At 36.1% G+C, this 132,718-nt stretch overlaps 15 protein-coding genes and 1 pseudogene across 22 annotated transcripts in view; 8 read left to right on the forward strand and 8 right to left on the reverse strand.

Moving 5' to 3' along the window:
* Positions 1–1,505, reverse strand: part of LOC18786934 (cyclin-U4-1) — a 1,970-nt gene extending 465 nt beyond the window's left edge. The window contains exons 1-2 of the mRNA XM_020556349.1: positions 914–1,505; positions 1–32 (exon numbers count right to left, since the gene is read on the reverse strand). The exon at positions 1–32 is cut by the window's left edge and continues 465 nt beyond it. Coding sequence (XP_020411938.1) covers positions 1–32; positions 914–1,245 — 364 coding nt within the window. The 5' untranslated portion in view covers positions 1,246–1,505. The remainder of the gene's footprint in view (positions 33–913) is intronic.
* Positions 23,916–26,616, forward strand: LOC18785021 (endoglucanase 4). Its single transcript, XM_020558059.1, has 7 exons — positions 23,916–24,171; positions 24,471–24,878; positions 25,085–25,177; positions 25,302–25,528; positions 25,750–25,850; positions 26,004–26,170; positions 26,296–26,616. Exons 1-7 carry the CDS (start codon positions 23,953–23,955, stop codon positions 26,614–26,616), a joined length of 1,536 nt encoding a protein of 511 aa, XP_020413648.1. The 5' UTR covers positions 23,916–23,952.
* On the forward strand, positions 27,923–29,028 carry LOC18786345 (expansin-A23). Its single transcript, XM_007220818.2, has 2 exons — positions 27,923–28,113; positions 28,280–29,028. The coding sequence occupies exons 1-2, from the start codon at positions 27,951–27,953 to the stop codon at positions 28,897–28,899; spliced, it is 783 nt and encodes a 260-aa protein (XP_007220880.1). The 5' UTR covers positions 27,923–27,950; the 3' UTR covers positions 28,900–29,028.
* On the reverse strand, positions 29,480–33,495 carry LOC18787419 (pentatricopeptide repeat-containing protein At1g02150). The gene is made up of 2 exons (XM_007218909.2): positions 32,782–33,495; positions 29,480–31,226 (listed from the first exon to the last, which is right to left on the reverse strand). The coding sequence occupies exons 1-2, from the start codon at positions 33,151–33,153 to the stop codon at positions 29,958–29,960; spliced, it is 1,641 nt and encodes a 546-aa protein (XP_007218971.1). The 5' UTR covers positions 33,154–33,495; the 3' UTR covers positions 29,480–29,957.
* Positions 33,599–34,590, reverse strand: LOC18785523 (PRA1 family protein F2). The gene has a single exon (XM_020556725.1). It carries the CDS (start codon positions 34,322–34,324, stop codon positions 33,740–33,742), a length of 585 nt encoding a protein of 194 aa, XP_020412314.1. The 5' UTR covers positions 34,325–34,590; the 3' UTR covers positions 33,599–33,739.
* Positions 35,075–43,082, reverse strand: LOC109947168 (dol-P-Man:Man(7)GlcNAc(2)-PP-Dol alpha-1,6-mannosyltransferase). 2 transcript variants are annotated; one of them, XM_020556724.1, is made up of 20 exons: positions 42,913–43,082; positions 42,433–42,474; positions 42,275–42,320; positions 41,949–42,035; positions 41,424–41,479; positions 40,741–40,858; positions 39,259–39,317; positions 38,885–38,956; positions 38,713–38,776; positions 38,433–38,536; positions 38,146–38,217; positions 37,893–37,979; positions 37,735–37,802; positions 37,267–37,335; positions 37,109–37,191; positions 36,669–36,768; positions 36,274–36,339; positions 35,787–35,880; positions 35,615–35,705; positions 35,075–35,537 (listed from the first exon to the last, which is right to left on the reverse strand). In XM_020556724.1, exons 1-19 carry the CDS (start codon positions 43,033–43,035, stop codon positions 35,625–35,627), a joined length of 1,491 nt encoding a protein of 496 aa, XP_020412313.1. In that variant the 5' UTR covers positions 43,036–43,082; the 3' UTR covers positions 35,075–35,537; positions 35,615–35,624. The 2 variants fall into 2 exon arrangements, with proteins under 2 accessions (XP_020412313.1, XP_020412312.1); XM_020556723.1 differs by having other exon boundaries at positions 35,075–35,521; positions 42,913–43,081.
* On the forward strand, positions 43,220–45,511 carry LOC18786271 (pentatricopeptide repeat-containing protein At1g71460, chloroplastic). The gene has a single exon (XM_020556722.1). It carries the CDS (start codon positions 43,264–43,266, stop codon positions 45,298–45,300), a length of 2,037 nt encoding a protein of 678 aa, XP_020412311.1. The 5' UTR covers positions 43,220–43,263; the 3' UTR covers positions 45,301–45,511.
* On the forward strand, positions 47,224–54,176 carry LOC18786255 (probable helicase CHR10). Of its 2 annotated transcripts, XM_020558558.1 has the most exons (17): positions 47,224–47,624; positions 47,739–47,746; positions 48,031–48,109; positions 48,213–48,376; positions 48,522–48,653; positions 49,044–49,224; positions 49,330–49,465; positions 49,548–49,665; positions 50,281–50,370; positions 50,599–50,706; positions 50,826–51,029; positions 51,671–51,796; positions 51,914–52,569; positions 52,837–52,982; positions 53,268–53,432; positions 53,639–53,753; positions 53,839–54,176. In XM_020558558.1, exons 1-17 carry the CDS (start codon positions 47,444–47,446, stop codon positions 53,861–53,863), a joined length of 2,634 nt encoding a protein of 877 aa, XP_020414147.1. In that variant the 5' UTR covers positions 47,224–47,443; the 3' UTR covers positions 53,864–54,176. The 2 variants fall into 2 exon arrangements, with proteins under 2 accessions (XP_020414147.1, XP_020414148.1); XM_020558559.1 differs by lacking the exons at positions 47,224–47,624; positions 47,739–47,746; positions 48,031–48,109 and having other exon boundaries at positions 48,323–48,419.
* On the forward strand, positions 54,822–60,787 carry LOC18787486 (pentatricopeptide repeat-containing protein At1g02060, chloroplastic). Its single transcript, XM_020557347.1, has 4 exons — positions 54,822–55,002; positions 55,115–57,232; positions 59,143–59,406; positions 59,725–60,787. The coding sequence occupies exons 1-4, from the start codon at positions 54,899–54,901 to the stop codon at positions 60,707–60,709; spliced, it is 3,471 nt and encodes a 1,156-aa protein (XP_020412936.1). The 5' UTR covers positions 54,822–54,898; the 3' UTR covers positions 60,710–60,787.
* LOC18785899 lies at positions 62,104–68,439 on the forward strand. 3 transcript variants are annotated; one of them, XM_020558091.1, is made up of 9 exons: positions 62,104–62,318; positions 62,441–62,500; positions 63,070–63,217; positions 63,966–64,245; positions 65,301–65,429; positions 65,517–65,566; positions 65,880–65,977; positions 66,066–66,353; positions 66,553–68,439. In XM_020558091.1, exons 2-9 carry the CDS (start codon positions 62,456–62,458, stop codon positions 67,093–67,095), a joined length of 1,581 nt encoding a protein of 526 aa, XP_020413680.1. In that variant the 5' UTR covers positions 62,104–62,318; positions 62,441–62,455; the 3' UTR covers positions 67,096–68,439. The 3 variants fall into 3 exon arrangements, with proteins under 3 accessions (XP_020413680.1, XP_020413681.1, XP_007219007.1); XM_020558092.1 differs by having other exon boundaries at positions 63,969–64,245; XM_007218945.2 differs by having other exon boundaries at positions 62,105–62,318; positions 63,085–63,217.
* LOC18785558 (E3 ubiquitin-protein ligase BRE1-like 1) lies at positions 70,596–80,233 on the forward strand. 2 transcript variants are annotated; one of them, XM_020557120.1, is made up of 19 exons: positions 70,596–71,097; positions 72,094–72,255; positions 72,357–72,441; positions 73,094–73,321; positions 73,425–73,586; positions 74,120–74,307; positions 74,395–74,478; positions 74,611–74,730; positions 74,831–75,017; positions 75,110–75,270; positions 75,342–75,413; positions 75,855–75,931; positions 76,284–76,493; positions 77,127–77,199; positions 77,281–77,367; positions 78,370–78,507; positions 78,589–78,791; positions 78,869–79,034; positions 79,476–80,233. In XM_020557120.1, exons 1-19 carry the CDS (start codon positions 70,987–70,989, stop codon positions 79,605–79,607), a joined length of 2,646 nt encoding a protein of 881 aa, XP_020412709.1. In that variant the 5' UTR covers positions 70,596–70,986; the 3' UTR covers positions 79,608–80,233. The 2 variants fall into 2 exon arrangements, with proteins under 2 accessions (XP_020412709.1, XP_007218878.1); XM_007218816.2 differs by having other exon boundaries at positions 70,597–71,097; positions 76,299–76,493.
* LOC18785434 (autophagy-related protein 3) lies at positions 81,034–86,991 on the reverse strand. The gene is made up of 10 exons (XM_007218660.2): positions 86,710–86,991; positions 85,997–86,067; positions 85,419–85,535; positions 85,184–85,344; positions 84,588–84,661; positions 84,312–84,363; positions 83,005–83,070; positions 82,444–82,571; positions 81,836–81,945; positions 81,034–81,335 (listed from the first exon to the last, which is right to left on the reverse strand). Exons 1-9 carry the CDS (start codon positions 86,868–86,870, stop codon positions 81,849–81,851), a joined length of 927 nt encoding a protein of 308 aa, XP_007218722.1. The 5' UTR covers positions 86,871–86,991; the 3' UTR covers positions 81,034–81,335; positions 81,836–81,848.
* LOC109947610 (leucine--tRNA ligase, cytoplasmic-like) lies at positions 88,462–90,554 on the forward strand. Its single transcript, XM_020558169.1, has 2 exons — positions 88,462–88,594; positions 89,117–90,554. Exon 2 carries the CDS (start codon positions 89,912–89,914, stop codon positions 90,440–90,442), a length of 531 nt encoding a protein of 176 aa, XP_020413758.1. The 5' UTR covers positions 88,462–88,594; positions 89,117–89,911; the 3' UTR covers positions 90,443–90,554.
* On the reverse strand, positions 102,508–104,170 carry LOC18785284 (ethylene-responsive transcription factor ERF034). Its single transcript, XM_007218737.2, has one exon. The coding sequence runs from the start codon at positions 103,496–103,498 to the stop codon at positions 102,611–102,613; it is 888 nt and encodes a 295-aa protein (XP_007218799.2). The 5' UTR covers positions 103,499–104,170; the 3' UTR covers positions 102,508–102,610.
* On the reverse strand, positions 107,104–120,287 carry LOC18785359 (annotated as a pseudogene). Its single transcript, XR_002270252.1, has 15 exons — positions 120,061–120,287; positions 118,634–118,756; positions 118,452–118,528; positions 116,437–118,249; positions 116,239–116,354; positions 115,319–115,449; positions 114,476–114,539; positions 113,669–114,384; positions 111,904–112,238; positions 111,056–111,493; positions 110,208–110,280; positions 110,027–110,112; positions 109,293–109,412; positions 108,561–108,649; positions 107,104–108,421 (listed from the first exon to the last, which is right to left on the reverse strand). The product of XR_002270252.1 is annotated as a lysine-specific demethylase JMJ25 (transcript).
* LOC18787507 (dnaJ protein homolog 2) lies at positions 125,807–131,019 on the reverse strand. 2 transcript variants are annotated; one of them, XM_020557651.1, is made up of 8 exons: positions 130,843–131,019; positions 129,109–129,285; positions 128,124–128,277; positions 127,838–127,976; positions 127,225–127,358; positions 126,995–127,137; positions 126,520–126,718; positions 125,807–126,444 (listed from the first exon to the last, which is right to left on the reverse strand). In XM_020557651.1, the coding sequence occupies exons 2-8, from the start codon at positions 129,256–129,258 to the stop codon at positions 126,116–126,118; spliced, it is 1,248 nt and encodes a 415-aa protein (XP_020413240.1). In that variant the 5' UTR covers positions 129,259–129,285; positions 130,843–131,019; the 3' UTR covers positions 125,807–126,115. The 2 variants fall into 2 exon arrangements, with proteins under 2 accessions (XP_020413240.1, XP_020413241.1); XM_020557652.1 differs by lacking the exon at positions 130,843–131,019 and adding an exon at positions 129,779–129,797.

The raw sequence follows: 132,718 nt of genomic DNA on the forward strand, positions 1-132,718 counted from the left end.
CAACTTTTGCATAATAAGCATTGTTGTAGTACCTGAATGTTACAGCACATTTATGAAAATGGAAATTAGTCAATTCTGGCAATAAATCCACAGCAAATAGATCCCATTACAAAAATAGCTTTCACATTACAGAAACTTTTCTATGAGCCATATTTCATCATGATGTTATTTGATCAAACATATTAAATTATGTCACCATGTGCATCTTGGTGGACTCTCCACTCCATGTATATAGGAAAGCCATGGTAGCACATGGCTGAGATTAGTTGGATTTTTAGTTAAAACATAATTAGCCAGGTAGGAAGAGACTAGGACATCGGGTGCAAGGGTAAATGCTCTTAACCACTTTAGTTAGAAGTTCTTTGCGAAAGTTTTTATTTTTGTGATCGAAGTTAGGAAGGGGGAGAGAGGGTAAAACTCACAGACACGAGTACTGCAGGAGCTTGAAGTCAAAGGCCTAGGCCAATCCAACTAACACCCATTAAAACTTTCTGAGGTTTTATATATTCAGAATCATTCCAAATCAGAAGGTTTTATACCTCCAACTTTTTCCAAGTAATTACAGAGTTGTATGAAATTATGAATTGATGAAGATACCAAAGCAAGAAATGAAGCAAACCCAGATAAGAAAACAGTGAGAATTCTATAACTCAGAGACACAGCAAGCTTAATAAGGTAAGACTCAGAAAAGAAAAACCCAGTGAATTCATATGCAATCTCCATCCACATTCATGCAGGAAACAGAATATTCCAAAACTTGTATGAACACAATGAAAATGACCACATAAACTTGTATAAATAACTTTGACAAAAAATTTCTAAGTACTCAAAACCACCAAAAGTTCAAATCCAAAGAGATTTTCCAAACAAATGCTCATCATAAGCTAATAAAATTCAACTTCACCACACTTACATGTCATCCATGAACTTTGCAGCCACCATGACACTAGTAATCAGCAACCGGTGAACGTTGTATGAATTGATGGGCAGAGTTGGTTGCCTCTGAGAAAACCGATCCAGATAAACATATGCAACAATTAAGCAAGATGGGCTACAATTGGCATACTTGAAAATCCTCTCCAAATAGCTCTGTATTGATATGGTGGGCCTGGTTAGGCCATGGAAGACTGAGATTCTCTGGGTTTGGAATGGATTGATGTCATTTGATTCAGCCACCCTTTGAACCAGAGATGAGAGGAATGTGATGATCTTGGTCATCACTATTGGGTTCTCTAGCTCTGCCATTGATGATGATGAGAGCAAGTTCTGGTTTGGTTCTCAAGTGTTTTGAATTTTTTTGCTGGTGCTTAGTGCTTATGTTGTCTATATATAAGATTGGTGTTAGGAATTAGTGACTTAGCATTTTTTTGTTTTTTGTTTTTTTGTTTTTTGGTTAAAGAAAGGAGGGAGCATGAGAGATGATAGAGGCCAAAGAAGAGAAAGGTAAATGTATAAAACTAAAAACTAAAAACTAAAAACAAATTTTTTTTTCTCTCTTTTTATATTTATTTCAACTATAATAAAACAGAAAACAAAAACAGATAAAAAAAAACAAAGGAAGTTATTCATTATTACCAAAATAGCCTCAACAATTTGAATGAGGACTTTACTTATCCTCATTGGTTTATTGGGTTTGTGACACGAGTCATTTTTAATTTAAAAAGATTGCATTTTGAGTTTGGGCAATGATTTTCTTTTCCTTTTATTTCAAACCTTTTAAGAGGGAAGAAAGATGGATTAATGGTGGATTAAATAGTGTCATTTTCTTGAAATGAACGTGGGATTTTTTTTTTTTTTTTTTTGGCGATTTGCTGTGACAATTGTGATGGCATGCCATACCCATCATGTGATTACATGTGGGAAAAATTTGTGATTGTAATGTGGGCCCCCACGTTCTAAGAGATCTTGCATCTTCGCATGTGTTGTGATTCGCATACAATTTGGATGGCATAACATGGATTTGCTATGTTTGGTCCACGGCTTTCATGTAAGCTGCTTTTGTTGCAAGCAATAAGTACACTCAAAATTTGCACAATTTAGGGATGGTGGGTTGGGGTTCAAGATTGGGTCATGTGATTTGTATCTTGCTTAACTTAATATAATTACAATGATGCTAATATTGTACTCTTTGTTTTCGATCAAAATAAATGAGGTTTAGAGTGAATTCGAATTTAAAACACTACTACATTATTCGGTGAACGATTTTAATAAGCGCACTTATAATTAAAGTGACAAATTTATTAAACCACCGCTTGGATGGTGACTAAAAAGGTCACGAGATTGGCAAGGGATTGTTGTCTGTGAATCGAATAGCAAACAAAACGTCAAAATCTGTGGGAAGGGCAAGTTTTGGACATATCAATCCAGCATAGATTGAGTTTCATATATGGTTATAGCAATTTGGTCCCAGAAAAGAATATTTAGAAAGTAATATGTGATATTTTATATGCACATTGTTTTTATTTTTATTTTTATCTTAATCATTTACTTATTAAACCGATTGATTTTTTATTTTATTTCTTTTTTGAATCTATGTGGACTATTTTATATGCACACCATATTATTGTATAACAACGACGGTAGAATTTAATATGAGAATGTCACACAAAATTGGAAAAGAAAAGGTTTTATATGACATGTCCTATTAATCTTTACTGTAAAGATTTTGTTTATTTTATTTTTATTATTATTATTACCTTCTTTTTTGTATTCAGGCTAAACTACAGGCTAGCTATACTATAGTGTAAATAATCCAAGCTACAGCAAAGATTATCTGTTTGTAGACAATCTAAAAGTTCTCATGTTCTGGTAATATTATTTCTTTGTCACCATATATATATATATATATATTGGCGGATACATTAAGGTGCAAGGAGGTGCAGCTGCATCTTCTTTTGTCGGAAAAATTATTGTATGTGCTTCAAATTGCCCCTTTGTTCAACTGGTGTACAGATTACCTTATTTCCATTTTCAACATTTAAGTAAATGTCTTTGTCCTTTTACTTTCATTTATTTTTATATTACTCCATTTACTTAAGTTTACTATGTAAATAAGGAAGTACCCTCCATTTGGATTCAAATAAAAATACTGGAAAATCAAATTCCCACCAAATCAAAATATGAAAAATCGGTTTTAGTGCAAAATACGATTTAGGCTAAAAATGATGGCTCATTAAGTCAATATATACTTCATACTAAAATCTCATAAAATCAAGTTTTCTCATTTGATGTGTAAGGAATAAAAGCCGCCAAAAATTATCTTGAGAAAGTGATTATTCCGAAAAACTATTTTTCATACTTAATCAATATTGCACCTCTGTTAAAAAAATTATGGGTCCGCCAGTGTATATATATATATACCTTTGTGTCCTAAGGAAGCAGATCTCATCCAATCCTGCACCATGACTTGTAATTATAACCTTTTTTAGGTTCGAAATTACTTTGGTAGCAAATGTGTGTCAAAATATGAAATGTATAAGTGAATATTGTTTGTGAGAATTTTCTGTGTATTCTTCTCTTCGTAGGAGGTTGTATTTATAATACAATAAACCTTTGTAGGTCAAGAAAAGTAGTAACTCCAAATTCTTTTTACAGTAGGAAATCAAGAATTAAAGTAAATCAATTACATTGAATATAGGAAACCTTGGCGTGTAAGGAAAGTAATTGCGAGTTCACAAGTCATGCCAACACTCCCCCTCACGTTGGTGCATAGATGCGCAATGCCCAATTGGTCCAGTGAATTGTGGAACGCTCTACTAGAAATTTTCTTTGTCAAAATATCCGCCAATTGATCCTCAAACTTTATGAACGGAAACTGAATCACTTTAACTTCAAACTTCTCTTTGATATAATGTCGATCCACCTTAACATGTTTGGTGCGATAATGTTGAATTGAATTATGTGCAATAGTTATTGTAGCTTTGTTGTCACAAAAGAGATTTATTTCAGACATAGGTCGATACCCAAGTTAAGTAAGCAACCTACGTAGCCAATGGAGTTCGCAAAACCTTTAGTCATACCTCTGAACTCAGCTTCTGCACTAGATAGAGCTACTACCTTTTGTTTCTTACTCCTCCATATCACTAAATTACCTCCCACAAATGTAAGTAACCAAATGTAGATATTCTATTTGTTACACTTCTTGCCCAATCAACATCTATGTAACCATCAATATTCATATGACCATGTTTTGAGAACATAAGTCCTTTGCTAGGTGCAGACTTTAAATATCGAAGTATTCGAAGAACTGTATTAATGTGATTTTCACTTGTAGAATGCATGAATTGACTAACTACACTCACGTCATAAGCGATGTCTGGTCGAGTATGTGACAAATAGATCAATCTTCCCACTAACCTTTGGTATATTTCCTTGTTGGTTGGAACTTGAACCAGATATTTTTCAAGATGGTGATTTTGAACAATAGGAGTGTCTACAGGTTTGCAATCTAGCATTCTTGTGTCTGTTAACAAGTCCAAGACATATTTTCTTTGAGATAGAAATATGCTTTGCTTTGATCAGGCCACCTCAATCCCCAAGAAATACTTGAGTCCACTTAGATTCTTCATCTCAAATTCAGTAGCTAAATAGTCTTGCAGCCGAGATATTTCATGTTCATCATTCTCAGTAATAATCATATCATCAACATAGATTATTAAAGCCGTTACCTTTCCTTTCTAATGTTTTAAGAACATAGTATGATATGAATTGCTTTGCTTGAACCAATGATTCCTCATTGCTAAAGTGAATCGTCCGAACCATGCATGTGGTGATTGTTTTAAACGATATAGTGCTTTCCACAACTTGCACACCACACTTGTCTGAGTAGATGTTGTATATCTCGGAGGAATGTTCATGTACACTTCTTTTGTGAGTTTACCATACAAGAAATCATTTTTTTACATCAAAGTTATGGATTGGCCAATCCAGGTTAGTTGTGAGAGATAGGAGCACTCTAACTGTGTCAAGCTTTGCTACGAGGGCAAATATTTTTGCATAATCGATGCTATAGGTCTGTGTGTACCCTTTTGCCACAAGACTGGCTTTGTATTGTTCAATGGAACCATCGGCATTGTGTTTGAGAGTAAACACCCATATGCATCCAACTGTTCTTTTTTTTCTAGAGGGTAATGTCTCGAGTGTCCACGTCTGATTTTTCTCTAGCGCATTTTTTTCTTCCTTCATTGCTTGATTCCACTTCAGATCTTTCAATGCTTCAGTCACCTTAGTGGGAATATCAATAGCAGACAATTGATGCACAAACACCTTTAGTGGTTCAGCCAATCCTTGAGTGGACACATGGTTGACAATTCGATACTTCGACGATTTGCTAATATCATGAGAATACCGATTTGGTGGTTTGCCACGATTATGCCTGAAAGGTAATTGATATCCAACAAAATCATCAACTAAATTCACAGGAGTTTTAGGGCTAAATATATTCTCAGGAGATTGGTCGTCTAGTACTATAGAATGAGAGGGGGGTCTTCGTCTTTCTTCTCGATAGAATCAGAAGTAGTTAAATTAGAAGACTTTTCAAACGCATGCGACTGGTTGCATTCTTTAGGGCGACCAATCGTTTTAGTCCGAGCCCAACTATTGAATTTTGCTGTTCGTGGCAACTAGACGAGCCAACAGCTGTGGTGTAAGATTGTATTTGATGGGGCACGAATGCAGATGAAGATGGTTGGCCAGGCCGACTGGTCGAGGGGTGGCCCGCAGACTGGTGAGTGCCCTTGACAGCTAAACTAGCCAATGTCGGCACCTGAGTATCCATCATCACAGCTTGTCGGAGATCTTCGAGTCGAACAAAAGCATAGGTCTGCTCGACAGTGGGAAATAGAGCCATTTGAAGAACATTACTGTGGGCATTGTCAAGGCGGTCATCTAAGCCATCCAAGAAGATATAAACACTGTCTTCCTGGAGTTGGTATTGTGCTCCTTGATATAGGAGTCACACTTCATCCGATTCGGATGATGAAAATCGATTTCTTGCTGTAAACTTTGGAGATCGTTGTAGTAGGTTTCAATAGAACCACCTACTTGTTGCATTCGGTGAGTGCGCCGTTTGAGATCGTACACCTGAGATGTATCAGTGTCATCAAAGTGGGTCGTGGCAATCCAATCCTAGATGGCATGTGCAGTGGGAAAGTGAAAAAAGGTGCTAATCAAACGAGGCTCCAAAAAGTGTATTAGCCAGCCTTTCACAATGACATTCTTAGTGCGTCAGCGGTGGAAATGCATGTCAGTCAAATGAGGTGGTGGAAGTTCGCCGCTGAGGTATCCTAACTTGTCTTTGCATGTGACTTACATCTCGAAAACTTGGGACCAAAGAGGATAGTTGGAGCCATCCAACTTGATGCCAATGGGGTAGCCGAAGCTTCATAGGTAATAGTTGGGGTCGAGGGCAGGATCTCCGCGTCCATCATTTTTGTGTTCAGGTTCGGGGTTGGATTTGGGTTTGGGGTCGAATTCTGGTTCTGGATCTTCAAGAACTAGGTCATCTGAGTAACCAATTCAACAAAGTTCGGTTGAGAAGGAGAAGCGAAATCGGTGGTGCTACTTTCATGGTGGTGAAAAAGATCTTCATCCCCTATGATGGTACCATTGTGTAAAAACTAAGAGTCAACAATTCCAAGATCGCCACTTTGATACCATGTCAAAATATGAAACGTATAAGCGAATATTGTTTGTGGGAATTTTCTGTGTATTATTCTCCTCGTAGGAGGTTGTATTTATAATACAATAAACCCTTGTGGGTTAAGGAAAGTAATAACTCATATTTCTATTTACAGTAAGAAATTATGAATTAAAGTAAATCAATTACATTGAATATAGGAAACCTTAGTCTGTAAAGAAAGTAACTGCAAGTCCACAAGTCACGCCAACAAAATGTTCATCCACGTAACAAACAATTCTAAAATATGTTAACAACATTGTAAGATTACATATTGAGACAAAATTACATTTTGATCAATTATTTAGATTAACAATTTGACAACATAAATATCAAATTAAGGGGAGGATGCCACTTTGAATATTAGTACAATTATAAGTACATAAGAACCCTCTTGCATACAATCAATGTTAATAACCCCAATTACATGGTATAACATCTCCTGAAATCTTATCCTATAGATTCCTAAGAGATCCTTTTGTACTAGTTTAGTGTAACTCAACCACTTACAAAAAGAAATAATTATAGATTACTATACTTTAACCATTAGAATACAATATTCCAATGATCATCAAATGGTGGGGAGCTTTTTCGCTAGGTGTGATTTAGGATTTTAGACTAGTAGCTAGTCTCAAAAAACTAAGTTGTTGGGGGAATGAGTTAACAATGCATATCGAGCTCCCTTACATGCATAGTCATCATGCATGTAGAGAGACAAATAGATAAAGGGAGATATACAAATATATAAATATATATATTTATATATATATATATATATATATATATATAGATGCAGCCCCTGCAAACCAACAAAGACGTTGAGTAAGGGAATCAACTTACGATATTTTGTAAAGAATGCTCTGATGATGTCAGACAATCATAACTCCAAAAACTTAAGTTGTTTGACAAGGTAGAATCAGGAATTTTCTGATGGGTGGGGTAACTAAAATTTTTAGCTTAAAATATAATGTTCTTTTTAAACAAAATTAAATTTTTTTTTTTTTGACCTTTTCAGTTTGAACCTGTTAATTTTTTTTTAGCATCAACCGAAAAGCTTTTAAGATGCAAAGTGCAAAAATATAAATAATTATGTTTCACACATCTATATTAATTGTAAACCTAAGAACAATATAATTAGGTTTACGTGCTGTTCTGCTCTTGAAAGATAATACAAATAAATTTGAGAAAATAATATTTCTCTAATGTGTTGTAGTTGATGGTGAGCCATATAGGTTTTTTTTTCCTCCTTAAAATTTCTTTTACCAAAGACAGCAGATAATTTCCCACACAAAAAAGGCAGCAGATAAAGAAAAAAGACAGCAAACTTCGAGAAAAAACAAAACAATAGGCATCAGATTTTGCGAAGGAAAAAACTAAAAAGCAGCAAACTTGTCGTTTATTATTAGTTTTTCTTCAGAATTAATTGGGCTACAGCCCACCACAGCCTTAGTTGTAGTTTCGCATCTATTATCAGAGAATGAGTCAACAATGTGTACGAAACTTAAGAAAAAAATGCCTAATTGCCAACCTGGAATCATGTATTTTGGTTGGAGTGAAGCATGAGCAAAGCATGTTTCTGTGAGAGTAACATCTCAGCATTTGTATTGGGATCAAAATATACAGAAGCTTGTCTGGTTGCATCCCAAACCCATGTGCTATTCATGTGTGATCCCCTCCCACCTCAAAAAAATACAAAAATAAAAAACCAAAACCAAAAAAACCTAAATTACATTGTCGTCATCGCCAGCATAATTTGCCATCATAAAGTAGAATAAACATTTTCGTAATTAGAAAATAAAAATGGAAAATTTAGACCAAACCCCACATTCCCACATGTTCTCCGTTTTGAGTGCATGGTGGTGGGCCTCCTGTAACTTTTAAATATATCAAAACCCCTTGTTATGTGCCTAAGATTTTGGACGTCCCTCAATTAATTAAAGGAAAATGCTAGGGAGACCAACTTTAGATACCAACTTGTGTACCAACTCTCTAATAGAGTGTGGGACCCATTGTATTGGTGGGCTCCACCTCTATTAGAGAGTTGGTACACAAGTTGGTATCTAAAGTTGGTCTCCCTAGCATGACCCTTAATTAAATAATTAAATCATGCTAAATCACTATTATTGAGATACCAATGGGTGAGGTTGTGGTGAAATTATAGAATGCTATAGTAGTACGGTTATGTGGTACATTTTATACACGTGTTATAATATAGATAGATGATAGAGTTTATTTTTCCCTTTTTTAAGGAATAGTATCTAAAAATATCTACTTATATTATAACACATGTACAAGATGTATCACGTGACCGTACTACTGTAATGTTCTTTAATCTCTCTAGCTTGTGAGATGGCAACTATGTTATTATATGGATATTATTTCCTTACTTGTAAGGAGACACTCATCTTTTATGCGAATTACAATTTGACATATATGTAAAAATAATTTATTAAAAACACAAAAAAGGAAAACTTATATGTACACATATCACACTGCTATTGGCATAAATGTAAAAATTTCTACTTACCTATAAAGAGGGAAGTATTTTCCTTATTATATTATGCATGTCTCCTTTTTCCTTATGTGGTTTTTAGTTTCTACACCAATGTTTGAGTACTTTTATTTTATTTTATTATCCAAATAGACAATTTTTGTTTTCTTTTAAAAGGTGTTGATTTAGAAATTTACTTCCCATGCATGCAATGCGTTTCAAGTCATTGTCGAAGAAAACGAAGTAATTTGGGGGTTTAAATTTGATTAGGAGAAGTTGATATACATATTTCAATGACACAATCTCTAGCATGCAAAATATGGACTACATGCAAGTTGTCTTTCCACTTCAATTAGAACATCTCTGAGATTGACCTAACGTCATTTTAAAAATTGAAGAAAGCTATTTGTGCTACCCAATTACCCTTATGCATTTTAGTGCGGAAGTGCAAATGTACAATCAGTCGTGCTCGCTAGAGGATCTAAAAATGAGGAACTGTGAACAACTTTTTTAATTATTTTTTATAACAACCCCTTAATTGTGTTAATTACATGTCTAACAACGGAAAATAGATGACCTCTCAAAAGACCCGGTTTATATTCATTTTAATTCCTGACGCATTTGACTAATTAAAATTGAAAAACGCCATTTGCTTCATTTTCACCTTGACTTGTTTCTATCATGAGCCGAGCTTAAATGAGACAAAACCAATCCAAACTCGACCTGCATGTTGTGAATTTTATATACCTGCAAAATAGAGGTTAATTTAAACAAAAATTATACTCGTAAGTGCACAAGGTCAATCGTAATTTAGCAAGGCAAGCACAAAGTCATTCTCAAAAGGACTTATTTCTTAACTTTGAAGCAATTGAACATAATTTAACATAACAAACACTTAGATAAATTAAAATGGAATTTAAACATATAACTTATGCACATAAAACTAAAAGGGCTTTTTGAATAATTGATTTAAAGGCAAATAAGAAAACAATTAATTAAACACACAAACAAAGGACAGTAGAACTAGTTTTCGGCAAGATATGACGGCACTAGGACAATGAGTCCACTCCTAGTACTCTTCTCTAATCTCTTATTCCCTTCCTTTGTTACTCAAATTATATTGTTGACTAATTCCCTTTAGTGTGAATTATCTATGGTATTTAGGCTAACTCACATACCCTGACATATTCGATTATGGTATTTAGTCAAATCTGATTATGCAAGAATTCATTAAGTCTAATGGAATCCAATATAAGCCAAGCAACTCCCTAGGAATATGATATTTACCCTAAGCGAATCACAATTTTTAATCACAAGAAGTTGGTCTCAAACTCCGTATGGTATTTAAGCAAGTTTGCATCAAATAACTCAATCAAAAACCTAGATGGTAGCTAAGCATCCAAGCAATCAATCAAGGATAAAACAGTGATTAAAAATCCAATTCAATAGAGCCACGAAAAAGAAATTAGAATAAGAAAACTAGATAATCATATTAGGGTATCATCACGCCCTAGCAAGAAAGTGTTTAGTTACACTTCGTTATGCGTAACATCAAAAGAAAAGACATGGAAAAAGAATAGAACCCACAAAAACTGAAGATATTGCACTTTAGGGTTGATTTTCTTCTCCTCAAAGTTTAACCCCTTATCTGAAATTTTCCACTTCCTTATATCACATCCTAGGGTCCTAAAAGTTCTATTAAAAAAATAAAATAAAATAAAATAAAAACCTAGGACATCCCAATCCCTAAATAATAGGTAAAGACATAAAACTAGGAAAGTCTTGACTTAGAATCCTTCTTTGACTGGGAAAACAAATCAGTTTCTTTGTATGCACGTCTGGGGTCGTTCCTCCTTCAAGATAAGACATGAATAATATGTAAATTTTAGATCTTTGTCTCATCTTTCCAGCCATATATTGCACGCCTTTAGTAAAAATCAAGAAAGTCTTCAAATAATCATTCTTCCACAGCAGCATAGTTTTGACAAGATTGAACCTTGCTGATTTAACTTCATAGACTGCTCTCATTGGCTGCTCCGAAAATTCTAGAAAAATTCCACAATCATCTTCAAGATCTGAGCTTTTATCTCCAACTAGTATCCTATACAAAAATGCCACCAAAAAGTCATATTTCTGTTCAAAACTAATTAATTGCTCCTGAAAGCTGAAAATTGAAAAGAAAAAAAAAAGTAATAAGTTTAAATCCAATTTTCCTTAAAAACTAAGCATAAAGAATACATAAATGTATAAATTTATGGACTTATCATTGCATCGAGCCAATTTATAGCCCGCCCTCAAAACTTCACAAGAAATACAATTTAGAAGAATACACTTTGGGTTTAGGTTCAACCCGACAACCAGAGCAACTCACTCCGAAATTCAATCGAATTGGATTGCTTTTTAACTTTTTCTTGACATCCATCTATCTAGTCAAGTCAAGTGGCATTGGCCTTAACTCAAATCCGTTCAACCCGCCGCATAATCCAAGCACAAACTCTATTCCACATTTAAATCCTTCTGACATTATAATAGTGGATCATTTATATATACACTCAAGAATTGCCTACTAAAACAAAACAAAACAAAAATGTCTAATATTGTAAAGATTTGTGTATATTAGGGGCATGGCCTGGGGTTTGAACAGCAGATGCATAGGGTATAACTATAGATATCATGTCGTACATATGTTTACATATATTGTCCGTAGATCTGGTTGCGCGAGTCAACCTAATCGATGATTCAGATTCATAGTTCTCTTGACAATGGTATCTTATGTTGCTAAGCATCCCAAAAGATCATTTCCTTTAAAAATATTTACTAATAGTAGTTGATCATGAGAAAAAGATTATAATCAAACAATTGTTAATTAAATAGGATTAATATTGGAAACATCTTCCTTTTCATTACATTTTGTTGATTGTTTGCAGGTGTACAAATGGTGGAAGCAAAACTATGCGAAAGGCGTAGCGAAACCTGGACAGGATGGTGTGCAAAAACGAGCCACGGTAACAAACAATGCAAGGATTGGGAGGGTGCAGAGCATGGTGCTTGCCATGGAGAGTTTCTAGAGAAGCCTGTTTCTGCCATTTCGAATGCTCATTGTAAAATCAGTTTCTGAAGCATGCAGTTATGGCACTATCTTGGCTGTGTGTCATGAAGTCTCGTAGTTTGCATATCATCATATGATGTGTTCAAATTAAGGTGTGCTTGTACTAAATAAGTTCGTTTCTGTTGAAACAAACTGATTCATGTCATGGTCGTCCTTCTTGTTTGATTTGTCGTATCATGTGTGTCTCTCTTGTGTTTATGATCGGTGTTATGGTCGTCCTTCCAGTTTGATTTGTCTTATCATGAGTGTGTCTCTTGTGTTCATGATTATTAATAATAACATAAGCACTCGATCTGTTCTATATTTACAATGTTTTCAAATTATAATGGCTGTTAATTTGATTTTCATAATCTATCCACTGAATTCCATCAACAAAAATTGACAGAACTAAGTGATAATTGATCGCTAATGGGTGTAGCGGAGAAAAGGGCCTTCAGACATTATAATAGTGGTACACTCAAGAATTGCCTACTACAAACATTGGCTTAGTGCCCGTTTGGCATTGCTTATTTGAAGCTATAAGTGATTATTTTGAAATTTTTGAAAGCCCAACCTATTTGGTAAAAGATAATAAAATCACTAATTTTGAATAATTGCTGTAAGAGAAAGCAACTAGGGAAAGAAGGTGATGAGCTGCTTTCATTTTTTGATTATGCAGAAATTAGTTTTGAAGAAACGTTGGCGCCGCCCCCCCCCCCCCCCCCCCCCCCCTCTTTTTTTATTTTTATTTTTTTAACCAACCGCACTTCTAACAAAAATTTTAGGGCGGATGTGCTCCCCACTATGGCCCTTAGTCAAACTGGCCCTTAGTCAAATTGGTTAGAGCAGATGTGCTTCCCACTATGCACGCGAGTTCGACAAAACACAAAAAATGTCTTTACAGTTGGTCCAAACACAATTATTTCAACATTTTTAATTAATGAAGTGAGAGTTTTGAACTTGAAACATATTCTAAAATAAGAAAAATAACTACAACTAGACTAAGAATTAGTTAGAGAACTTCCACCCATCCCCTTTAACAACCTCCACCAATGAAAAATTATCATGGAAAGAAGTGGCCCTATGAAACTAGGCAAGCTGACGTCATGCTGATGTCAGCGATCAATTTAAATACCCAAAAAAAAAAAAACCAAAAAATTCAGAATTTTTTTTTCTTCTATAAATACTTAGCCATGTTTTTCACTTCCCACCTTAAAATGCATACAAATTCTTCTCCTCATATCTCATGTGAATAGTGATTGCCCTTGGGTTGCCATGGCAATGGGTGTGAATGCATCAAAAAATTACTAGGGCATGCATTATTCACTTGAATAGTAACTCCCCTTACCTTTTGCCATGGCAAATGGTGGGTAGAAGTGCTACAACTAGACTAAGAACTAGTTAGTGTTGAAACATTCTTAGAAAATGTCCATATGATCAACCTAATATAAGGCCCCAATCTGATTCTACTAATTATGTATGTTTCAAAGAGCCTACTGATTTTGCGAATCTAATTTTTAGGACTTCGGTGTTTGATGGTGGTGGTTCAGTGTCTAGTCCGGAAATACCTCCACCGAGCCTTTCGGTTCGGTATGCCATTTTGGCTCAATACCGAATCAAACCACATCAAGCCCACCCCTAATTTAGACCATCGTTTGGTTGAGGAGGATGGTGTATATCGTCATTCATTTTTTTTTTAGAGCTATTGCTCCATCGATTAGTTATGAAATACCATTAACTTTATGTGTGTTATCAATATCTCTACGTGCGATTCATTGATACATAGACAAACTTTTATTAATTCCTTCCTCTTAAAGAAAGTGTTGGAATGAGTAAGTAGATATCTTCATTTTTTTATATTCATTATTCAGGTTGATGAACTAAATCAAATAGTTATATGAGTGAAAGAAAACAACTTATATATAAATTTGCAGTAAAAAGATTGAGTCTCATTTTCTATGTTTTGTTCTTGGGGCCTTGTGTTTATTTGGAGCATGCCTGGGGTTTGAACCGCGCGCAATGTTCTTGTGAACACCGAATAGGGTATCACTAGATATCAAAATATGATAATCTCTCATATCATCATTTGGTTATTTTATTTAAAAGCTAAGAAGACTGCTGATCATATTGGCAGATAAGTACTCCATTTCACTATAATTTATTCACCTACCCACTATGCACATTACAGTAGCCATTTGTTGCCGCTTGTGTTGCCGCTATGCAAACCCCCCTCTTTAATTTCATTGATTCCCAAACCCCTTGTGTTGCCGCTGCCTCCAGTCATTTCAAGTTTCAAGTTGGTAGAATTTGTATTTTTGATGAAATTGATATATGTTCTTCATGGATTAGAATTTATTGATATATGATTTTGTTATTTGAATTGGAAATCATTGAGAGTTGTGGTCAGCTATTAAAGCTTGGTTGCTGGTCACTGCTCTAGATTTATTTCTCAATAACTTGTTCTACCAAATGATTATAAGCTCTCCAAAAGTCATATAATTGATCTTTGCTAAAGAGGATAGAGAGAAATTAGTGCAAGATGTGTGTGAGAGATATTTTTGAAATAGACATTGCATGCACCTGAGATCTTCAAAAACCCATCTTCTTCTGGGTATTAGACAGAGGGTTTCTAGGGTAGATTGGGGTTGATGGTAGAGTATCAGTGTGTGTGTTTGTTTTTTTAAATTTTTTGTTAAAATAATTGAATAGGAAATGACTCATTTATCATAAAACCTACTTGTGTTTCTTTAAGAATTACTTCTAAGTGCTTTTTCAGAAAGAAATTTAATTTTTATTAAATTTTTTGACATTCTTCTATTAGAAGAAGTTCTTAAAAAAAACACTTATAAACATAAGTGCTGAAGGAGTCCCAAACAGATTCTTTCCTAAAGACATTAGAAAAGTTAGCAAACCCAGAAATTTAATTAATTCTCGCTGTCCTGCTCGCATATCAGAAATTTCAAAAGCATTAATTAAATTACATATTAGATAAAGATTAATGTTTGACCTTTGCTATCAATTAGATAGTTCAGCCAAAAAAAACAAAAAAGAAAAAAGAAAATAGATAGTGGGACTATATGGAAGTGTGCATTATGTCCAGCAAAAAATATTCTGACCAAAATATTAAGGATTACTCTATTGTATGAGAGGGGGAATGTAAGGAAAACATGTATATTGCTTTTGATCAATTGGCCTATAACCCACATTTTTGCTTAATTGATTTATAGTTGACTTGCATCATTTTATGGATTTCGTTAATAATCACGCGGATATATATGAATCAATACTCTAAATTCCCTGCCAATGAAAATATAGCTCAGTTGGTTGAGCTATTTCGGGAGCGGATCCGTTGTTCCCAATTTGGTGTCCCCTTCATGTCCTCTCTCTAGTTATTTGACATGTGTCATATAACTTAACAGAGAGTTAACTCTATTAACTTCTTTTTATTTTTAACATTAAAAAAAATTAAAAACTCAGCAAATACCAAGTAAAGGAGCGTACGCATCCCAGCAGTAACCCTAGGCCATTGCCTTCAAGGGCCAAAGTCAATGCCCCTTCGATCCCATAGAGCAAGAGTGCGAGTTGATCGTGAGGTGCCTTTGGCTGTTTCTACGTGGACATGAATCTTGGTTGTGGAGAGCTTCTTGTTGTTAAAGATGTCCAAATTTTCTATTTGTTTTCTACTATTTTGGGAGTTATCTTTGGGTTCTGGAGTTTGCTTCTGTTCTTTTGGACTGTTGATTCCTTCTCGGTTTTGTTTCATTTTGGTTTCAGAGTGTCCCCTTAGTTCTGGCTTGTTTTTTGTTTTGGGTTTTGGTTGATTAATTTATTTGGATTTCAATTTCATTTGATTTTGTGAACTGAGAGGTTGAATAGGAGTTATATCCCTCCAAATCGATTTCTTGGTTTTTTCTTTTTTTGCTCAAAATCCTCCAAATTGATTTCAACACTCACGTATCTTCCCTTTGTTTTCTCGTAAATCAAACAGTCTCTTCATCGTTCTAGCATTTGTGTTACGTAAAAGATGAGTTAGTTTCATTTTGTGATTCAGATGTCTTCTTCTTAGGGATTGTGATTCCTCATGTCTCATATCTCTTCCATTTTATGATGTATTGGTTTTTAAGTTCATTGCACTTTTGTCTCGGGAATTTTTTATATATTTTTTAAAAGATTTTTCTTAATGATAAAATAAAACAAGTTAACAGAGTTAATTTTCTGTTAAGTTATATGACATGTGTCGAATAATTAGAGAAGGGACACGAAGGGGACACCAAATTGGGGACAGCGGATCCGTTCCACCTTCACCAATAGGTGGGCAAAGGTTCGAAACTTCCAAACTCCCTTGTACTAAAATAAAATAAAAACTCCAAATCCCTTTTAATTCAAATCATCCAATCACTTATCAAATTGAAATCCTAATAAGTGGCTCCATATTGTTCAATTTCATACAAATCAATATATCATGTATCAAGTATATTAAATATTAAGCATTCTCTGCAGAAAAACAATGGGATAAATTGTGCGTGGTATAAGATTTTCTTTATATGTAGGGAAAAAGAAAACAATTGCTTACCTCCTTATTTTAAACAAACGAGCCTTCATTGTCGTCGAGAGAAACCCTAGCCTCCTCTCTTCCAAAAAACACTCTTAGAGTCGTTTTTACTTTGAGGAGGAAGTTACTGTTCTTCCTTCCCTCTCTCCCCTTTTCTTCCTCTTCCCTCATTATCAAAGACAGAAGGTTTCTCCTATTTTTCTTCGTTTTGTTATGATTTTCTTTTAACCATCATAGACGGCTGCATCTTGACATTGGATCTCCACCTACGTTTCGGCGTCTGATCTCCACCACCATCTTTTTTTTTTTTTGTTTCTTTATATTTAGAATAAGTTGCAGATACTCTTTGGGTTCTCTGTGTAGTTTTCACCTATCTTTTTGTGAGAGCTTTTCACCTCTCATTTGTGAGAGCTTTTCATCTATCCTTTGTGAGAGTTTTATTTGTACTGTTACAGCTTGGTTTTTTCAAGCTTTATCCCTTTTTGATTATTCTAAGTTTGCAATCTTATTTGGGATGCCTATACCAGAGTTTCTTCGATCCAGCGTGATCGTTAGTGGAGGCGCATCAAATTGTCTTAATTTTGATGTTAGATTACTTCATTATTGTAATGGCTTGTAGATAGTGTGTCTTGGTAGTTGGTCCTATGATTAGTGACTTTTTTGGCTAAATTATGAATGCAATTCCAGAATTTTTCAAAAAAATATCTCTTATTTTTTACACACAAAAAAAACTCACCAAAAGTATGGTAAGTGACTTGTCATGTGGAGATATATACCAGAGAGAGAGAGAGAGAGAGAGAGAGAAGATAAATCCCATGCACAAGAAGAAGAAACTCACGCCTAAAGAGGAAGAAACCAAATGAATTGTAAACAAATCAGAAATAATAAACATCAAATGCCACCAGTTTGGAAAAAATAAAATTTCACCAAATCGGTTGAAAAATAAAGTCCCAAGTATAACATATGTATTTTAGGAAAAGAAAATCCAAAATCTGGCTCATCTAGCAAGTTATGAAAACTTTACTTAGTCGAAACCTAGTCAACGGATTTAACCCACGAACAAATGAACTTCAAGCAGAAAAAAATGAACCGTACTAGGAAAAGTTTAATTTTCTACAACAACAATATCCATGCTTTGGGCGGTTGGGTTCATTTCAGTTAGTCCTTTTTGTTTGGGCCTAAATTCGACACACCAAAGAGATCCAGAAACAGGCCCGTGGTGAAATACTTATCCAGTCCCAAAAAGACCCAAAGCTGTCATATTGGGCCTTTGAAAATCAGCCCACAAAATATTGTTTAAACTCAAGCCCAAGAGACTAAAGACACATTCACGTGGCTACCTCACCTCTCTGGAAAGTCAGCAAATCCAACTAGAGTTTTTATGTGAGAAGGGACGTTTCTGAAAACACTGCCGAGAAAGAAAAATCAAAGGGGCGTCTATGATCAGAGACTTTTTGCTCCAAAGCAACACACCGTCTTCTAAAAAGATTTCGCAAATCACGTTTTCAAGAGCAAGAGACAGGGAGTTGTTCAGAAAATACAAAAGAAAAATCAAAACCGCCATAGGATCAGCTCACACAGACGGTGGCATTAAAATAAAAAAAACCGTCAGCCAGGAAACCAGGGAAGGGATCGCTATAGGAAATGACCACTGGGAGTCTATCTGCCATAATTGATAAAAATCTTTCCTGCTTTACGTTTTTTGAGAAATCTTTTGCCGCCCATTATTAAAATTTAAAACCACCTTCAAAAGGAGGGTCTCTTATAAAAACAGAAACAGGCAAGAAAGAAAAGGGACATTTTTCTTTTCATCAATCAATCAAAAAATACAAACAGGAAAACAGCTCTAGATCAGAATTCCAAAGTTCAGACTTAGAAAATAAGTCCTCTGAAAGCGAGATCCCTCTCGTTACAAATTTGGTTCAGCAAAAGCCAAAACAAACACAGCTTGAGTTTTCACAAATATGAAAACCTCAACAAATTTTATAGCATAGTTCCAGCTTGTTAAATCCTCGAGAATAGCCACTTCTGTCCTTTCAAACTGAAGAAGTCGCAGTTCTGCCCGCTCGAAAAGTCTCCCAAGGCTTGAAGTAGATTAAAGCTCTGCCAAAATTGAACTTTGGTATCGATTTACAACTGAAGCCAAGCAGCTAAAGTTGTTGACAGTACAGTCCAGCATAGACATACCCAGTTCAGCCCGGATCAGAAGTTTCTACCCAGGCAGAAATGAGATTCCAGCCATCTTTTTGCCTTTCTAGAGTTGATTTCTCCATTCTTAATTTTGTAAAAGGCAGTTCTGCCTGAAACAGTACTTTATTATTATCTATTCTGGCCAGAACAACCATCTTGATACTGAGATAAATTGTGAAAGTCCTCACCAGTCTGAGGCAAGAAAAGAACTTACTTGGGAGATATTCCTCACCCAAATTCACAATCGTTTGTTTTAGAAGTCAGTAACTTGAGGCGCAGGTTATCCACTCTAAAAATGAGTCTGCTAGAATTTACATTGCTAGCAGTGGCACGCTCGCACACCAAAGAAAGCTGACTTGTTGACCAACAAGTGGTCTCCAAGCTAGTGGGGAACTTCGCCCTTCCATATCAGGAGTTAAACACGAAAACGGGTGAACACTTTTGCAGGCTTTTTTATAATTTGGTGATGATTGTTGAATCTAGCAGTTGCTCACCTGATTTGTTCAATTCAGGAAGAAAAGCATACTTGCTGTGTTATGCATGAACTAATATAACGATAACAATCTTTTCAAGAAACAGAAACTTTTTAAATATTGAGACCAAAGTTATGATTTCAATAGATACTGGTTCATAATATATATATATATATATATCGCGCAAAATGCAAAGAATGGTAAAACATTCAAAAATCTAAAAATTACCCTTAATTAACCAAAGTGCTACAGGATTGTAAATTAATATAATAGGGATAAAATGGTAAAAATATTAATGTGTGAAATCATAAAATAAAAAATAAATGCCGCTTAAGTAATTACTAGCCTCTCTGCACGCGCTTATGCGCCTGCGAGAGGTTTTTTTTTTAAAAATTTAAATTTATTTTAGAATTAAAAAAGATAATGAATAGTTGTGTTCCATAAAAATAGGATCCATTATCTGAATTTTCTTTTATTTTTAATTTTTTTAATATGAAAAATTGTGAATTTACCATATTATCCTCATTTAATTAATAATTTTAATTCTTAATGTTTGCATTAACCAAAGACATTTTCTGATATTTTGAATGTTTCACCATTCTCTGCCTTTTGCTTTATATATATATATATATATAGAGAGAGGAAGTTACTCCCGCACTCCACTCCACCCACATCCTTTTTTTTGTTTTCTTTTCAGTTTACTTTTTTTTAATCATAAATTGATACAAAAGTCCTTCACACAAGATAAAATGTTAAAATGGTCGAGCCCCTCTAAAATTGGACAAACTGGTCCAGTCACTGTTCGACAGTGATATGAAATAACTCTTATGTCATTGTCGGACATGGACCCAAGAGTTGTTTAATGTAACTCTCAGTAAGTGATATAAGAGTTATTTCATGTCACTATTGGACAATGATTGGACAGGTTTGTCTAATTTTTGAGGGACTAGACTATTTTGTCTTGGTACCCTCCTATTTATCCTTATATGATAAAGCCCCTTTTTTATTTATACTTTTAAATATCTATTTACTTATCTGATATAAAAGAAATGATGTTTGCATATGGAAAACAAAAAAAAACAAAAAAATTATGGAAGCACGAGCTAGTGTAGCCTTTTCAGCAGGATTGAAAGCATGCTTAGTTGAGTTTTCAAGGAAGGAGAGAATCACAATGATGCCTAACATCGCAGCAAAAGTAAGATTGGATATGAGTTTGTGTTTAGGAATTGTGGGAAAGGGTTTGGAGGGACTTGATAAAGGGTTTTGATTTGAGAATTTGAGGAATTTGTTTAGGGTTTGTGTTTGACGTGAGGGTATAAGGATTGAAGGGAAATGTTAGAGACGACTTATAATCGGCTGCTCTAATTTCAGGAAATATTTTTGCTTACCACTTTAACTTAAGGTGTATGCTCACCACCCTTCTTAATACTTTACATGTGTCCATAAGCATAACTATAGGTTTTTTATGTTGATTTATGTAACCATGGTTATGCTTATGGACAGGTGTCAAGTGTTGAAAAGGGTGATGAGCATACATGACAGGATCCGACCCAAATTTCACTTTAAAATTCAAGGCGAACCCTGTGCGTATCCGACACTTGGCGAGTGCCGGGGCACAATGACTAAATTGCCCTTCTAGTTAAAATTCAAGTTTATTACTAGTTCAACTTCTACCGAAAATTCGGCAGAATCTCCCCTGTAACTTGATCATTTCTCGGAATTTCAACATGTCAAAAAAGCATATATATAAATATCTCAACTGCCAGCATGCTTCCAATTTACATCCAAATAGTTTTGATAAACTAAACGGCCTCAGGCCACACAGAAAGTCCTAGGGCAATGCATCAGAGCAACTAATTTAAGAATATACAACAGAACAATTTGATTTCAAAAGAAAATTCTATAAAAGAGGGAGAGTGGAGCGGAGTGTGGAATCTGCCCGGTGGTAGCGCTCTGGTGCACGTCTATTGCCTGGGGGCACAAAACATTCAAAAATGTGAGTGGACAAAAATAAAGGTTTAGAAAATAGCATATGAACATACTAACCCCACTGTAAAAAGAGTTATGCAAAACTAAATTATCCTCTTCATTATATTCGTACTGAAATCAATGCATTCATATATTTATATACGTATATGCCAATCATACTCATGGTCGATAAAACTCTCTTAAAAGCATTGAAATCAATTTAAAACTACCACCTAGGTGTACCCATTTATTTCCATCAATTCCTAATATCCGTCAATTCCTTATATGCCGTCAATTCCTGATATTCGTTAATTCCTCGTGTCACAATTTGTGACACGTCCTCGCAGGTCTCGGTAATACAAGGTCGACCTGAGCCGCAATCTCGCAGGATTCAGGAGACCTTTAGTCCACCTGATCCGCAATCCTTGCTCCCACGGTCCAGGCGTCCCCGAAACTCGTGGGGCAACTGTCAAGCGGGCTGACTAAACCGAAGGCAACTATTATGTCCATGGACATTATCATAACCGAAGGCAACAATTTATTCCGTAGGCAACATTCATTCCAAAGGTAACATTTAATCCGAAGGCAACTTTGGGTACATAAGGTGGTTTTTAAAATAAATACATATTTATGAAAAAGATTAGAATTTATAAAACTATTTCTTAATTATCCTTAAATCCTGCTGCCATTCAATCCGATAATATCTCAATCTTTACTTTCCATATCCTTTTAGCATATTCAACTGGGCAGCATATAAAACAAAGATATTTAACTTCAACAAATCATGCTAGGAATGCCATAATCAATAAAACTTATTCAAATAAGAAAATTCAATTGCATAAAAATCATTTATAAAATAAAAGTCCACTCACTGTTAGTCCGAGCTAGCTGGACCTTTCGAAGGTCCCTCCTGCGGGTCTGCCTGAGCCCGTATACCTTGGCTCAACGATCAATTCCACCTTTAAAGTCCTCGAACGAAGCTTTCTGAGTTGTGGCGGCCGGAATTGGCCGGAAATGGCGTCGGTGTCCACTTAAAATTCCGGTTTCGAAACTGCCCGTTTTCGAGCTCAACTTTGACTCGATTTTCTGGTTGATTCACTTGGAATCAAGGCTGGATATGGATATGTATGGAAAGAGGAGAGAGATACGAAGCATTTGCAAGTTATGGCGTTGGAATTGGTGGCTAGACGATGGAGAAATCGGAGTTTGAAAACTGCTGCTCGTCAAATTCGCGAGAGAATGAAGAAATCTGGGTTTAAAAATTCCGAACTTCGAAAAATTTAGGATTTTGCCACTGAATTTCTTTTGATCTTAACTTTTTCGTTACAACTCTAATTTGAGTCCACTACGTGTCTATGGACTCATCTCGACGTGCTCTATGCAACGGTGTAACTGAAATTCTCAAATTCCTTCTCACAGGAAAAGTCAACTTTTGACCCAATAAAATATTTCCGGAATAAAATAGTCTTTTTCCATAATAAATTAATAATTAAAAATTAATTTAGGATCGGGTTGTTACAATACACCTTGGGTTAAAGTGGTGAGCATACACACTGGGTTAAAGTGGTGAGCAAAAATGCTCCCCTGATACCATGTTAAAATATGAACACGGTTTGAATACTTTAGGTTAATTGTATTCTTCTCCAAAAGGAGGAATATATAGGAGTTTACAAGTATACTTTACAAGTAAATAGATCCAAGAATTAATTAGGAGAATATCTCCTAATTATACAAGGATTGTCGACTATATAAAAAAAGGAAATAAATCACCTAATTAACCTAAGAAATAAATCTCCTTGATTTGTTAGGTTAAGTCACGTCAATAGTTGTCCGCGATTGCCATTCTATTTTTTTATTTTTTTTTTTGGTTGGAAAATGTCATATTCTAATTTACACATTCGAATAAGAATATCAATGTGATTAAAAACCCTAAATAATTTATTTTCTAGAAAGGCAACTACTTGGGTTGACTGACAAAAATAGTGTAATAAGGGTCAAGTTTTTAGCTCATATTTTCCTATTGTTCGTTAATAAAATTTCCATCGTACAATCAGGTTTGTCAAGAGAAAAAAGGTTGACAATCACAAAAATCTAGAATAAATCATAACAAAATAAGTTAAGAAGAAACTATTGAAGATGAATTAATTGTACATTTTGGCAACAACAAAAAATTGTACAGGATTTGAATTTCTATAACAGTGCGTTTCTTCCGTGTCCCTTTTGGACAATACTTTCCCAAAATAAGTTTCCATATGAGCATAGGAAGATTTTTCCTGGTTTCCTTTCGTAAAATGTGTTTCCATTTTCCAAATAAAATTTCCTTGTTGAATTAGGGATCCATGGTATATAAACAGCTGCTTACTGAGTTGCTTTTGATCGAATTAGTGGGCTGTTCTCCAAATTGTTCAAGGGGTATAGAATATATCTAAGTTTTTAGCTTTCTTCTTGATACTCCAGTGCTAGAAATACTCTTCAATTTTGATAAATAAAAGTGGGTTGTGAAGAAAAGAAAATATGAGTAAAATCATGTGTACTAGTTACCTTTCAGGGGTGTTAATATTAGCTTGGATGTTGACAATGGCCGCAGCACAAAACTCTGGTTCGCATAACTACGCTGACGCTTTGTCAAAGTGCCTTATGTTTTTTGAAGGCCAAAGGTCAGGCAAGTTACCACCTTCACAACGAATTACTTGGAGGAAAGATTCTGGTCTAAAGGATGGCTCTGATGTTGGTGTAAGTCTCTCTCTCTCTCTCTCTCTCTCTCTCTCTTAAGAACATGGTTGAGAAAAACTTCCTTATCAACTGTTACATATAACTATGTCTCTATCTCTCTCATCACGTGACTAACCATGTCACGAGAGAGATAGACACATAATTGTATACAACCGGTTACACCTAAAAATTACAGGAACCGATTACTTTCAAATCATATACAAAATTACATTAAATACAAAGTTTCTCCACACATGCCAAACCCTAATTTAGCCAACATGGACCTAAATGCGTGACATGCTCTTGTTCCACCCTCTCAGATGGATCTTGTAGGAGGTTACTATGATGCGGGGGACAATGTGAAGTTCAACTTTCCCATGGCATTCACAACAACAATGTTGTCATGGAGTGTTCTAGAATTCGGACAATTGATGGGCTCGGAACTTCCACATGCTCTAGAAGCCATCAGATGGGGGTCTGATTATTTGCTTAAATCCACAAGTGTTCCTGATTCTGTTGTTGGTGTGGTTGGTGACCCCAATGGCGACCACACTTGTTGGGAAAGGCCTGAAGACATGACCACCCCTCGAACCACTTATGTTGTGAACAAAGAAAAGCCAGGATCAGAGGTTGCAGCTGAGACTGCAGCTGCACTTGCAGCTTCTTCCATGGTGTTTAAAGATTCAGACAAATTCTACTCAGCTTCGCTGCTTAATCGATCTATCCAGGTATGCAATATTCTCTTCTCTTACAGACTTATGTTATGCACTGAATCTGTACCGCACATTCAGACAAGAATCAATCTAATCAATGGTTCATGTTCACAATCTAACACGAACATCATAGAATCATAAAGTTTCTTAAGTTTCCGTTTTTTCTATGTATATATATTGAAACTTTGGGACTAATAATTTTTTCCATGTATGGATATTAGGTGTTTGAATTCGCAGATAAGTATAGGGGGTCTTATAATGACAGTATTGGTGAGGGAGCTTGCCCTTTTTACTGTGATTTCAGTGGCTACAAGGTACACTTATGTGATCCTAATTATTTGTTTTCCAAATTTTAAGTACTGGTCTAATTTTTCATATTGTGCTGTATTAAAATAACTTAAACAGAATTTTGATACACAAGTAATTACTTGTTTGCAGGATGAACTGATTTGGGGAGCTGCGTGGTTATACAAGGCTACTAAGATACCACAATATTGGGACTATGTCAAAAACAACATACAGTTTTTGGGACCCACAGTAGTAAGAAATATAAATGGCATTCTTGTTGCGTCCTTAACTGGTGATGTCACTGAATTTGGATGGGATTCAAAACATGCCGGCATCAACATACTTGTTTCTCAGGTGAGTTTTCAAGAGCAGTGTTAATGTCAGTCGTCTGTGTGTTAGATGGCCCGAATCATAATTCTTTTTCGGCCCACATGTGCATAGGAAACTGACATAGTGTTCTTAGAGTTTTCAATCTAGAACATTATTTTCTTGATCTCTTGTGTTTTGATATATAGATAGTGAACCTTATATTTGTACATGTGTTGAACCTAGCTTAATTTTCTTCTTTAATTCATTATTTTTTGCAGTGGGTAATGACTGATCCCAACAATGCTAATCCCTTTATTCCCAAGGCGGACCAGCTTGTCTGCTCTATTTTGCCTCAATCACCTGCTCAAAAATCAGTCACCTATTCACCAGGTAGTTGCCTAAAACAGACCTACTGAAGCTAGCTAGAATACCATATGTCATGTTATTTTTCCAAATTAATACGAATTTAAAATCGTACGATATTCAAAACTTGTATAAGAAGTGACATAATCTTCTCTTCTTGTTTTTGTATTTTGATATTAGGTGGACTCTTGTTCAAGCCTGGAGGAAGTAACCTGCAACATTCAACATCCCTATCATTTCTTCTTATGGCTTATGCTGGCTACATGAAAGCTTCCAACAAAGTGATCGATTGTGGCAATAATTTCGTTGTCACTCCAGCTAGCCTAGTGAATTTCACCAAAGGACAGGTACATAACGTGAAATGTGTGATTCAGATTTACAGTCTAAAAACATATTTTCGAAAAGAAGCATACATACAAATATTGATTCATTCTTGTTGTTGGCTGACATTTAATTGGTAATATTAATGCAGGTTGATTATATACTAGGAAGCAACCCACTAGGGATGTCATATATGGTGGGATATGGGCAAAAGTTTCCTCAGAAAATACATCACCGTGGCTCAGTCAATCCTTCCATGGAAAACAACCTACAACAAATGCAGTGCCATGAAGGAGACTTGTATTTCAAAAGCAACGATCCAAACCCTAACATATTAGTAGGTGCAATTGTGGGAGGGCCTGCCGAGGATGATACATTTGAAGATTCTCGATCCAATGTTCAACAATCGGAGCCAACCACATATATCAATGCACCTTTTGTGGGTGTATTGGCTAACTTTTTGAAAGGTTAAAGCCCCATTTTCATAATCTCATATACATTTTGAACAAGGAAATCACTATTACGGTATATTTGGATGGAATGGCTCCAAATTGAATACAACATTACAATACTACATTGTAAGATTATAGTCCGTATATACCATACTTTAGAATAAAAATAATATGAAAAGAACGAATGGATTTCAAATGACTCCTGACATATAGTCATTCCAAATCCATTCCAAATGTATTACATTTTTAGTTATTTCGAATACATATTGAATACAATGTTTTCTAGTTTTTTATATGTAGCAAATGTGTATAGCTTCGTTGTTAATTTCAATCAAATGGAGCCTTAGTCAAGATGAGTTGATGTGTAGTTCTTCATCATTTGTTAAAGATTATAATTGTTAATTGTGAGCATGTTTAATCCTTTTTTTAGAGGAGCATGTTTGATTTCTAAAGGATTTTTTCTCATCAAACTAATTATTAGGATTTATTCAGAATTTTCATTTATTGAACTTTTGAAAATACATTTTTATTGAACAAACTTAAGGAACCATACAAATTACAGTTCTAAAATAAAAGATCCTAAATTAAATCAGTTTTTTCACTTATTGAACCTTTGAAAACTTAAGAAACCATACAATACTGAAATAAAAGATCCTGAGTTAAATCAAGAGGTTACTCGAATCAAACAATATTATGAGTAGAGGAAAAGGGCCAATGGGGTCTAACCCAGTGGAAAAGGACATAGACTTGTGAATCAAAAGTCTCATGTTCGAATCCCATGACATCTTTGTTGTGTGTGTGAGAGAGAAATCCTCATCTCCTATAGTTTAGACTATCGCTTATACTAAAAAAATCATGAGCAATATCAAGAGCAAAACGTGCCAACCTATGAGCAACACTGTTCATTGAATATAACTTTCAGTTTAAACAAAATTAGATTAATAGGAAAAAGGAAAGAAAACAGATCTCCCTACTTGTACTTGGTACAAATTACCAGCCAGATAATGATATCCAACTCAGATTTGCTGATTATGGGCATGGACCTTAAATGTGATTCATTTTAAATTTGGCATCACTTGCAGCACTGGATATAAGGCATTACCAACCAAGTTTAACATTAACTGTGTATTTAATAAGTTGTTGCCATAATATGAATATGGTTTAGGATGATTCCAAAGACCTTTATTGGACCTTGCTTGCATGTTTTGATTTACCAACAAACACACCAATCTAATTACACGTGGAAAAGGAATATTCATGATGACGACTATATACATCTCTGTATATAAATGTGTGTGTGTGTGGGTGTGTAGAAATACAATAGAATTCAAGTTTCTCTCACTTTCATATAGCCATGGCTAAGTTTCAGAACTTGTTTACATGGGCAGTGTTCATGATCACTCTTTTGGCTCAAGCCATGGGCAAGAAAATCACCGTTGGTGCAAACGCCGCACACAATGACTGGGACAATGCACACGCAACGTTTTATGGTGACATGGGTGGAGCAGAAACCATGCGTAAGTGAAGAATATAATTTGTGTATGCATCCGCCGGTTGCATACATAACCTCTCCCTCACAATGGTACCACACGTAGTGATGAACATAATATGAGAGGAAGGTGTATATAATCAAGTATTCGATATGTAAAATGAGATAACTTATTGTGATTGTTAATTGAACAGAGGGGGCTTGTGGATATGGTGATCTCTTCCAACAAGGCTATGGCTTGGAGACAACAGCTCTAAGCACGGCACTATTCAACAATGGGCTTACTTGTGGTGCTTGCTTTGAGGTCATGTGTGTAGATGATCCACAATGGTGCATACCAAATTCTGGCACAATCAAAATCACAGCAACCAATTTCTGCCCACCAAATTGGGATCCAGCTCCTGACCATTGGTGCAATCCTCCAATGAAACACTTTGACTTGTCCATGGCTATGTTCACAAAGCTTGCACAGGCCAAAGCTGGCATAATTCCTATCAAATATAGAAGAGTACCTTGTTCTAAAAAAGGAGGGGTTAAGTTTGAGCTCAAAGGAAACCCGTTTTGGCTTGCTGTTTTAGTGTACAATGTTGGTCGTGCTGGGGATGTGACAAGTGTCAGAATCAGAGGGTCTAAGACTGATTGGCTTCAAATGTCACGAAATTGGGGCCAAATTTGGCAGATTGGAAGCAACATGGTAGGGCAAAGCTTGTCGTTTCAAGTCACTACAAGTGATGGGAGAACACGTAAGTTTGATAATGTTGCTCCTGGAGATTGGCAATTTGGCCAAACCTATGAGGGGAAGAATAATTTTTAATTTAGTCCCTCATGGGACTTGTTTTGCACCTTTTCCTATGTAAGAAATTTTTAAGAATCATCTTGTAATGCAGATGGTGAATAATAATATGGTGCTCATTAATTGTGAAATCCATGATATATTAGCGGCTTTAACTTGTTTTTCTTGACCATGAAAACTTCAATTCTCCCTAATCACTTTTGGTTTACTTCATATCTTAAAGTTGGATTTGCACCCCCAAGTGAAGTAATAAAGCTCATTACACCACTTTAAATGTTCTCGTTTTTATTAATTAACAATTGTCGTACGTGAGATTTGAACTCAAAACTTCAGCCGACAAAGGGAAGATTGGATGCCATGAAACCAAATGATCATTGAGAACCACCCAGTAGAACAAGCAGAAAAAATAATGCTACATAGACCACATTTGATGGTGAAACTAATGCAGCGTGGCAAATACAAAGTGTGTTTTACTTGTTTGCACAGCTTTCGGATGCGGTCTTTTTTATGTAGCCTGAATGATGAATTGTACAAATTTATAATTCTGAAAGGCATATTCTCATAAAATACATAAATTAAAAGGCATACAGTAGCAACCAACTTTAGGGCAAATGAGAGAACAACATGGCCATAATTTATACGAATTTGAACAGAAACTGAAAAACTATATACTATAGGAGTTTATACATATGAATCTCATAACTTGTCTTTTCTTCCTTTTAGTCAGGTTAGCATCGTGCATAGCTAAACAAACAAAAACTTCTTGCCCTTTAAGCTACTCAAAAATTACATGAAGAATTTCAAATTACCTCTCACGCATAAGATGAGTGGAGATGGGCTCTCTCTTTTCACACCAATTACCAAGATATTCTTCTGCAGAGTAGTCTTGCCATCTAAACTCACTCTGATATGAAGGCACTTCCAACTTGTCAACTTGCGTACACCCAGCTACTACAGACAGAATGCAACCAGGGTACTTCATCACTACCACGAAAAAGGTAGGAGCCCGTTTCACTTAAAAATCTTTCCCTGCGCTGACAACATAGAGCAGATCTTCCAACACATTGAAGAAAGATGTCTCACAGGGTAGTACCCTGCAATTCGTTCAAAAGCAATTCGGACCCATCACCTGCTTCTTTCTCGTCATCATCGTCCTTTGTAATATTAGTTCTATCTTTCTTTAATGATAGATCATCATCACTAACATCTTCATCAGCTAAGCCTATAAGTGATGCATATGACTTATTTTTAAGCTGTCCTGACTGCTTCAAAAGTCCCATGAAAAACTCTTTGCTTACCGAATTGGCTTCTTGCTCACAGAGTTCAAGGAAGGCAGACACATTTACGGGCTTTGGCCTCCAACTCTTTGATCCCTCTGCAGAAAAAGCTTCTTTCCAGCAGGATAATGCCTCAGAAATTCTCTGCTCTTCAATATGCCCTTCAGCAAGGGTCTCCCATGTAGTCGAATTAGGTTTTCCTCCTACATCAACCATGTGGTCATAGAAACTTTGGGCTTTCTCAAAGTCCCCGTCTTTAATATAATAAGCTATGAAAACATTTGCAATTCGAGGGTCGTAAGTTGACTTAACCGTCAACCATTCCTCATAAATCTTCTCTGCCCCTTCAACATCACCTACTCTGAGTAGCGAAGACATGATAGCATGGTATCCCAAATTTGGAATACTGGGAAAACTTGATTTGTATATGTTCCATACCCGATAAAGCTCCTCTTTGTTGCCAACATTACCATAGAGACTTAAAAGATAATGATAAGGTATCCGATCACGACCTGTGATTCTACTCTCAACCTTCTTCAGGCAAGCTTCAGCCTTTTCAAGCTGCCCCATCTTGATGTACATTGTAGCCATTGTGCTGAAAGTCGTCCAGTTGGGATTAACGGTTCTGTCCAGTTTCATCTGTTCAAATACCTGTTCCATCCGTTCTTCAGATCCTTGGGAGCCACGAGATGATAACCAGATATTGTAGGAGTATATATCAAGCTGGATGTTTTTCTCCATCATTTCAGAAATAATCGAATCAACTTTATCATACTCCTTGAGGTTCATATAGAGAGTCATCATTACATTAAATGGAAGCGATTGCAGCGCATGACCTTTACTTCTCATTTTATCAAGTAAAGATTCTGCCTTCTCTTTCATTCTAGTGCGAACATAGGCATTGAGCAGAGCCCCATATATTCTCCTGTCTTTTAAAGTATCTGGCAGGCTCAGGAAGTAATTTTCAGCACTAGCAACTCCCCGAACTTTAGCAACTAAATCTAGTTGAATTGCAGCATCACTTGTGGATATTCTAAACCTCTCTCCTCTGTTGCTCATCCAATCATACACCTGCAGGGTGCACGCAAATTCAAAACTGATTATTAGACATGTCGTCAGTCCAAAAACATAAAATAAAGATATGCCATGTCATGGAACACAACTGAAATAAATTAAAGGACCATTGCTAAATAGATAAAGGTCAGCTGCAATCTAAAGAGCAGGAACAGTACTAGAAGTCTAGAACAGAAAGATGACTGTGAGCTAGTAACACTTGTCAAGAGCATTATACCATTGAACATGTATCGGAACACACACGTATGATGATAAAGCAGAAATATTCAAGGAGCCTTAATGTTGGCTTTATGAACAATTGCACTTCCTTATGATTTTTATTCTATCATTTTACTTATCTTCTTAGATCAACCTCAGTTACCAAATTCATCACACCCAAACCTATGTCACAGCTGCATCAGTTTATCTACAATTGAGGTTAATAACAATATCAGCATCAGTAACAGCTGCATTGCATTCTCATTGTCCATCCAGTGCAAAAGTGGATATCAATTAAATCTCATTTTCTCTGCCTTTGAGTTCAAACATAGGTTACACATTATCTGCATTGATTAACTGTTTGATTACCCTACCAGTCAATTGATAATTTAGTTGTAATTCAACTTAAAGTATTAATAGTAGATATACAAAGTGTCCACCCAAAACAGATAGTAATTAGTTTTAAACCTGATAACATGTATATTTATACCAAGCGGCATGCATTTATGCACTTTCAAGTTGCTCTTTTTATATAATACTTTCCCATCTTGCTCCTTCAGCCACTCCAAGGGTGTGTTCTAGAAACAAATGCTCAACTCTTGGGTCTCCAATTCTAAAATATTGCAGACCTGATGAACTTCACTATTTTACCACCTCTATCCTCAGACTTCTCCAAATCATTCAGAGCTAAATTCCAATCTCTCTCGCTTCATTTCAAAATAGATCAAAAGTCCCTCGCTATGGTGCAAGAGCCCTTCTTATATACACCAACTTTGTAAGTAGGTTACTTTTTTATTTTGAACTAATGGCTTCAGAAGAAAACCTGAGGGTTTGATTTACATTCACTGAAAGGTAATGAGAGAAGTTTAAATCATGGTGGAAACACTTACAAATGAAAATTACTGAAAGTTTGAAGTTATATTCACTGTTGTAAGAGTGGGCCTCTAATTAAAACATTCTTTAGAAATTCTTCTATTGTGCAATCATTTTATACTTGGTGATTTGCAATTTTATACCCACATGCATTACAATATAAGCAATCTCAAGACATACCAATCAATTTAGACAATAAGTTTCATATCTACCAATACGAGTACATACCCATCAAGCAAAGAACACTCAAAAACACCAAATCAAAAACCCCAAATAGCTGTTTACCCAGGAGCATGAAAACACCCAGAGAAGAAGCAAAAACCCAAAATCCCATTAGACCAAACCATTCCAAATGAAAACAGAGAGACACCCAACCAGAGCAATTGAAGTACTTCCCAACAAAAACATGGCATGCCCACCAAATAAAACCAGCAAATAAGAACCCAAAATAAAAACTTTGCACTCGAATTTGTCTTTTTACCTCAAGAGCTCTGTCATAACGCTTGTACTTCCTCAACTCTTTGACCACCCTACAAAGCTCCCACTTGGTGAGCTTCCTACCCTCCTTCTCCCACTGGTTCAACACGTCAGCAGAGCGCACTTCAGGGTCATCCGTGAGCGATATTTTCCGATATATCGCGTTCCATTTGACCATGGGTCTTCTCTCGTAGTCCACAGTGCCATAGTTGTGGACTTGGGATATGGAGCAGGAGATGGAGGGGAGTCTTTGGAAATTTATGGAACTTGGGAGGGGCAAAGTTGGAATTTTGCATGGGAGGAGAGTGGAGTAGGAGAGGGATGAGGAGAGAGGGAGGTTGTGGTGGTGGTGGTGCACAGAAGTTTGGAGAGGCATTTTGTGTTGGTGGAGGGTTTATTGGAGGGTTAAGAATGCAGCAATGAAAATGGGAAGTGTGGGTTTGGTTTGGTAACAGAGATGACTCTGTGCTGGAAGATAAAGTTCGTGAAATTACTTCAAGGCCCTATTGTTATTGTGAAGTATTTTCCCTTTTCTCTTGTATTCTTTTACATACATCTGTCCTTTTTGAAGACAGATATAGTTTTTTTTTCAATTTGTAATTGTTTTGTGAATTTATTTAGTTCATTTATAGTTAAGTAGTAGAGCAAATAACAAAGCTAAGTCTGACTTGTGCACCAAATTAGGAGTTTCGAGCATAAAAAATTGAATATCGATCATTCCAAATTAACAGTCCAGTTTGATTTTAGCATTGTTTTCAGTCATGATTATTTTTTTGAGGTTAAATTACTCATGATCTAAATGTCACTAGACCAACACCAAGTTAGTAATCTCCAGTCTCTTAGATACAATAAAGATCTAACTATAAAAACAAAAATTCAGAAATTGGCTAATTCACAAATTCAGAAGCTACAAAAACAAAAAAAAAACAAAAAATTCTCAAATTCATAAATCCATAAAATTATCACACTGCATCAGATAATTTGGGCTCACTAGTTGGTCTGAGTGGAACTAATTCACCAGCAGCGCAAGCCTCTTCCTCAACAAAAAGATCATCTCTCACCCTCAAAACTGCATGAACCAAAACAACTGGCGTCCCACAACCTAAAGTCAGAAACAGATGAAGGGCTGCACGGGTAAGTATGAGCTCAACCATGGTCACAATGGCCAACAAGGCCAGGACCAGTCTTCTATCAATGATCTTCTGCAGCACAACAGAATTAGGTACTACCCTTAATAGCACAAGGTACAAGCAGGTCACAGCAGTCATTGCCACCAAGAAAATTAAGGAAACTTTGCGCTTAGGCAGAAGGGTTATGGAGAGTATGGTCCATATGAAGAGTATGTAGTACAATCGGAAATAGCCCAAGTTTCGGATGATACGAACCGCGGCAGCTTCGGGGGTTGCGGGGATGTTGAAGGGGAAGAGGAGCTTGAAGTCGTTGCGGGTTTTTCTGGTTGTGTCTTTTGGTTCATGGGGATGAGGAGTTGTTGGAAGTGTTGATGTTGAGGTGGTGGATGGCCTTTGCATGGTGCCATAGCTAGCCATATGGTGTATAATAATTTGAATTGAAGGTTTTGGAAAGAAGTAGTTGTTGATGTTTTTGGATCGGATGTTCTGTGATATATAAGAAAATATTATGCATTGAATTAATTGTTACATGAAGATGATAAGAAGAAGTGACTCCAGCTACTTTTGAACAGGACGACGACTTGACTTTTCTCCAAATTTGACTAGAAAACTGAGCCCAAATAAGGCTCTGATTCGAGTATAATGCTGTTTTGTCCCAAAACGATATCAAATGAACTCTCGGACCTTTTTTTCCCTAATTTTCCATGAATTATACAAAACTGGTCAATTTACTCTCGGATGGCAACCACCTAAGACGTCGTCAAATAAAGTCGTGTTGGTAGATTGACCAGTTTTACTGAAAAATGGTATGATTACCCTTCTCATTTTGTTGGCCAAAACAAAAGGTTACGATTTTCCAACAGGAACTGGCAGCAAGAAAATCTTCAGGATCCTTGACAGAGTCTTCGTTTGTTGTCATAGAATGTCAAGTTGATCCCCGCGGGGACGCTGAAATCTTCACTTGGTTTCTTATGCTGCTTTTTGTCAGTCTCAATCGTTACGTAAATGAAAGGTCAGAATTGAATTTCGAACTGGAGATTTTCAAGCCACAATAATATCTTTAGACTTAGAATTTTCTTTCACGTACACTTGGCCAAGGCAAATGCTTTACATGACTGTATATTATCAAAGAAAGTAGTGTGCAATATGTAAGAAAATCTGTTCACGTTGGCTAAGGAAATCCAACTATAAAATCTGTTAACTAATCTGTGCCTAATTCCCATTTCACAAGGGAAAAGGGTGATCAGTGCCCCAATATTATGTAAACAAGTTCCTACAACACTTGCGTGAAACAAGACAGCAAGCTTTGTCCCTGTTCATACTCAAATCAAGGTTAAATTTAACACATTGCATTAGGTCAGAAATAAGAATATGTTTTACTGATATATGGCTACACTGTTTGTCAGGCAAGCAAATATTAGAAGACAAATTAACGAGCACTTCTAATTCTCAAATTTCCTTTCCCACTCAGGTGTAGATACTGAATTTGTTCTATGGCATATTTTTGGAGCTGTATTTCATTCTAATAAGAAACAGGATTCTTGTCATCAGGCTCGAAGGTTTTCTTGATAAGTATAAGTTTGTCGAGGGGCCATGGCTGCCAAAGGATCATATCTGAAATGCAAGATATCTGTTATTAAATCAGAGTTAAATTTAAAGGAGACCATGATTCATCTTCACAAAAGTTTCAACACACACTACGCTTACCACATCAAAGTCACGAGCAGCCTGGCCAATTTCTACGCATGACATCTTTGTTTCTTACATTTCCATGAATATAAATCTTGGGCTCTTTAACCTGGAGCAAGGATGAAGTGGTTAGCATCTGGTTTTGATACAAACATGCAACAACTTGGGTGAAATTATATCGATTTTGTACCAGTAAAATAGGTGGGAAGCCAGTTCTTAAACGAACCCGTGAGAAACCATTTTCAGCTAATAGACACTTAAATCCATTGATGGCAGGATGCTCACTGTTATATATGAAAGGAATGAAATCAGACACACCATGAGTGAGCACATCAACACAAAACGTAAAACAACATAAGTTTGAATCCGAGAACATCCATCACAGTAAGAATGGAAAAACTTGAGGATTTAGATAAGCCTCTCCATGCATTCCTTGAAAGGACATAAGCATTAGAAGAATAATAATCACAAAAATGTTTTTGCTAAAGGGAACTCTCTGCTTTTTTTTTTTTGCTTTTTTTTTTTTTTGGGTCTCGGATGCTTATTTAATCCTATGTTATGTGAGAATGAATGACATTCTTCAAAAAATGGTTCTGAAATTTTTATAAACAGACTTCACAAATTTGATTTTAAAGATGTTCTGGACAGAGAAAAACAAAGACAATGGGAAAACTCACTTTATAAGATAGGTGAAATTTCTCTGGTATAATTCTTCTGGAGGAATCCCTTCTTCTTTAGAATACCTGCACCGTGTCAAATGAAATGATACACAAACCTTCCACAGCTTATACATCCAATAGTAAACTTAAAAGAGCATAATTTGTAGAAATATGCTATTACCAACCAGATCCTGTTGCATAAAATGGAAACCAAAACTTTTACGTTTTAAATGTTAGTTTTATAATTGTGCTGTTAAATTCCAAAGAGAGCAGGACAGATCACTGACACCCGGTTGGAGTGGGATCAGCACTTAATTTCTCAAATAGCCGTAACTGAAAAAAAATTCACAAATAGCTAACAGGACCATCAGAAGTTATAAGGGAAGTTAAAACTAGGAGAAAATCAAATATACCTCCATGGAAACTTATTTTCACAAAAGCGGGATATTCCATTCATGGCCGAAAAAGTATCGATGTGAACCCAAAGTTCATTTGTACGGTTAGCAAACTGACCTGTCAAAATACTTCTCCTCATATTCTAGCCAAAAGGAAAAAATACATAATTTCTAATTCATATGGGTGCAACAACGAGAAGGTACCAGCTAAATTTCTAACACAATAAAGAGATATCTGACAAGATGCTAATAGTAAAAGGGAAAAAATAAAATTATAAATTATAAAAAATAATCCAATTGATCAACCATAACAAAGAGATGAGAAATACAGTTAAAATACGGGCTATGGTCAATACTAGGGAGGAAAGATCAAGCAATGCAGGTAACAAGCAGGACATGTCAGTTTGAGAGAGAGAGAGAGAGAGAGAGAGAGAGAGAGAGAGAGAGAGAGAGTTTACGAGTCTCATGCAAATGTTTTAGAGCATGACCACTGGGATAATTCTCATTGGATGCCATGAAAGTTATGACGGTGCACCCTAGACTACAAAATATAAAATTAGTCAAGGAGGTAGCAGATTATTGTTCCCAGTGAAACAAAAATAAATAAATATCTAACCTGATCAACAATAATCCGAGCATAATTGGATAGAGAAACTTCCAATAAGTCTTCTTCCTATTGTTATAGCTGTAGCAAGTAAAAATCAGAATTTATTTATTCATTAGTATCAGTAATTGAAACCAAAAAAAAGAAAGAGGAAAAAAATGAGCAATTTAAAGTTCCCAAGGTCACCTTATGACAATCCAAACTAATTTTTTGTATGATTTTAAGCCAAAGGCCAAATGATGCAGTACCATTAAATTGGTTAAAGAAAATTTTATTCTGGAAACCAATGCCTAGAGCTATATGAGCAAAATTCGAGAAGAGTTTTTGGTCAAAGAATAAGTCTCAATAGTGGTACTATTTTGCATTCAGGTTTTATTTATGTAGGAGTAAACATACAAGTAACGCAACAATATGATTCTACTTGTGAAGAAAATTCCCAACAAATTAGATTAGATAACCAAACAAATAGACACCACATACACTCTAGTAGCAGCAATTGCAGCAGATAAGTTGAAGATGGGAACTGAGCTAAGGATAAAACGAAGCTCCTGCATCATGAAGTAATAAAGTCTATTCAATATCTATTATTAAATTGTAAAAATAAGTCCATCAAACTTTCCATAATATGAGCCCTATACCTTGTGGGGAAGCTTAGAGTAAAGTAAAACAAAGGAGAAGACTGGAAGAATGAATAACAAAATCCTTCTGTCCAGTAAGACCCCAAGCTGAAACAAGATTGGGTATCAAGTTAGGAAGAACAAGGGGTTTTGGAGACCAGAGGATCACAAGTATAATAGTATGCCTGACAAAGTAGCACCCACAACAATTATACATGAAACAGAAGGTTTATATAATAAAAATATACTTTATTTCTTTGAGTACTAGACTCACCAGAAAAAGAGGGTATGCAGCAAGCAACAAGCGAGGGAGTGCTGAAGTGAAGTACCAGTGAAACGGATGTGTCTGAATAAGAGTAAAATGAAGGAAAACTAATAACATGTATTTAGATAAGTATAGTTGTCAACGAAATTTCACAACCACCCTCCCCCTAAAAGGCAAACACACTTGATGACTCATAAATACACCTAAACGGATTTTAAAATATGGATTGTATGATAAGAAATACACAACACACTTTGCAGATCGAATGTGCAAACAAACAATTTTTGTAAGGATACACCCCACTCTGAACTTCGATTCAGAACAGAGTTGAACCAGAAAACTTCAAATTCAGGCCACAGTAACCTTTTCCACATAATTGAATCTACTAATACAGTAAGACCTGCACTGCAAAAAATCCAAATCCGCACACTGATTCAGAAATTGTTGTTATGGTTGCAGAGACATGATCTAATGTATCTTAAGAAATTGAGAGTAGGGTAGTATTCATAGTAGTAGTAGTAGCAGTAAATCCAACACTAATAATGAGACTAGTAATATCAATAATAATAAAACAACCTATGCATAATATAGCACACAAACTGCAGCATTTCAACGCCTTCCATAATGAAATTCTTCTAGTCTGTCGTTAAAAAAAAAAAAGAAAAAAAATCAAATTCTTATAGTTAGGCAAAAATTACAAAATGCATAAATGATTATCCACCTTAACCAGGGCAAAGTAGAAACTTACCAACAAAAGCTCCAAGCCAAGAGGGCAAAGAAGTAACAAAATATCACATCTAAAGATAACTGTAGCAAAAATCTGAACATGGAAAATCAGGGACGTGTAAGAGATATACAAATTGAAAACAAAATGCAAGTTATAAGAAAATCATCAAAAGGCATGTGTATAATTTTAATTGTAAGGAATAAAAGCAAACTTATTTCATAAAAATCATCAACGAAGTCTACCAAACATTAAATTACAATAAGATAAAAGAACAGAGAATATAATATCCTTAGCCAATGTGTCCAAGTAAGCCAAGTAGATGGGAGATTTTAAGTTTCAGTACAATTGAATTCCATATATGATGCATAATCTGATTTTAGCAAATAGAAACATACCAGACAGTTTATAGCTGCATAACATTTCTCCTTTAACCAATATCCATATGCCAAATTGACTACAAAAAGAAAATAAGTAAATAAGTAAACGCTGCCATGACATATGAATAAGCTGGCAAAGTCAATCCATATTTTAAATCAGAATGAAAGCTAGCATGCATCACAAACCAAGCACAATAAGAGCTATTAACTATTAAGGAACTCTTTCTCTTTGTTTCTCAATTCCATAGGAATTTTATCCAATTGAAACGAATATGTTAACCAAAAAATCTTCTTCTCCTCGAGCGTGGTCCATCTCCTTCTTCATTGCCCTTTCTCTCTAAAGTTGTGGGAAACACTATTGAAGGAAGTCAACACGGTGTGGGTAATAACAGAAGGCTGCTTTGAACTTTTTTCCATCAGAATTGATGCTTTGGGAAGGGGAAAGAAAGCCAAAATTCTCTGGGGTAGTCTGATGCAGGCAGTGGTTTGGAACCTATGGCTGGAACGTAACAGGAGAATTTTTGAGGATTATAAGGGAGTGGGAGTGGCAGAATTATGGGATAGAGTGAAGTTTTGGGCTGCCCTTTGGGCATCAACTTCCCTTGCCTTTAAGGATGTACCCTATCCTACCATTATGCGCAATCTGCTGGCCGTAGTATCTTAGGGGGTTGTTTTATGTTTGGTTGGTTAGATATGTGTTGAGTGGCCTTGTGTCTGTTTCACTGGCTAGTGTTTTTTCTTTTTATCTGCGTTCTAAATGCCCTTGTTTTGATCCTTACAATTTGAATAAAAATGTTTCTATTCAAAAAAAATAAATAAAAAAAAAAAAAAAATCTTCTTCTCCTCCACTTCTTCTGTGGGATGCAAATGAGAAAACCCTGCCACCTCCATCACACGATGAAGAGAATAAGAACTGCTGCTTCCCAACATTTTTGTTTCCTATTATGTGTTTTCTCACCATTGACCCTTAACATTTTATAATTACAAACAAACATTGTTTAAAAAGAAACAAAAAAGAAAGATGTGCAATAACCCTCTTCCCGTCCCTATCTAGAGCATACCGATCGTGCATTATTCTCTTATCCTTGAGTCAAACTTGCCAAAATGTTAATGGATGCATACTTGGAGTATCGGTTACATATCTAGCCACATCAGGTGTCTGATAGGCAGTATCCATATCCAATGCTCCATATAAAATCTTGGAGTATCTTGTGCTTCATAGATTTTAAGCTTATACAACTTGCTCATAAAAATTTAAAAATAAGGCACAAAGAAATAATAAATAAATAGATATCTGACAAAACAAACTATGCTTTAAACTCCTTGTGAATTTACTTAATTTGGCAGGTGAGCTAAAATCACTGGAGTAAGGGAAGCAGGAAAAGGAATTACAGGACCAAACAACCAGTTGCAAAGGTTGGCTAGATAACCAGTTCATCCATACACACCTTTATAACACTAATCTAAAAGAAAAACAAAAATGCGCACAAGAATAATTACCTACACCCAGAGCTAGTACATTTGGAAGTGGGCGAGTACAATAGAACAAAAGGTGGAACTGAACTGCAGTTAATATAACAAAGAAAGCTTCTACTTGAAGTCCAAACTTATGTCTAACCTGCAGAAATGAAATAAATTTAAGGGTTAGCACCAAAAAAAAAAAAAATTTAATTAAAGGGTTACTTATTTTATTTTATTTTATTTATAAGAAATAAAAACTTTATTAAACTGAACAAAACACAATAAGTCCAATGGACAAAAAGTACAATGACAACTTAAAATACCTAATTGAATCATGAAAAGTATGGAGGATAATCATAAAAACATTTTTAAAAATTAAGTCAACGGTATTAAAGCTACCAGTTAAATCCAGATTGTAGCACAATTCTTTCTTGCATCCAACTTTAAGTAATGGAAACAAGGCATGCAAGTTGGATTTTTCTTTCAGTTGCAAGAAAGGTTATCAAATATATTAAGAACATATGCATCACAAGTTTTTCCCCCTTTATTTTTAACATTGCATATATATTTTGGCATGTAATTGTGGAGTCTTATGACTTATTTACCTTAGGACCACAAGTTAAAGGATATACAGCCATAACAAGTCAAAACAGGCATCACATCTGGTTTCAGAAAAAGGATGAAACTACGTGAAAATGAACAAGGATTAAACAAGAACATACCTGAAGACGAAAGAAACGTAATGTAGATAATATGACACCACCTAATGCCAAACGAACTGGCAAACAACAACTAAAACAATTTAGCAAAGGTTAATATAAAACATATAATACAACAAATAAACGGTTAGAATAGATGTTCAAAGAGAATGAAAAGCATACTTCAAAGCATTTCATTTAACTTTTTTCTTTTCATAAGTAATAAACTTTCTTAATACATGATCCTAAGTACATAATAAATATATGAGAGTATGCCTTTCAATTCCGACCAAATGTACCACATAATGCGCAAACAAAGTGCTCTACAAACAACTCCTCTAAGAGACTAGATGACCTTCCAAATCACAGCAAGCAAGAAGGTCGCCCACAAATCTCAGCATGGCCATGAACACAAAAGAATGGACACTAATCTATATGAAGAGTAGATCAGAAGGTGGAATCATCACCTATTTGGTCCCATCTTCTGGGCTGTCATTCGTAGAAACAAAGCACAGATGAATGTAAATTTCAAGCAATTAAAGTACTAACCTGCAAAAAGACTATAAATCTTTGATACATGCAACAAGTCCATTGCTAAAACAGAAGGAGCTGCCAAACTTGATACAAGCAATGCACCTAGAAGAATGACGTAACGTAGTAATAAGTGAAATTAACCTTTTGGAACATTTAATAATTTATCAACGAATCAGTACAATTTCTGATTATCTGATTAATGGCTCTATGAGACAAAACCCTAAAACAATTAAAACTGCACAAGAAATATGGGGATTGCCCCAAAAGCCTTTTTTTGCAGTGTTACTTGTTTAAACTGTAATCGCAAGCGTAGCAGTATTAAGCAAGTTTTACAAGCTTACCAAGGAAAGTGCGAGGAACCACTCCAGGGAACTCCAAATGATCATACTATCAGGAAGGCCAAACATCCATCCAACTGAACAGTTAGGCAAAAGGGCTAACATATTCCAGAGAATAACAGTTCACAGAACCATATAAAGAGACAGATAAGTAAACTTACATTATCTAAGTGATGTCGATGATATAGTATATCATGCATTGCCTGATAACAAACAAGAGGGAAAAAAAAACACAAAGTTAGCATGCAGAAGAACTATAGAAGCCAAAAGAAGCAAGATAGGATAAAGAAGTCGGTTGCCCAGATGACAAACTCATCTTCCCATTATCAGTTATCAAACAAAAGTTGAACTTCAAATATTCATTTAAATTCTAGCTCATATACTGTACAGAAAAACAGTTTGGCCTGTTTGACATTTCTTTTCTCTTTACTATCTGAAATAATGAAAATCTTTTCATTTCCAACATTTTTCTCAGCAACCACAATTACATATGCGCGAGCTGAAAAATTACAAGTATATAACACCACAAATCATTCGTAAATTAATAATTTAACTCTCTAAGGTGTATATTTCCCATTTTTCTCAATTTCTCACACTTTCGGCAAGCAACTTACAGAGAGAGTGGCAAAGAAAAGTTTTACCTGAACATTGAAGCTTTCTTCAACCTTAGTGTAGGGCGCCATGAACACATAAAACGCAGCTATGGATCCAAGTAGCAAATCGTAACCATAGCGCTCAAGAAAATTCGAAGACTTGGAAGCCATTGTAACTTTAGAGAGAGAGAGAGAGAGAGAAGCACTGAAGGAATTTTACAGGTCTACAGAACTGAGCTTCGTAGTTGCAAATTGGGCTTATTGGATGGGCTGGAGTGATGCTTTATTGGGCTTGGGCTTTCCTTCAGCTCAACCTTTGAAACAATCTTGAACATCGTCAAAAGACTCGAAACTCGATCTGACTCGGAGTAACAGGCCAACGGCCATTGCAGATAGGCCATGGAAGCTGTAACAATAACCTCACCGCCTCTCTCTCTGCACCATCACTCTTTCCCGCCAAACATTTGGTTCACCGCCACCAACTGCAATAACTGTAAGAACCACCAAACTTTCAAGATGAAAGCTTTAACACGACGGCAACAAAAGACTCCGACTTTTGCCGAAAACGACGCGTTTCCGGACTCTTTACCACTCCATACCAAGAACCCACATGCCATTTACAAGGACATACAGAGCTTCGCAAGGCGCAACAAGCTCAAGGAGGCCCTGAGCATCTTGGACTACTTAGACCAACAGGGCATCCCAGTTAACGCCACCACATTCTCTTCCCTTATCGCCGCTTGCGTCCGTACAAGGTCTGAAGATCATGGAAAGCAAATCCACACGCATATACGGATTAACGGGCTCGAAAGCAACGATTTTATACGTACGAAGTTGGTCCATATGTACACTAGTTTTGGTTCGGTGGAACATGCACAACAGCTGTTCGATGAAAGCTCTAGCAAGAGTGTGTACTCGTGGAATGCCTTGCTTAGAGGCACTGTCATTTCGGGTGGGAGGCGATACCGGGATGTTCTTCGTACTTATACGGAGATGAGGGCCTTAGGGCTCGAGTTGAATGTGTATTCTTTCTCTAGTGTAATGAAGAGCTTTGCGGGTGCTTCGGCGCTTTCACAAGGTTTAAAGACGCATGCCCTTTTGGTTAAGAATGGTTTTATTGATAGCTCAATTGTTCGGACGAGTTTGGTTGATTTGTACTTTAAATGTGGCAAGATTAAGCTTGCCTACCGCGTTTTTGAAGAATTCGGTGAACGAGATGTTGTTGTATGGGGAACCATGATTGCAGGTTTTGCGCATAATAGGCGGCAAAGGGAAGCTCTGGAGTATGCTAGGATGATGGTAGATGAAGGAATAAGGCCGAATTCGGTTATATTGACTAGTATTCTTCCTGTGATTGGAGATGTTGGGGCTCGAAAACTAGGGCAGGAGGTTCATGCTTTTGTGCTGAAGACAAAGAGTTATTCGAAGCAGATTTTCATTCAATCTGGCTTGATAGATATGTATTGCAAGTGTGGAGACATGGATATGGGGAGGCGGGTTTTTTATCACTCAAAGGAGAGGAATGCAATTTGTTGGACTGCTTTGATGTCGGGTTATGTTGCAAATGGGAGGCCTGAGCAAGCATTGCGATCGGTGATTTGGATGCAGCAGGAAGGGTTTAAGCCTGATTTGGTCACGGTTGCCACCGTCCTTCCAGTTTGTGCAGAGTTGAAGGATTTGAAACGAGGGAAGGAGATTCATGCTTATGCTGTCAAGAATTGTTTCTTGCCCAATGTATCTATAATTTCTTCCTTAATGGTAATGTACTCAAAATGTGGAATCTTTAAGTACTCTAGAAGACTGTTTGATGGGATGGAGCAGAGAAATGTCATTCTCTGGACAGCCATGATTGATTCCTATATTGACAACGGGTGCCTATATGAGGCACTTGGTGTGATAAGGTCAATGCTCTTATCAAAGCACAGGCCAGATTCGGTTGCAACGGCAAGGATTTTGACTATTTGCAATGGACTGAAGAATTTGAAGCTTGGGAAGGAAATCCATGGACAAGTTTTGAAGAAGGATTTTGAGTCCATCCCTTTCGTTGCATCTGAAATAGTGAAAATGTATGGGCACTGTGGAGCAGTTGATCATGCAAAGTCAGCTTTCAATATAATCCCTGTCAAGGGTTCAATGACATGGACTGCAATTATAGAGGCTTATGCCTACAATGGCATGTATCGGGATGCTATCGATCTTTTCGATGAGATGAGATCTAAAGACTTCACTCCAAACCATTTCACTTTCCAAGTGGTTCTATCTATCTGCGACCGGGCTGGATTTGTCAATGATGCTAGCCGTATCTTCCATTTGATGTCTCGTGTATATAAAGTGAAGGTTTCTGAAGAGCAATATTCTCTGATCATTGGACTTCTTACTCGTTTTGGTCGCGTTAAGGAGGCTCAAAGATTTTTACAGTTGAGTTCGTCTCTGTAGTAACAAGGATAATTGAACCTTCCTTCTTTCATGTGTAAATTTATTCAGCTCCTGAAATGAAACTTCTTTGTGATCATCAGTTTTTCTTTTCTGCTATTTCACAAGTGTATAGAGACCCATTTGTATCTTCATGTATCCTAGCATTTCTGTTTTATCAGGATTTCTTTGACATCGCGGATGAGAAAAATAGGTGATCAGTAATTTTTTTCCAGACAAATATATTTCAGATACAAGTGCCTCATTTGTTTGCTGGTCAATGCAGCAGCGGTTTCTAGTTTCCTATATAGCCTTGTATAACCAAATAATTTACTTCATAGGCCATGTTTGGATTGGATTATAAGGTAAAAATGGATCACATTGAATGGGAGAGGATAACACTAATCCAATGATGTGTTTGGTGCTAAACATGATCAAGAGGCTAGATTAATTGAAATATGCTATTACATAGCCCTGGCAAGATTAGACATAATCCAATTCATATTGTTTTTACGGTACCAAACTGGATAATCCCGTTCTCCTGGAATTATGTCTAATTGCATTACATAATTCAGTTTACCAAACGGGATAATCCAGTTTTCCTGGAATGGAATTGAGAAATCTCTTTGAATAAAATAAAACAAATCTCAAATATGAACAATTGGAGCAACTATGGTGTAACATTATAAACAAAAAATCTGCAATTCTTAAGCTCAAACTATCAAAATACTTGGTTAAGTAAGAACAAGCAATTAAGAAACAAAGATATTAACCCAATACAGAATCGAACCAGTTTAACTCAAAAGGGTGGTCAGTGGACCCATCATCAAGGGGATTGACAAACATATACACATGGGACCCATCTTGGACTCCATAATCTACGAGCAAAACCCCATCCACATCATCTTTGATGAGATGGCAACGATGATGATCATGATCATCAGTGTCAAGAATGAAAATCAGACGGTCATAAGGGAGCTTCTGTTGGACCTCGATTTCCCGCTTCAGATCAGCAACAGTGCCCTTGTCGCCCACTTGAACATAGAAGAGAGTTCCTGTCAAATTCTCCACCACCACCTTCATAATTAATTATCGTCAAAGTTTATTGTTCCTGAGTCTCGTTTAGAGAGAGAGGAAAGCTTATTTAGGCAAAATTCATGCAAAATATTCGAAAGGTGTTCACGTTTGCTGCATTCTCGACAGACTGTTACACATTACATGCACATGCTGTTAGAGTTTCTGGGAGCAAAAATACACGGAGCTATAAAGTCACCAATGCCCCTGCAAAATTGGAGAATAAGACCTTCGTGGTCAAAGGAGAAGAACTTGTTGTGAAACAAAGTATATGAGAATCTTTTTCAGATATGTTCAGATATGTATTGTTCTTCAATATGAAGGTATTTATAAAGAAGTATAAAAATGCGTAAATTTTAAATAAAATAGGAAATAATAAATTATAATAGGACTAAATACAGTACTTCCTATAAATATGCCCTAACATAATATATTATTTTAAAAAAATTTATAAAAAAGGGAAGTAATGAAAATCCTAACTAAATAAGGAGTCACCATCTCAAGTTAATCATGCATTGCTATATGGGAAAGTTAAAATGAATGACAACGTGTGTTTGACTTAGGATATTGCCACACACAATCTCATCCATAATACTAGAAACCCTTATAAGCTTTAAGTACTTCCCAAACAAAAATGTTAATCTTTTCAAAATACATTCGAGTATTTCGTTTTAAATCTACTAGATTTGATTGGATTTTTAGAGAAAAGTTCAATCATGTCAGTTTTTTTAAAGGGGTGCTACTCGTTACACTAAATTTGTATACTAAATTTGCGTTACAAACGATGAAGAATAAATTTAATTAATTAATAAAACGGTGACACGTAATTAGAGCATATAATAAAAAAAATATATAAAAAGCAATGTTAATTTAACAAAAAGTTACCACCGCACCGTTTCCCACCGCAACCAACGTTACTGTTGTTGCGCCGCCTGTTGCACCACCACGCCGCCCATCACTGGACCGTCAATGCTGCCACTTTCGTAAATTTGGAACTCATTCAAGGGTACATTCGTCTCGTCACTATTAGGCAGTCAATCGCCATCTCTCTATCTCTCACTCTCACTACAGAGTGTGACTAGGAGGGAGGGCGATGAATTACGAGCAGAGGCTCAAAGCCGCAGCGAAAATCATACTCGCCGACGACGCACGCGCCGGCGACGAGCGTGTTAGCGCTGAAGAACTCGGCGTTACGGCTTCATTAAAGCCTCACCAAGTCGAAGGTGTCTCGTGGCTCATACGCCGATACAATCTTGGCGTCAACGTCATTCTTGGTAAGGAGCTGTCGTATCATTTCCGATGTGTTTGGTTGTCGAGAAAATTTAAAAGAAAAAGTAGAATTAAATATTTTTAATGAATTAACTTGGATGCATTGGTTGAATTTGCAGGAGACGAGGTAAAGCTGCAAGTTTTCTGCTCTTATATTTTGAATGAGTTCAAAATTTTCCTTAAATTTGAATGTGATTTTCTGAGTTTGAATTTTAGTTATAATTTTCGGGAAAATGGAAGTAACTGTTCAGCTGGTGCATTATTTCCTGTCAGTGAAGATTCTGATGTTGATTGTTAAGGCTTGTGCAATTCATTTTTGCAATAAGATACAAGTACTTGCAATATATTGAGCAAAAGGGACATATTTTTTGCCGTGTTCTTTATACTTGAATCTAAGTGATTGGTTGGCAGATGGGACTGGGCAAGACTTTGCAAGCTGTCTCTTTATTGAGCTATTTGAAGGTTCACAAGTTGTCACCTGGGCCATTTTGTGAGTTTCGTTTCTGTTTTTGGTGTGAAAATCTTGAAGTTTATATTTTTGGTATTGGTGTGCCTGATACTTTTGTTTTCTTTCATCAATCAACTATCCACAGTGGTATTGTGTCCTCTAAGTGTAACAGATGGTTGGGTCTCTGAGATGGAGAAATTTGCACCAAAACTAAAAGTTCTTCGGTACGTTGGTGATAAAGAATATAGGCGCATTCTTCGCAGGACAATCTACGAGCATGGAAAAGAAGAGTCCTCCTCTTCATCTGATGTAAGCTCGGGTCCTGTTGTGTAGCTATTGGAAGGCTACAGATGTAATCCATTATTAATCTTTGACACTATAGTTAATAATTTTTATAAGCTTTAATAAGCTACTACTTGTTTTGTTGATATTTTCAAGTTGGGCCTGTCGACAGGTATTGTCGTTGCCTTTTGATGTCCTATTGACAACATATGACATGGTGTTGGCAGATCAGGATTTTCTTTCTCAGATACCATGGAGTTATGCAGTAATTGATGAAGCTCAGAGGCTTAAAAACCCTAATAGTGTATGTTTAAGACATCTTAAATTCTCTCTCGTATACATGAATGAACTCTGTACTTGTACTGAGTAGCCTTTTCTTATTGTGAATTAATACATTTTACTCCAGTAATTACTGCCCTGAAAATAATCATACACTAGATACAGTTATTCAGTTTACGACTTTTTGAACCACTGACTTTTAGAAATGAAATGACAGCTTACTGCAGATCAGTTTGGAATTTTCTTTTAATGTTTAAACATTTGCCTAAGACAAGTTCACATGTCAAATTTTTCAATTGTTATTTACCATGTAAATTTTTGGTAGGTGGCGATAAAAAGGGGTTAAAGTTAGACTACTTTTTATTTTCCTATAATAACTTTTATCCCAGACACATACATGGTTCGACCTTAATAGGTTCTGTACAATGTCCTAAGAGAGCGCTATCTTATACCAAGACGGTTACTGATGACTGGCACACCCATTCAAAACAATATCACTGAACTTTGGGCTTTGATGCATTTTTGTATGCCATCAGTCTATGGGAAACTGGATGAGTTCCTTGCAACATTTAAGGAAGCTGGAGATCCTTCATCAGGTTATCTTCTTACCTGTCATAAGTAGTTTATGTGGATTTTATTTCTTATAATGTGATGTGGAAACCTTTGATTGTAATAATTTCTTCCCTGGGATTTCAAAACAGGCCATGATACAGCTAAAGTTAAGGAGCAACTTAAAAGCTTAAGATGCATATTGGGAGCTTTCATGATCCGGCGTACAAAATCTAAACTTATTGAGAGTGGAGATCTATTGCTGCCACCGCTTACTGAGATAACAGTGTATGTTCTCCATTCCTTGTTTCCTTGTAGACATAGTGTTGATGAGGCTGTTTTATGATGCTAAGGTGCATTATCTTGATAGGCTGGCACCATTGGTCGGATTGCAAAAGAAGGTGTACATGTCAATACTGAGGAAGGAGCTTCCTAAACTACTTGCTGTCTCTTCTGGAGGTCCAAATCATCAATCCTTACAGAATATTGTATGTTAGTTTTTTGATTTTTTACCCTAAGCATCTCTTTTTTCTATTTTTTTACCCTACGCATCTCTTTTCTTGTCTTCCCTTCATGTGATGTGATATGGTACATTGGTATTATGAACCCCTTTATCCTATACATTCTACAAAATTAAAAACACAGAGAAGATATTTTATTTCCCATGGTTTTAGGTTGACCAGTGCAATATCACTACTTTTCTTCTGGAAAAGTTGTGGATTTAAGAGGTCCTGTTGGCTGGTAGCTGTGAATTCATAGTTTGGTACATACATTTCAAAATCTGTGTAGGCTAGCAGCCAAATTCCTTTGCCTAGTGTCATTGTCATTTTCTGAAGAAACTTTACTTTTTGCAAATGTAACTTTCAAAAAGCACCCTCTAGTTTGCTTCCTCGATGTTGCTTTTCCATAGCAGAAACTTTGATGAAGTAGTAGCAGACGCAGAACTGTATGGATTGCATCTAAATCTACTTTTCCTGTAAAACAGAGTTTATATGCTTATTCAGCGTTTCATTGTTTATTTGTATTGCAGCTAGTATTGTGATCAATTATTTATTTTGATTGAATGTTTATCCTTTGTCATTACTTCTCCCTCTGTCATACAGGTGATACAGTTACGAAAAGCATGTAGCCATCCTTATCTCTTCCCGGGTATTGAGCCCGAACCATATGAAGAGGGTGAACACCTTGTTCAGGTATCGCTGATTTTAATTTGGTAAATGATAATGACCTAGGTGTGTATACCAAGTCATGTAGTGTCGAAACTCTAACATCCGAAGATTAACAGAGGAAAATAAGTATCTTTTTGCTTTCTTTCTGAAAGGGAAAGCCTTTAATCCCTGAGTAGTACTTTTAGTATGCCTTCTGCTCGCTTGTAATATTTCCTGCCAACCAATCTCTGTTCATTCCTTATCTTTTCATAGGCTAGTGGTAAACTTATGATTTTGGACCAACTACTTCAAAAGCTGCATGGGTATGGACACCGTGTGCTTCTCTTTGCACAGATGACGCATACCCTTGACATTCTCCAGGTTTGTTTTTTTTCCTTTTGTATTTTTTTCCTGTCGCATGCTAAATGATAAAATGCTTCAGCTTGTTTGCATATGTTACTCTGCATTTTAACAAATTAATATTCTCATACGCAATGCAGGATTTTCTAGAGTTAAGGAAATATTCCTATGAACGCCTTGATGGATCAATTCGGGCTGAGGAGCGGTTTGCTGCCATAAGAAGTTTCAGCACACAATCAACCAAAAAAAGTTTGAAGTCTCAACCTGATCAAAATGGTGCTTTTGTCTTCATGATCTCTACAAGAGCTGGTGGAGTTGGCTTGAATCTTGTGGCTGCTGATACTGTGAGTTTTCACAAACAGTTGTGTACTGCTCTTAAAACAATCAGTTATGTTTAGATCTGAAACTCAGGACCTGTAGGTTCTATTGTTATATCGTTGGATCAAATCTTTACATTTTTTAGAGTACAAGAAAGTTCATAATCATTTTAAAATCTCTTTGTATCTGTCAAATTATTATCAAATGTTTTTAACCACAGGTTAAAAACTTTTTAGTTCTCTTCAGACATTTACAGATGAGATTGACATGTAATAAATTGTGTACTATTGAATCCCGAAAGTGCAAACTTTAAATGGCCTTCAAGCCCTGTTGAAGTGTTGATGCTCAATAGTCAGAAACGTGAATTACTGCAATTTCACATAGCTCAAGAAACCTTTGAATCACTAGCAAGAAACCTTGGGTTTGACGAGTGACGTTCTTATCTCCAGCATATTACTTTAAGAATGTGTACCCTGGTCTTGGTGAGAATGACAGAGTAATTTGGGGAGGTTTGTAGTCTGTTGAGGAATTTATAGTAGTCTATGTTGTAAAAGTCCCAGTAAATTGGTGTCTGTAAAGCATGTCATAGTACTGACATACTTTTATTCTATTCTTATTAGGCATATTTTTTTCCCTGACATTCTTATGATCAATTTGTATACGCTAGGTTATATTCTACGAGCAAGATTGGAATCCCCAGGTTGACAAACAAGCTCTTCAGCGGGCTCACAGGATTGGTCAAATGAATGATGTACTGTCAATAAACCTAGTTACAGGATGTACGGTGGAGGAGGTGAGATCCTATACATTTTTTTTTCTTTTCTTTCGGTTGAAGAGTTCCTTTACATGACTCATGAGACATGGCCATTGAACCACATTATATATATTGTATTCAAATGTGTCAATATAGGTTATCATGCGGAGAGCGGAGAGGAAGTTGCGGCTTAGCCATAATGTTATTGGAGATGATGTTATGGACCAGGAAGGTAAAGAAGAAGCAGGAGTTGAACCTAGTGACTTGCGATCCATCATATTTGGGTTACATCTCTTCGATCCTGATGAAATCAACAATGATGAGTTTGGGATGTCAGAACTGAATGCTATGGCTGAGAAGGTAATCTCAGTGCGCGATAAACAGATAGCAAATGAGGATGAGAGGAAATTTGAGGTCAATCCAACAGATGTTTTGCATGGACATGATCTTGTTGCAGGAGAAAGTAACACTTCTCTTAGTTTCAATTCTAGTTTTGATGAAGCTTCATATCTCTCTTGGGTTGAAAAATTCAAGGAGGTATCACAAGAAAGTGGAAATGAAAATATGGATTTGAGAAGCAGAAGAAACTTTCTCGAGGAAAAGCGTCTAAAACGTGAGGCTGCAAAGAAGAAGGCAGAGGAGGAGAAGTTATCTAAGTGGGAAGACCTTGGGTACCATTCATTGTCTGTCGAGGACCCTGTCAGCCCTGTGGATAGTGACATGATGTCTGATTCAGGTTCTGTCCAGTTTGTTTATGGGGACTGTACACAACCATCAAAAGTTTGTCCATCTGAACCTACCATTATTTTCAGGTAAATTTAATTTTTCTAAATGCCTCCTCTTGAGTGTTCACATTTTTTTGCGTTGAATGAGTCAGAACAGTTAATATGTGTCTTCTTGTGTTCCTGCTATTTCGTTCTTGATACAGTAACTTTTTGTTTGTTCATGCTTCTTAAAGCTCGAATATTCTTTTTTCTTCCATTATTATTTTATAGAAACATATTCTTTCAGAGTATGAGCATGATGTAGGCTGTCAGTGGTTTTACAACCAGACCTGACTTAATATGTCTATTTCGCAGCTGTGTTGATGATTCTGGACACTGGGGTCATGGAGGAATGTTTGATGCACTGGCCAAGCTATCTTCAAGTATCCCCGATGCATATCTGCAAGCTTCAGAATTTGATGACCTGCATCTTGGTGATCTTCACCTTATAAGAGTTAATGGTTAGCCTCTGGTCTCTCCTCCTGAAATATTATCTCAATTACCCTTGTTGCTTATACGACAAAGGAATCTCTTCTACTCAGAAGCACGAGTAGGAGAGAAATTTGATTATATCAGTTACAACACAGCAACATTTTTCTTTTTTCATGTTCTGTCCGAAGTTATAATGAGAAGAGTACAAGTAGCGTTTAGCTGCAATATGCACTATGCAGGAATTTGTTTATCATGTCAGCCAGAAGTATGTTTTACATTTGAACTTTCTGCCTTATCTATTTGTTACTATGTAGAGGATGCGAATGAACAGAAGATGGACTGTAATCTCCCTCAATGGGTGGCTTTGGCTGTTGTACAATCTTATAATCCCAGGCGTAAAGTACCCCGAAGCAAGATTTCTATTCCTGACTTAGAAAGATGCTTATCGAAGGCATCATTTTCAGCTGCTCAGAATTCTGGTAAACATTATAGTTGAATCAGTTCAGAGCTGACTATGCTATTCTTGCCTTGTTATTTAACCCCATGGTACATTTGAAATGCAAAAGTGTAGTTCTTTTCTTGTTAAGGACGTCAAGATTTCATTGGCTAACTTCGAGTCAGACATGTCGGATTTATTCTTTTTAAAAATGTCTCATGTCGCATTCTTCTTTCTTGATTTTAACAGCTTCAATCCACATGCCACGCATTGGGTATCAAGATGGATCAGATCGTGCAGAATGGTACACAGTCGAACGTCTTCTACGAAAATATGCTTCTCTGTACAGCATAAAGATATATGTGTATGTTTTCTTTCTCTTCCTTCTCCCATCTTCTGCCAACACGCACACCGATGCACATCAAACTAATTTCTTGAAATCTTTGCAGGTATTATTATAAGCGGTCTGCTTGACGCTTTGGACTGCTCTCATGCTGGACGTGGTCCTTGTCTCCCAGGCCTGTGGCTGATAGAATTAGATTAACAAAATGTGCCTCTACGACCTTTCCTGACTTGTAAATAGGCTCAACATCCATTATAAGATATCCTTCTCTTAAAGTACCTATATTGTTGACCTTTCTCTTCTTCGATAATGTTGTAGTGTGTAGGAAGCAGAAACATGACAAAGGGGAAAGTTTCTATGTAAAAACTTCAAATGCATCTTGTTTTTGTTGTACACCAATCTTCCAAGTAATATTCCGTGGTTAAAATTTCGAAATTTCATGTATGTTATTTGAATAAAGATAAAAGAAGAAAACAAATGAATTCTAAATAACTCATTTTATTCTGAATGTGATACAATTAGTTATTTTAAATACCTTCAAACTAATCTTTTTTTTTAATAACAAATTTTAGACTTGCTTGTATATCCAAATCATTTCTTTCAAATCCGTTAGTCGGTCCGTTTGGATGAGGGAAAATAACTCATAATTTAACTAAAAGTCGGGAATTTAATAGGAGAAATTGACAATTTCTTTGTTTGGCAATTTAAGTACGGAATTTATTAAATGATACGGAGAAAAAATCGAGAAAATTGGGGCATTAAATTTCATAGTTTAATTTTCACCAAAATAGGTGTCATTTCACAATTGCCATAGTGCCATTACAAAATTTTCTCGTTTACAAAATTCGACATACATAAATCCAAATATTGAAATTTTCAATTGCCAAAAATTGAAATGATGGAAATTTAAATTCCACAATTTTAGAATTCTATGTAATTTTCAATTCTTTCATCCAAACGGAGAGTAAAATTTTTGGAAATCATTTTTCAAATATTCGAAGCCCCAAGTTACCTCACCCTCTACCCTTGGCTGTGAACAGTTAGATGCCACACCAAACCACCGGCCAACGTTTACCAGCAGAAAATAGAAACAGAAATAGATGATTTGCGCATTTTGGCACCCTTCTGTAAGAAGAAAAGCTTCGGAAGAAACCACAAATTAATTCATGGCCGCGAATCCCATTTCTCAGGGTCAAGGACTAGCAGTCTTCAGAAAGCAACTCTTCAGTCCCAGCCTCAAGTCCAATTCTCAGCCGGATTCTTTTCTCAGGTGCGCCTTCTAAAACTTCAATTTGATTTCCTTTCCTACATTTTCTCACTAGGCAAACACAAATTTCACTTTTTGTTACATTGCTTGTTTTTGAACAATCGTCAAAACCCAGGTGCTATTCTTCTCAGAAAACCGAGAACCATAATGAGAGTGATGAACAACAGCACAGGGCTAAACAACCCAAATCGTCAACCCCAAAAACCAAAACGGCTAAGGATATGGCCAGGCTTGTCAACACCAATACATGGTCGAGTGAGCTTGAGTCTTCTCTCTCTACAATCTCTTCCTCTCTCTCCAAGACCACGGTACACCAAACACTCCACCTTATCAAAACCCCGCACAAAGCCCTTCAGTTCTTTAAGTGGGTAGAGGTAATGGGTTTCTCTCACAATGACCAATCCTACTTCTTGATGCTTGAAATATTGGGTCGAGCCCGAAATCTCAATGCAGCACGAAATTTATTGTTTTCAATTGAAAAAAGGTCTAATGGTGCAGTTAAACTTGAGGACCGCTTCTTTAATAGCTTAATAAGGAACTATGGTCGAGCTGGGCTGTTCCAAGAGTCTATAAAGCTTTTTACTACAATGAAGTCGCTTGGTGTATCGCCTTCTGTTGTTTCATTCAATAGTCTTCTGTCGATTTTGCTTAAAAAGGGTAGGACAAATATGGCCAAGAATGTGTATGATGAAATGCTCAGTATGTATGGAGTGACACCAGATACATATACATTTAACATTTTGATTAGAGGGTTTTGTATGAACTCCATGGTAGATGAAGGTTATCGCTTTTTCAAAGATATGTCGGGTTTTAGATGTGACCCGGATGTCATTACCTATAATACTCTTGTTGATGGGCTATGTAGAGCAGGGAAGGTTGAAATTGCCCATAATGTGGTGAATGGTATGAGTAAGAGAAGTGGGGATTTGACTCCAAATGTTGTTACTTATACGACCTTGATTAGAGGGTATTGTGTGAAACAGGAGATTGACAAGGCTTTAAGTATTTTGGAGGAGATGACTACTCGAGGGTTAAAACCAAATGGATTTACCTACAATACTCTAATTAAGGGGCTTTGTGAAGCGCAGAAGCTAGATAAGATAAAAGAGATTTTTGAAGGAACAATGATTGGTGGAGAATTTACTCCAGATACATGTACGTTCAACACATTGATGCATTCACATTGCAATGCAGGAAACTTGGATGAAGCATTGAAGGTTTTTGCAAAGATGTCAGAGTTAAAGGTTCCACCAGATTCAGCTACATACAGTGTTTTGATATGCAGTTTATGTCAACGAGGGGATTACCCTAGAGCAGAGGAGTTGTTTGATGAGTTATCAAAGAAAGAAATTTTGTTAAGGGATGATGGTTGTAAGCCTCTTGTTGCCTCTTATAACCCTATCTTTGGGTATTTATCTAGTAATGGGAAAACTCAGAAGGCCGAGGAAGTGTTTAGGCAGCTAATGAGAAGAGGAACACAAGACCCTCTGTCCTACAAGACTTTGATCATGGGCAATTGTAAGGAAGGTACATATGAAGCTGGGTATGAACTCTTAGTCTGGATGCTTAGAAGGGATTTTGTGCCTGATGAAGAGATTTATGTATCCTTGATTGATGGCCTCTTGCAGAAGGGTAAGCCCCTTCTTGCCCAACAGACTTTAGAGAAGATGCTAAAGAGCTCTCATCTCCCACAAACGTCTACTTTCCATTCTTTACTTGCAGAACTTTTGAAACAGCATTGTGCCCATGAATCTGCCAGTTTTGTCACTTTAATGTTGGAGAAAAAAATTAGACAAAACATTAATCTCTCAACACATCTTGTAAGGCTACTTTTCAGTCATGGGTTACGAGATAAAGCATTTGAGATTGTAGGGATGCTCTATGAGAATGGGTACTCAATTAAAATGGAAGAACTGGTTTGTTTCCTCTGCCAAAGTAGAAAGCTTTTAGAGGCATGTGAAATGTTGCAATTCAGTCTGCAGAAGCATCAAAGTGTCGATATTGATAATTTTAACCAAGTTATTGTAGGGCTTTGTGATATAAATAAACTTTCAGAAGCATTTGGCTTGTACTATGAACTGGTTGAAAATAAAGGCTATCAGCAATTGCCCTGCTTAGATTCTCTAAAATCTGCCCTAGAGGTTGCAGGAAGATCAGTTGAAGCTGAGTTTCTATCTAAAAGGATTCCAAGACAGCAGCTGCTGGACAAATTTGGGAAGTCAAGGCTACAACTGTAAGTCAAGACCTCAGCTGCTGTACATATCTTTCTTGCTGCTAAATGGTAGGTTTTTAAGATTTCCTCGATCACATCTCAGCCTTGTAAATACACAGTTGTTGCTGCCCTCCTCATACCACTTCTTCCCAGCGTTTATTCGATCCCTCATCTCAATTTCACCCTGACCCCACATCTCAAGCATTGGAGCATATACAGTCCATCTGCAGTCCAAAGCTCATTTGAAACCAAACTCATACATACCCATTGCAAACTACACGAACAACAAAATCAATGACCACTGATTGCGAAGTACAGTGCAACACAAAATGGATATATTGGCAAGGGAATTGTGGAGTGAAATCATAGAGAGAGAGAGAGAGAGAGAGAGAGAGAGAGAGAGAGAGAGATGCAATGGGAGAGTAAGTGTGATTGTTTGAGAGAGTTTTGAAAATGGATTGGGTTATTGATCAGAAATATTTTGAGAGGAGATGATATCGGGCTTTTGGAATAGAAATTCAATGGTGATTTTGAAAGGGAAGGAGGGTATCATGTAGAGACAGAAAGCAACAAAAAGTTTAGGGTTGAACCCCAACTTGAGTCAAGTTTTGAAGGTATTTTGGTCCAAGGTTATCTTATCAATTTAGGAAAATAGTTTGATGGACTTTTATATGGGTTGATTATTGAACAGAAGAAAACTATAAGCACCACAAAGAAGAGAATATGATCTGTGCCTTTCTGCAGAAGTAGATGGTATGATTTTCTACCACCTGGTTTTGGTTATTAAGCAGGGAGCTGTTGTACTACATTTGTTTTCCATTCCTTTTGTGAATCAGATTTATGAACTTCTGTAACAGGAAGAATGGTGGATCTTATTTACTTAGTTGGTTCCGTCAAAACGGTCTCTTGGGTTGGTTTATGAAATTTTCTTTCATCTTTTTTGTTACAGATGATTGAAGAGAATGTAGCTTTGCAGCAAGCTTTTCTCTTGGTTCCTTTTTCCTTTTTAAGTGGGAAAGCACTAACTAGAATGTACCCAATCCTGAACAGACAACCGAAGCAAATGACAAAAAGCTCCAAATGGCTTGAATAATGTGATGGGGGTGGTTGAAGGAGAAAAAAGGACAATGCAGCTGAAAAAATGATAAGGGGATATAATAAATTTGATCATTTAAGAGGGTTTTTTTTCCTGGGTCATAAGGTGTAAAGAGTGTAAATTCCTCTAAAGATTTCAGAATGAGAGGATTTAGAAATGAAACTTTTTACAAGAAGTGGTTTTGAAAATTATCAAACTTACTTGGGACTATTATCAGTTGCTAATTAGGAAATAATTTACAAAATTAATCTACAAATTCTGAACTATTGATTTCATTTGCAGTGAACTGAAATCTTTTCTTACAAAATTAAAATGGTTTTGAAGGGTATTCACAGTTAAATCAGACAGATCTACTAAACCTGCAAAAATGGGCTGACTTGGAGAATTCAAAAGTTAGCTAAAGGGCAATTTTAACATGGAAGAAGTAGGAAATTCTGCTACCTATTCTCAATCTGTTTTGTTCCCTCTCTTTTATTTTTTGTTTCTTCTTGGTTTTCTGGTGGTACCAGTTCTAGAGATCTTCCTCCTTTCTTTTGCAGTGGACTATTCTAAACCTTTTTCTACAATTCATACTTTTGAAGCAGAAAGTAAGTAACCATTGGGTTTCAACTTTTCATTCATTGTTTTACCAAACAAAAGGAGAATATTGTTTCCCCTTGAAACAGTCACACTCCTAACTCCCCCAAGAAACCCATAAAATCACCAAACCATAATAAAGTAAGCATCTCTTTCTTTTCATGCTCATCTCCTTTGAAACCAACTCCTCTCCAACACCAAGCCCAGTTCCCCCATATATACATGCCTTCAACTTTCACCAAACTCAGACTTTGCTAAGCCTTCTACTCCTCCTCATCATCATCATCCTAAAGATGTCGAAGCTCGAAAGCAATGGCGCTAATGGTTCTTCCAAGCAATTCCATGCACCAAGTAGGCACGCTCCTACACCAGGGAAGGCAACAGTCCTTGCATTGGGCAAGGCCTTCCCAAGCCAACTGATCCCTCAGGACTGCTTGGTGGAGGGCTACATTCGTGACACCAAATGTGTAGATGTTGCCATTAAGGAGAAATTGGAACGCCTGTGTAAGCAAAATTATTTGTGTTTTATTATCTTGAATCTCTTAGAACTCATCTATTTACTTGCTGGCTGCCCTCTAAATTACTTTTTCGCAAAACTATTTGTATCCTATTTACTGATTTCATAGGCGACCGCCACCTACGTAAATGAGTTTCACGTCTACTAGAGATGTGGTCAATAAATAAATATACTCCAAATAATTCTACATAATAAGTAAATGTCATACAAATTATGTGATCAGCTAGCTAATGTAATTCCTTTTTAATGTGGTACGTTTAACATTACGTGATATTTTGAAAGGGGCAAGACTCACCATGCTTATCTCTCTTCATTTTTGTTTTTGTTTTTCCTAGGCAAAACCACAACTGTGAAGACTAGATACACAGTCATGTCCAAGGAGATCCTAGACAAATACCCTGAACTAGCAACTGAGGGCTCAGCTACCATCAGACAAAGGCTTGAAATTGCAAACCCTGCAGTGGTACAGATGGCCTTGGAAGCTAGCCTTTCTTGCATCAAGGAATGGGGTAGGCCAGTTGAAGACATCACTCACGTTGTCTACGTATCCTCAAGTGAAATCAGACTACCTGGTGGTGACCTCTACCTTGCCAGCGAGCTTGGCCTGAGGAACGACGTTGGCCGCGTTATGCTGTACTTCCTAGGCTGCTATGGTGGTGTCACCGGCCTCCGGGTTGCAAAAGACATAGCTGAAAACAACCCGGGAAGCCGGGTCTTGCTAACCACTTCTGAGACCACAATTCTTGGTTTCAGGCCACCAAGCAAGGCACGCCCTTACGACCTTGTTGGGGCTGCGCTTTTCGGTGATGGAGCTGCAGCTGTGATCGTTGGAAGCAACCCAAAACCAGGCCAAGAGACTCCTTTCATGGAGCTCAACTATGCTGTCCAGCAGTTCCTCCCTGACACACACAATGTGATTGATGGGAGGCTCTCAGAGGAAGGCATTAACTTCAAGCTTGGAAGGGACCTGCCTCAGAAGATTGACGAAAACATCGAGGAGTTCTGCAAGAAGCTGATGGCCAAGGCTTCATTGAAGGACTTCAATGAGTTGTTCTGGGCTGTTCATCCAGGAGGACCTGCCATTCTTAACAAGCTAGAGAGCACCCTCAAGCTGGGCAGTGATAAGCTAGAGTGCAGCAGGAGGGCTCTGATGGACTATGGAAATGTTAGCAGCAACACGATTTTCTATGTCATGGAGAATATGAGGGAGGAGTTGAAGAATAAGAAGGAGGAGAGGGAAGAATGGGGGCTTGCCTTAGCTTTTGGCCCTGGAATTACATTTGAAGGAATCCTCATGCGCAGCCTGTAGGAGGATCAATTGTTACCATGCTACGTTGCATTTAAGATTCTAAGTTAATTTGGTCATTTTAATTTTTAATGAAATGGAATGGAGAAAAGGATATGTAGCCAAAATCAAATTGGCCTTCACATGTAGCTTGTGGTCTGTGACATGAAATTTATGAATTCCACTGCAATTTATTGCTAATCATTTATCAACGAAACCATTTCTTTTCGGTTATAAGGAATTGGGAAGGATCGAACCCTTAATCTATTCTGATTCTAGCACATTTTTTTCTTCATCATTTTTCGCTATTTAGTATAATTTATAAACATTTCTAATTTTTAGAAAAAACAATTGAAGCATAGTGGAATAAATATAGTAAAAATCAACTCATTTTCTAGCGGCCAGATTTTCATTACTAAAAGTCTAAAAATTTAATTGTTCTTCATCCTTTAATTTCCAAAATAGCATCTTTCAATAATATTTTTACAAAAACCAACATTTTTTGTGGACTTATTGTTTTAATTTTGGAGGATTCCTCCTTCCCTCTCTCGTCTCCATGAATTAGAATATCACATCTCACCCAAAAATTGATGGTGTGTTTACTAATCAGCAATTGGAATTCGAATAATGAATTGAATTCTAATTATAGAGGATTCTTATGTTTACTTCACATCAAGGAATTAAAAAGTAAGTAGGACCCACACAAAATTAGGAATTGAATTCCTAATTTTTGAGGAATTCAATTCTTGGGTGGGATGTGGTATTCTAATTCTGGAAGAACTAACCCGTTAGGAATTCATCTTTTTTACCCATTATATCCTCACACAATTTTAAAATTTCCAAATTTGTCATCTACTTTAAACCAATAATGTGAACATTTTAGTAATTAGTACAACTCCTACCATATGGTTTAATAAACAACTTTAATAGGAATCTGGATCCTAACTCTCCTCAATTCATATGGTTTAGTAAACAACTTCAACAAGAATTTGGAATCTAATTCTCCTCAATCCAACTCCTACTCGATTCAATTCCTCTTAATCTGTATCAGATTTGTAAACATGCCATAATTTAATTTAATTTTGAACTTGTACTTTTCACTTATTATCACTAGCCTCTCGCTTTTTTTTTTTTCAAATTTTAAAATTTATTTTAGAACTAAAAAAGATAATGATTAGTTGTGTTTCATTAAAATATGATCCATTATTTGATTTTTTATTTATTTTTAAAATATACAAAAATGTGAATTTACTATATTATTCTTATTTAATAAATAATTTCAATTCTTAATATTTACATTAGCCAAAAATATTTTCTAATATTTTAAATATTTTATCATTGTCTGTCTCTTGCTTTATATATATGGATATATAGATTCTAACCAAACCAACCACTGGACGCAAATCTCCAAAGTAGCGGTGCCGCGAAAAGTCAAAGAAAACGACGTAGTTTCGTTTCCGTGCCACGTTCTTTTGCTTTGCCGTTAAGGTATTCTCTCCCTCTCTCTCTCTCTGCTTCTGTTGGAGAAGAAAACTTGATGATTTGAATCTTCGAAAACCCTAATTCCACTTCAATGGGGATTCTTTCTATTCGTCCACGCTTCATTTGATTCTCAATCGCAGTATTAATCCAGGTAAATTAATTTCACCGCGATCTCTAACATTTTCTGTATTCTCTAATTTTTTGGTTTTTTTAGGCGCCTGAATTTGCATTGAAAGCTAACGTATTATTATGTTTTTGTCTTTCATTTGGCAGAAACTGAGGTCTATAATGCAAGATGCAAAGCCCAATTCCAGCGAATCCGCACCGTTGATGGTACCCATCATTCTCTTGTAGCATTCAAATTGTTTATTTTTACAGTGATTTAATTAATATTTTCGCAGAAAGAATTACATTTTGAAAGCTTAGCTCATGTTTATTTGTGCAATGGAAGGAGAATGATAATTATATTACGAAAGTTTTGATCTTCCTGAGATTTTGATAAACTATTTTAGTGTAGTTTTACGAGAATATGGTATTATTTCAAAGCACCAATACTAGCTTCTAGCAAGCATTGTTATTGGACTCTGGGGTACCAGTTGCTGATTGTGTCTAATCTCTATCCTTATGTATGAAGAAATGACAAAATTAGACGATGCAACCAGTGGGTTTTGTGGCCTGAATCTGATTGTGTATTTCACTTCGAATTTTTTTATTAAAAAAAAATTAAGAAATCTCTTCATGGAATTGGCAAATATTTAGCCCCTTCATTTTATTTATTTATACAGTTTTCTCCAATTATCAAGCTTTGGTGATGTCTTCTGTTTATTGCACTTCTTCTTTATGTTGTATTGTTACGTAAAAGAAAATTTTCCAAATGTTAATTCCTTGCTCATTTTTAACAGCTCCTGTTTTTTCAGGCTCAGAATGATACTTTAAGAAATGATGGGGTCATCCCTCAGCTATTTACCTCTGTACCATCTCTCAACGAAGCTGCTTCTTATCTTTCTCAGACAACTTCATTATTCACACGCTGTTTCTCTGACTATTCTGGTAATCATACTGTTCCATATGGAGATTGCTTCAGTTTTTTATTCTCTTGTTTATCCTTCTTTATATTTTCCTAGCCTGTTGTGGAAGTGACTAATGTGGAGGTGGGGAGTTGGTTATCAGATGTATTAACCTGGAAAAGTATGCACGTTATTACCCATAATAGCTTCGCTCTGTAGACTTCCATTAGTTTGGATTTTTATGATTATTATTATTTTGGTATTTCCCTAAGTACAGTTTTCTTAGTTTTACTAGTTTTCTACCATGCCGACATTAATATCTTACAAGATCAACCAAACTACTTGAATATAATTTTCTCTGGAGAATGAAACTGTATTTTGCAGAAGTACATGCCTTATAAGACATTAGACTAGCAGAGTTCGTATATTATCTGCAGACCTTAGCATGAATATTTTTGCTAGGTATCTTCCTTTTCCATTTTTTTCACTAGTTGAAACTTGAAATGGAGCATAATTCTAATTTAAAGTTTGATCAGATAATGTAATCGATCCTTTTTCATCTGAGTCCTTTCAACCTTACTCGCATCTCTGAGTAGAATTTGATGATGTGGCACATTTGAAATAAGCTTCTCGCATGCCCCTTATGTAGTTTTCTTTTCATTTGTCCTTACTAATTATTAACTTATGATTATTATGAATTTTATATTTTACTTGCATGCATCTATTTTTCTGAGTTGTCATGAGCATTGGATCTTAGATTGATCTAGTTAAATGTCTCTGCTATTTTGCAGCAGATCTGTCTTCTAGCGATTCAGGGGTTTCAAATGAGCATGCTCAGGAATTGGTGACCTTTTCTTCTGGACAACCTAGGGGATCTTTTGCTACATCTGGTGATCATGCGTCCTCAAGTGGAAACCACTCAGCATCTGCAGAGTCATCTAGTAATGCAACAGATGCTCCCTCTGTACTTGATGGAACACTGAGAAGCTCTGCAGGAGATTCATCTCAAAATTCTAGTGTCCTCGTCAAATCTGATCCTAGTGGCCCAGGCGGCATTTCTATCTTTCAAGGGTATTTGTTCCCAGCATACTACTTATTAGTGTTTTTTGGAGCTATCCTTCTATAATTAATATGAGTTTAAAAATCATTCTTGAAGTGAAATTTAGTATTGTCAGACCGGCAATTTTTTTTCCAAAGAAAACTTGGTTGAAGAGAAAAACATTGTATAGCAATGCTAAGACATCAGAACATCAAGGATTATGTAGGACTCCAAGACAAAATCAGCAATACAAATGCCTAGTATTAAGTAACTGAGCTAATCAGACAACAATTAAGCTATTCAAGATAGTCAACTCTTAAATCAATCTACAGGCTGTAAACATTCTATATTAATGACACTCCCCATCTTGCTGGAAAGTGGATATCCACAACTCCCAGATTGCTACAAATAGAGTAAAACAAATTTGTTGGAAGAGCCCATGTACTAACCATCAGCACAACTCTCAGCCATAAATAAAAGAAATTCTCGGGGGGAAATAAAAAAGCTTTGACCTGGAAATGATGTATCTTGATAGCTATTATACCACAAGAAACTCAGAAAACCGTACAGGGTATTGTGGATGGCTGATATTTTCATGCTTTGGGTTTGTAGAAAATGACTGAGGATCAAGAGAAGGGTTTTTTTATTGTCATCTAAAGAAATGCATGCTAGTTATGGTTACAGTGATTCGAGGTAAGAATAACAACCGAAAAAGAAAGAGAAGACAAATTCTAGGAATCGTTGCTCTCCATGAAAACTACATAGCCTTAGAAACCATGAAACATTAGTAGTATGAGATGAACCTTATTAGGAACCATGCTGATGTACCATTAGTTCCAATTATGTCTCAGTTGGGAATTCCACCAAAATAAGCTTGTCTCCTAATGCGAAGAAACATAGGAATATGACTCATGGCAGCAGTGGTTACTAGAGTAGTTTATGGGGGATGCCTTGTGGGCCCTAGATTGAAACTAAACCCAAAGAATTTCCATGGTATATCTTTAAGCTTGTTTTTTCTCTGAGATTCTTGCTACCTGCAGCGTTCACACTTTCCAAAATTAGCGGTAATGATTGTGTTCATTTTCAGCCTTGTTGACCGGGTGCGAAGAACTGTTCGCGGGTCTGCAGATGATATAGGATGGCTACAACGTGATCCAACAATGCCCCCTGTTGAAGACGGAACTGAAAGGTTCATTGAAATTCTGGGGGATATCAGGTGTGATATGCTGTATTTTGTTGTGCATATAATATCTGCTTTTCATGTTAATGGCAATAATAATGGATATGTTATTCCCTTTGACAGGCATGGTGTTCACAGATTGCCAAATTCGATGGTTTGTTTGTTGCTTCCAGGTATCATTCTTTTATATCACACAAAAATTATTAATAATACTTAAGTCGAGAAATTACATTGCAAGAAACAACATCTCCATCACCTTCCCACTTTCTGCCCTATTTGGGGCATGCTTGGATGCTCCCAGTGGTGGATTTAGGGAGCCTTCTGGGTTTCTCTCCATCTAATCTTTGCTCTTTTTGTTCCTACATGTCTTGCTGGAGACTGGACTTCTAGAGTACATGGAAATTTTATTTTTTATTTTTGTTTTGCATATTCAATTTTGCTTATAGTAAAGTGCTAATGAAGTTTGGTTACTTCTGTAATCAATAGGTCTTTTCAGCAACCATGGACCTCTATATTTTGTAAATACAAAAATGAGTCTCTCAAAGATGGGTCTGGCCTGTCATATAGCCAAGATTCATAGTGAGGTATGTTCTTCATTTAAATTTAAAGAAAGGGTTTTTTTGCACCTTGTTAATTATATTCTGAACTAAGTTTTTGCCAATTACTAATCAGGCTTCAGTTGAGAAAAATGCTCAAGAGATAAAAGAATACATTGAGGAATTCTATTGGGGTTCCAAAAAGCGTGTTTTGCTTCTTGGACATAGCAAAGGGGGAATAGATGCAGCAGCTGCTCTATCGTTGTATTGGCCTGACTTGAAAGATAAGGTTGCCGGGTTGGTTTTAGCACAAAGTCCATATGGTGGTAGCCCAATAGCTACGGATATCTTGCGAGAGGGACAGCTTGGTGATTATGTGAACTTACGAAAGCTAATGGAGATTCTGATCTGCAAAGTGATTAAGGTATAATGAGGAGCATGATAGTGATTTTAATATTAAAATGTTGTGTTATCCATTGAAACAACATTTACAGTGAAGCATATTTTCTGTGTTTATGGAGTTTCTGTTATCATCAAACATATTGTAGGTCACTCCCATGATGAATTTGTCACTTTTTCCTAGGATGTTTTTTTAATATAGCATCTCATCTTCTTCTGTGAAGGGTGATTTGCAAGCTCTGGAAGATTTGACTTATGAAAAAAGAAGAGAATTTTTGAAGAAACACCCGTTGCCAAAGGAACTCCCTGTTGTTTCATTTCACACAGAAGCTGCAATCTCTCCAGCTGTACTAGCTACATTATCTCGTGTAGCACATGCGGAGCTACCTATGGTTGCTCCTCTTTCTACAGGCCAGCCGGCAAAACTCCCAGTGGTAATTCCCCTTGGTGCAGCTATGGCTGCCTGTGCACAGCTTCTGCAGGTCAGATATGGCAAGAAGAGTGATGGACTTGTCACATGCTGCGATGCAGAAGTTCCTGGATCCATTGTTGTTCGGCCAAAACGTAAATTAGACCATGCCTGGATGGTTTATTCTTCATTGACAGATGACCCTTCTGAAGCAGATGCTTCTCAAGTGTGTGAAGCTCTTTTGACGTTGCTTGTGGAAGTTGGGAAGAAGAAGAGCGATCATGCAGACATGGAGCAGAAGAAGAGCAATCATGCAGATATCGGGCAGAAGAAAAGCGATCATGCGAAAGACGAATGAGGCTGAAGAACTTACTTTTCATCTCATTGTTGTGCTTTTGTTGTAATATAGTAATTTACATCCTTTAGGGGTATGGTTCTCATGTTTGTAGATAGCTGATGCTCGGGTCAACGAATAGGTTCCCAGGTTTTCCCTTTTTCTATCTTCTCATTCTTTTGATTCAATTGGAGAAAAGTTGAATAACTGTTAGACTTAGAATACAGTGCAATAGAAGCGGAAGCTCATCTGTATTTTTACAGGCTAGGAAGGACGTTGAAAAGTAATGAACTGTTTTGCTACCACTCTAAATTTGTAGCTAAAGCGATATTTAATGTTGTATTGTGTGTTGTACTCGCTAGATAGATGTATTTCTTACACGGGCATTCTTGGAGGTTTTTTTTTTTTTCGTTGGTATTTTCAAAAAATATGTTGATTTTTTGAAAATTATACTAACACATCCTGACTTTCTCCTTGCTGACAACCAACCGCGAGGAAGCTAAGGGGGGGAGGTGGCCACTGCCCCTCCTCCCCTCCTCCCCTCCGCCCATCTTTCCCTTTCTCTCCTCATCTCCCCTTCTTTTTCTCCCATATTTTCCTTTCCTCTTATCTCCTCTTCTCCTCCCTTTCCCCACCCCAGATAATCTAGGTTTGTTTGTCTATTTGTTTTGTTTTGTTGTTTTTGCAGTGTTCTAGGTGACTGGTGTTGTCTTTGTCTCGGCGGCGGCGATAATAGTGACGTTGGATTGTGTCTCTCCTTAGAAGAGTTGTGATACTTGGTGGCTGATGTTTTGTCTCTATTTTAACGGCGGCGGCGGCAGTGACACTGGTGGTAGTTGTTGGGATGTGGTGCTCTTCTCTACTCTGCGCCGACCGAAGAACTATGCTTGATCATAGGAGGTTTTCTTTGTCAAGTTCTGAGTTGAAGTGGAGTGCTTCTCATGGGTCTTTTTACAGTTGTTTCTATGTTTGTCCTTCGTGTTCTCTCTTGGTTTCTACTAAGGTATGACTTACAGTTTGTATGGGTATCAAAAGACTATGATTTTGCTCATAGAATGCTTCTTTTGACAATTGGGATGTTCTGTGGTCCTCTCCTGTGGGTTTACTATTTGGGGTTTCTATGGTTCTCTCATGTGGGTCTACTGTGTTGGTCTCTAATTGCGGTTCTCGTCGGAGGTTTTTGTGTTAGGTTTTGTTTTTGACTTATTCTTTTATTGTAATGGTCCAAAGTGATCTGAATTGGACTCTCCTGTTAGTCCATGACATGTGTGGTACTATTTCCTCTCCTTGGATTCTTGTCCTAGGAAGGTTTTAACGATGTCATTGTATCATGTCGCTTTTTGCAGATGTTCAAATTTTTGAAGTTAATTTTGTTATTTGTAGATTTTTTTTAATGACAATCGCAATTTTTGAACGGAATAGGTTTTGTGAAAAAAATTAAAACCTCAAAAAGTGTTAGTGTGATTTCCAAAACATCAGAAATTTTGTGAAAACACGAAAAACCTTAGTGAGTGAGAGCGTATCTAACCCTTTCTAAGGTGATGTTTGATTGCGAGGATAGGATGAAATGGGAATGAGAATTATGTTGGGAAGCACATTTGCTACGGTACCTAACTGAGGTTCAAGATATGAAAAATAATATCTCAGTGGGAGTTCCGACACATAAACATTGCAAGGAAACATCACCTAAAAAATCATAAATTATTATCTTATGATAAACTATAATAAACTTGAAAAATAATATTGACATGTTATATTCAACTAAATATTACATCAATTTGTAGGTAAAATGTAATAAAAGCCTCCTATCAGTTGTGCTACTTTTCCTTGACAAATTTATTTTTGGATACATTCTCCTCAAAAAATTTCACAAATAATAAATTTATGTCATTATAAATGCTATTCTCTTGTGACTAAACTTTCTCAACATAACTTTCTGGATATGGTATTTAGATTTTATAGCTTTTGTGGTAGCATACTTATATCACATTTACGGTGAGAGATTAGGGTTTATAACTTTTGTGCTTATTTACTTATCTCACATTTACGGAGAGAGCGGCGCAATTGCAGTCCTTTCTCCATTTCTAGCTCTTAGAGCAGCTTCATAAGCCTTGATCCTTTCTTCTTAGCTAACTTGGAGATGCTGTTGGAACATTAGAGCCTTCGACAACAACCTCTCTGCGATGCTAGTTAATTTTGAGAAGCCATTTATGCGTCGCGAATTTTAGTGAAGAGGAAATAGAGGTGAGAGATTGTCTAGAGCATTACAACTGGTAATTTTTTTTTAAATTAACAGAGAAATAGCCTCACAAACATGAAATTGCTTCCATGATCAAATTAAGAGACATGCAAAACTTGAAATGAAAAAAAAAAAAAAAAACCTTTATTTTGAAGTGTTAAATATTGTTGCTAGAGAAAAGAAAATTAGAGTGAATCATAGAAATTTTTTTATTTATTTATTAACTATTCTCTTCTATAAATTTGCTTTTGTTTATGTGATGAATGAACATCAATTTGAATGGTTAGGTTTTGATTGATTTGTTTGGGTGTTGTACTTTTTCGATCTTGTGCTAAAAAAGTTTGAAGAATTTATTTGTTGAGCATAAAATTAATGATTATGCCAAGATATTGTTTTAAATGCTACTGATTTTTAATTAATCAGATAAATTTAGGCATGCACACTTTGATATTAGCTGTTATTGTTTAAGCTTTCACATTAGTTGTTATTTTAAAGTTTAAACTGTTCACTATATTCTCATTTGTGAGTTTTACGGATAGATTTGCTGCTAATTTAAGTTGTTAAATCTTCCAAAAAACTTGTGAAAATTAAATGATATTTTAACTTGATTAGACTAAAATATTTTTCTAATCATTTTACCTAAATGTAATTAAAGTTTGAAGAGCATTATTGGATTTGCTCTACTTTCATTGAAAACAAATTATTTTAGGTGAATTCTATATTTATTACCATTAAGTTAATGATTAAATTTGAGAAATGATTACATAAAAGATTATCCAAAAAAAAAAAAATTTAGCTATAAAAATGATTAATTTTTTATTTTTGATACAAGTAATATTCAACTTTAATTTAATTTAAATTACGGAAAGAAAAATTTAACCTCATGTATGCAATAATAAGAGTTGTAGAGCTGTTATTATTATTATTATTTTCAGTTTAAGTTGTTTATCCCACTAACTCCTCAAACAGTCAAAGTCACTCAATTTGGGAGCCCAACTGGCAACAACCTAGGCAAGTAGAGTGGCAGTTTCATCATGCAGAACTGCAAGTGAAAGTGAGCAAATTATCGGCTGCGGGCCGAAGTAGATCCAACCTCACTATCAACCAATCACACTTGAGGCTCTCAATCCAACCGGGTCTTAGTTGACCTTGTATTCCCCGAACACATACTCACCTAGATTTAATGCCCAAAATACCCTTCTTACATTCACGAAATTCCATGCTGCCATTCTTCGTTTTTAATTCTGGTACAAAATTACAAAACCATACAAAAGTCAATTTATTTATTTATTTTCTGGTTTTTCTGAGTGTGTTGGAGCCTTCCAGTCACAGCCGAGAGCGCGAGAGCGAGAGCGAGAGAGAGATCAGATGGATCAAAACTCCTAAACACTCTAAAGATTAAGAGAGAGAGACAGAGAGAGGGATTGTGGGCTTTGAATTAGGGTTTGAGAATTTGGGATTTCAAAGCACAAAAGGAAACGAAGGAACCGTCCATTTTGTTGGTTTTTTTCTATCTGGGGCTTTCAACTAGGGTTTCTCTCTCTTCTATTTTTCTAGGGGTTGATGGTGTGCCTAGTTGTGGTTTAAAAGGAATTAATTTGTTTGGGGCTGTTCTTGTTTAGGGGGGTCTGGTGTAATGTAAGTGGAACTGTTTGGGGGGGTTTCTAGGGTTTCCAATGGGGAGCACAGGTGAGCATGATCGAAAACGCCGTCACTTTAGCTCCCTATCACCCACGGCTGCTACTGCTAAGAAGCAGCCCTTTTTGCCCATTTCTGAGGACAAAAAGGTGAGGCCTTTGTTCCTGTTGCTTCTAGTTGCACATGTATTTCATTATTAGTGTGAAGCAATTCTGTGCTTGGGTTTGAATTTTGGATTATTCGTATTGGGTATATTGGTTTTTGTTATTTTGCTGATTTAGTTTGCCAATAATTTGAATAATTCAGCCCTGTAGTCATTGTTGAAGGATTTTTATGTCGCTTTTAGTTTGAGGAATTTTACTACTTCATCAATTAAATTACCACTTTATTGTGATGCACAAATTTTCAGGCTCTGGTTTTGCCCCCAATCTATTTGTAAGGATTTTATGGACCCAAAAGTTTGTGATGATTTTACCCAATGGCAATTGTTTGATGATATGGTTTGAAACCAACACAAAATTAATGTGACCTGCTAACAAGAATAATAGATAAATTGGGCCAGTGTTAAACACAGAGAACAATACTCTGAATGAAAGACAAGTTTAACTTGTATGTGAAAATTTTCCTTTTCATTTCTTCTCTGGTATTGCATGAAACCTCTTAGAGAAATGAGTTTATGCTAAGAGATAAAGTATCCTAGTTGAGTTTAATGGTTCACAAAAATGTGTGTTGACTTGAAAACAATACGATTATTAAATAGGTCTGCTTGATATAAAGTCATCTAACACGGGCTAGGTAGAGTTAACTGTTATTTGACACAATACAAACATGATACTTTCCATCTTTAAGGATTATGTGTGCGCTTCTTAGATATATTAACTTTACAGGCCCACGCACTCCTTTTTTTAGTCAAATATCATTTCTTAGTTAAGGTGGTTGGGCTCTAAAATATGATAGGGTGGGAGAAGAAGAGAGAATATAAATGAGATGTTATGTAGTACTTATTTGGATGTTCATTGAAGACATGAAGAGATAATTTAAATTGAAGGCATTCATTTGAAAGTCAAATGAAACACGTAGGTGATTTTCTTAGATATATGTAATCTTCTTGTTTTTTAACTTATGTTGTCCTTTTTGACGTGTAGCTTGACATTGCTGTCCTTCAATATCAAAATCAAAAGCTATTACAGAAGTTAGAGACTCAGAAGGTTGAGTACTCTGGTCTTGAGAATAAATTTTCTCAAATGAAGGACAAACAAAAGCCATATGATACCACATTATCAGTGGTCAATAAGTCTTGGGAAGAGGTAGGAACCCTCTTGTCTGTTATGACTTTCTCTCCTTTGCTCGTATGCATATGGTGCTATATATTGCTTGAGGGGAAATTGACTATATGTTTTGACAATAGGTGGTTAATGACTTGGAATCATGTTCCATCCATTCAAGAGAGTCGAGCTGTCAGCACGATGTTAAAGACAAGTCAATCATGGATGGTGAGGATCATGCTTGTTCTATGCAGTGGTGCTAGTTATGATGAATAAGCTTAGTTAATTCTGGGTCTAACTTCATGAAGTCTGTGCGTGTGTTCTTATGTGCGTATATATATATATATATATATACATATATTTTACTAAACTTGCTAGTTGCTGTAAAATTACTGAGTTGGCTAAGTAATGGGGGGTTTTCTTAAGAATGTTGGACTTCGTTTTTAATTAATGCTGATTGAGTCATTCAATACTGTATAGTGTTATTTCTTATTAGACATGTTATTCATCCTGCTATCCAATTACATTGTATTATGTTTTTAGGGGCGGTACATCTATGGTAATCTAAAAGAATTCTTTTGAAGCCTTTGGGCATTAATGAATGCCTCAAGTTGAGATGATTTTTACGCACTGTCAGTTTTATTTAATTTTCAAAGTAGTACTATTATTATTTGCTCACAGCCCCCTGCTCCAACTCTGATTTCTTAGTTGTTTACCATGCTGTTTCTTCTTTTCATATGTATGTTGTGAATCAGATGATTCACAGAGCTTGAAAAATTTATGGGGGTCTGGATTCATACTTTGCATACTTGTAAGAAGCATCAATACTATGGGTGTTCAAATATACTTGCTGCTAAGGTTGCCTTGTATTGTTTATCAGATGGGGCTCCATCTGCATTGCAGGATGCTTTTCTTAACCGCCTTGCACAAGCAGGTGCAACTGAAAGTTCATGTACATATAACATTTCTAATCAGATGGAAGAAGGTAGAGGAACTACCTTTGAAAAGACCAAGAATATTATAGGTAATGTCATAGCTGCAATTGACAACCAGTGGCATGTAAAGGATGCATTGCATGATGCACTGTTGAAAGAGCTTCCAGACGAAGGTGAGAGTTTAGGAGATTAGATGTATTTCACGTATCATATGTTGTGAAACATTTGCTTTCAAAATTATCCCTCAGATTTTGTGTGTGCTGCTCCTTTTCATAGGCACAAGTAGGCAGAAGACATCAAGTGACTTTAAAAATGAAGTTAAGAACTTGAGATTGGCATTTAGCGATATGTTTGTGAAGCACAAATTGCTGGCAAGGGAACTGCAGAGCCACCGTGACATGGATGCAAAGAATAAAGCTGAACTTAGACGTTTAAAAGGTAAAATATTTTTAGAATCCTTGTTGGTTTCTTTTCAAAACATTTTGGTAACATCCCCTTTAGTTTCTTTGTTGTATTTATTTTTTTATTTTTTTTTGGGGAGGGGGGTGGGGCGGGGGAAGGGAATAGTTATGTATTGATTTTGGGGTTTTTAATGTTCTCCGTTGTGGACGGTTTGTCTCTCTACAATGAGTCTTTGTCTCTCCATGATGGGAGAGTCTAATGTACCACCTATAATGGGAGTCTCTGTGTGTGTGTGTGTGTGTGTGTGTGTGTGTGTGTGTGTGTGTGTATATATGAGCTTGTTGAATGTTATTATTCTTATGATGAGAGTTCTCTGTTCATTGCACTTTTTTCTTTTCATTTTTTCTTAATGATATGTTTTTATATATATATATATATATATAAAAGTTGTTTAATCACCTGTCCTTCAAAAAGGAGGAAGAATTTTATTTCAGTTGGTTATGATTTTCATGGTTTGATATGTCACTGAATGTTCTGAAAGTCTGTTATGTTTTGGTTGTATTTTGAAGGGGAGTTGGAAGCTGCAGTTAGTGAATTAGCAGATAGTAATTGTCAACTAGCAACTCTTAAGGCAGAGAGTGATGCTGCAAAAGGGGCAGTTTTCCCAGTCCTAAATTTTGCGAACAAGCATGTTGATAGGGTTAGAGATAAGCAAAAAGATCTGCAAGATATGGAGTCTACCCTCAAGGAGCTAATGGTATTGTGCTGCCTTTTCTCTCCTTGATTCACTTCTGAAAGCTGATTTTGAAAGGAGTAATCATGTTAATTGATTCGAGCTCTGCAGGACCAAGCTTCGAGTCGTCTAATGGACATAAAAGGCCTTCATGAAGAAAGGATAAAAATATTACAGCAGTTATCTAGTTTGCAGGTTATTTTACTGTGCTACTATGGGCTTTTTCTATGTAAATGCGAGTTCAACTTTACTCTTCACTTCTTGCATTTTTGAGTTCTTATTTAGTCATGTAAGTGAAATTGGGATTTTATTTTATTTTATTTGCAGAACATGCTTAAGAATGTGAAGTGTATTTCCTCTTCCCAAGCCTATCAGTTGGTGAGAGATCAAATAGAAAAGTCAAAGTCAGAAGTTTTTGAGTGCCAGGCCTTATTTGAGAAACTACAGGTTGTAACTGGTCGGTAGTTTCATTTATGCCTCTATCGGTAATTTTGTTGAAACTGTACTGTCATTATGCTGATAGTTTCTTGTTCCTTGAAATCATTAGGTTGAGAAGGATAATCTTTTGTGGAGGGAGAGGGAACTGAATGTGAAGAATGACATTGCTGATGTTTTTCGAAGATCTTCTGCAGTTGTTGATTCTAGAATTTCTGATCTGGGTATAGAAATACAGAAACAGATTGAGGAAAGAAAAATGATTGAAGCGAAGCTGGAAGAGGCGTCAAGAGAACCAGGTTAGAGAAAATCTGATGCTTTCTTTTTAACTCTGGAATTCTTGCTGCATTTTTTCACTGTGGACACCCTGAAATTGTGTTCACCATTTCAGGAAGAAAAGAAATCATTGAAGAATTTAAAGCCTTGGTTTCTTCATTTCCTGAGGAAATGGGTACCATGCAAGGTCAATTACGTAAATACAAAGAGGCTGCTTCTGATTTTCATTCTTTACAGGCTGACGTGCAGTCTCTTTCCAGCATTCTTGATAGGAAGGTGGGTATTTATGTTATTCAGTGAAATTCTTGGTTGCATTGAAAAATTTAAACTGTTTCCTTTCCAAACAGGTGAAAGAGTGCGAGACTTTATCTGCCAGATCCGCAGATCAAGTTGCTGAGATACAAAATTTGAATGCTGTGGTATGTGTCTCTTCCTACTGTGACTGAATTTATGTTGCATGCCGGGTGGAAGTGTTGAATTAGTGAGCTTGTCTTATTTGACTGACGCTTTTTGTTATTTATTCGTGAATAAGTACCGCTTTTAAGTAGCCTGCATTTTTGGGATAAAAGGAAAAAGAGTAATCTTTGAGCAGTAGTGTTGGTTGTGTCTCTATCTTGTTTTCGACATGCATAGTAGATTTATTATGTTGGTGGGTATGTTTTGTGGATTTGTTACATTCCATTTGATAGTTGAATCTGCTGAACGTTTCACTTGGTATGCACTTACACTCATATTTATATAATATTAGATATCAGTGGCTCTTGGGTTATAAAATGGCTTTGTCAACTTTTTCTTATGTAATATTAGATATGATTTGTTTAGGTTCATCAACTTTTTCTTTCCCCCATTATTTAATGTAGGTTCAAGATTTAAAGGAGAGTGAATCAGAGTTAAAGCTGATTTTGGAAATGTATAGACATGAGTTGACTGATCCAAGGTAAAGTGCCTTTACAAGTGTTTGGTGGTTTAGTTATGTGCAGCTTCATTTAAGTACTTTGCAAAGAATGGCACTTTTTGAATAGCATCTATCCAGGACTTATCAAAAGAATTTTAAAATTGTCTTGCATTTTTTGATATTAAATTGTTTCTTTCTATTAACTAAATCAATGTAAGTTTTGTAAGGTATGCAGTTGGGTTTTATATAATTATTCACAAGTGAATCTTTAAGGTCTCATGTTCGTTTATTTCCAGTTACATGATGCTGGCTTCAGTTGAACACTGTCATAACTCAATTGTAATAGTTAATGTGATTTTACCAATTCAGCTGATTTGCTTGTCATGTGTTGGAGTTTATCTATTTGCAGGGATGTCTTGGAAGCTAGAGATTTGGAATGCAAGGCATGGGCTCATGTTGAAAGTTTGAAGTCCTCTCTTGATGAACACACCTTGGAATTACGAGTTAAGACAGCAAATGAAGCTGAGGCCATTTCTCAACAAAGGCTCGCTGCTGCAGAAGCTGAGATTGCTGACTTGAGACAGAAATTCGAAGATTCCAAAAGGTATACTTTTCTGATGTGGTCAAACTTTTTTTATTTAGTTATTTTGTATGATAGGAAACATAACTAATTTAGTAAAAATGAGTAGAAACACGTTGAACCCTTGTTCCACCTAAAGATGTCTTAACAATACAAATACATTGGAAAAACAGATTACTTTCTAATCAAGAAGCATAAACAAAAACACATGCAGGCCAAAGAACCCCAGAGACGCCCAAGATACTGTTGATTCCCAGTTCACATTCAATTTGTTTATTTATTATTTGTACTTATCGAGTCTCAGTGAGGTAAATTAAGGAGAAAATATTATTATTTAACTACTACAAGGGTTTTCTTTGAACCTCCATACTATATTTAAAGTATCATAATAATTTTGCATAATCAATTAAGCCTTTGGCTACTAAATCATGGGATCGACAATTTATGCTGCTGTCAGCCTTGTGCGACACTCTGCCTTTATCTGGGCTTAAAACCTGCTTGTTACAATGCAAAACTCTAAGCAAAATGCAGGTGGAGTTATAACTTATCTATGGTTCTTTATGGTAACTGGTAGACTATATTTGCTTAGGCAGTTCCTAGTTCTTGATTGACATGATTATTGCGTAGATGAATTTTTTTTCCTTCTCGATATTTCAGGGATATTTTGAGACTTTCTGATGCTCTGAAGTCCAAAAATGAAGAAAACGAGGCATACTTATCCGAAATTGAGGTTAGTTCTCTTCTTTATATGTGGACGAGATCTTTCATTTGTCATTGGATAGTTCTGACATTTTAGTTTGATTTTCTTCAGACAATTGGACAAGCATATGATGATATGCAAACTCAAAACCAACATCTACTGCAGCAAATTACTGAGAGAGATGACTATAACATTAAGGTGATTAACTCAGCATTTCCTTGTACCAGAAGGTTTGTGGTGGTGTAGATTTTGTATCCTGTAGTACAGAAAGGAAAAAAAAACACAGGCAACAGCATACAAAATTAATAACTATGCATAAAGTTTCTAGCATGGTTGAACTTTGATGACGTTAACTATGTATTTATTGTACTTTAAATGTCAAATTATATGATAGGATAAAATTATTAATATTTAACAAATAACTTTTTGTTGTCGTAAAAGTTAGTTACTTTATTTTATAAAAAATTATTTTGAGTATTATTAGGAAGGCTTGAACATTTTCTTAAAATTGGTTACTTTATATTGATTATGGTTTTTAAGAATAATGTAAGCATGCATCTTTCTCAGAAAAAAAAAAAGGGACTTTATTAATATAACCTTTCATTGATTCCTTTGGTTTTATTTGTTTTTTAAGTTTCTTAGGAGTATCTTTTAGTTTCTCATTGTTGTTGGCTGGGACGTGAGATAAATATAAAATTGTCAAATGCGACAAATGTGGTATTGACTTATTGATTATGACTTTATATTTAATAAATAGGGCTCAGGTTTAAACCTATGCAATCAGAAATCAACAAATTCTTTTTAAGGTAAAGACACATTATTTTATTTGGCTGGTTTGAACAACCCTGATCATCAGGGCAATTAGTTCCCGGTTAACTGAGTTGGAACAGTCAGTCTGAATCTGGTTTCTAAAGGTGTTCTTTTCATTGGATATTTTTCTTTTTGTGATGTCAACACCTACCAAACTATAATTTTGTTTATTTATCTGCCTCATCCAAACTGTTTGTTTGGATGAAGTTATATTTGAAATATAATTGGCAACCTTTGAAAATGCCAGTAATGCATGGAACAGAAGGTTAGTAGTATTTTTTCCTTTGCCAGATCTATGCATGCATCAGTCTACATGTGGTAGGCTAAATTGTTGGATTATTATATACACGTTCTAATATTAAGCTTCAATTTGCGGCTCTCTTCTTTCAGCTTGTTTTAGAGGGTGTGAGGGCTAAACAGCTGCAGAAGGCTGTACTCATGGATAAACGGAAAATGGAGAGGGAGATTCAACAAGGCAATGCATCTCTTAATTTCTATAACATGAAAGCTGTTCGAATTGAAGATCAGGTATTTCTAAACCTCCTATAAAACTTGAAATAAATTCATATGGAGTTGAGCTGAACTGATTGTTTGATACTTTCATTACAGTTGAAAATATGTAGAGATCAGATTCAGAAACTAGCAGAAGATAAGTTTCAAAGAGCAATTACATTGGAAAATACTCAAAAGAGATTGTCGGATGTCAGGAAGTCATCTCAGCAGGCACGGGAGGCTCTAGAGGAATCACAATCTAAAGTTGACAGAAGTCGAATGGGTCTGTCAGAGCTGCAGATAGAACTAGAGAGGGAAAGGTATAGTGGACGTTCTGCTCCGCTTCCTTCCAATCTTTTATAATGGTTGCATGACCTCATATTTTGTTGTTTGTTAGGTTTGAAAAGAAAAGAATAGAGGAGGAATTGGAAATTTTAAAAAGAAAGGCTTCACGGCTTCGAGCGCAGACAGAGGGTTCATCAATTGTTGAAAAACTTCAACAGGAACTTGGAGAATACCGGGAGATACTGAAGTGTGATGTCTGCCTCGACAGGACAAAACAGGTATCTGTTGACTCAACTTATATTTATTTAATTCCCGTTCCACATTTCTTAGCTTTTTGGAGGTGAAAATGTCCAAATATTGGATCCTAGTCAAGTAAATATGTGGACCAACATGGAAAATGTGAAGGTGGGTATGACTTCCTGTGAAATTTATAACATCCTACGGCACTTTGTAATGAATTAGGGCATTAAATGATACATGAAGCATCACAAAATTTGTGGATTTAATTTTAAACTGAGATGACTTCTATGAGGAAAGGTAACACATTAATATCCATTTGTGGTTTTAAAATCTTTTGCTATTTAATATCTGTTTAGAGACCAGTCAGTCAGAAATTTCATGCTTACTATCATTGTCACTGTTATAATCATCATTGTGGTCATCATTATTTTGGCGTTTCTGGCATAGCGCTTAGTTTCTTTTCTTTATCTTAATGCCAGGTTGTCATTACAAAATGCTATCACTTGTTCTGCAACCCTTGTGTGCAAAAAGTAATTGAAAGTCGACAGAGGAAGTGTCCACGGTGTTCCATGAGTTTTGGCCCTAATGATGTAAAATCTGTATACATCTAAGAGGAGATGGATGAAACGTTAATGAGACCTGCATCATGCATGTGCTCCAGTGCATGTGATCCCAGACTTGAATTATGAATACCTGCAGATTCCCATGTAATTGTTAAATTAGTGAAATTGTAGAGAAGCCTTTGTTTAGGAGCAGCTCCCGTTCCCTCATCAAACAGTGCAAATTACCTTAGTTTTGCTGGTTCTGCTTCTAGGTTGTCAATTTAACTCAATTTTCTAGTGCAGAATAATCGTTTGCCCCTTTTAAATGCTTGGAGCCCTGGAATCTTTCAATTTATCGTTTTCAGATTTATCCGAATGACCCATTGAGATTGTATTCCCGGTGGTGATGCAGCCTGCATGATCGTAAAAAGAATAAGTTTTTATGTTCGTAAGTCAAAAAATGGGGTTCTCTGATTTGCACTTAGTCAGTGTCTTTCTATCCGAGGGTTTTGTTTCTGCCGAAATTAGATGAACCTGTAACTGAATTTTCAGCTGTACAGATTTTACTAGATGTTTAGGTAGATCTTTTCAAGATATTTGGTGCACAACATTTCTTTAGAGATGTAAATGTTCTTCAGATGGATTATTCATTTATTTATAAATGCAAAGATCTCAGTTTTGATCATTTCTTCTTAGTAGTTTATCTGCAAATTTTCTTGTTCTTATTTGGACGTTTGGTTCAAGCCTTCATGGTTGGCATTTGTAGACCTGTGGGCGTTCTTTATCCTTGTTTCTTTTATTATTTGTTCCGAAGGGATTTTGTTTGTTCTATTTTATGTTCTTCCCCAAAAAGAAAGGAGAAAAAAGCTTAATAAGCCTCGTCAGCCTTTGATCAGATTGAATTGGATTGGGAAATCCATAATTCAATCTACATTGGATTGTATGCGAATCAGCTAAACATTATTTGTTTTGAACCCGAGCACCCTGGATTATTTGGACAATTCTTTGGTTCATGTGATTTCTTATGCACTTCCTCGTGGCATAAACCCTAAATCCTAAAGTTCCAGACTACAAAAACCAAAAATGTAATTGGACGGTAAAAGAATCTACAAGGACGTAGAGTACAAGAGCACATGCTCATTCTATCTGCCATTTTGAAGGGAGTTTCTAATTCATAATTGACATTCAGAAGTACAGGAGCGCACGGTCAACAATTGAAAACATAAGAACCAGAGTTAAAAAACGGTCTGAACAAAAGTAGCACACCTTTCGTTTTGGGCTTTTTTTTCCCATGTCTAGAGAGGGTAATTGAGCTAGTAAGTTGATTGAGGACGTAACATGTCGAGTGCGACGTAGGGTAGTATTACAGTGGAAAGTGGATTATGGATTTTAAGATTCATGTTGACCCCAGAAGCAAGCAAATCGTTTATCCGAAAATCTCCTAACGTTAGGGTTGCTATTCCATTACCACTAAAACTAAGCACAATCACCATCGCAGTAGAAGAAGACTGAACATTATATACTGTCTGCATAATGAGTTGGAGAAGTTATGTGCAGAGTTACATAGTTAACTTGGGATGAACATCACCCTATCAAACAATAGATGGGAGATTATGCGCTGGAACACATACCAACACCGGAGAGAATTTAACATAAACAATTTAGCCATCTGTACAAGCAGTCAAACATAATGCAATTGGGAGCAGATTTTGAGGATACGTCAAATACAGTAGTCTCAATGATAATATCTTTAACTTCCAATTCCGATCCACATCGTCCTAGTACATTTACAATCCCCTGAAAATACAAACAGAAATCCAGTAAAGTAGGTTATAAACGACATGCAGCAACAATTTTGCTTATTGGAGGGGGGAAAAAAGGCATCCCATACAAAGCCCAGTAGGTAAACAAACCACTGTCCAGCATCTAAATCAGTCTTAGAAACATGAAATAAAATTTTGGGCATGCTATAGAGAAGGAATCTTTTTTTCCCTTTGGAAAGTACATTCCTACGGTAAATTTGAAACACCTCTGAATAGATTTGTTTCATAAACTTTTAAAACACAATAAATCTATGAAACTGAATAAAGTGGTCTAGAGTCATGACTTCCTGTGGAAGAGACTGTCCCACAATATGATGGGAAGATAGCAGAACTTTTGGTTCCAAGGTCTTCGGACTTGCAAGAATAAAAGAGTTGAATGCTAAACAGTTCAATGGAAGAACAGTTTGAAAGTAGACAGAATGAATGCTTGGTTATTTGAAGAACAATAAAATCCCTTTCTTACTCTAGATTTACCTTGCTTAAGTTGCTAACTGCTGGAGCTGCCAAGATCAAAGTCCATCGTATAGTCATATTCAATAGTTGGAATTACAGAGGCAACAAATTTCAAGAATAAGAAAAGGTACCTACAAAACAAAAACTTACAACGATAAAAAAGTTGTTGCATTGACAGTTCAAGGTACTGGTCTAGTAAATCATGACCATAATGTTATTGCAGGATCCATATCTGACAAATTGATGATGGAAGAGTAGGAGATGTTTTTATCGATGTTATCCCGCATGCTCAATACAGCCATTCTGAGATAACCTTATTTTCAGAACAAACCTATTTTGACTCTTAACTAAATTATATAGCTTTTATACGTGACTCGATTACTTGATTGGTGTTATTAATTGGCAATTATCTACTCGATACATTTTATAGATCAACAATTCTTTTACGACCCGTAGGGGGGACACCTCAGTGCTTATGACCCATAGGGCATTGGTGGTGTTAACTTTTCAAATAGCAATAGAAAAAAAAAAACTAAAAAAAGAATAACTAATAAAATCATTACGTGACAAACAATTAGCCTCTGTGTGTGTAAAGGCATAAAAATGGGTGAGTCAAGACAGGAAATTACTTATCAACTTCTGGTTCCACTCCACGTGACATAAGTACATCAATAATCTTTTTCATCACAGCTCCATGTCGGCATGGATGGACGGATGCATGCTTTCCAGGCAAGTGGGGATGGTCCTCAATTGTTACCTGTGTCCAAATGATTGAATGTCAAAGCAACGATTTAACCACCAAAGCAAAAAATAACCAGCTTACTGCATAGAAGACAGAACAAAATTATCACACTTAACAGCTAATGTTTAACACTATCCCATGGAAGAAAGTGAGTGCATATTGAGTAAAAAAATAAAACAAGGAAGAAGAACACAAGAATCTAGATAATATCTTCATCAATTCCCTGAGTTGGAAAGTTCTACCTAGAGAAGTTAAGCAAGAAACAACAAACTCATAGCCTAAAAAGGGTAACATCAATAAGTCAAACACTTTATGACCAATTGTGTCCTGTAAAATGAAGTAAACACATCCTCTTTATGTGGCATTATCCATAAGATATGGTTTCACATGAGACTGTCAAAACAGTTATACAAGCAAGGAATAATATGATTCTGAGGCATCAACTCACAGTTTTGCGTGCATGATCTTGACTGACATCTTCAAGTACGAGCTCTGCTTGTAAAAGCATCCTTGACTAACAGCATTAGAAATGGAGTTCAATTAGTGTTTGAAGTTTTTATATCAGCAAAAAGTTACATTTTAGGGAAAGCGAAATTAGACAAACTGAGATACCAACACAAATATAAAATTTTAATAAGTCTAGAAACATGTAACCATAAACCAACTCATACATTCTAATAACCAATTAGCCAGAGACCAAGGCATAACCAGGATCGAGGAAATATTAAAAATCAGGTACCTTAACACAGCCTGGAACTGAAACAAAACACTGGTTTTATTGACAGTATTTTTATTTTTTATTGTAGGTACAACAGCAGAAACATCTTTTCTAAAATTGATTGTTTACTTTTCATCTTTATTTTGTTAAGATGAACTGGATCTTTAATTATTTAATTGCAAGTGTACTACCAACCCTAACAGTATTGAGCACCAAGCCAAAGAAAATACGGGGAGGAGTAAGTTTTTTTGCACGACATATATATGTATATTACCTATCTTTAAAAACAATACACGCACACTATAGAGTAGCAAGTGAAAAATGAATACATTCCAAACTGAGCCAAGGACTTAATTGGGGCTCAGCTGGCTAGTATGCTTTCGTTACTACTCAAGCTTGAAGTTGATCCAGGGACCCTCCAGTTAGCTGTCAACTTATTTTATTAGTATCTCTGCTGGAAGAACTTGGTTTCCAACTACTTTTGCAATATCTATCAGCTGTATAGCACATGCACTCAAATAAATTTTAACAGTTTTCAGGCACAAGATCATAGAAAAATACAAGTTACCAAAGAATATAAATAACAAAAAGAGAAAAGCCAAATGGTTCTGAGTCTATTTTATTATTCGGCTCCATAAGTCAAGCTAGGAACCAATTGAAACCAACGTTGCTGTTTCCAGTGAATTTTCTGGCTGTCGCTCCAGACGATTGTGTTCCTTTAGCTGTTACTTAATGTTAGTTGCATGTTAACGTTCTTTTGTATATGGTGGACTGCTTGTTCGCCGCTCTTGTAATTTCGGCTTTATTTTAGATAAATATTTTGTATTTCTTTTTTTTTATATAAAAGAAAAAGGAAATTAAAAGGACTTCACTCGTTTTGAAAGAAAACTCAAAAACAGGCTCCAGCTTGACTCTGTTGAGCTAGAGAACGATCTTAACATGTAGACTTCAACTGACTCAAGTTGAATACCAAATGACAGCAATTCTTGATAATAATACCAATTTGGAAAAGAAAACAGCCAGTTACTGAAACAAACCTCATCATACCCAGTAAGCCACACTCGAGGAGTTTGGTAATATTTATCATACCTGAAAGTGAGTAATATTGATGCCAACATAGAATTAGCTACAGAGACCAAAAAATTGAAGTAAACTTCAATTGCCTTATAATTGAGCTATCCAGAAAGCAACACTTTATTAGCAAAAACTTTGAAATAAAAAGCAACCATTTCTCCAAAAGGCAACATGCTTCTAAGTTCCGCATGGGGAAAATATTGGACCTGGTCAACAGTTAAAAAGAAAATGAATCTTACGTAATGCTGACATCATAGGTTCGTGTTCGTAAAATATTGTCATCTTCAGGTTCATGAGCAATAATATAAGTTCCCTGCAATTTAAGACAAACCCAAAAATTCTTAGCTCTCTACGATATATTAACATCATTTTCATGGTTGAAAGCAAAAATTAACATCCTGTGCAAGAGACTAGGGAAGAAGGTTGCTCAAGATCCAGATTAGATAATATATAAAACTTTCAATGAAATATCAAATCCTTCTCTATAACTATCCCCCTCACTCCTACCCAAACAAGAGACTCTTACCCTCCTCCATCTCTTATTTTGTTTGCACTCATTAAAATTGCATACAAACTATTTTTATCATAAAATTAAGTAATTTTAAGAAAGTATTAAGACTAAGGCATAACCCAATTGGTAGTCACACCTCTTGTTTAAAGAGGAGGTCAAATTTCCCTCCCTGAACGTTGCTACTAATCAAAAGAAAAATAAATAAACTATATCATGTGTATTGAACAGGCTACAACATGAAACTTATCAACGAGTAGACCCAGCACAAAGACATGAAGTTTTAAAGAGACAAGAACCATCACTGCACGCCAATTAAACACTTACAGGATCTATTTCAATGTTGTCAGCTTCTTCATAGTCAGCCATGTCAGGAATATCGTCTTCATCTTCCCCTCCAACATGTGAAGGGGCCAACTTCACAGCCTTATTCTTGCTGATTTCTAAACTTTCAATGGAGGGTAAGTTTTCCTCCTCGCAACTTCTATCTTTTAAAGATAAGAGATAGTCTGAGTCAATGGTTCTACGAAAATATTTGTGTACTTTAACCAAAGTAACTTACCCTTTGGCTTCCCATGGGTTGCCAACCAGCCATCATTATCTTCATTATCAAGAAGAACTTCCATACCAGCAGCTTCATACTCCTCTTCAATAGATGCAGCCCTCCGTAAGCAAGGGACTGAATAAGAAGTAAACAGATCACCCAATGTAATTAAAGGTCACAGGGCAGCGATAAGCAAGAGCAGCAGTTTTCTTTAAGTTTATACTTGAGAGAGAGAAACCCACGCACACACACAATACTGGGCAGTTAGCTCAAATGGTTCTTGATTCAATGAGGATTAACTCCAACCAATTGGATTGCTTGAGCAAACTTTTTAACTTTTTGGAGGCCAAAAACAGAGTATAAGACAAAAAAATCTCTTTGCTTGGTTTTCTTTCATTTACAGAAACCATAAAGGTGGCATAAATCAATGATTAAAATGAAAAGGAAATGATACAAAACATTGAGCACTAGCAATATTATTATGCCTGAATATTATAATCCCCAGTAGCTATTAATAACAAGATGAAAATTTGTCGCAGGAAGTGGGAAAAAACAAAAGGATTGCAAAGAAATAGAGTAGTGTGATGTCATCATACCATTTCTAGTAATCAAATACTGCTTTTCTGGTGGTAAGTATGGCTTCCTCTTGCTTGGCTCACCTGATTCCCTAACATGATATGAATCGAAAGGAAAATACCAACCAAAAAGTAAGATATCACCTCAAAACCTTGTTCGTAAAACAAAAATAAAGTGATGAGAAGATACAAAAGAAATAAAATCCAAAGAGATTAAGAATTGTAGCCATCACTAATAAGAATTGTAGCCATCACTAATAGGACTCTACAATCTAAATATGTAATAACTATTCAACCAGCATATTTGAAAACTCTAAAACAACTGCTTTCTCTAAATTCAAATGATCAGAATACTTAATCAAACAAAGTTGTTCTTGTCTCTACTTTCTTTCAGCTATTTTCAAATAAATTTACATCCCTTTTCCTTTATAAATTTCATCTTCCTGTACTTTTACTGAATTTGTTTTAAAACAAAAACCCATAAACCCAATTGATAGATGGGTTTTTTAATTTTATTTAACCCTGCAATTCAGCCAAGTTGATTGACAAAATCAGTGGCAAACTCTTAAAACCTCGCTTCACTTCCCGAACTTTATTTTTTCAACAAATTCATAATAGCCATTAGTCAAAAATGAAAACAATAAACAATCCGAACATAAAGATAACAAATTACAATCAAGTAAAATTAAAATATCGAATTTTACAATAAATAGAAACAAAGGGAAGGAAAATACCAAGACCAGGTGGGGCACTTGGAGACGAGGTTATCACCAGCAGTGACGAACTCGGTGACGCTGAGAACACCCTTTTCTTTAAAGGCGGAGACCGTACGAGGCCCTGTGATTTTCTCTACGGTCCCTTTGAAGGCCTCGTGAAGCTTCTGCGACAGAACCATCCTCTTTCTTTTTCTACAGAAAAAAAAAATCGCTGCTTTTCTTTGCTTTCCTTCACCAACAGAGAGAGAGAGAGAGAGGGGAGAGAGAGACTCTTGGGAGAAGCGATTTCGTGCGTGGTAACGACAGATGATACCATGTGCATGGTTCTGTCGTTTATTCGCGGAACGACGTATTCCCGGGAAAAACTAAGACGACGCCGTTTAGGTGAGTTGCTGCGCGTTCAGCTTTGGGCAGTTTTAGTATTTTTTGAAAGAGATATTATTAACTAGCTAATAATGATTTATTAAACTAGTTCGAATATGAGAAATTGCATTAAATATTGCAGAGCGTTTATTTTGAAACAAAATTTGATCTTGTTGATGCCGAATTTTTCAACAAAGAGTAAAGAGCTTTGCTAAAAGAATGAAAAGAAACATCTATAATCAAAAATAAAATAAAATACCTGTAAATAGACAGGATTCGAATCCAATTTGACATATTGGGTTCATATTAAACTGGATTGGATCAATTTTAAATAAACCGAACTTGTGCAAAATTCGATTTGGCTCGACTCATTCACACCTCTACTTTTTGTTTGATACTAATGAAGAAGCAAAGTGTCTACCTTTGCAATGTTTTGAGGGATATACAACAAATTGTAGTTTGATCTTGGCCATACGGGTGCAAAGTGATTGACATACTCTTTTTGAAGACTCATTAATATTTACAATGTTTTGAAGGTTATTAGTTGTTTTGAAGGAAACAACTTAGGGGCTTCAAAGTAATCCTTATCTAACTTTTTATTTTGGTCAAATCCTTATCTAACTTCAACTCAACTCAACTCAACTCAACCCAACGCAATTCCTCCACATCCTATGTTTGTAATGGCACTCAGTGTTAGTTTTGTCACAGCCCAAGTACTCAGCCACTTTCGACCACACAAAAAAAAAACAAAAGTTCTCAGCCACTCACTATCTACATCTTGCCCATCAATCCTACGCTCCATATTTAACATAACACCAAAATAGTCCACGTGATGGGCCATTTTTTAAATTTATGGGGATTTTTCACTCTCTTTTAGTGCATTGCAATAACAGTTCATATCACTTGAGACATTTGGGTTTTATGCTACTCAATGCATTGCACTATCGATTCCGCAAAGTTCTAAATAACAACAATAATGCAAAAACAACAAATTTCAATCCCAAATTTACACCTTAAATTAAGCATGAAACTAATGATTTATTCTACAATAGTTATAGGTATGAGATTATTACACATAAACCCTAAATCCAAACCCTATCTTTGGGTCTTAAACGTTGCTTCTATCGGCCTTTCTGTGCAACAGTCCACCAGTAGCGGAAGAGAGGGTTACCGTACATACAAGAGTCTCCTTGCTCCACGTTTTTAGGTAAGTAAACCTTCGTTATAACATTCCCTTTCTTTTTAGGTAGGTAAGAATAAGAACCTGTAACTTGAGTCATGTAAGCATTACCCAAGATTCCCCATTCGACTAGGATTGGTTCAGCTTTCCTAGCAAAGCAATACACTTTCTTTCTTATAGGCTTGTTTGTCACGTCTAATTTAGGGTTTTGCTCTTGCAAGGATCAATTGCGTGCTTAACACGGCACAGCTGCTGGAGTTGAAGAAACCAAAAATTTTGCTCCTTGTGTTCCGTTGAACCATAAAATAAAGGCTATTGGAACCTCCGTCTTCTGTGGAAGACCTCCTTCCTCTCCTCGACGTAAGCCCCAATTCCCTTTCGAAGGGTTATGGTTTTCTATTTCGTTTTCTTTTCGAATAGTGAAGTTTCTGCCTTTCAGTGGTTGTTGTTCCTTTCTGTGTGGTTATTTTATTATACTCCTTTCTGTGTGGTTAGTTGTCAATTTAGTGAAATGAGTTTCGAATTTTATTGTTATGCAAGCTTCTATGCCGTAATGTTGTGTTTTCATGAGGTTGAGGACGAGGGGTTTGAGTCTCTAGCTCACTTTCCTTTTAGGCTTCTTAGTATTTTACTCTTTTTATCCCTCAGTGTGAACATAACACAGGTCTAAAAGCGGTACGTTAATGTCAATTATGTCTAGCCAAAGTAAAAGTAAATGATGCATATTTTTGTGGTTTCCAGCACAGTGGGATGATAATATGGTTTATGCATTTAATGTAATACCAATTAAGTTTTAATTTTTAAGAATGGTGAAGGTTTTAGATAATTTTAAGGTTAGTTTTTATCATAGACATTGCTAATAGAAATCATTATTGTTTGCAGTTTCTGTAAGAATACTGAAATAACAGCCGAAAATGCAAAGAGCTTCGTAAGGAGAGACACACTCAGAAAGATTGAAGAAAAGATTCAAAATTTGTGGAAAGAACATGATGTTTATAGGGCCAAATCTCGTGAAAAGCCTCCTGAGCCAGGGGAGAAGTTCTTTGGGAACTCTCCGTTTCCTTACATGAATGGTTTTTTGCATCTTGGACATGCATTCTCACTCTCAAAGCTAGAGTTTTCTGCACGTTATCATAGATTAAGAGGTGCCAATGTCCTTTTGCCCTTTGGTTTCCAGGAAACTGGAATGCCCATTAAAGCCTCAGCCGACAAAATCGCACAAGAGATCCAACAGTTTGGACATCCACCAGTCTTTCCTAGCAACAAAGAGGAGCAAGGGAACCATCAGGAAGCTGAAGATGCAAATTCAGGTGCACCTACAGATAATAAGTTCAAGGGAAAGAAGTCCAAGGCTACATCAAAGTCAAGCGGACAAGCATACCAGTAGGAAATCATGCGCAGTCTCGGCCTCTCTGACAGTGAGATAACCAAATTCTGCGAAGCATCTGAGGGGTTGAACTTCTTCCCTCCAATGGCAATGGAAGACCTCAAGGATTTTGGCTTGGGATGTGACTGGAGCCGATCCTTTATTACTACAGACAGGAACCCATATTTTGATAAGTTTGTGGGGTGGCAGATGAGGAAATTGAAAGACATGGATAAGGTTGTGAAAGCGAAACGTTATGCGATCTAATCCTCCAGAGTGTCAATAAGTATTTGAAAGACTGGATTGATATAATGAGGAAGAAGCTTGAAAAGTACAAGTCAAATTTAGATAAAGTTGATAAGAATGGTGCTCCAGTTACATCTTTGGTACAAGGCAAGAAGCTAATAGGCCTGATATATGTGACGGAGCAATTTGATGAGTGGAAAACAGAGTGCTTGAGGATACTCCAGAATAACTTCAATATAGAGACTCGTACTTTTGCTCCGGACAGGGTGATATTGGAGGCATTGCAGAGTAGTTCTCTAGGACAGGCCAAGGGTTTAAGACAAATCCAGAATCTTTGCATGCCTTTCGTGAAGTTGAAGAAGAAGGATGCAGTTCAACTTGGAGCTCAGGCCTTAGATTTGAAGTTACCATTTGGAGAGGTTCAGGTACTTGAAGAGAACATAGACTTGATTAAGAAACAACTCGTGCTTGAAGGGGTACAAGTTTTGTCTGCTACCAATCCTGATGATCGTGCAAAAGTTGGTCCTCATGTTAAACAGATAGAGCAGAATCCTCCATTCCCTGGAAGCCCAACTACGATCTTCTTGACCCGATAATTGTAATCCTTTTGGCACATATCTGGAACTTTTATCAGATTATTTTACTTACTTAGCATCTTAAGTTAATTGGATCTTATTTGAAGAATTCGTCATTCAGTTTTCTTACTCTTTTTTTCGTGTCGTTTGCTGTTATGGTGTTTAGTGGTGGTGTTAGGAACCAAGTATTGTCTTTCTGGAGGAGACACAAAGTTAGGAAAGAATTAAGTGATAGATATGGTTGCCTGAAATGTTTTCAAACAAAACTGAAGAAAAATGAAGGTAACACCAGAAAATCCTAACTTGGTGCTACCAAGGTAACGGGTAACAACCACTTTTCAGGTTTCATGTGGAAATAAGGAATATGACTGAATCAAATATGTCTCCATTTTCTCTTGATCGAAAAGAGAAACTATGAGGCAAAATTTTCTGATATTTCATTTGTTTGTAGGCTCCAGGAAATTCTTCCAGCAGAACTCCTTCATGATGGTACTTTGGTTTCGGCTTCAATTTAACATTGGGATTGGAAGACAATTCCAATCGCCATGAAAAAGGACTAAATAAACATCCATGTGACTCGAAAAACTCCATTCTAGAAAATATAAGAAAGAAAAATAAACTAAGGGGCAGACTTACTGAACTCCCATTATGAAAGAATGACAAAGTAAGCGAGCAATAAAGAAAAATAAAGGATTTTAAGAATCTACCAAATGTAAGTAGCTATAAGAGAGATTAGAAGCCTATAGAAGGAACAAGTGCATTTGGATCATATCTAGTTAAGCTAAGCTATAAGCCATAGGAATCCACGGTTGAACTTTAAATTTGTAGAGAAACCCATATGTTATATTACAAAGTGCGCACACACACACACACACAAAACTTACTCAAAAGGGAAAATGCATTTTCATTAAATCTATGAACTTTCAAGTTGCACTATGTTTTCTATTAGCATTTGCCAGTAATGTACCTAATTATTTTATTCTTGTATCACCAACATAGAAATTATTGTCAAAACACACACTGTGACACCATAAATAGACCCTTTAAAACTAAAAGTGCCATTTTGTGTCATCAAACTAAGGATTTTGTGTTCCAAAGAAAATTTTGTTCATTTTTCTACCCCTACGATGTTTTCAGCACGTTTCAGATGTGTTACAGAAGTTTTTTTGGTCATTGGTTGAAGTTAAATGCCAGAAAATAGCAACATAGCTAAGTAGGTTCTTATTTTGGTCAAAATCAAAATTTCTGCCTAATGTCTTTTTTGTTGTTTTTCAGGTCAATCTAAAGCCACTGACATGTTTAGAATGGTTATTATGATGATTTGGACCAGGTTTGGGGGTCTCAGGTGGCCTACATTATGTTTTAGGATGATTTGAAGCTCATAAAAGGACCTAAAACCCAAAAAACCCAGCTGCTGTTTTGCCCAGAAATTTGAAAACATTTTGTCACCAAAGGTTTTTAGCGACGGATGTTCATCAGATTTTTCGTGGCTAAAAATTTTCAGCGACGGTGATCTTCAGATTTTTCGTCACTAAAAGTTAAAATTCCAGATCAACTTCAGACCAAATGTCATCATGATCAGAGACATGTAGGAGTTATTTCGGGTCTGTTGACATTCCAAGAAGCAAGTTGTGGGTGTTTGAAATCGTCTCGTTGTCTATCCTCTCTCACTTCGACATATTCTACGCTTTGCTCATCCATACACCTACACAAACCCGGGAAGTTCTCACACCAATTGATTTTGCATGACCTAACTCTACTGCAAAAGTAGTTCTTCCAGCTGAGATGCTAATTGAATGAGCTGACAGGTTTCGAGACTTATTTATATTATAATTTTGTGTCCTGGTATCTCAATTTGTCTAGTTTCTTTTTCTCTAAAATGTAATTTTTGTTGATACAGAGACACAGAAGACTGATTAAGCTCCATTTCTAATGCTGTTAGTCAAGGATGCTTTTACAAGCAGAGCGTGTACTTGAAGATGTCGGTCAAGATCGTGCACGCAAAACTGTGAGTTGATGCCTCAGAATCATATTATTCCTTGCTTGTATAACTCTGTTTTGACAGTCTCTTATGTGAAACCATGCCTTGTGGATAATGCCACATCAAGAGGATGAGTTTATTTCATTTGCAGGACACAATTGTTTGTAAAGCCTTGACTTATTGAAGTTACCCTTTTTAGGCTAATAATTTGTTATTTGTTGCCTGACTTCCTTAGGTAGATCTTTCCAACTCGGAAGCGATGAGATCTTCATCTAGATTGTTGTGTTCTTCCTTATGTTAGTTTATATTTTAGGTACTTTTATCAGGTTCTTATTTACTCGATATGCACACACTTTCTTCATTGAAAAAGAGTTAACATTGGCTGTTAAGTGTGCATTGACTTCTATTGACCTATGCGCAAACGCTTTGCTACTATTGATGCCGGGATGGGGCTGAATCACTAGGGTTTCGAGACCATGAGGTGGAGTAATGATGAATATACAGTATACTTATCAAAAGGACAATGCAATATGTAAATTATCATTTTTTGTTCAGAAATTTTGTTCAAGATGTTTCGAATTACCAATAGTAATGTACTTTGCAAAGGAAAAAAATTCCTTCTCTATGGCATGTCAAAAATATTGTCTCATGTTTTTAGGACTGATGTAGATGATGGAAAGTGGTTTGGTTTCAAAGTTGCTGCTGTAGGTCATTGTTTATAACCTACTTTACTGGATTTCTGTTTGGATTTGCAGGGGATTGTAAATGCACTCAGGCGAGGTCGATTGGAGTTGGAAGTTAAAGATGTTATAATTGAGACTACTGTAGTTGACATTCTCAGAGTCTGCTCCCGATTTCGTTATGTTTCACTCCATGTACAGATAGCTAAATTGTTTATGTAAAATTCTCTCCGGTGTTGATATTTGTTCCAGTGCATAATTTCCCATCTATTGTTTGATATGGTTGATTTAAAATTCCTATCAATTGTTCGAAGGCAGAGTGCTTGAGGATACTCCAGCATAACTTCAACATAGAGACTCATACTTTTGCTCCGGACAGGGTGATATTGGAGGCATTGCAGAATTGTTCTCTTGGACAGGCTAAAGGTTTAAGATAAGCCCATAATCTTTACATGTCTTTGGTGAAGTCGAAGAAGAATTTGAAGAAGAATGAGGCATTTCAACTTGGAGCTCAGGCCTTAGATTTGAAGTTACCATTTGAAGAGATTGACGTACTTGATTAAGAGACAACTCGATGTTTGAAGAGGTACAAGTTTGTCTGCTACCAACCCTGATGATCATGCTATAGTTGGTCCTCATGTTAAACAGATAGGGCAGTATCCTCCATTCCCTGGTAATTATAATCCTTTTGGCACATATCTGAAATTTTTATCAGATTATTTTACTCAGCATCTTAAGTTAGTTGGCATCTTATTTGAAGGATTCATAATTCAGTGTTTGTTTTCTTTTCTTATTTTGTCATGTCGTTTGGTGTTATGGTAGTCAATAGTGGTGTTAGGAACTAAGTATTTTCTATCTGGAGGACACACAAAGTTAGGAACCAATTCAGTGATATGGTTGCTTGAAATGTTTTCTGTCTTTAAATCAGAGTTACACTCAGATTTCTTCGCTTCGATTCGATCCTACTTCAATTAAAGCTAGATTTACAAGGTCATACTTTGATATGTTCATCACACCTCTCTTTGGCTCTTTCAATTCCTTTTATCTTTTAATTTCCTCTCTTTTGGATATGCATCTATCTATGAGGAGCTACCCTAGTAAAATATAAAGTGTGGTCAGACCTTCTTGCCCTCCACTGCTAATTTAGATCAGGTGAGAATTAGATGTCTGGTTGATAAACAAAGATAATGCTTGTGACATGTTCTGTGGCTGTGGGCAGAAGGCAAAACTTAAAATGGGGGCAAAACTTGAGTCCCTTGTTGACTGAAGTACAAGGTCGGATGAGAACGAATCTGCGTCCAATTAGAGGAAGTTGCTCTGACAAATGTCATAAAAACAAAGAAGATTTATGCGTAGCGAAATTAGGCTTAAAATTTTAGCCCACCCCTTTTTCGAATTCGAATCTTGAATCCATGCCTCTTCTATTTTTTTTGGGAGAAAAAGCGATAGTAATCTATCTATATATATAAAACAAAAGGCAGAGAATTGTGAAACATTCAAAATACCAAAAAATGCTCTTGGTTAATGCAAAAATTAAGAATTGAAATTATTAATTAAATGAGGATAATATGGTAAATTCACATTTTTTCATATTTAAAAAAATTAAAATGAAAAGAAAAATATGATAATAAATCCTATTTTTATGGAACACAACTACCCATTATCTTTTTTTTATTCTAAAATAATTTTAAATTTTTTTAAAAAAAGCCCCTCGTAGGCACGGAAGCGCGTGCGAAGAGGCTAGTTTATTGATAAAACAAAATAAAGTACAAAACAGCCATAGTGTCAAATATGAGTACAACATCTCCAGTGACTAAAAACAAAAACAATTTGAGAGAGAATTACGCTTAAACATAAAAAGGCTTTAAACTCCAATTTGTCAGACAAAAGCACCTATACTCAGACTTACAATACATATTTACCGTGCAACGATAGAAACAACAAAGCCATATTGAAAATTCGAAAAGTAAAATACAAATTTATTTTTTCGACTTATTATTTTATCATTTTTTATGCACAAAACTTGTTCTAACAAGTTAGTTTCAAACTTTCAAGTTAAATTAAAATCACATTGTTTGATGGCTTTTGTTTTAGGCTGACCTATATAACTCATCTCATCACTTTGGCTTGAAATGTAGTTTTGTTTGTAAACTAGAACCTTAACACGAGTTTCACTGAGAATGATTCGACTGTGGAACCCTAATCACTGGAAAAAAGGAAAAAAGAAGTCGTTTTAGCTAGCTTAAAACCCAAACCCTATTGACATTACTCAAATGGGATTCAAATTTAAGCTAAAACCAATTCTCTCATTGATGGTCATGATTTCAGGGAAGAAACAAGAGTTGGCTTGGGTTTTGAATTTTAAATTCTAGAAAGAAAAAACAAAAAGAAATTGTGTGATAAAATATTAGCATTGTGGAAGGCAAAACGCTCTCACATTCCCCTGGACCATAGTGTCATTTGCTGTAGTTGAATTTTGATAGAGACTTGACTCAACGTAAGTTTAGAAATGGGTCCTTGCATGTCCACTGCAGGCCTTCTTCATATGCATATCGTACGTTCTCAGTAAACCAAGACATAGACATGGCTTTCACACCCCCTCAGGACACATTTGCTCCCTATGAGCCTAAATGTCCACATTACAATGTCAAATCTAACGTACGTACTGTTTTACATTTTTCCTAATTAACGTCCATATTGGTCTCTGACACCGTGATCGTTACATCTCTTTTTTAATTGTATTAATGATAATTACACGTGTGGGCGACTTTCAACTGTGTTTGCATTGATAGTCATCGTGCGAGTAGGCATGCATATAGTCTCACTCAAGTTTTTGTTAATTATTGTTTTTTTTTTCCATAGTTTACATGAGATGTAGAGTATCAATTTCACATTCACAAGTGAAATTTTGACCCCATCCTACTATACTATTTAATTACATGTAACTCCAAAGCTATTACAAGAAGAGGTCCACTTAACCAAGTTAATGGGCAACACATACAATTTGCTGGTGTGGGAAGATAACAAGATGTGACCAAAATCAAAGGGTGGACCAAACTCGATATGCAGTCAACTTCCACAGCTAAAAGTAACTTTCATTGGTTTATTAATGTAACCAAGAGAAAAAAAAAACATAATATCAGGTTTACAAAAGAAAAGGAGAAAATAGAAAATTTAAGTAGTTTTGGAAAATTAAGGCCGTTTCTATTCACATTCTTAATTTGTCATTTTGCAGTTCGAAATTAATATTTATTTACTTTTAAAAATATTCACAAAAAAAGAATACAGAATGGCAAAGTGAGAATGTATATGATAAGTTCTAATGTTTCATGAGAATCAAATGAAATGAGGATATATGTTCAAATTTTTATTTTGCTCTTTTTTTCTTCTCGAGTTTTTCATGAATTTTGTGAACAATAATCGGCCAGGCATGCGTATACTATACGTCTTCCTTTTGTCATTAGCTTACGTCTTCCTTTTGTCATTAGCTCATAAAGGTATACACATCATAGTTTCCCAAACAAATGTATAAATAGATGCAAGTCCAGGGAAAACAAAAGAAAATGAAATGGTGAAAAAGAAATAATTCATATAAGATTTGCTTAAATTGATGTAATTGATTCATTTTAGGACAGTTTGATGCATATAGTTTGTCATTGAGTGGATTAAAAAAAGTGATCCCACTTGCGAGAACAATTTGTATCTTATTACGTGACAGTGTTTGATGGTGAAACTGTTCAAGGAAATTTTTCTATATATCCGTTCATATAGACTTGATCATACACAATCTTTTAACCGAATTATTTTGCCCATGTCATATTCACATGCGAAAGAATGGCATTAAACAAGTCTTCCTTGGTCCATAGTAGAAACAGATTCTCTGAAAAAGCCTCATCATGAGAAATTGGATTCTCTTTTCCTTTCAATTTCCGTATTTAAAAATGATCGATTTCATAAAGGAAAAAAAGAAGACGAAAATAGATTGAAAGCAGATAGCAAATCTTAGCTTATGTCAATTTTATTCACAAAACTGGATTGTTGTCCTTTCAATTATTGTTGTACTAATAATAAAATATTTCTCTAAAAAAAAATTAATAATATCTTTAAGATCTAAAAAGGACATAATTCCACGATTTTTGAGTCAAGTAGACTAGTACTTTAATTTATTCACTCTTAATTTATGTATGCTATGATCTTCAAAGATTAGCAGTTGCATAGAGATTTTAATTTCTGTACATGTTGGAGGCCAAATGGCACTAAAAAATTGCTAAAAGCTAATTAAAGAAACCCCTCACAAACAATCACCAACCACCCTATATATGCCAATTTGCATAAATCTTTGTTTAGAATAACCTCATTTGGTTTGCACATGTGTATCATAAAAATGCAGGTTTCTTTTTTTTCTTACGGGTTGGAAATGATATTGCATGTGGTTTTGTATGATGAAATTCATACTAATTATGCTTAGAGATCCTTATGTTCCTAAACCAACATCATTAATTTCAGGTAAGAAAGCAGCGGCGAAAATAGAAATTTTAGTATCGGGATCAAAATTGAGAATTAATCACGTCAAAATGTGCAATTTTGATTATGTATAAGCAACGAACATGTCTCCCCCTAGATCTCTTTATCAAAAAAAGGAAACATGGATGCATCAAAAGCATACAAGTATCTCATGATTAATTGAGCAAAAGCATTTGATTCCCCTCTCTCTTTCCAACTGGTCAATTAAAAAGAAGTGAGAGATTCTTGCTCATTGTAAACGTATAATAACTCGATCGCAATTTCCAATTAATTCATTAGATATGAACCTTGATTAATTATCTTTATAATATACTTGGCTAGCAGTAGTAATTAAACCATGATTAGTGAAATAATTAACCAATATCTCTTATCATTAGATTCTTCATGTGTATACACAGTCTTTGTCCCCTCATGTTGCTTGCTTTCGTTTCTGGTCCAAGAAAGAAAATAGATTCTTCATGCTTGTGGGGTAATGATTTCATTTTCATGCTAGGACACAATGCCAGATCTGACTACCTAGATACTGAGCAATGGTACTATATGTATATATATGGAGCAAATCATCAAGATTTTCTTGTTCATATGTTATAGATGCTTCCAACTGATTAATTAATTAAGAGTAATAACCTAAAAATACTAATATCAGAGCATACAATTATGACAAATAATGTAACCAAAACAAAATATCATCAGATATTATAAACTAATTATTAGGATTTTGGAGGTTTATACTTTGTATAAGCCAACTATGGTGATCATATGGGTTATGCATAACAATTTGAAACTTTATGTTTGGTGTTCCAATTGAAAGATATGAAGAAACTGCTGCATGTCCCAAACCATAAGGCCCTGTCCGGTTCATGGAACGGATTTGAGGGGAAATCACTTCCCATATCATTTTCTAAGGGATGAGAAATGGAAGATTCATTTCCCACATTTGGTAATGTCGGGAAAGTAACTAGGAGATTTTACTTTATTTTCTTTCCCATGTTTGTTTTGAGTAGGAATGGAAAACAAAGTTTATATAATTTTTCAATTATACCATATTAAATCAAATAAAAAAAGAGTACATTTAATGATATATTATAATTCTAAATTATTAATAGGGACAAAATGATCATAAAAAATGTGCATTGAATATTGGTTCATTTTTCCAAACTTTTTCATGAGGAGGGAAAACAAAATCCAAGTTGGGAGGAGGGCTTCACTTTCCCTCCTACTTTCCCATGTGTCAAGCAACCATTTCCCATGCCCAGACTTATCAAATATAGGAAAACAATTGATTTCCTATCCCCAAGTCTCATTTTCCACGAACCAAATGTGGCCTAAGAGGGTACAAATTGTGCATATCATGCATAATTTTCTGATGGATATCTAGAAAAAAGAGTCAACAAGGTCTAACCTAGTGGAAAATGGCCTTAACTTGCATATAAGAGGTCTCAGGTTCGAATCCCTATGTCATCTTAGTTTTGTGTGTGTGTGAGAAATCCTCCTTCCCCTTTAATTAGACTATCGCTTGTACTAAAAAAAGAAAAGGGGAGAACAATATGTAAATATCACGCATGTATGTTTTTTCTTTCTCGTGAGGTTCGATTTTATGCTTCGTTAATTAAAATGCTTGGAAACTTTGAATGGAGATTAGTTAATGAAAAATTAAGTTACTTTGTGTTAGCTAGCTTGATATACATTGTTGACTGTTTCTCTAATTAACCACGGGCTTATAAGTGACTGTTTAATATGATAGGAGTTTTAGTTTCAAGAAGTCTTGCTCTGTAACTTTTAAATCTCACCCCCGCACCAGCAGATGCAGATATATAAGAATGACATTTGGACAAGTAATATAAAAATGTTTATCCATTTAACTGTGATCAAATAAATCACAATATGTTTAATAAACAATGAAAGTACGTAATCACAATGATAATCAAATGACGAACTTTCAATTTGTTTAATATTTAATAATAGGAATGATTCTTGAAAATTGACCTTCAATATATAAAATGAATTATTTGGATTATAAGATCGCATTGTGGAGTACATCTAAACGAGTATTTAACATCATATTAACTTATTAACTAACAATCAGTATTTGACCGCTCGTGTGCAAACAATAAACAATGATAAAATAAAATCCAAGAAACATTAACATTTTCAAAATGAGAGTAATATCTCAGTAATACTAAAAACCAATCTTCTTCAACTTATGGTGAGTGCAAAGGACAATTATTTGAGTGATTGTAAAGACCAAATTACTTGGTACGTTAATCACATGTCTTCAATTCTGATTGATTATATGTGTAAAGAGCAATTATTTGGTACTACTAGAATTTACCTGTCTCTAATTGAGATGACAAACCAACCATCAAAAACACGATGGCTACTGTAAGTACCAAGTAATACAGGAGCCTCAGCTACCAAGACTTTTCTTCATGAAAATTTCACACATCAAACTCTAATCATCTTTTTAATCAAAAGGTTTGTCATCAACATATATGCACTGTCATTATCATTTGAGCAACACCCTTATTGCTTGCTTTAGCACAGAGAGAGAGAGAGAGAGAGAGAGAGAGAGAGAGGATTTTGGTGTCCTTAGTTTTGTCTCATGCTGCAGTGTTTAGCAACCTCTTAATTATTATTGTTTATACAAGAGTAAATAGGAGCTCAATGATTAGATACTTGTGGGTCTTTTTCAACATAGCGCTTGCCAGTGTGGTATGCAAAGAAGATTTAACATGTGGGGGCCTATAAACAAATTTTCTGTCTCTCTCTTGAATTTTAGTCCAATGGGCAAATGAAGGAAGAGGAAGGCCAGATGGAAGAAGATAATGATGGTGAGGTCATTAACCACTAATGCACATTGGAGCACTGGGGCCCTTAAGTTTTTGCTATTAAATTAATTTAATTATAAAATCAGTTCTATATGTTATACCTACCATTTTATTTAGTTTCATGATATTGTCTCCTAGCTTTGGGTACCTACATGGGTGTCTACATTCTCTAGAATCCCCATTAATTAATTTCATTATCTTAATCATTGTCTAATTAAGAAAATCTGAAATAGATTAACCCTTGTAATTAGGTGAAATAGGTGTAGCAAGTACATAAGTACTCCCTCAAAATTGGATTGTATCACTTGAGCTATCTATGGGTTTTTCCATTACTAATTAATCTTGAAGTGTTCACATGGTTTAACTATTTAGGCTTGAGTTTAGCTCAACAAATCTTTGTTCTTTAGTGGCATTATATAAAATGAAGAGAAATAGAGTGGCCCTCACCTTCTTCAACTTGACACTTGAACTTTACAACCCCCTTGAGTGATCAATTTCTTCTAATAATTTTGTAAGATTAACTCTCACTTTGGGTAATGATTTAATGCTTTATCACTGATTCTACCAACCCATCACAATCTTCTATACATAAAATTCCAAACTTTTCACTGAAGTTAATCTTTTTTGACATTAGAACATTAGGTGACTCTTTAAGCTTATCTAAAAAAGGGGTCGTTTCTACATTTGTATTTGGGTACCTTGTAGCTGATGGTCTTGATGTTTAGTGGCGGAATCAAGTTAAAGGCTACCATGGACTCTAGCCTAAGTAGCCTTTTTTGAAAATTAAAATATAATAAATATATTTTAATGTGATTTTAGATTAATTTGGTTGCTCAATTAAGAAATAATCCCTTAGTAAACACTCATGACTCTATTTTTTCTCATCGTTTTCATCAATACTCATTTTAACAACACCCTTCTCAATTAGGTAGTCCAAAGTGTGGGTGTGAAGCGATTCATATGAAGAATGAGTTTATAGTAGTTTCTATTATTGTCTTGTCTACATCGAAAAAGAATTTGCCAACAATATCTATTCATACACAATAACAAAAGATTTCAATTCTCTCAAGGATCATAGGGCACAACTTGAATGTGTACAATTTCAATTTTGTTGTTGGTTCATATTCTCATTTTGATACTATGTGTGTGTTTTGCGTGCATTTCATATGTATTTATTTTATGTTAAATCTTATTGGAAATTAGTTAATGGAGCTATGAACTAACGTGGTTTATATGCTTTAATATATATTTTTATTTCTAAAAAAAAAATATAAAGTACAAGAAAAATTATCATTAGATTTTAAGCCAATAACTTTAGTTAGCCCACCCGTTGAAAAATTCATAGTTCCGCCCTTGTTGATGTCTAAGTTATGAATACAATTATCGCTTACTCTCAAAAAAGAAAAAGAAAAAAGAAGGGGGTAGTTTCTGATTAGCTAAGCAAATAGGTGCACAGTGTTCCTATTACATAATGGCATAAAGCAGAACAGTTTCCCTAAATTTTCAAAAGATGATAAAGGAAAAGGATTTGTAAAGACATCATTAGTACATGATGTAATTCATCCTCCCAGTAACTTTCCAACAAGATAGAGGAATTGAAAGAAAGAAAAAGAAAAAGAAAGAAGGGCATAATCTAAACCTTAGAAGGTGGGGGTAGCTTTTTAAAAGCATTTTAACATTAAATTTCCATAAATCTGTGAAGTATCTAAATCTATCAAGATGGCTAGCTTTATGGTCAACTTCTCTGAACCCCATGAAAGTTGAAACCCTCTTAGTAAAGAAAACTTGGACAGGAGGGGGGGTAAATGTTTCTTCAATCATGCAATAATGACTCTTTATTCTGCTCATATAGTCCGTTGGAGTAAAGATTATGTCCTTTTTCTCTTTTCTCAGGGCAAATTATAAGAAAAGAAACAAATGGTCACACTTCTTCTTCTTCTTTTTCCTTTTTTTAATTTTTAAAAAAATCTCAAATCTCTGCAGCTGCAGGTCCAAAACTGAACAAAACCAATTTCCAAGATGCAAATGTTAATTCTTCTGAATTGGTCTGGTGTCTATTTTTGGACCATGCAGTGACCAAATGTGATGAATTTTGAAACTTAATTATTTCTGTTTGATAAAAAAAGAAAAAGAAAGAGTAAATACATAGTCTCTCACTCTCTACACTAGGCACTAGCTAATACTCCCACAAGAAGGGATCCCCTAGCCTGAATCCAGTGTCAGCTGCACACAAATGCCATGTTGAAGAAGAATAGCAAAACTGATCACTTCCATTTGTGCCATCCATGAAAAGATCTGGAAGGTCAAACAATTTGTCATCATCATAATCAGTTGAAGCACAAGTACTAGTTGATTCTTGAGCATTAATGTTGTCCATGGACAAAGTTGAATTTGAGGACATGGGAAGCTTGACTTTGCTGCTGGGCTCTGCTTCTTCAGCCTCTGTTTCACAAATAATCTGCTTTTCCTCAGAAGCATCAGCTGCAGCCTTAGCAGCCTTAGCAGCAGCAGCTTGAATGTCTTTTGGAGACTTGGAGTCTGGCTGGGGAAGTGTTTGAGCCAATTCAGGGAAATTGAGAAAAGCAGAAGCACCTTTGATGGCTAGAGCTGCCACATCATGAGCTCTAGCTGCCATTTCAGCTGTTGGGTATGTCCCTAACCATATTCTTGATTTCTTCCTTGGCTCTCGGATTTCGGACACCCATTTTCCCCAGCTACGCATTCTTACGCCGCGGTATGTCGGGTGCTTGCCATCACTCTGATCACTGCTTCTCTGCCTCTTCTTCTTCTTGCTGTTGTCTTGCTCATTCTCATTGTTTGGTTCTTCTTGCCCTTTTATTGATGAGCCTTTTTGAGATGTACAATTCTCTGAGTTTTGAGTGTTTTTATCAGCCAAAGAATCAGAAGTTGTTGTTGAGGAGGTGGAGGAGGAGGAGGAGGAGGAGGAGGAAGATGAGGTAAGGAGATTTTCTTGAGCATCACTCTCTATGTTGATTTGCTTAGCCATGATAGGGGGGGAGGGGGGCCTAGCTCCAAAGTTAGAGAAAGAATGTGAGTGGTGCATAAAAACAGAGGTCTTGTGTTGGGCTTTTATGATTCTCTAGAAAAACAAGGAGCATTTAAATAAGAAGAAAAAAGGAAAAGAAAAAAAAAGAGAATATATATAAAGAAGGCATGGGGTCCAATCGCATAAGAGAAACTACAGTTCAGCTATTTTGTTCCCCATGTGGGAATAGAGTAGTGTGTGCTTTGAGACCATCTTTTGCATCCATTTGCTATTCTTTGCTTTTCTTTATTTTTGTTTTTGTTTATCCCATCTGCTTTATTTCTTCTCTCTCTCTCTCTCTCTCTCTCTCTCTCTAAGCTTTTCCATCTGCCCCTTGCTTGGTCACTCTTTTGCCCTTTTTCTCTTTTTTCATGGTAAAATATATATATATATATATATACATATGTTTGTTTACTGGTGACAAAACCATTTTCCATTTTTCATGTTTCATGTGTACATTTAGTATTCCTCCAATAAATGAGTTCACATATTGGTAGGCCATAAGGTTTGCCATGCCATGAATTCCACATAAAACTTTTCAGGGCCCTCACTCTCAATAATCTCACTATAGATTTGCTCGGTCCACCTGATTTGAATTGAAACCACCTTCTTTTTATTTTATGAGGGTTGGGGTGGTTAGCCCAGTACATATAAATCAATCTCCCCCCCCCCCCCCCCAAAAAAAAAAAAAACTCAAATTCGAGCTCAAGTAGATAAGATAGCATTTACACTTGCATCCGAAGTTCTACATTCGATTCTTCTCACTTTCAATATCGCTTGTAAAAATAAAAAAAAAGAAAAAAAGAAAGAGACAAACTCATATTTGAGTATTCTAAGCTTGTTCATATGCCACCTTCAACTTGGTCCAATTATGTCTCCAAATTGCTCTGACCTCTGTTACAACCTAGTCACCAACTTCTGCAGAATATATATATTTATACATACATATATAAATATATATATGTTTATTAAACATAATAATGAAATAACTTAAATCAATTGACCAATTCATATGGCTACTGTGATAGAATCTTTGGCAGAGGACAGCATAAGATAATGGTGAAGTGTCAAAGTACCATTATGCAGCCATGGAAATATCTCATGTGGGTTTTGGATTTCAGGGAAGAAGACAATGGATGCAGCCCATACACGCATGAATATTCAATACTAGGCAACTGCCACCTCATACATATCTTCCCTATAAGAAATTCTACTAATTTATCACTGTCTAAATAAATATATAAAATCAGTATCTTGTATTTGCTATCCACATATCTGCTGTGATGATCTCAGCCGTTGATTTGCATCACAGTTGATCACAGTGGAGCACATGCCCTGTGGGACCAGTGACAGATTTTCCAGCAAATTGGTTCACTCTGCAAGCAAAATGTTCTCAACTCCTTTTCATATTCCTCAAAAATATTTATTTTTCTCATTGTTAACTTTTAATTCCAATTTTGTATGGGAGATTCAAGCTTATCATGTTACTTTGACAATTTATTATGAAATCCTTAAACATATATGAGAACACTTGGCTTTGAAGGATTAGTGGTTAAAATTGTTAAAGTAATTGCAGGGACCATGATTAATTTTTTCAGTATTTTGTTGTGCTTGACAGCTTTAAGAGAGTAATTTAGCTCTAATTTTTTTGGGTTTTTGTTTGTCGTTTAATCACCAATCATATATATAATGCCTTGAAAATTTCATCAAAATATTATAACCGTTTTTGGCAGTTCAACATATCCCAATTATATATTTATATATATATTTTTAATATGGGAAACAAATAAAACAAAAATCCCAAGAAGGTGTTTTAGGTGGGTCTTTACCATCATAATAATAAAACTTTCCTCTTTTCATGTAAATTCTCTTCATATTTCAAACTGTGTTAAGACATTCGGTCAACTGACAGGGAGAGGGAGTGGGTCTTTAACCAACTCATGCTTTTTATGGAGGACAAAAACTTACCCACATCGTATCGGAATGTTACTGCAACGGTATTTTAAATCAATTACGCATTATTATGTGATAATATGTAATTACATTATTACGTGATAATGTGTGATTGACTTGCATGGAAGTTATTATCCTTATAAAGAGCATTGACACTTCTTGAGAGGTTTTTAAGTCATCATCAACAATAATGCATCCTAGATGAACCCATCCAGCTTGAACCACAAAAAAACTTGGGACACTAGACATGTGAATGTCACTCTTATCATAATGGATGTTGAATTGAGAGGTAATAGGGAAAATTTGGACCCCGGTATGTAATAAAGTTATGAGAGAAATAATTTGTTTGTTTAGGGACTTGTCCCAATAATTGTAATTGATGTCACACAGCCACAAGGACCGCATGTCATTATTTTATTCAATTCACTAGTTGTCCCATGTACAGACAACCCTTCAAACTTTCCATTTTCTTGATCAAGTCCCAAACTTGTATGCCCCAGAAAGTGACTTCAGCTCATCTCTTACTATGAAAAGGAAGAAGAGATTTCTACCCAATAGGAATTAATTCTTGTCCCATCCCATCCCATCCACTGAAAATGAAGGAGTTGTCACAAATTCTAGAGAATTGACACTCACAAAGGGCACTGCCAATAATGCAATCTAGTGAACCCCAACATTTTCATCCAAAATGTTGTTACCAAAAAACCTGGCGAACTCCAAATCATTCTAGTGGTGTAAACCAAATATAATAAATAGTTTTATACCACAACTAACTTTTGCCTTGTTTTTGAAGTTTCATGCTCTATTTGGCAATGCCCTTTTATTGGTGACTGACTTGAGAAGCTTGGTAAAGTGATGGCTAGGATGTAAAGATAAGCACAAATGAACAGTATCAACTTGACTTGAAGTTGGTAAAGATCAAGATCAAGTTGACTTCTCTCTCTCTCTCTCTCTCTCTCTGATACATTTTTAGTGTTTTGAATACCAAATTGGTTGTGTTGGCAAAGACCAAGAATCCAATAGCTAGTGTTCATGTCCCTTTTTCTTTTTCTCTTTAAGTTCATTGCAATTGGACTTGAGAAGTTTTAGCAGCTGTTCTAAAAACTTTCCTGATATTCTCAACAAGAATGAAAAATTAAGCTTAAAGGATTGGCAGAATAAGTCAAGGAAAACATTAAAGAACAATATGCATGCCACTGACGTAATGTGTTCTCATTTATTTACTTCAGGGTGAAATTCTAAGAGATCAAGGTGAAATACAAAATGTGGCTGGAGTAAGCATAGTGTTTATTATTATTATTTTAAAAAATAAAAAATGTGGAATCGAATTGCTAGAGTAGCCGTGGAGAATATCAGCAATTCCTAAACAAAAACAAAAGAGACATAAAAACGCCTACCAAGCTAAGCTTTTCAAATTACAACATATTTATGAGATTGGATATGGCTGGCCCTATGACAAATGACATTGTCCCAGTCTTAAACACCAACAATCTGCAACATGGGCAATCAAATGGAGATGCAACTGTTGAACCTCTGAAGCTAAAGAAGGAAAAACATGAGCAAAATGAGAAGAGGGATAGCCACTGCTTCATGAATAAAATCTTGAACCAGAGGTTTAAGATTGGAGATCATGCAAGAAGAAATACCAAGCCGAACTGAAAATTTGAACGTCGAGGACACAGCACAGAATGAGAATTTGATTCCAAAATCAACTGTCATTGATTAAGTACACTAAGACTAAAAGTGAACCATTGATCCAAATTTTGCATACATCATCAAAACGACAAATCCTAAAATTTAACGGTCTTTGGTCTTCAGCTGTTGAGAGGATGGTGGATGCCAGGCTCTTTCGGGTGAGTTGTGAAACCAAGATGGGAAGATAAATTCAATAAATCTGAACGTATGCGCTGGAATTCAGGATGCTGCGCTCTATCTCTCTCTTCCATTGTCTGTTCAAAATGTGTAATGCGTTCCACGAGGCCATCGAGATGCTGCGCCACTGTAACAAGATCAATAGTGGTGTGTCGAAACTGTGATGATTGTGGAGGCTTCTCCACAACAACTACCTCTTCCTCGTCTCCTCCAGACTGTGACGATGGTGAAGGCTTCTCCACAACAACTACCTCTTCCTCTTCTTTCCATCCTTCTTGTTGTCCTCCTTCCACCTCTCTTAGTGCATGTCCAATGCTACGTCGTTAAACAGTGGACTGTGCAGGATGTGAGGAGGATCGCTGCTCCTCAGCACCTTGGACCTCTTCCTCATCACCACTTCCTTCTTTCTGTCCTCCAGCTTCTTCCCCTCTCCATGCATGTCCGATCTTACATCGTTCAACAGGGGGTTGTGAAGGCTTCTCCTCAACAACTAGGACGACCTCCTCTTCTACCATTCCTTCTTGCTGTGCTCCAGCTTCTTTGTCTCTCCATTCATGTCCAATTCTACATCGTTCAACAGGGGGTTGTGGAGGCTGCTCCTCAACAACTTGGACCTCCTCCTCTTCTACCATTCCTTGTTTCTGTGCTCCAGCTTCTTCCCCTCTCCATGCATGTCTAATTCTACATCGTTCAACAGGGGACTGTGAAGGCTTCTCCTCAAAAACTTGGACCTCCTCTTCTCCCATTCCTTCTTGCTGTCCTCCAGCTTCTTCCTCTTCCAATGCATGCCCAGTTTTACCTCCTTCAACAGGGGGCTGTGAAGGCTGCTTTACAACAACTTGGACCTCCTCTTTTTCCATTCCGTCTTGCTGTCCTACAGATTCTTCCTCTCTCCATGCATGTACAGTTCTGCATTGTACAACAGGGGCAGGTGAAGGCTGCTCTTTAACCAAGTGCATTTCCTCTTCTTCAACCCTTCTGTCTTTCTGTGTGGGCTGCTTGTCAACAGCTTGGACTTCACCCTCTTCTGCCGTTCCTTCTTGCTGTCTTTCTCCAGAACCCTCTTCTGCCATTCCTTCTTGCTGTCTTTCTCCAGATTCATCTCTGCATACATGTCTGACGCCATGGAGCACCAAAAACAAAATTGAAAGAAGAAAATCCAATAAAACAAGTAAGAATTAACCCTGTGTTCAGATTCCATTAATACATAAACGCAATATCTAAACTACACATCAACTTATACTAGTTCACTAACCTCATATTTTGATTCAAATACTTCACAAGCCAACGCACAGAATGAACAATCATTTTCTTCACCTGTCTCAAGAGGATCATTTTCTTCACCTGTCTCCTGTCTCAAGAGGATCAGAATAATAAGCCCTTTATAACAAAAAAAAAAAATATTTCGCATCAAATAATTATCCTGCATCCACCACAATATCCTAGCCCTCTGTCCCAACTGGAATTGTTTTGAAGTTAATGGTCACTTAGGTCTTATCTCTGTAATATACCCACCAACAGAACATGAAAAAGGAAAAACTAACTGAAACAGGCATACCATATGTTTAAAAAAACCTCAAAATTACACCACAAATCATTAACCTAAAACGAATATACCTCCCTCCCTAAAATGAATACAAAAGCATTTACACCCAGCGCAGCCCCACCCCCCGGGCAAAAAGCATTCAACTAAATTGAATACAAAAAGATTTAAGCATTCACCTAAAGGCAAGGGGCTTGTAGCTTAAGTGGTTAAGAGCATTTATCCCTACATTTGAGGAATTAGGTTCGATTTCCCCCTCCCCTAATATTGCTTGTATGAAAAAAATGAATACAAAAAGTACATAAGGATGCTTCTTTAGACAATAATGATTGAATAATCAGACCAACCCACAGAACGAAAAGGCCACTTACAACTTATATTATAACAAGTGACATAAGAATGGCGTGATTAACCAAACATATTTGTCTACAGAAGACGGCGTACCTCCAATTTGTCCTCTTTAGCCCTATGATTTTGTGGAAGTGTGCGGAATTCATCTGTCAACCGTATGCACTCCCCAACATTTTCAGGAGAGACAAATTCAAGTGCGACTTTAATGCACGACTGGGGAGAAAATTAGTATTGTCAAGATTTATGTATATTTGATTATGGAAATGGACCAATCAATACAAAACAATTTCATATTTCACAAACAGAGGAATAAAATTTTACGTTGACCATCAAGCATTTTTTTAATCTGAGATGATGTAATGTGTGTTCACTGCAAGATTGATAGGAACTCAGTACAGAGACGGTCTATGAATGATAAACAGAACCCAGAAAGTCTCAAAGATACTAATTTTTTCTTTCCAATTTTACATAGACAATAAATATATCACCCTTGAAACTGAAAGGCTTAAATGAAGGAATGGGTCTCTTCATAACTTATCAAGAAAGCTAATAAAGAATATCTTATTCCATGTCATGAGGAGTCAAATGAGGTAGAATAGCTTAAATGAAGTGGGTAGATGTAGTTAAAATAAAGGTTTTGAACACAGAGAAAAATGGATTTATTTGTTGCTTTTAAAAAATGTTACAACATGGGTCCTAGCTTCAAGCCTCCAACCCCAAACCGAGGCCAGAGTTCGAATCCCTCCTCCCTTGTAACAAAGAAAAAGAAGTGAAATGGTACACCATAGATGGAAGGCAAGCATTTTTCTTTTTGTACTACAAGTTACCTTCAAGTTTCTCACTTGGTGTGGACATCCTGCCGGAATTAAAACAGCATCCCCAAGGTTTTGGATAAATGTCCATGGTTCAATTCCTATTAGATAGCACAACAACAAAAGATATATAATTTGAAACCCAGATATATTATAAATTTCAATCCAACTATACATAGATATACAATGGAGCAACCATATTCTTCCTTGAGCTTCCTTTTGTGCTCCAGAGTCAGATAAAAGGTCTGATCATGTATGGGATGAATAACCTACAAAAAGAAACTAATATATAATGAAACAATGTTCATATAAACAAAAACATATCAATAACTTTCCTTTTTTGAAATACTAATTCAAATGGGATACAATTTTGCAACTGGAAACAAAAGCTAACAGTAATCCTATTCCAAATTAACTCTTCCTCATCATGCTCGTTTGCAGGTAGTGCCATGATAATTCTAATTCATTTGGTTTGCCCTACAAGTCAATAAGGAGTAGGAGATCTTTAAAGGCTAACATCCTATTAGTCTTTCACAAAGAAGAAGATTGGTGAAGGGCATGAGAAGGATAGCCAGTATTCCATGATTTCTAGCTCCTTGTCTAGTCCTGGTCATTGCTCATTTAGGTCTATTAAACCCAGCCAGCAGTTGAATCCTTGTCTAGTCTAGAAATACCATCACCATCATATGTCCTTTTCTCCTAGAGAACATATTCATATAACCAACCCTTCCAAACTGGTTCATACTCATGTATGGGCTCAGTCTAGAAATAAAAGCCAGTCGAGTTTTCTTATTTTGTCACATTTTGTAAGAGTTAGGGATGCTTATGTATTTTTGCTCTTGTATGAATTAATGTATACTTGCCTAAATATGGGCTGAACCTTCACTGTCTCTGTCTCTGTCTCTGTCTCTCTGTCTCTGTCTCTGTCTCTGTCTCTCTCTCTCTCTCTCTCTCTCTCTCTCTCTCTCTCTCTCTCTCTCTCTCTCTCTCTCTCTCTCCCAGCTCAAATACGTCAACCCTAACAATTAATGAGCAATTAATTACCTGTGGCAGCGGACAACAGTAGGTATGCCTGAATTCCTTGTAGTGCTTCCGGAGATAATCCTGCAGCTTAGGAACATCTTCTCGCTGAAAATGTCCCATAAAGCATCACCCTCTACATTCTTTTCAGACTTGGATCCCTCTTTAAAACTTCCAGCATTCAAACTAGAAACACAAGAATCACCATCAGGTTGAACAGCTGGATCAGTCAGCTCATGAAAAGCTGCACCCTTGTTTTGATTGTCAACTTCAAAAAAAAATTTCTTATCATTTGCAGCCCTGCCACCGCCAGCCTTGTTACTACCAACATTGTCATTCAGTCCGACAATTTCCAAACATTTCCCTTCTGTCTTGTTCAATGTGCTTTTTTTTCAACCTTTTCATATTTTCAATGTCCTTGGGAGTAAGGGTAAATTCAGCAGTATGTGTCAGAATATTCACCTGAAACAGGTTATTCAAGACAACATACGTTGAAAGTTACAATGTGCAGAAAAGCAAAGGAAAAAAACCTTGATCTTGCAAAAAGCTAGAACTAAATATACAGTGATTTCTGCCAGAAAAAAAAAATGCCAAAAAAAGAAAATTCAATAATGCTAGTCTTACATACAAGTATAACAAACCTCAAACCAGATACAGAATAGCAAACTGCAAACCAGCTTTGCTAGATTTTCACTACAAAATTATGGGCTGGTAGTAAATTTTTTTAAAGATACATACCCAACTGAAAACTCCAACCTATAAGAAAGGTCAGATAGGAAGTAAACACAGCTATGCGCAGCACCTACAACCCACCACCCCACCCAAAGAGTGAAAAAAAAAAAAAAGTAGAAATGCAAAACAGCCAAACTCACCACATCACAGGAATTGCAGTGAAGCTTGGTTACAGAATCTCCACGTCCAAGCTCCTCGGAAACACCATAAGCAATATATGTCTTTGGCCCCATATCTGGCTTTACTTTACACATTCCTTGGGCAATTTAACAGCAAGGTTCAAAAAGCCTCTGTGAGGATGAGTATATTCCTCAAACGGCAAGTAGCAAATAAACTCAGCACAGTGACGAGGAAGGCGCTCTTTGAAAAAGTCATCCAGGGACGGATCGTTGAGTTTTAGCATCTGCGGCCACATTTGCCGATCAAAACGGCCTTTTGAATATCCAGTAAAAAACTTGTGGATACCGATATCTAGCTGCATTCAAAATAAAATTTATATAAAAAATCAAAATCAAACCATCAAGAAAACTACAGTCTTTAATTTTCAATTAAAGAGTGATTGCTATATCAGAACAAAAAATGGAAAGACGTTCAATCAAGAATTCTTCTTTCTCCTAAGAAAAAAGGCCAACGTTAAAATCAACTGAGGGATTATCAAATATCTTAAGAGACTACACAAACAGAAGCAGATTAGAAATAAAAGCAATACAGTGAACAGAGGATTTCATTAGAAATGGTTATAAATATTTGTGTCTAAAGGCATGACATGAATTGAATTTAACGTTGTGTCTAAAGGCATGACATGAATTGAATTTTGCTCCCAGAATCCTTCTTTGGCCGCTACCTTTCTTTTGCAATATGAAGGTATTCTGTGAAACCAAGTATGGGTGTGAAACACATGGTGTGAGTCCAGACTCTGCTATGATCTCTATTTACTTCTTTCCCCTCATCAGTCCCAGCCTACAATTTCATGTTTCTTGAATTTCTTTTTTTCATTAATGATCAAGTTCATCCATACTTTTCAGTTAAATTTTCCAGCAAACTAGCACAATCTTACCTTGTTCTTCATTTTATTTCAATGCTTGAGTTTAGAACTTGCATTAAGTTTGAACAAACCCAAAACTCTAAGGGATCTAATCAGTAATTGAGCTCTCCTATATTCAGAGTTTGAGTGAAGTGTAATTTAACTTGATTTCATGCTAAATTCTTATTGTGAATTTCTTAATACATGGATGGGTGAGCATACTAATCAGCTTTGACTTGGTTCATAGTTAATTATATCCATCATCACTCCATCTATATTATTTTTGGTCTTCCTCTTTCCTTAATGAATCACACACTAAATAAATGTCTGACACATGAATAAACAAAATATCGTATAACTCACAAGTCATGAGCAAAGAAGAATATATTATAAGAAATTATAGTTTAAACCAGTGACCAATATATGCTTACTTAAACTGCACAAACCAGTAAAAAAATGAAACCCCCATAAAAGGTTCACCATCAAAATATCAACTTGAAATTGATGACAACACCTGTACATATGTTTCTTCTTAGCATTCTCTTGCTAGAACTTAAATAGTGAACCAGATTAAGAACATCATAACGACCAGTAGTTAGCAATTGAACAAATAAGTACAAACAATACTGATCAATTGTTTTTCTTACAAGAAATAAAAGTTATTAAAACAAAGAACCAGAAACGAAAGATAAACATATAGCCATAGTACAAGGTACAAAAGCTTGGTGGATAAGAGATCCACCAACATTCTGATAAAGAAATCATCAAAACAAAACCAAATTACAACTGTCCTCAGTTGTATGTTCAGAAGTTTATCCTACATCAATCCAACTGACCTCACACCAGAAAGTACTGAGGAATTAAAAGTCATAACAACTGACCTCACACCAATCTAAGCAATCAATGGCCTTGACTTCCAAATGTTTCTTATGCCTAGTACGCTTCATCTCACGACAAGCACGCCACATGACCGTTGGTTCCCAGCTTAGACCTGATGCAGTTTCAAGCACATTGCTCACAATCACAGGCTCACCTCTGATCCAATGACATTGAAAATGCTTAAACTCCTCATGTTGGATATCTCCAGCCCTTGGACAGTACAAGAAGTTGTCATCAGAACCCTCTCGAGAAGCTGCTTTCCTTAACTTATTGCTGCTCAAGTCAAGAACACCTGCAGAATTAGAACATGAACACTGTTGTGCAGAAATTCCAGCCGCGTGCGTAAATTTGTAAGTTTGAGCAATTTCCTCTGCTTTCTTAACCAACTCTCTGACATCATTTTCAGAAAACATGCATCTCAATTCTAGAAAACTTTGACGGCAGCCATCCTTGTTCTCTGGGGGGCAAAAAATACTTCCATCTAAATTTGCTTTCCTCTCGGATGTTGACCCTGTACGACAAGTGTGGCTAGTTTCTGAAGGCAGTTCTACAGCGTCCCGAATAGTTTAGGCCCTGATTGATATAGTCCATAATCACTTCCTCCCCACCTCCCAGCAGGTGTCCATCTCGAATCTCTCGGCAACAGATGAGGCAAAGATCATATGAACATATAGGACAGCTTCTGTGTAAATCAATAATAGAAGTTTTGCAGTTGTTGCTGAAAAAGAAAACAAAAAAGTTAATATTGGATCCTTAATAGGTATACGGAACAAATCTATAATAGAATAAATTTCTGGTAAAGGCTCTACCAGTACACTCGATCACCATAGGAGGAATCTGATCTTTGTATCTTTAGCTCCGAAAGAGATAGCCCTGTCCCAATTGACATCCAAAAAGCAAATTACAAAGATGCAGAAAGTTTTGTTAATATTTTGTGTTAGGTCTTAGGTGATAAAGATAATAATATCACACTGATCACTTATTTTGCAAATTAAAGAACCAATTTCACACGTTTTTTTTCTACAATCAGAATCAACTCCAAGGAAGAATCAACAAACATCCACTAGGAAAATCTGAATAAAACAAATTAATGTAACATAAAGAATATACCTATGTGTGCCTGTGTGTGTGGCAATGTCATTTGCAAACCTGCTTCCTTATGCCCAAAATCTATTCATGCAAAGCCATCTTCTAATCTTACATCCCACACCCAAAATAATTATATTTATTGGGGGGAAAAACACTTCATTGTAGTCACTTGAACACAAAGTTATAAATCATAACCCTCCTTTTCAAAATATTAGATGACATTGGAAATTTGGGAACTTTTTAGGTGGGGTGTGAATCATTATAACAAATGAAATCTACGAAATGTAAGAGCTGGTAAATTAAGCGGATAGTTTAAGGTCCATTAAGGCTGGTACCATAACAGAGGAAGAACACTACGTATCGTAATCAAATTTCAATAGGAAGTTTCAATACTTTCCTTTAAATACAACGAACTTCTGTGTGGGTTTGTTCTCTTGGTTCCAACAGTGTTTCAAGTAAATTCAGTCCCTGTTTTTGCAGTTCTTGGACTGCACTTTTATTTGTATCATCAACAAACTCCATATAATAAGTTCCAACACCTGTCTGACAAAAACAGAATATACCTTGTCTCCTAGCCTCGATCTCCATCTCAATCATTTGTTCATCATTAACTCTTTTCAAGAATGGAAGTAGTACTTGGAGCAAATACTTTGAGTGCTCAACTTTTTTATCTTCGCTAATGCAGAATTTGCAGCTGACACATAAAATTTTTTTACAGTGAAAACCATAAGATTTTATCAAACTTCACATAAATAACATATGAAATGAACAGGCATGAGGTGAAAATCAGATGTCCGCAGAAGGATAAACTGACTTTAGGTACATCTAAGCGTAAGCATGCTTTGCAATTGCAATTTCCACGGCATACAGGACAAGCCTCAGCAATAGCATCCTCTGACATCTGAGGATACCTATACAGTACAAAACTTCTAAATAAGTAGTCATAAAAACTATGTAAAGAAAAACTTCAAATATCAATTCAAAATATTTGGAGTATTACAATTACACATAAAAAGAGACTTCTCTCAGTACTAGATCCAGTCCTAACATACCCCAGGTTCCACCCATTAATTTAAAGTTGATTCTAAAACCTTTATTAACAAATATTGAGCAATTTACAGAGTAAAGGAAATTAGTTTTCTGGGAGTGCATCTATATTGCTTGATTACATACTTAGTCAAACGCATATAACTCTTTTTTTTGGGTAACAGCATATAACTCATTTTAACTAAATTTACAATAGCAGAATGAATTAGTACTTGGGCTAAGAAATTTATATAATTTTCCAAAAACCTGTTCAAAAACAAGTTGCTGGAAAATTAAATCCACAAACATCAGTTCAAGATACATGTACTGGATTTTACTAATAAAACTCACTTCAAAGAATGATGGAAGTCCAACAAAACTAATTCAAAAAATCAACCATCTTTACAAGTTAGTAATCAGAAGAATCAATAAGATAGATCAAGCAAGTAATCCATACCATTTTTTTAGGCAAGAGATACAAAACCGCTTTCTCTTGCACCTTCTGCACCGAACAACACTGGCCTTGTCATTCCTCTGACATTGATGGCACATCAAAGACACCTCCTCAACATACTGTTAGATCCAAAATCAGAAGTTATTACATAATCACAACAATAGAAAACAATCACAAAACAGAGAATTACAAACATCATACTGCACTCTTCTTATTAACAATACAATTCCCACTGACAAGCTTCTCCATTCCCCTTTCAGATGCCTTAACTTTCTCAATTTTCTTACTCTGTCTACCACGTTTCTTTGCTGAAGCTCCTTCAACTTCCTTGCCACTAAAACCAGTACTTCCTTGCCCTTGACCTTCTTGAGAGTCCAACCCACTAAAGACATAAACTTTCTCATTCCCCAGACCCATTGGACCCCATTTCTCATCACTTCCAGTCCGATTCTCAACACATTTGGCATTTCTTTCTACCTCTATCACCTTCCCCAACTTTCTCAGGCACCAAATCTCTGTCCCTCTTCCTCCGCCTACTATATTTCTTCCAAGTCGGAGCAACCCAATTGCCTTTACCCTCTTCCCATTTTGCTCCATCCCCACCTTCCACAACTTTCTCACCCGCCAAAGCTCCACCACGCTTCTTCTTCTTCAAACTCAAAGCAACCCCATCACCTTCTTCACCTACCCATTTTGTCCCACCATTTTGATTTTCCAAAAAGCCCTCTTTCTTCTCTAAACCCCTATCATTTTCTCCAAAACCCGCTTCTGGGTCTTTCCCTGACCTCTTTCTACCTCTGCCCATCACACTCAACTCGGCACCAGCTTTCTGTTCTACCTACAGCTGAGAAGTTGAGACCTTGAGCTACAGTCGCTCACCGTACAGATGCTACTGGGAGCTGGGAAGTTTTTTCTCCATTCTCAATTTTTGTTTTAATATTTTCTTCTCCCTTAGCTTGTGTTGTACTTGTACTCCAAGTTTCATCCTCCATTTTCTCTGTATGAGTGTGTCAGGTGTTTTTCCTTTTCTTCTTTTTTTCCATTTAGATTTTGAAAATTACACGAACAGCCTTACTAAATATTTTGTTTTTCTTCCAGGAATATTAATTTACGAGAAGGTACAATTTGTGCGCAGAAGGGCTTTTTGTATTTTTGCAGAAAATAGGCAATGGCATCTTAATTTTCCTTACTTTTAAAAAGAATTGAGATTTTTTTTTTCTTTTTTTTTTTGGGTTTTGGCTTCACCACATTTACAAATTACGAGGCAAATTATTTTTGTTTAGAGAAATTAAAATCAAATGGTGGATCTGAACCGGAAAAAGAGTACCAAAATATTTCTTCCAACCAAGCTAACCTAGCTCACATGGAAAAGCTGGTTCCAGCATTGGATTTCTTCCAACAAAGTAGGGAGAAAATGGTATTCATAACTTATTTGAAATCAAATAGCTTTGTTTGGACAAACTACATCTCTGTCAATGCAAATAACAAACCAAACACAACTTGTGTTTACCGAAAGTATTAGCATGCAAGCATCCACTGAGAAAATTTCAACAATGAATTAAAATACACTAGGAAATGTCCAACCAAATCGCTCATGTGTTAAGATAGAATCAGATATGTTAAGAATTTCAATATAAACCTGACATTATAAGATCAAAAAAGACGGAACATGAGAAGTGATTCAGATTCTTTGAGTCACATACGCATGCTCTTAGAGCTTTACTTTTTGCCTGCTTTTTTTCCTGGTTTTGTTGGTCTTGCTGGTCCAGTAGTTTTAGCATGAACTCTACGTTTCCGTGTCATTGCAAATTCTCCAAATTTATGTCCAACCTTTTCTTCAGTGATCTTGCAACGAAAATGAACCTTTCCATTATAAATACGAACTGTAGAACCCACGAATTCTGGCAAAATTGTAGATCTCCGCGACCAAATTTTCTTATTCATAAGAAGATCTTTGTTGTTCTTCATTTTCATCAAGAATGCATCCACAAAAGCACCGTCGTAAAAATGAGACCTACTCAAAGACAAACACAACCCAAAACCCAAATACCATAAGAACAGAGGAAGAGAAGGGAAAAAAACCCAATATAAAAATATAAAAGCATATACAGAAACACAAGTGTGGTGACAACATAGTAGCCAAAAAGAAATAAAACATAAACCATGGCGACAAAATATTCATGGAAAAAAAGAGTAACACTGTAAAAGATACATACTCTTGCTTGGCCTGCGTACTGTAACCTGCTTTGTCCTGTTTACCCAATCCCACAGCCGCTGCCTTTCCGGAGTTCAGCTATACCAAACGAACCAACCCAACCAACACCAACACAGCATCACATACTATCAGATCCATGTAATAAATGCATAAACAAATATGTATATATCAAGGTAATGCTACCTTGGTGAAGGACTCGGAAAAGAGTTTGCCAACTAGCCCATGGTTAAAGGTTGAAATTAGACGCTTTGCCATCTTTGTCTCTGTTCCCTGACTCTTAGAATTAGAATGGGTTGGGTTTTTTCTCTGATATAAGTTGCAAAATATGAAAATGAATCAGGAAAGAACAAATAACTTTCTTTTCATAAGAAAGAGAAGAAGTAGAGTAGCACATAAGAAAAGAGCACACAAGAACACCCATTCCTGATTCCTCCACAAATAACTCTCAGCCTTCATCTAATTTCACCCATTTGTACAAATCAATAAAGTGTGAAGTACTTTAGTTAGCTTATGAAGCAATTATCAACATCTAGTCAAAGAAGGCACAACCACTTAACAACCCTACAAACCTGGATTACATGTCAAAAATAAAATTTATACAGAAGGCATGATGCTTGAACAGAAAGGGAGAATAGTTGATACAATATAGTCAAAGAATTAAATCCTACAAAGGCAACTGGACAGTGGACAACCTTATAAAGAAAATCCAGGCACTTCCAACAAGTTACCTCTGTCAAACCCATAAACAGAACAACCCAAATCAAATAGCCACAAGTAAAATACACAAAAGAATATTGGAAATTATCATAACTATTACGCATTTTCTCTGCCACCAAATGAAAATTCATAAATAAAAAAAAGTGACAAATTTACAATAGCAAAAACCCACATCCCTTGAAAATGAAAAGAAACCTTTGAAACACCTAAAACCCACATGAGCATTTATACAAAAAGCCAGAGAAATAACACGGGCAGATACGAACCTAAAACAAATAAAAAGGGAAAAATATAATTTATTTCAGATAAGTGAAGTCGCTAAGCTGCAGAGAAACAAACTGAGCTATATGGCCATATGCACACATCACGCATATCCACATATGGACAACTATGTATGAATATATGTATATATTTTCGGGTCAGGTTTTTGGAATTAGGGTTACCTGGGAAGGGAAAGGAAATGGAAAGTGAAGTTGCGCTGCCTGTGAAAATCGGAAATGGACGGAGGGAGGACTGAATCCCCAAAACCTTTTCGTCGTATAATTTTATTTTTCTAGCACTGCTTGTTATTTAATCCAACTTTGTAGTATTTGCAAAACAGGTCAACTATTCTCAATAGTTCCCACAGGGAACCACATAGTTCAAACTACACTATAATTTATGACAATTCCAGATTCTATGTTATCTGCACTGCAGCTCCTTATCTAGCTTTGAAGATAGATAGGGAGCTGCAGACTGCAGTGCCCTAAAACCCAAATGGAAAAATGCCATTCTCATGCCAATACGTGATATAGAAAACCAATAGCAACAACAATGATAGTTAAAACCCTATAAATTAAAGAGAAAGAGGGAAGATTGAAATTGAAAAGAAATAAACATAATATGCCTCTTACCTGAGTCTTGTGGCTCAGCAGTGCGCCTCAATTGATCCAACAAGAAAAAACTGTAGGCAGAATGGAAGGAAAGGAGAGGAGTGGGCTATGTGAAGAGATGGCGCAAAGAAGCAACGTGATGTGAGGGAAGGAGACGACGCACCCAGAGAAGTGAGCCAGAAAATAGATAGGGGTATTTTCGGAAATTTTCAAAATTCATTAAAACCCAGCGCCTCAAATTTATCAGAAAATGAAACCTTATTTATTGCTTTCTCATATGTTAACAATCGGGCTGCACTTTTCAAATTTTTTTTAAAATTACTTATTACTTCAAATAATCAACGTTAAACGGGTACTTAATATTGCTTAAGCCATCTATATGGTTGTAAAGTAACTCTTTTTCATCAATGCAAGAAACCAAGTTGTGGTTAAGGCAGAAAGACGATAAATTTCATATTTCATTGGATTAGAGCATCTACAATCATGCTCTCTATTTTTCAATTAAAATATAGCTAAAAACACACATAAAAGTTATTTTAGGAACTTCATAAAATTTGAACTCCAATCATATTCCAATCAAAATTCATAAATACTATAATTATTTTTTGATTCAATATAATTACTTCATCTCTATATAAAAATAATTAATATTAATTAAAAGTTTAAAATATACATAAAAGAAAACAACATTAAATTATAGGAGCCCATTGAAGATGCCCTCATATCAAAATTACAGTACGAGACTAGTCAAGATGACTTTGAGGAATTTAAATTTGGCATCCATATCTGCCCGGAGTGTTGAACCCTTCAAGATAATAACATGCGATTTTTCTAATCCGGGTTGAGCAGTGGTGGTGATCTGTTTTTGTAGCTCCCAGGATTTTTTGAGATTGGTTTGAAGTTGAAGATGCACCTCTTTTTCCTTATTTCTGATAGTTTTGAGGTCTGTTTGCAGTTTAGCAATCTGAGCCTCTACCTCTTGAGCTTGGTTTCTCAGACCTTGCAATTCTAAGTGGTGAGCAGCACACTGAGATCTGCTTTTCTGTAGATGTTCAATAGAGGTATGCATTGTCTCCCACTTATCTGCAGCTTGTTTGAATTCTTGAGCTGAGACAAGTCCAGAATGATAAACAGATCGAGGAACGAGATGCTCTTCAGCCAAGACTTGCCAATGGTATATTAATTCCCCCACCATTTGATGACCTTCTTCGACAGCAAAATCTTTATTTTGCCATTGCTTGATACGTGAGATGGCTTGCTGGGCTCTTGAACTTGGTCTTGGTGGCACACTGAAGCCAGAGTTGAGGTCTCTGCAGTTGTAAATAGGAGTGATCAAAGAATTAAACACTTTACTCTTGCAGACAAGACACTCCTCCTTTTGAGAGCTGTAAGTGTACAAACAAGGCCTGCAATACAAATGCCCACAAGTAGTCACAACTGGCTCTCTTGCCATTTTCATGCACATGTTGCACTCAAAGTATGATGCAGATCTTGGTGGGTGCAGATCTTGATCTTGATGAAGGGTTGGATTTAAACCATCCAGAGACACAGTATAATCATCGCTTTTGGGGGTGTCACGCTCGTGTTCATGTACATGGGTTGTACATGAATTATTTGAAGGCTTTGTTTTCATGAAAAGTTGATCAAATTGGTCAAGGAGTGAGGAAACAACACCACCACCACCATCATCATCATCATCCCCCTCCTCCTCATAATAATAATAATCATCATCCATAGTTTCGTTCCAATCGGATTTTGGGGGGGAAAACTCAAGGGGGGATATGGAAGGCATTATCATATTTCCGTCCCAATCGCATTGTGGGGGGAAAAACTCAAGGGGGGATATGGAAGGCATTATCGGTGACTCGATTGGTGTTCTAATTTCATTGTTGGAAGCCATGGATATAAAAGCAAACCAAAGCAAAACAAAAAAATTGAGCACCGGGAAGCCTTAGAAGATCGAACTCAACAAGAAGAGAAATAAGATTGGGTTTTTATTCTAAAGAGACCTATGTATATATAAGGGAGAGACTTCAGAATCTAAACCAAATACGATTAGAATTAGGATTAGGATTAGGATTAGGATTAGGATTAGGACTTAGACTAGGACTAGGATTTCTTGGTTTACAAGTCTCCAAATCCGATTGACAAGTGACAGCCCTTTTTTTTTTTTTTTTTTTTTTAAATAAGAAGAAAAATAGAATCCCATATGTAGTAGGATTTTCTTGGTTCATAAGTTCCCAAATCCAACTTGAGGAGTTTCTTTAAAGAAAATTTTATTTACGCTATATTGTTATTTATCCATAAAATAAAAAAATTTATTGAGTTGGGCCAAAGGTGGAATAGTTTAAAAAATAATTAGTATTAGTGTAGGACCCAAAAAACAAAAATAAAAACACTCCGAGTTAGCGTGTAAACCAATATTACTTGTACAATTAGGACTGGAGAGAAGAATTAACACAACATATAGAAGTTGTATTTTCATATTTTAGCTGTTTTGGGGCATTGTTGTAAATAAGCCTATATACATACATATTAGGTAAATTGGTTTTTAAATTTTTATTTTATTTTTATACAAGCGATACTGGTTGAAAAGAAGAAGACAATAGTTGATAGGTTGAGGTTTTCTCACATCGTGTTTGTGAGCTTTTAATCATACTTAATTCAAGTTTTTAGAAAATCATTGTTCCGCTCAAAACAGAATTAGTGCTAAATTGCCCAATCCTAATCTTTTTTGGTCCAGTCCTAATCTTGTCTAACAAACAAGGCCTTAATGTTGGTAGTATTATTCATTGTGTTTTTTATTGTGCTAAACACGACATGGTTCTTATTTTGTATTTTATGCCCAAATGTCTTAGAGCATCAATAATCATGCTCTCTATTTTTTAGTTAAATTTTAGCTAAAAACATATTAAAGTTATTTTATGAGCTCTCTATAAAATTTAAACTCTAATCATACTCTCTAGTTTAGGGAGTCATAAATGTTATAATTCTTTTTTAATTGGTCAATCTCTATTAAAAAATAATATAAAAAATAGTTAGCATTAGTTAAAGGTTTGAAATACTTATTAAATTGTAGAGAGCCACTAGAAGTCTTTTCTCTCTCCTCAAATTTAGGAGCTCCTAAAGGTCTCTTCTCCCTATTTTAGAAGGTGGATAGGGAGCATAGGTGGAGTTGTATTTTTCCAATTCCTCCCTAAAATTTGTCTAAGAATGTAATTTAAGGAGCCCATTGTGGATGCTCTTACAGACCCAATATTGACACTTTATGCACCAAATCCATATTTTTTTTAAATAGTATTTTCGCTTAGATATATATATATCCCCTTCTATTGAGGGATCTCTCAAATAATTTTATTTGAGGGACGCCCTTTAGGGTACCCTACAATTTTTTTCCCAATGATCCAATCCATCTATTTTTTAGGTCTTCATTCATAGATCATCCTTACAAAAAAAATTAGACAAATCGGAAACCGTTTCGACATCCAATTGTGTCTTACAAAATCAATGAACACGGTACTTCAAGAAAGTACTAAAATTTCGATAACTCAATTGAGTGGTCAAATGATATCGGATTCAAGTGATTTTTTTTGTAGAGATGATCTTTGAATGAGTATTTACAAAATAGAAGTTTTGGATTAGTGAAATACAATCTGGAGTGGGGCCAACAAAGAATGTCCCTCAAATAAGGATCCCTCAATAAACTCTCTCTCTCTCTCTCTCTCTCTCTCTCTCTCTCTCTCTCTCTCTCTCTCTCTCTCTCTCTCTCTCTCTCTCTCTCTCTCTCTCTCTCTATATATATATATATATATATATAACATAAAATATTGTGTAACAAGCATGTAACTTCAGCAGCCGAGACTTTTTGTTTGATTCCTATTTTTATCCGTAATATAAATACAACATCAACCCAGGCATTCGTGTAGCTAATATAATGATCATACCTTGGTCAATCTGAAGGCAAATGATCTTGTCTGTAATAGAAATATAACATCAACTTAAGCATTCGTTGAAACATTTTGGATACCACTAGGAGGGAAAAAACCAAAAGCAAAATAGCTTTAATCGATTCCAACATCTCAACTCAATCAAACTTTAGAATGTTTCTAACTATCAAGAGGAAAAATAATAAGAGATATTTAGTGATATACCCATTTCTAGCACTAATATTATAAATAAACCCTACACAATTGAATTCCTATAAACAAACCCAAAAAAAACCCAAAAAATGATAGCTGGCCTTATTGAATTTAATATTGATTATTAAATTACTTTGATGCCCTATTGAGTGCTTTGGGTATTTTTATGAGATTTTGGGGTTGGGCTTGTTTTAAGAAATTGATGGCAGTTTTGTAATTTATAAGAAGTTAAAAGCTTTTTTGTTATGTTGTAAATGGGCTTTGGGTGTGTTTCTAAAGTCCATTTTATGTAGGGTATTTTTATAATTTGGGCCCCCATATTGGGTATAATAGTGAATCTCCCAAATAATAATACTAGAAGCCTATAAAGCATCTTAAACCACAAAATTACCCGAGTATAGCCGATTGCCTTTAAAAATTACACGAGTCAAGCCTTGCGGCTACACTATTTAGAAAAATACCCAAGCGTAGAGCCGCCTGGCTATACTATTATTTAAAATCAAAAATTAAAACAAATCCCAAGTATAGCCGCGCGGCTATACTATTTTCCAAAATACCTGCTGTACTATTCCTCAGTAAAAAAAAAGCACGAATATAGCCGGCCGGCTATATTATTTTCGAAAATACCGAGCCTATAGCCGATCGGCTGCACTATTTAGTTTATTAAAAAAAGACCCACGTGCGAAAATAAGTATAGCCGCGCGGCTATACTATTTGAATGTGTCAAATCTTTAAAATCTATATTTTTTTTGAAACGAAAAAGATAAAAAAAAAAAATCCTAAACGAACCCAGAACCCACAGTCCCTTCCCTCTCCTCCCTTTCTTTTATTCCACCCACACCACCCCCACCAAGAACCCAGAACCCGGCGCGCAACCACCCATTTTCTTCTCCCCCATTTCCCATGGCCACCATTGGAAGCCACCCTCCACCCCAGACCCATCCCCCCCAACAGACTTTCCTCCCCTGCCTCATCTCTCTGGAGTAGGCACGAGAGAGAGAGAGAGAGAGAGAGAGAGATTAGCAAGTGAACAAGGTAGGGGAGCCGAAGAAACATCATAAGATTTTCCTCCGAGACCATCTCCATCTTGACCAACCAACCAGGATTTGATTTCCCAATTTCCAATTTCCAGTTTTCAATTCTCAATAGAACAGACAAACTAACAAACGCCAGTGCCATTGGAGTGACTGATTTCTGTGGGAAAGAAACGACGTCGGACTTAAGGCAGCTGGTGGTGAAATGAAGTTGTTGACTGGAGAAGGCGGTGGTGGTGGGGGTGAAGTTAGATTCAGACAGCAAGGAGCTGTTGACGTAGGCACTCGTCAAAGTGGCGGAGCCTGGTGACAATGTCATCGCCATTCATGTCCTTGGGGACCACCTCCACACACCCTCTCTCTCTCTCTCTCTCTCTCTCTCTCTCTCTCTCTTCCCCCCTCTGTTGGACACTTTCTGCACCAAATCAATGTTTAAAAAAATTTAAAAAAATATATATATATATTTTTTTTAAAAAAATTTATTGTGTAACAAGCATGTAACTTCAGCAGCCGAGATTTAGTGTTTGATTACAGATAAAACTGTAACATAAATATAATATCAACCCTGTAGCTAATATAATGATCATACCTCAGTCAATCAGAAGGATAACGATATTGTCTGTAATAGAAATATAACATCAACTCAAGCATTCGTTGAAACATTTTGGGTACCAGTAGGAGGAAAAAAAACCAAATGCAAAATAACTTTAATCGATTCTAACATCTCAACTCAATCAAACTTTAGAATGTTTCTAACTATAAGGAACACAGAATAAGTAAAAAATATCAAGAGGAAAAAATAAATACTAGGAGCCTATAAAGCATCTTAAACCACAAAATCAGCAGCATAAGCAACCATAGTTGCCCTATAAGACGGATAAGACTGACGAAAAACAGACTGCCTCACTGCTGGGCGCATTGCACCCGTGGCATTGGCTCATCGTCGTCATCATCTTCATCATATGCCTCCCGATACTGCTGTCTTGGTTTACGTCTCATCTCATCCTCAATGTTGACATCATGCATGGTGGTTTCTTCACACTCATCCAGCTCCACGTCAGTCAAATGCTTGCTTGGCTTGGGGGATAGTACTGTCTGTAAATTTCGGGATTGATCAGGAGAAAGAATCCCAGAGTCTGGAAACTCTACATTGAAATGGATGAAAAGGTTGCCCTTCATGAATGGCCTCTGGTAATGTGGCATGCCCTCGTCATTGATTGCTTTTGATTGACCTGCATTCAAAAAAATTAGATGATCCCTGAATGACAATATTCAAGCCAAGCATATAATAAGGCAAGGGAAATTACCAGGCTTGATGACTTCCCCAGGATTTGATTTGACCAGAAGCTGCCTGCCATCAAGATGGGTCAACACAAACTGAAACCCACAAAGGGCCTCAGTTAAATTGAGAGTGTGCTCTACATAAAGATCATCAAGCTTTCGCTTGAACTTGGCATGCTCCTTGAGTTGCAATATGAAAACAATGTCTCCTGTAATTGTATCTGGCTGCATACAATATATAACAAATTAATAAACAAAAATTTCACTCAAGAAAAATATTAAAGAAACATTAGAAATTTAAGGCAGGAAATTAAAATGGTCAAAGACATAATGCTGTTTTGAAGACAAAGCTTTATAGGAAGACTGAAGTTGAATGACAACAAAGAACCTAAACTGGTCGAAGACATAATGCTGCCACCTCTTTCAATGAAGATGACAGAATGCTCAAACCACAAGGAGCAGGATGAATTTAGAACTTTGGATATGAAAAATCTAACTTACAGCTTCATCAGCCTGTCCCTCAAACACAATTTTCTGGCCATGCTCCATCCCTTTCTCCACATGCACATCCATAACCTTCTTTTCCTGAGTAACCTTGTTCCCTTTGCACGGTGGGCACTTATCTCTCTCACTGATGACCTCACCTGTGACATTGACAGATGTCTTTTAAGGACAAAAACAAAACATAAAGCTAAAGTGAGACAAACAAAACATGCCCTTCAGTTAAATACCTGAGCCTTGGCATTCAGGGCAGACATGTTGCATCTGTTGAATCATTCCCAATCCAATCGACCGTGTTGTAATCTTCATTCCAGTACCCTGGCATCCATAACATCTCCCTGATGTTCCGCTCTTTGAGCCTTTCCTGAAAATTAAGGGAAGTAGGTTAAACACCCTAGTCATGCCCAACTCCATAAAGAACTAGTTTATTCCCGTAAAAGCAGTATATGTACTTGTTGATAAAGTCAACTTTGCATATCTAACTGATAAGACACAGCCAAGGTACCTTACTTATCCTATAAATTGTTGGCAACTATTGTCCAGTGAATGCCATTTTTTCGGTTATGCACTTGTTCTGTGTATGCTAGCATCCTGTGTGCAATTGGGACCAGAGATTGCACAAGATGTAACAAATGTGAGACCATTATATTCTTAAGCATAAGAACAGCTGGAAGTTGAGAGTACTGAGTTTAACACATAAGGTTCCCCAAGAAAAATGCTTGTTGAGGGTAGCAATCAGATTAAACAAAAAACAGAACATCACATGACTGTAATTAAGCCACAAAATATTCAGAGAGAGAGAGTTTCTTTGTTAAATACAGGTAAACAGAGTGGCAGGCATACCCTTTACATTTTAGACACAAAATATTCCTAGAGAGAGAGAGTTTCTTTGTTGTGCCATTATACAAGTCCTCCAAAGAAACCTTTAAGGTATGCACCACATCTTCACCTTGCTTCTGCCTCCTTACATGTGAACGATAGCCTGCAACATCAGAACATCCACAACACAATAATCATAAAATAACACGTTCACAAGATAATAAGGAAAAAAAAAATTATATATATATATATATATATATATACCAAAGATAAAAGGTCAATGAGTAGAAATCATCGAGCTAGCACTCACGGGGATTCAGAAATGCTTCAAATAAATCAAATGGATTATGTGAGGTACTACCACCTCCTCCTCCCTCTTTAAGACCATCTTCACCGTATTGGTCATAGATTTCCCTCTTTTCTGGATCACTGAGAACTTCATAAGCTTGAGCTAATTCCTTGAACTGATTCACGATCAAGCAGAATAAGGTAAAACTGAGGAGAAATAATTACACTAAAAAAAAGAGCACAAGATCAAAACTGACGCCAATATCTGTTATGAAGCATAAGAAGTAATATTTCTGAAGTAGCTGATCACAAAAACCCCTTGACTTGAAAGTTACATGTTCAAATCATAGACTGCAAAACTAATGGAATAGAAGATTGAGAGTCAATAGATTGGCCACCAGAGCATCTCCCATAAAGACATAATAAGTTGCCAACAAACCAGTTCTTGAGATGGAAAAGGTAACTATCAATTTGAACACACAGACAATCTTTCCATAAATTTAGCCCACAGGTCAAGACAAAAAAGTTTTAGTTGTATAAAGGTATTCCCAAATCAAAGACAATAAAATTTTAATTTGTCAAGGATTCATCGCAACAAAAAAAGAAAAAACCAATCACAACATTTTTTTCATTCCATACATTAATAAATAATTAGAAAGATTGTGGATAACAATTGCTCAACAACAACAAAAAAATATATGTAATGAAGGATACCCTTTTCTTTGAAAACAACAAAGAAAATCAGGTGAAGCTTTGAGAAAATGTTGTATAATTTTGACGGATTTCAAGATACCACATCCATTTATAAACAAATCAACATGTCAAGCCTTATGTCACCTGACACCAAGCCCATGAAGGTGGTCTAGGCCACATATTTGTGCCAAATATGGGATCCTTAATAGGGCAATTTTGGTTCCACACAACAGCATCCAATAGTGCCTCCACATGGCAATATGTCACATGCATATATGACACAAAACAAAGAAAGAGGGAGTGTTTTGGCCTACCTTCTCAGGATCTCCACCTTTGTCTGGATGATTCTTGATAGCAGCTTTCTTATATGCCTTCTTGAGTTCGTCTGCACTTGAATTTTTTGAAACACCAAGAACCCCATAATACTTGGTGCTATCACTCTTCGTTGAAGCATGGCCAAACATGATTGTAGCACTTCAATACTGCTGCTACTGCATCAGGAGACAATTTGAAAATTAAACTCCACAAATCTATAAGGGTCAACTCCAAATTGGGAACTATATTATGTACAGGAATTCAGAATAAGTAACTGAAGATGGTTCCAACTAGTCGTAAACCCAAACCACACAAGCATACCATTAGATGTGCAAGGAAATGGCCACATGTATACAAGATGTGAAAGAATACAAGTGCAAGATATAAATGCATTGCACAGAGAAGCTTGTACTCCAACACAAGTCAATACAGATTGCAGGCAGTCCACAACTCAACAAGAGTACAGGCACCGCATTGCCTAGTCAATACCAACGTTACGTTAACCCCTAGCTCCCAATGGTTATCATAATAAGTTTTGGAACTCCAGACACCAACATCACCAAGCTCAGCCACTTACACAATCTCAAAGTCTGCTCTACCAAACCACATAATAAAGCATTTAAAACGTATGATGTGCATCCAACTCCATGATGCACACAATCTACTTACCATATAAGAAAAATGCACCCCCTTTCTATGTCCAGTTCTGCCACTTGAAGAAAATGAAAAAACAAAAGACATGTAAAATGTGTTTGGCTGAGTAATATCAGAAACGGCAATTTGAAAACGAGGATACAACTGTAAATATAAATTTCAAAAATGATATAAGCTCTCTCTCTCTCTCTCTCTCTCTCTCTCTGTGCCGCGCCCCAACACCCACCACCCCCCCCCCCAACCCAATAGCCTTGTTCTTTCTTCATCTTTGGCAATATTGTTTGTAGATTTTCCCCAAGCATCACTGCCCCACAGGAAAACATGCAAAGGCCCTTTTGAATTCAGACCAGGAAAAAAGGTCACTTGTTAATCTGAATCTGTGTATTTCACCATTCTCAGCTGTGGGTTGAATTTACTGCAACTCCCTTGTTGCTCTTACATCAAAATGAAGCTTTTGTTTACAATGAGATTCCTCTTTCCTATTTTAATTAGCAAAGACCTGATTTTTCAATAAAGGTGCATTAGGTGTCACCTAATCCAAGAGTTGAGATAACCTAACAAAAGTAGACACATGCATCTTGATTTTCATTTATTTTCTTTTTCTTTACTGTGATGAATTTTCCTTACATGCTTTCATTATTTTTGTGTTTAAGAAACAGTTTTCGGATTTTGGTACCAAACACATTCTCGAATCTTAAAAATACAAAATACAAAATCTTGTTTTCGTTTTGCAAAACATTTTTCGAAAATAGTTTTGTACAACTTTACCAGACGGACCCTAAAAACTGCTAATAAAGGACCCAATAGCTAATAATCTAAAAGAAACAGATCAAGCATAAATCTTATACCAAAAATGGATTTTGAAGTACACCCAATAAATCTGAAAACTTTGATACATCTCGCATGCAATTGATCACGTTGCACAAGAACTACAAAATTACCACAAAATTACAACTACATATGAATCTACAAAGTCAAAAACTACAACTATAAAGAACTCGGCATCACAGATCAAAGAGCAATGAGAAATGGAAAAAAAAGATACAGAAAATAAGTAGAGAGAGACGCAGTGATATTACCTTTTGCTAGGTCTGTAGAGAGAGAAAGTTTCAGTCTTTGAGAAGTAGAGAGAGAGAGAGAGAGAGAGACAGTGGATTCCCTCAGGTCTCTTCTTCTACCCACAAAGCGCTACGACGACGACTATAAGTCAAGAGGAAATTGCTATTTCCAGAGCTGAAGCTTTCGTGCGTGTAGCCAAAATGTGCCTGGAAATAGCCTTTCCATCGAGAAAGGGAAAAGGCGCCGGAAGCATTTCAAAGTTACCTGCAGGTGATGTTGTTGTTTTTTCTGGTAGCCGATTGGCCCACGTCAGTGGACCCAAGTGACTATGAATTTCCATAGGTTGGAAAATAATAATTTAAAAATTTGTGGGGCCCACTTGTTCTTTTTTCTGTGGTATTTCGCAGATCATCGCCGTTCGTTTTCATGATCCGACGGCAGATTGAGTGTGTGTGAGTCGGTGTTTATGTGAAAGGACACGCCCGTGGCCGCTGTGTCGCGTCGTGTTTGACGGCTCAAAAGCGGCTACGACGTCGTTTTAATTGCTTTTTTTCATTTCTGGCCCTTTGGCGCCTTTTGGGTCTTCCATAATGCTTAAGAGCAACTCCACCCATTTGCCCTTAGCCATGGCAAGGGTGGAGCTAGGGCAAGCACTATTCACGTGAATAGTGGTTGCCCTTGCAAATAGTAAATCGTTTCTCCACCCGTTGCCCTTAGCCATGGCAATTACTATTCACTTTTTTGTTTTTTCCTCCTATTTTTTAATGAAAATAATTAATTTGGGTAATATTTTCAGATAAGATTTTCGGATTCCTACGTGTCAAGACTATTCATAATCAAATAAAATTTTCGGATAAGATATTTGGATTCAAATTTCGGATTAATTTCAAAGTTCAAATTCAGATAAATTTTTGGGTTCAAATTTCGAATGAATTTCAAAATTCAAATTTCAGATAAATTTGGGTTCAAATTTCGGATGAATTTCAAAATTCAAATTTCAGATAAATTTGGGTTCAAATTTCGGATGAATTTCAAATTTTGAATTTCATACAAATTAGGGTTCAAATTTCGGATGAATTTCAAATTTCAGATATGATTTTCATCCAATAAAATCAAGCCACGTGGCATGTCTATCTTGCCAAATTTTTCTATAAAACCAGAGTCTCAGCTCATACCTCTCACACCACATCTTTCTATATTTTCATTTCTGAGAGTTTATAATTCATACTTCATTCATTCTGAATGGAAGAATTTAGGAGATGCTTGGAGAGACAAGAGAGAGAAAGAAGAGAGAGAAACCGTAGAGCAGATGAAGTCAATGAGTTGCAGAGACAAGTCGATGAGCAAGTTCTCATAACAGTGGCTTTGGAAGAAGAAGAGAACCAAGGTCGCCGCCATAGTTCACAAGCCGGCCGCCGCCGGAATGTGGAAAGACATAGGCATTCTAGGGGTAAGAATCTTTTGGAAGATTATTTTATCCCAACTTCTTTGTACTCTGATGTTGATTTTCGAAGGCGATTTAGAATGCAACCTCATTTGTTCAATAAAGTCATGCATGATATTTGCAATTATGATGCATACTTTGTTCAAAAGTGTGATGCTGCTGGGGTTTTGGGGCTTCTTCCGGAGCAAAAGCTTACAGCTGTTATACGAATGTTGGCATATGGAGCATCTGCTGATCAGGTGGATGAGATTGCCCGGATGGGGAAGTCCACTACGTTGGAGGCTTTGGTAAGATTTTGTCAAGCTGTTGAAACTCTGTACACTAGGGACTACCTGCGTAGACCTACTCCCAGGGACCTCCAACGGCTTCTGCAAAAAGCCGAAGCTCGAGGATTCCCTGGAATGATTGGTAGCATTGACTGCATGCATTGGCAATGGAAGAATTGCCCAACA

The sequence above is a fragment of the Prunus persica genome, chromosome G2, assembly GCF_000346465.2.
Source record: "Prunus persica cultivar Lovell chromosome G2, Prunus_persica_NCBIv2, whole genome shotgun sequence".
NCBI lineage: Eukaryota > Viridiplantae > Streptophyta > Magnoliopsida > Rosales > Rosaceae > Prunus > Prunus persica.

What these genes read in the sequence shown, in the direction of transcription:
- LOC18785021 (XM_020558059.1), top strand. Translation starts at nt 23,953, where the DNA reads ATGAGTAAAATCATGTGTACTAGTTACCTTTCAGGGGTGTTAATATTA. An exon ending in TGCTTAATCGATCTATCCAG is followed by an intron (nt 24,879 to 25,084) that starts GTATGCAATATT and finishes TATGGATATTAG; the next exon opens with GTGTTTGAATTCGCAGATAA. An exon ending in GTGATTTCAGTGGCTACAAG is followed by an intron (nt 25,178 to 25,301) that starts GTACACTTATGT and finishes ACTTGTTTGCAG; the next exon opens with GATGAACTGATTTGGGGAGC.
- LOC18786345 (XM_007220818.2), top strand. Translation starts at nt 27,951, where the DNA reads ATGGCTAAGTTTCAGAACTTGTTTACATGGGCAGTGTTCATGATCACT. An exon ending in GGGTGGAGCAGAAACCATGC is followed by an intron (nt 28,114 to 28,279) that starts GTAAGTGAAGAA and finishes TTAATTGAACAG; the next exon opens with AGGGGGCTTGTGGATATGGT.
- LOC18787419 (XM_007218909.2), bottom strand. Translation starts at nt 33,153, where the DNA reads ATGCCTCTCCAAACTTCTGTGCACCACCACCACCACAACCTCCCTCTC. An exon ending in GTTATGACAGAGCTCTTGAG is followed by an intron (nt 31,227 to 32,781) that starts GTAAAAAGACAA and finishes TGCACCCTGCAG; the next exon opens with GTGTATGATTGGATGAGCAA.
- LOC18785523 (XM_020556725.1), bottom strand. Translation starts at nt 34,324, where the DNA reads ATGGCTAGCTATGGCACCATGCAAAGGCCATCCACCACCTCAACATCA.
- LOC109947168 (XM_020556724.1), bottom strand. Translation starts at nt 43,035, where the DNA reads ATGGCTTCCAAGTCTTCGAATTTTCTTGAGCGCTATGGTTACGATTTG. An exon ending in TACGTTTCTTTCGTCTTCAG is followed by an intron (nt 40,859 to 41,423) that starts GTATGTTCTTGT and finishes TCATTTCTGCAG; the next exon opens with GTTAGACATAAGTTTGGACT. An exon ending in GCAATTGCTGCTACTAGAGT is followed by an intron (nt 37,336 to 37,734) that starts GTATGTGGTGTC and finishes TACTTGCTACAG; the next exon opens with CTATAACAATAGGAAGAAGA.
- LOC18786271 (XM_020556722.1), top strand. Translation starts at nt 43,264, where the DNA reads ATGGAAGCTGTAACAATAACCTCACCGCCTCTCTCTCTGCACCATCAC.
- LOC18786255 (XM_020558558.1), top strand. Translation starts at nt 47,444, where the DNA reads ATGAATTACGAGCAGAGGCTCAAAGCCGCAGCGAAAATCATACTCGCC. An exon ending in ATACCCTTGACATTCTCCAG is followed by an intron (nt 50,707 to 50,825) that starts GTTTGTTTTTTT and finishes TACGCAATGCAG; the next exon opens with GATTTTCTAGAGTTAAGGAA. An exon ending in GAACCTACCATTATTTTCAG is followed by an intron (nt 52,570 to 52,836) that starts GTAAATTTAATT and finishes TCTATTTCGCAG; the next exon opens with CTGTGTTGATGATTCTGGAC.
- LOC18787486 (XM_020557347.1), top strand. Translation starts at nt 54,899, where the DNA reads ATGGCCGCGAATCCCATTTCTCAGGGTCAAGGACTAGCAGTCTTCAGA. An exon ending in GGGAAGTCAAGGCTACAACT is followed by an intron (nt 57,233 to 59,142) that starts GTAAGTCAAGAC and finishes GACTTTGCTAAG; the next exon opens with CCTTCTACTCCTCCTCATCA. An exon ending in TGTAAGCAAAATTATTTGTG is followed by an intron (nt 59,407 to 59,724) that starts TTTTATTATCTT and finishes ATTTTTGTTTTT; the next exon opens with GTTTTTCCTAGGCAAAACCA.
- LOC18785899 (XM_020558091.1), top strand. Translation starts at nt 62,456, where the DNA reads ATGCAAGATGCAAAGCCCAATTCCAGCGAATCCGCACCGTTGATG. An exon ending in GGTTTGTTTGTTGCTTCCAG is followed by an intron (nt 65,567 to 65,879) that starts GTATCATTCTTT and finishes TGTAATCAATAG; the next exon opens with GTCTTTTCAGCAACCATGGA. An exon ending in TAGCCAAGATTCATAGTGAG is followed by an intron (nt 65,978 to 66,065) that starts GTATGTTCTTCA and finishes ATTACTAATCAG; the next exon opens with GCTTCAGTTGAGAAAAATGC.
- LOC18785558 (XM_020557120.1), top strand. Translation starts at nt 70,987, where the DNA reads ATGGGGAGCACAGGTGAGCATGATCGAAAACGCCGTCACTTTAGCTCC. An exon ending in TACAAAATTTGAATGCTGTG is followed by an intron (nt 75,414 to 75,854) that starts GTATGTGTCTCT and finishes TATTTAATGTAG; the next exon opens with GTTCAAGATTTAAAGGAGAG. An exon ending in CATACTTATCCGAAATTGAG is followed by an intron (nt 77,200 to 77,280) that starts GTTAGTTCTCTT and finishes GATTTTCTTCAG; the next exon opens with ACAATTGGACAAGCATATGA.
- LOC18785434 (XM_007218660.2), bottom strand. Translation starts at nt 86,870, where the DNA reads ATGGTTCTGTCGCAGAAGCTTCACGAGGCCTTCAAAGGGACCGTAGAG. An exon ending in AACCCATGGGAAGCCAAAGG is followed by an intron (nt 85,345 to 85,418) that starts GTAAGTTACTTT and finishes TATCTTTAAAAG; the next exon opens with ATAGAAGTTGCGAGGAGGAA. An exon ending in ACAACATTGAAATAGATCCT is followed by an intron (nt 84,662 to 85,183) that starts GTAAGTGTTTAA and finishes CTTAAATTGCAG; the next exon opens with GGAACTTATATTATTGCTCA.
- LOC109947610 (XM_020558169.1), top strand. Translation starts at nt 89,912, where the DNA reads ATGAGGAAGAAGCTTGAAAAGTACAAGTCAAATTTAGATAAAGTTGAT.
- LOC18785284 (XM_007218737.2), bottom strand. Translation starts at nt 103,498, where the DNA reads ATGCACCACTCACATTCTTTCTCTAACTTTGGAGCTAGGCCCCCCTCC.
- LOC18787507 (XM_020557651.1), bottom strand. Translation starts at nt 129,258, where the DNA reads ATGTTTGGCCATGCTTCAACGAAGAGTGATAGCACCAAGTATTATGGG. An exon ending in AAGGTGGAGATCCTGAGAAG is followed by an intron (nt 128,278 to 129,108) that starts GTAGGCCAAAAC and finishes ATCGTGAATCAG; the next exon opens with TTCAAGGAATTAGCTCAAGC. An exon ending in TTGTGTCTAAAATGTAAAGG is followed by an intron (nt 127,359 to 127,837) that starts GTATGCCTGCCA and finishes CTTAATTTTCAG; the next exon opens with GAAAGGCTCAAAGAGCGGAA.